Source organism: Aquarana catesbeiana, linkage group LG06 (assembly GCF_042186555.1).
Source record: "Aquarana catesbeiana isolate 2022-GZ linkage group LG06, ASM4218655v1, whole genome shotgun sequence".
In the NCBI taxonomy this organism is placed as follows: Eukaryota; Metazoa; Chordata; class Amphibia; order Anura; family Ranidae; genus Aquarana; species Aquarana catesbeiana.
Window position 1 is genome coordinate 157560441 of NC_133329.1, and position 144179 is coordinate 157704619.

The window sequence follows — 144179 nt, forward strand, 5'->3', positions numbered from 1 at the left end:
GTTTATCTCAGTTTTTTTTCTTGTAAACCTCTATCATAGCAAAGTAAAAGCATGCAAGTGTGGGATTTTGCTGAACAGTAGGCACCACTGCAGTTCTCCTAATCTAGGGTGACCAGTCGTCTCCAGACTGAGGACACTATTCTTAGACCAAGTCTGTCCCCGGCAGGGGCGGCGCCAGGTGGGTGATATAGCACCCCCAATAATTATTTAAGCATCCTCATAGCTCCTCCAAAATTCAGATGCCACTGCTTGCATAGGTCACAATTTTATTGTATTTCTTTGTACCTGCACAACCTCTACTGATGCCAGAAGGCTGGAGACTATTTTTTTTTTACTGTGGAGGGATACAGCTGCTCTGGCTGCATAAGCTTATAATCTTTAGTTAGACCTGGCAGCCTGATTTCAGAGGCGGATAGATATACAGCCTCTCTGCTGCTTCCTCAGCCAATAAGAAAGCATTGTACCCGCCCCCTTCCTCAGCCCCACTGATTTGACTTCTAAGCTAAGCTGTATCAGGAGGAGGTTCTGTCAAATCGATAGGAGAGGACTGAAGAGAACACAGCCTGCTATGGAGGATGGATTACAAAAGGCAGACAGATCTTTTCATCAAAAAGCTTCTGCCAGCAATGAGAGAGCAGAGGCTGTTTTCACAGTGTGTGCGATACAAAGTTAGAAGAGCAGCACAGGACAGGATATCTGTGTTCTCCCTCTCTCCAACTATCCCACCATCCATCCATTCCTCCCCCATCCATCCCTCCAACCAACCATCTCTTGTTCCATCCATTCAAACTTACATCCATATAACTCTTGCTCCATCCCTCCCTCCATCAGGCCACGGCTCTTGCACACAGGTGACTGAGCCCATTCAGTGTAATTTCAGCCTACATGGAGTGTACAGCCCATCACTGACATGACTAGTTGTGTGTTGCTGTATTACTCTATACAGTGATCATAAACATGAGTACAGCAGCGTACAACTATTCATGTCAGTGAGGGGCTGTACATTGCACCTGGGCTGCAATTACACTGAATGGGCTCAGCCACCTGTGTGCAAGAGCCCTGAGGCTGGGTTCACACTGGTCCGACAAACGCTCCGACATTGGGAGCTCATGTCGCACGACGTGTGAAATTTAATGTTTCCCTATGTGAGCCGTCCTAACTGGTCTGACACAAGTTGTTCCGACTTTAGAAATGCTCCCTGTACTACTTTGGTCCGCCTTTGATCCTACTTCAGCCCATTGACTATCATTGAAGGCGGATCAAAGTCGGATCGCTGTCTCGCATGATCCGACTTCGGCATGCGACTTGTGCTCAGATGATTTTGAGGGGGAACTCCGCGCCAAATTTTAAATAAAAAAACAGCATGGGTTCCCCCTCCAAGAGCATACCAGGCCCTTCTACATCGTACCCCTACCCATTCACCTAGGGAAAAAAGTGTCAATAAAAAAACACACTACACAGGTTTTTAAAGGAATTTATTAGACAGCTCCGGGGTCTTCTTCCGACTTCGGGGGTCTCTCTGGCGTCTCCTCCTGGTGTCCTGATCTTCTGCCGGCTCCTCCGCTATCTTCTGCAGCTCTATTGCTAGCGGTGCCCCCTTGCCCCAAAAGCACACCCCCCCCATGTTGAGGGCATGCGGCCTGGTACGGTTCAGGGGGGGGGGTGCTCGCTCGTCCCCACCCCCATTCCTGACGGGCCGGGCTGCGTGCTCGGATAAGGGTCTGGTATGGATTTGGAGGGACCCCCACGCCGTTTTTTCGGCGTAGGGGGTTCTCCTTAAGGTCCATACCAGACCCAAGGGCCTGGTATGCTCTTGGAGGGGGAACCCATGCCGGCTTTTTATTTAAAATTTGGCACGGAGTCCCCCCTAAAGATTCATACCAAACACAGTGCCGGGCATTGGCAGGGATGCAAGTCGGATCCCCGTTCATTGAAAGTCAGGCACGTGCCGGCTTCATGTCGCAGGGCAAGTCGGATCCAAAGTAGGACGGCTGTCGTGTCGCACCAGTGTGAACCCAGCCTGAATCTCAATAAAAGTAATTTGAACTTTCTCTCTGTACTCTCTCTCTCTTTTCATGTTAGTGTAAATTATATCCCATATTGAGTTTGGTGGTCAGTACCATCACCAAATGCAATCTTTTCAAGAGAATCAGCTAATTCGCAACTCCGCACTCTATGTAGTGCATGGCTGAATGCTACACTCTGTACATAGCGCACTCCTGAACCCTGCTCTGTGCATATAGCGTGCTCCTGAACTCTGTACGTAGCACACTCCTGATCTCTGGACTGTGTACGTAGCCCACTCTTGATCTCTGCACTCTGTACATAGCGCATTCCTGAACTCTGTATATAGCGCACCCTTGAACTCTGCACTCTTAATGTTGCGCACCCCTGAACTCTGCACATCGTGCACCCCTGAATGCTGCACATAGCGCACCCCTGAACTCTGCACTCTGTACATAGCGCACCCAAAAAAATTCTAAGCAGTATCTTTTTTTTAATCTCATGGACGAAATATATCATATTGTATGTATCATACAATCATTCCATAAACACATACCACATACTCTGCATATATAATTTGAGGAAAATATGCTTATAAAATATTTTTTTGGCAAATGGTAAACTATGTCCCTGGATTTCAATTAAAAAATCTGGTCATCTTACCCTAATCACCCTTGCAAATAGTGATTTTTTACAATAACATTTTTAATAGATCGCTGCACTGTGGGATGCGGAAGGGGGTATAAAGGTTCTCTCTGCCTGGAAGCTTAGAGTGGGAAATTAAGCAGTCGTCCCAAGACTCTTACTAACTAATAGTAAAGATCAGAACTGGTCAAGGTCAGCTGTCCTTAGGTGTCGTCATCTTCATCCCTGGCTGCTTGAACATAGCAGAATTCATACAGGGCTGTTCTCGTCAAGCGGTACAGGCCCAGTTTAGGTGTGCATGATGCATGCCAATCTGAAGGGACTATATAGCAAAGAGCCCATTAGTTGGCTTTCCATCCACGTGATAAAAAACCTGAACAATGCCCCTTACATTCTTTGCAATGACTGGCTATAAGGATTAGATAACAACTCATGATAGTAAGAAAATGGCTTTCAAGCAAATTGGCAGTAGAAAATACAAGTAGATAACAGCCTTAGGAGGCCTACAGAAGGACTGACAACCCCCCCCCCCCCCCCCCAAAAAAAAAAAAAAACAGAAAACTAGTCACAGCTCAGAGGGATCAAACTGCAGTCTGCACAAGGACCTGTCTCAGCAAAAATAAAAGAACTCCACATTATTAAGAATAATAAAATTGCCACTCAAGTCATTTGGCAACAAAGATACTGTATTAAAAGTTGCCCATCTACTTCAAATTACAGCTCTACAGTTTATTAAAGCAGTTCAAAAGCAAATTCAGTACAATAAAAAACAACTTGTTTGGTAATAAACCTCTAAAAGGTTTACTACTGCTAAAAGGTGATACTGCAGCTTCCCAGACCAGAGCCATGAGATTCCACCAGGTGGTTAATGAATCAAACCCTGCCATGTCAGAAAGCCGGACATGATTAAAAAAAAAGTTTTGTTCAGAACAGAAACAAAAGGTAGGAATTTGCAACTGATTTATTATAATCTGCAATGTACATAGATCACCCAAGGGTACTGTCAATATCATCTTCACACATATATTTTTTTTTATTTATTTTTTAACAGAAGTGGAGATACACTTCAAATAGCCTACGTGCATCCAGGCAGGTGCCTACAAGCCACCCCAAGCTGCTGTGGATTTCAGCTGCCATAAGGGGATCCATTAAATCTAGAGACACATCACTGAGGGAAAGTAGGATGCGGCATGCATGCCCAAAAGTAAATAAAAAGACATTACAATTAGGCAGATCTACATACCACACAGCTGCACAGCCATGGTGTCACCCTTGGGTACAGCCGTGAATTTAGCAGGGCAATAAACCAAAATGCCAGCCACAACACAAACCCAAAAAGCCTTTTTAAGAGTCCATAAAGCAGAGTCTGCACCTGGGGAGCAACAGGTGGTCGGCCACAAGTTTAATGCGGTCAGGTAAGTGGAGCTTCTTGCACAACTTGCTTGGTCCTACGAGGTGAGGACAAGAAAGGAATTCTGGCCTGGAGGAGGGAGTCAAATTTATGATTTAGGCCCTGACAGGTGAGGGTATGGGTGGGGCATACCAAATGGTAGACTGACATGGAGCCACAAGGAAAGCTAACTTAAATAGTTTGTCTCAATCCTCTACCTGCTACATCTGCAGGACATCTTGTTCTGTTGAAAAATAACTGACTTACTGGCTGGATCACCAGGTGAACATAAAGAAAAAAAAAAGAAAAAAAGAAAACAGATGCAGCCATCACATCTAAGAAGTAGTAGGCTGCAATATAATAAATGTTTGCTTTTGGCTTATTATCATTTTAAATGCATAAAATATGAATCTCCCATAAAAAAAATGTATTGGAAAGCAAGAAAAATACATAAAAGTGTACATAAGAGTGCACTGCAACCACATACGTTTAAAAAAAAAAAAAAAAAGAGGTTTTGAAGGCTATCTTGCGTTTAGCTAGTTCATTTGAATTTTTCTCAAAGCGATATCCAAAACAGTCTTTGAAGTTGAACCTTTATCTGTAATTTCAACTCGTGCTCCTCTGTCCAATAGTAGTGTTATCATCTTAGCATTCCCATTTTCAACAGCATAATGTAAGGCTGTTTTATTAAATATGTCCTGTTGATCTATGTTTAACATTCCGACAGTTGTGTCCAGGAGCACCTGGGTGATAAGGAAATGCAGATGTTATAACAAGGAGAAACATCTAAAGCACATGTGTCAAACACGCGGCCCTCCAGGCCGTTTCATGTGGCCCTCACATTTCTCCTACTCCTGCAGCTGCAGCCCTTGTCTCTGCTCTCACCCTGTCCCAGCATTCGGTAACAGAGAGGAGGACAGAACTCCTCTGCCAGATCCTGCACTTCTGCGGGCAGCCGCTGAAAGGCCTGTCTCTGCATCCTTCCCCCTGTTGGCAGCAGAGAGGAGAACAAAATGCCTCCTACAGATCCTGCCCATCTCTGAGCAGCCGTACCACCCCCTTGTCTCTGCCTCCCCTGGTCTCAGCATTCAGCACACTTCGGCACCTAACTCTAGCCCTCCTCTGGTCCTTCTCCGGAACCTGCACTTTCTGCTTCCTAGCTCTTTCCTGGCAGCAGCACAAGGTAAAGGGGGGGGGCTCTTGAGATCTAATGTAAGGGGAGTTGGGGTGCTCTGGACTTCCATCTTACAGATACCACCAGCCCTTTTTAGGGCAACCATAATGCTGATGTGGCTCGTGATAAAATTGAGTTTGACACCCCTGATCTAAAGCAATACTGTATAAGCATTTATTTTTAAATAGACTGGGGAAAAGACATGAAATATGCAACATTTGTGTTGTTGCCCCTGTGTCCTCATTGAGTAATTTCATCTCATATCCTGTGTGCCACAATAACAGGAAGTGAGGGGAGATTCCCTTAATGATGGCAGAACAATTACATCTAACAGAGGTTCTACCAATTCCCTGCTTTACAGCCACTTGCCTTGAGTACTATGTCACAATAAAAGGACATTTTTTGGAAGAATGAAATTGCTACTGATTACATTGACCTGCCAGGAATGTATTCATGCGAACTTACACTGTTACTGATAGGCCTGCTTTAAAGAAGCCTATCTTTGGCAGCCCACACCACCAATGGACCTTCTGGTAGTGTGAGTTGGGTTTCTCTTGCTGACTCTCACCTGTGGAGCCCCTAAAATAATAAAAAAACAGTGTGTATTCAATCCACTGACATCTACCTACAGTTTGACCTTTGTGGACGGCATCACTAGGAATGAAAAATTCCTACTACTGCACTACATCAGAAGCAACCACATTGAAAGGTAACCAAATGCAAAAGAAGGTCCATGACAGGAGTATACGATCTCTATAATAATGTTTTATGGATTACATTTCCACATACCTGACTAATGTGTGGGTTCTCTTGAGAAGCTGCGTGATGTAATAGAGTTTTACCCTCCTTATCTTTGATGCTGCAGAAGTAAAAACATATTTTTCAACAAGAAGCCAAAAAACAAGGTACAGTACATAACTTGTTTAGTAGATACCAAACCCTGGATTTAGAAAATTGGCTGCCAAGTTTTGATAAAGTGATAACTGACCACAAATGTTTTGAAGCTGCACAAAACTGGTATAATTTACATATATAAAGCTTAGCATTTGTTTTCTGTGAAAACCTGTGCATTTCAATCTTACTGAACGTTAGAACGTAAAGCACAGTTGGCAAAGCCTAGGTCTTTACTAACATTGCAGTTAAATCCATTAAAGATGCCATAATCATGGGTAAACGAGAATAATTTAGATCATATTTTGAATGCCTGTATACTCTGTGGACTTTAGTGATGAGCTTTGCTAACTGGAGATTCTGGCCCTGCTACCCCACACACGTCTTAGGCCAGGTTCACATATGTGCAGCCATGGATTTCTGTTCACCGGTTCAGGTGCAATTCAGGTCTGAGTTTTTACCTGAACCGGACCCAAAAATGCACAGGACCCTTTTGCAATCCGCACTGCAGCCGTCCCGGACCTGTGTGAAGCGGCTCCATTAAGAGCCGGTCACACTCGCATGTCATGCGAATTGGATTCAGTGAAAAACGCATTCAATTTGTACATATGTGAACCCAGCCTTACACTTTCTGCTGCATTATTCTAAAAGAGAAGCCAAAAATGGTAGCAAGATAATAAAATCCCAACTGAGAATTCAGATGTAAAGATCTTACTGGCACAGTCAGAAAATATATATGTAGCCATTTTTTATATTAACATCTGTTTAAAACTACAATACTAATCTTGGTTAAGCAGACTGTATACTTATTAATATCAACATATCCTCTAGGATTCATATGTAAGATTATATGATGTACGTTGCTTTAGATCACTACAATGCTGAGTTTGAATCTATCTAGGATCCTATTATGGATATAATGCATAATATAGGTAGATTAAATACCTGGGTAGAAAGAAATGAAAGGAGCAAAGATTTTTTAGACTGCTGATATCAGAACTGTGAATTGCAGCCAGGGATCTTTGAAAAATGTTAGCATTTTCATTGCGGGAATGAACTCTTCTCTCCTTATGAATACGATAGTTGTTTGTGTTCTGCATTTAAAGAAAAAAAAAAGTTTGCACAAGAGTGCTACAAAAACACACCACATACAGTCAGATCTCATTTGAAATAACCCAAGGCTGGGGGATGGCTACAGGCTGGCCTGATAGTCAGAAACTGTAAGTTGGGGCAAAATTTTCACAATATCACGTGAAATACTGATATTTTGAGCAGATAATTTGATGTCTGCAAACCAAAGAACTGTGTGCTGTCAGGGCTCTTGTTACATGATGGAGGAACATCCATGATACTAGAATTAGATATACTAGAGATACCTAGAGATACATAGTTCCCACAGTACTTGTTATTAGGAGGGAGAATACAACTGTAGCTGCTCTGTGTGTCTACACAGGTTGCAAATAGCTAGAGCCAGCTATGTAGGTTACAGCATGTACATATAATGGGTATAATTTAACAAGTGATGGCGCCAAACAAAAACATTTTTTTTCAAATGGAATCAAGAAAAAGCTGCCCCATTTTCAAGTGAACAAATCACCCATAAATAGATACAAAAAGCAAAATATAAAAGGGTGACGCTAATTCATCAATATATAAATAAACATTAATTGCATCTCAAATTAATAATTATGTGCATATATTAACAAAAAAAGTGCTAATAGAAAAGTCCACACACCAAAAAGGAAAAACTTGTGTAGCAGTAGGTGATCTTAAATGTCCTGCTCCAATAACACTCGTGTGGGGGAAAAATAAGCTCACCAGATGCTAAATCAAGGAAATCAAATCCCTAGAAGGGTAGGTAACATCAAGGAGGGATGATCTTTTAGCTTAGTATGATCAGCTGCTATATCTTTGTATTCATATGAAGACAGAAACTCAAAAAGAAACGAAGTTCCTCACATTGCGCAATATAGTCGTGCAAACTTGAAATAAACAGCTAGCTTGTGCACTTACATTTGTCGGTGCTATGGGCTAGCACTAGCTTATACAGCCAAACAGTGGGGATACACGCCGTTCCTAGGCTTCTTGAAGGCGTGGAAACACAAAATGCATTGAGGCTGTGCGCTCGCTCGCCCACACTAACGTCACTTCCGGTACGACTGGTTCCAGTCTCTGGTGTGTTGGAACACACATCGAGATTCTTAGGAACGGCGTGTATCCCCGCTGTTTGGCTGTATATGCTAGTGCTAGCCTATAGCACAGACGAATGTCTTGACTTGACTATTTCAAGTTTAAACCATCAACCCATCAAATGGCTGGTGTTATAACTGATCGCATGTGCAGCACCATGGCAGTTGCAGATCAAACAAAAGCAGCTTCCTTGGCTGTAAGGGATAAAAGGGTTTAATGTTGCTTTATTGCTGTCAGCAGATCGGTCTCTACAAATTCATCAATGCCTAAAAATGGAGCACAACTGAGCATGTGCAGAGCAGGGTGAGACAGTGTATTACTGTATTTTAAACAGTATAGATACTTATTTTTAATGTTTTAAATACATAGCTATACCTTAAATCCACTAAAGATGCCACCATCATGGGTAAATGGGGCCAGCATGAAAGAAATCTAGCAGGACTTCATTTTCTGACTAAAGTTCCACTTTAAGATAACAGTTATATTAACCATTTCAGCTCCCTCACCTGAATACCCTTTAGGGACCAAAGCAATTTTATGCTATGGTCTTATTATGCTATGGTCTTATTGATTCCAGGACAACAAAAATGTAATATATTGCAGCTTACCAGTCCTTAAAGGCATTGTACATTTTCAAATGTTTTATTTTAATGTATTAAGGTATTAGTGTAATTATAATCCCTTTGATATTTGTTTGCTTTTACTGTATAATGATGGGCTCATAGGTTACGGCTGCAGTTTGTAGTGTCATGGCTGATTCCCCTATCTCCATGCATTAATCCACCTACTTTGCCCCTATTCCCCAGCAGGACAAGCAACGTCTTGTTCCAGGTCACATGCATGTCTAGCTATTTCTTTGTGTTGGATCACAAAGGTTATGCCTGTGCCATGCTGCATGCCTCATATTTCAAACAAACAAATTTCTGACACTGAACTGTGGCGTACAGGCCAACAAATGACACCATGATTCTACATAATCAATGTACATCTTATGCAGGTGAAAAACACAAGTAGGAAGGTTTACAATACCTTTAAATGTGGTGGCTGATTTGTTTTCTTATTTTTTTTTATTTTTACTTTATTTTTACCTGGTGATCAGGCCAGTAACACTTGTTATCTTAGGGTAGCAATATTGTCTTGCAAAAATTATTATTTTGTGGACAAAACGATGTAACTAACTTGTAATTCTGCTCCTATGATTAGTGGGTGTTTAAAAACAAACAGTGTTACTACAGATAAAAAGTTTACATTTTATTATACAGTTTGTCCTGATTATAATGACATTAAAATGTATTCTTCTGGTATTTAAAAATGTAAAAAAGTTTTTTTTTTCAATCCAAATTAAGAAACAAAACAAAATAAAAGATATAATGATTAACCGGTTCAATACCGGGCAATTTCACCCCCTTCCTTCCCAGGCCAATTTTTAGTTTTCAGCGCTGTCGCACTTTAAACGTCAATTGCGCGGTCGTGCGACGTTGTACCCAAACAAAATTGACATCCTTTTTTCACCACAAATAGAGCTTTTTTTTGGTGGTATTTGATCGCCTCTGCGGTTTTTATTTTTTGCGCTATAAACAAAAGAAGAGCGACAATTTTGAAAAAAACAATATTTTTTACTTTTTGCTATAATAAATATCCCAATTTTTTTTTTTTAAAACACATTTTTTCCTCAGTTTCGGCCGATACGTATTCTTGTACATATTTTTGGTTAAAAAAAATCGCAATAAGCGTATATTGATTGGTTTGCGCAAAAGTTATAACGTCTACAAAATACGGGATACATTTATGTTATTTTTTTTTTTTAAATATTTTTTTATCGGCGATCGCGATTTTTTTTGGTGACTGCGACATTATGGCGGACACATCGGACACTTTTGACACATTTTTGGGACCAATCACATTTATACAGCGATCAATGCTATAAAATTGCATTGATTACTGTGTAAATGTGACAGGCAGTGAAGGGGTTAACCACTAGGGGGCAGGGAGGGGTTAATATGTTTCCTAGGGAATGATTCTAACTGAAGGGGGAGGGGACGCACTAGGGGAGGAGACCGATCAGTGTTCCTCCGTTCTGGGAACACAGATCGCTCTCCTCAGAGCTGACAGGCTGTGGATCTGTGTGTTTACACACACAGATCCACATGCCGGCCCGGTTAACGGGCAATTGCGGGTGCCCGGCGGACATCGCCGCCGCCGGGCACACGCACCGGGTCCCGAGGAACGCGGCGGGCGCGCGCGCGCGCTCCCGGCGGCGCGCGCACTCCCCCTAGACGGCCGGGAATCCCAGGACGTCATATGACGTCCACCCAGGATGGGAGATCCCATCTGTGGACGTCATATGACTATGGGCGGGTAGGGAAGTGGTTAAAAACAGTAGAAAAATATAAAAACAAAGGGCTGACTAGGGTTAACTTCGAGCTAATAATTGGATAAATAGGAAACAATTTTAGTTAAAATAATGGGGGTTTTTTTTCCCTAATTGTGAGGTTGCTTTAACTGACGTCAAATGCAGATCTAAGGTCATCCTTTTTGATGTGCACAAAAATAAAACATAAATTAAGAAAGATAGTTTTGTTAAAATTTATATCTCAGTGAAGCTTCTGAACACAGTTTGTAAGCTTCATTTTAAACAGCATGTTATACAGCAGTGGGAAAATATAATGGCTCGGTCAATTTTATATACATTTTTATTTTAATTTAGGAGTTTATAAATGTATCATTTATAAGATTTTTTTTAAACTTTCTGTTACGCAATGCTTACTTTGCAAACAAAGCCCAACTCTCAGTACAACTAATTTTTTATTTAGGACAGCGTGCGGAAGGGTTAGACTTTCTGTCAGTTATCTGTGGACTCACTATGGAGATTCCCGCCCCACTTTTTTGTCCTGGTGAAAAGGGGTAAAAGGGATTGGAAGTAATGAGAAATGCCTCCAGTTGGAGCAGAGACTGCAATGTAACACTTTTATGTAGAGCGTTGAAAGGTTAGAAGCTCATTCAAGTTTTTAATACTAGCTGTTCCTTCCCCAGTGACTCCATTGTATTCCCTGTTGTCCTGGTGTAACAAAGATAAAAAGTCAGGGGTAATCTGTGCAATGGGGACACAGATAACAGACATTTGTCATAAGGTCTAACCATCACCTATTCTATTCAAAACAGCAAAAGAAAAAAGATCTGGCTGTAATCAGGCTCTAAAAATCGAATGCAGTTTTTTATATTTATCTTGAAATTTACATAAAAACCCTGAGCATTCACGATATATAAGGCCACATGATTCATGCATAAATATCCTGTTTTCTAATATTGCTAGACAATTATGAACACAAACTCCCATATAAAACTTAACAGAAGAGAAAATGAGGTGTTCAATCAATAATGATGGGAGTTGATCAGGAACCCCATACTGTACAATATAAATGTATGTCATGCATTGCAGTACCTACTTGAAGCATTTGTTGTGGCAATTCATTTGTGTCTTTATCCAGATAAATTGATTTTGAATAGATTTCACATTCTTCGTCTTCTGAAGGACTCAGAACCAAAGAGTTATCAGAGAACAAGTACTCCTCATTGAGTGTGGAGTCGGACTCATTGCTGCAGCAGTCTTCACATGAACAGAGGCAGCTTGGATTTTGTACAGACTCAGTGTCTGGGCAATCACAACCACCATCCTGTGCATGGACACTGTGAGCTTCATGGCCTTGATCAGATTTATCATGCTCACTCTCTGTTTTTTCTAGATTTACCAAGTTAGCTATAGAAGGTTGAGAATTGGCTCCAGGAGGGCTATCTGTCCAATCGCCCTCTGATTTCAATAGGATTTGTTGTAATAAATAAAGTTGTGATGCTCCTTCCTTATCATTATCGTTGTTGTCAGCAGATGAACCCTCAGCTCTTTCCCTAATGCTTTGAGCTGGTTCTGTGTTTTCAGCCAGTGAGTTAGGATTTATTGAACTTCCTGTGTTTCTCCTGGCATTAATATTTACTTCATCAAGGACAGCTGGCCCTTGTCTTTCATGGGAGAAGAATACATAGCCGACTGGGCTGCTTGCTCTCCTATGTTCTACTGTAGGAGGACCATTTGTCTGAATACTTTTATGTTCCTGGAGATCTTCATAGGTATTTTTTCTTCCCTTGGTTATCATATCTGTGATATTATTAGCAATCACAGGTTCGGGTACACTATCTTCTGTTGTGGTATTGAAGTGCTTGTCTTCCAGGATAGGAATCTGATCAGATTCTTTTTGATCTCTTCCACTTTGATTTCTTATCACAGTGGTCTCTTTAGAACAGGGGACATTTTGGAGTTTTACTTCTGAAGAAGCATGTCTTTTTGCCATTATCCTCTTTGATGCTTTATTTTTATATCTCTTGGATGATTCAGATGAATTAGTATTGATTGTTTGAAAACTGTTTATTTTTGTAGCTTCAATCTTCTTAGACACTTCTGTCTCAGTACTGTTTATTTTATAAACAATATCCTCTAATTTACTGCTTTCAACCTTTCCAGTGCTTTTACATGAATTTAAGTCAGCCATCTTGGATGTTATCAGAAATGGATTATTATTGCTGTAGAGTACATTGCTACTGTCAGCAGATAATCTACATGTTTTTCGTGTTTGATGGTTTTCTGTATCTGAAATAAATCACACATCACAAAACTATAGTCAGTAGTCGACTAGGAAAAAAAGAGGTCCTGACATATTAACCACATTACTAGGGTCAAATTGATAGACGTTTGTGATCATAGTGGTGAGAGAAATTGAAGAAGCAGGATGGAAAATTTTTCTCAAACAAAATACATTTTAGAAGTGTATGTGGTTTACGCTCAGGAAATTACATTCATCCCAGAATTGAATATTAAAAGCAAACAAAGTTTTGAACAACACTCAAGTCCCTGTAGGCATTATCGAACATACTGTGGACATTTTTCATACGAAAGATCATATGAAAATTTACCAGTGTATGGCCAGCTTAACTCTGTTGATCCCATTAGAACACTAATATTTATTAGTTAAAGGGAGACTGAACTTCAGTAGCTTTTGAGCTTCTTTTGAGCTGTACTCAAAAAAGGCCAGCAGAGGACAAAGGACTATTCACCAGTAGGGATGAGCTTCGAGTTTGCGTCGAACTCATGTTCGACTCAAACATCAGCTGTTCGCCAGTTCGCCGAACAGTGAACAATTTGGGGTGTTTGCGGCAAATTCGAAAGCCGCGGAACACCCTTTAAAAGTATATTGGAGAAATAAAAAGTGCTAATTTTAAGGGCTTATATGCATGGTATTGTAATAAAAAGTGTTTGGGGACCTGGGTCCTGCCCCAGGGGACATGGATCAATGCAAAAAAAGTTTTAAAAACAGCCGCTTTTTCGGGAGCAGTGATTTTAATAATGCTTAAAGTGAAACAATAAAAGTGTAATATTCTTTTAAATTTCGTACCTGGGGGGTGTCTATAGTATGCCTGTAAAGGGGCGCATGTTTCCCGTGTTTAGAACAGTCTGACAGCAAAATGACATTTCAAAGGAAAAAAAGTCATTTAAAACTACTCGCAGCTATTAATGAATTGCCGGTCTGACAATACACATAAAAGTTAATTGATAAAAATGGCATGGGAATTCCCCACAGGGGAACCCCGAAGCAAAATTTAAAAAAAAAATGACGTGGGGGGTCCCCCTAAATTCCATACCAGGCCCTTCAGGTCTGAAATGGATATTCAGGGGAACCCCGGCCAAAATTAAAATAAAAAAAATGGCATGGGGTCCCCCTCAAAATCTATACCAGACCCTTCAGGTCTGGTGTGGATTTTAAGGGGAACCCCGTGCCAAAATTTAAAAAAAAAATGGCGTGGGGTCCCCCCAAAAATCCATACCAGACCCTTATCCGAGCACGCAACCTGGCAGGCCGCAGGAAAAGAGAGGGGGATGAGAGAGCGCCCCCCCTCCTGAACCGTACCAGGCCACATGCCCTCAACATTGGGAGGTTGCTTTGGGGTAGCCCCCCAAAACATCTTGTCCCCATGTTGATGGGGACAAGGGCCTCATCCCCACAACCCTTGCCCGGTGGTTGTGGGGGTCTGCGGGGGGCTTATAGGAATCTGGAAGCCCCCTTTAACAAGGGGACCCCCAGATCCCGGCCCTCCCCCCTGTGTGAAATGGTAAGGGGGTACAAAAGTACCCCTACCATTTCACAAAAACTGTCAAAAATGTTAAAAATGACAAGAGACAATTTTTGACAATTCCTTTATTTAAATGCTTCTTCTTTCTTCTATCTTCTATCTTCTATCTTCCTTCGGTTTCTTCCTCCATCTTCTTCTTCTGGTTCTTCTGGTTCTTCCTCCGGTGTTCTCGTCCGGCATCTTCCTCTGCGGCATCTTCTTCCCTTCTTCTCCTCGGGCCGCTCTGCATCCATGATGGCATGGAGGGAGGCTCCCGCTGTGTGACGCTTCTTCTCTTCTGACGGTTCTTAAATAACGGAGGTGGAGCCACCCGGTAAACCCCCGACCCCTCTGACGCATGGGGACTTGACGGGGACTTCCCTGTGGCATTCCCCGTGACGTCAGAATCACGGGGAATGTCACAGGGAAGTCCCCATCATGTCCCCGTGCGTCAGAGGGGGCGGGGTCACCGGGTGGCCCCGCCCCCCGGTTATTTAAGAACCATTAGAAGAGGAGAAGCGTCACACAGCGGGAGCGCCATCATGGATGCGGAGCGGCCCGAGGAGAAGAAGGGAAGAAACCGCCGCGGAGGAAGATACCGGACGAGAACCAGAAGAAGAAGAAGATGGAGGAAGAAACCGAAGGAAGATAGAAGAAAGAAGATAGAAGAAAGAAGAAGCATTTAAATAAAGGAATTGTCAAAAACTGTCTTTTGTCATTTTTAACATTTTTTTTTTGTGAAATGGTAGGTGTACTTTTGTACCCACAGGAAAAAATGTTTTACTGCGCTATCCCACAAAAAATCGTATAAAAAGGTTTAAACCATATATGAAGTAAAAAAAGCTGCAACTAAAATGTGAGACACACACACTACAAATATCTTAAGAAAAAAGCTGTGCTGTGTAATAAGTGATCAAAAAATTTAAAAATTGAATCATAACTGCACGAATAAAGATATAAAAAATTCATACAATATGTTATCACATCAACATTTAAATGCAATCACCAGTGATAAGTGCAAAAAGTAATATAGTGTATAGCAAGATACACAAGCAACACAGTCAAGTCCACTCCGATAGGCTATTGAAAAGAAGCCCACTTAGTAGAACAATCTTCTGAAAGATGACTTTGCAATCCTCCTGACAGTGATGACGTGCAACTGCAACAATATGGGGGATGTGATGGGGTGCAATACTGCCGCTTACCAGCTCCTTAGATCTCTTATTTAAGGAGATCATGCGTGCCTGTGGCTTTTAACCCCAGCCTCGGGTCTTTCAAAGCTTAAATGGCTCCTCAGGCTCTCATAGAGTTTCTTCTATATGGCAGATATGTGCTCATTCCCCATAAAAGGACATAAAAGCTTCCATAGCGTAACCCGTTTAAAATAATTTATTTATAAAAAACAGTAATGCACTTAAGGTTATGCAGAAGGTAAATAGCGATGGAACAAAAACACGAGTCGGCCGGCTCTCGTATGCTGCCCGTAGCTTCCGGGACTAGCGCGGTATGTGGTGACGTCAGCACGCCGCTCCTCCCTACGCCGTTTCGTCACAGATGACGTCTTCCAGGGGCAGGTTTCTTGCTAACTTTCCTAACTTGTTGACTTTCCTAGTCACAGTGGATCTTATCCAATATTTGCAGCATTTCTTATTAGCAGCACAGTCACATGGCTGCACTAACCAAAGAGCGCTTGCCATTGTGAGCATTACAATGGATACTCGCTCTGAGGGGGTGGCCAGAATATTTGGAGATGGTTTGATTTTGATTTTTTCTTGAGAATGTGATCATATTCTTTAAATACTGCTATGATATGCTGACAGTTGCAGTGAGATGGGCAAGTGCTTTTCAGCAAAAGCAAAGCTAGAAGCTCCAGGTAGTACAGTACGGTCTAAAGTGGAGGCTCTTCTTTATTACAGGATGCTAGATTGGGGAAGGATGTTCCACCATTTTAGAAACTCTGGGAGAGTAAGATTGAGATTAATAGTGCAACATTTAGAGAACGTAGCATAGAGCTCTGCAAGGAGGAGCGGTAGGAGTGGTGAGCCCCTTAAGAATGTGCTGGATATTTGAAAGTTTTGAGTCTCTTTCCTTGTCAGCATTGGTAGTGGCAATGGGCAAGAAAAAATTTTAAATTCCCAAATAAAACAGGCCATACTTACTAGAGTGATTGAAAACTTCACCCTTTCAAAGCTGAATGAAAATAAAAGTGTTGGCATAAAGAAAATGTCCTATTGTGAGCTCAGACATATCTGAATTTATGCTACTGCAAAACTCTATGAAGGCCATACAGCTGGAAGAGCATACACAACAATGTATTTGCTTAAGAGTGTCGTTATTACCTATAAACATGCCATGTATTGTAAATGTCCTGATTCTAATATGGCTGGTGTGACCCAAATTGAAATACTCAGATATCCCTCTTGAAAACTTACTCATTAGAAGCCTTTGAAGTATCCCTGGGCAACTTAAGCCAGTGTGGTAGCATACAAGTATAGATGATACTTCACATACTTGCCCTTTAAATGCTGTTTTGGCAGCTTAGTGAGCAGAGGTATCTTCAAACAGAAAACATATGGGAGAACATATTCTGGTGAGAAAACATACAGGTCCTGCAATGGCAGGCAGGCTTACCTTTGTCAGCCTAGGACTAGGACCAGGCAGACAAGGCGTTTGTGTCCATTGTAAAGCTAAACAACTCCTGGGTAGACAAAACACTGTGTTACTTTGATGTTTGGATCAATAAAAGTGGGTAAAAAGCCCTGAAATGCATTCTGCTGAGTGGGCCAGCACATTTACCAGCAAATCCTTTATAAACAGACCCCTAATTCTATTTAATTGTCTATTCCCACAGTCAAGACACATTTGACAGAATTGCCAATATTTTATGATATATGTATGGTATTTATATTGAAAGTAGGAGTATAGGCACAACTTTATTTTTTTTTCCTTTTGGATATCGCAAGGAAGGGTTATAATGCCAGTAAGGTGTATTTTTGCCATCTGTGGACCATTGGGGAGTTTCACTTTCTGTACAATAGCCAAAACAGGAAGTGAGAGGAAATCCCTACAAATTAAGGGAATCTCTTGGGTCCCCCTAGGTCAGTGTTTCTCAACCATTTTTCAGTCAAGGCACCCTTTAAAATTATGGACAGTCTCGAGGCACCCTTTAAAATTATGGACAGCCTCGAGGCACCCCATTCTAAAATGTAAAAAGCTATTCTAATGCCGCCTACACACGATTGGACATTCCGACAACAAAATCCATGGATTTTTTCCGACGAATGTTGGCTCAAACTTGTCTTGCATACACACGATCACACAAATCTTGTCGGAAATTCTGAACGTCAAGAACGCGGTGACGTACAACACATACAACGAGCCAAGAAAAATTAAGTTCAATAGCCAGTGCAGCTCTTCTGCTTGATTCCGAGCATGCGTGGAACTTTGTGCGTCGGAATTGTGTACACACAATCGGAATTTACGACAACAGATTTTGTTGTTGGAAAATTTGAGATCCAGATCTCAAATTTTGTGTGACGGAAATTCCAATGGAAAATTTCCGATGGAGCCTACACACGGTCGGAATTTCCGACAACAAGCCCCCATCGACCATTTCCGTTGGAAAATCCGACAGTGTGTACGGGGCATTATAGTTTTACATAATGCATCAATATCCACACATGTAGGACACCCAATGTTAGCAGTGTTTCTCTTCTCCTTCAGTTTTTCTCCATCACTCAGCTAATGTGACCCCAGCGCTAACGGAGACAAACAAGGATACTGTGCAGTCGACTGACATCCTCCTTATCAGTTGATGATGTTATTGGTTGTTAGGATGCCGGAGGCTACAAGGTCGTAATGGTGCCCAATGGAAACGTATGACTTTGTGTAACTAAAAGGCAGGCTTGATCCACCTGGTGGCTTGTATACGATTTTTAGGCAATTTTTAGGCATTTTGCCAAGGCATCCTGGTTAAAAAAGGCTGCCCTAGGTCACCAGAACTAGTGACCCCATTGGAAGATTTCCTCCCTATTACTTTTCTGGGGACAACCTAAAATTTGGGATTTTATTATATTTTTTACTTTCAATGATAATGGTAAACAGGACAAATAGAGAGGGTGTATCTCTTTAATGGGGACACAGACAGCAATAAAAACTGATAGGTGTTCTAATCCCCCTCCCCTCTATATATAAAACTTAAAAAAAAGTTTTGCCTTTAGTTATACACTAACAATTGGGCAAAACACACTTGCATACGAAAATTGCATTTTAAACTATTCATTACCTTTTAATCCTGCCTGTGAATTGCTGTCCAGAGAGTCACATTCTCCAACATAGATCATGACAATTTGACGTGAGAGCCATTTGTTGCAGGGGAACACATATTTTGTTTTTCCTTTCAATATAGAAATGTTTATGCAATAGCACCTACAATCTAATAGAAAATACATATGTTTTAAAAGCTTACACTTAGCTTGTGTAGGTAGTATGTATATATAGATAGTATGTATATACAGTGCCTTGAAAAAGTATTCACACCACTTGAAATTTTCCACATCTTGTCATGTTACAACCAAAAATGTAAATGTTTTTTATTTGGATTTTATGTGATAGACCAACAGAAAGCAGAACATAATTATGAAGTGGAAGGAAAATAATAAATGTTTTTTTTATTTTTTTAAAAATAAATATGTGAAAAGTGTGGGGGACGTTTGTATTCAGCCCCCCTGAGTCAATACTTTGTAGAACCACCTTTCACTGCAATTACAGCTGGAAGTCTTCTTGGGTATGTCTCTACCAGCTTTGCACATCTCGTTGCAAAATAACTCAAGCTCTGTCAGATTGGATGGAGAGAGTCTGTGAACAGCAATTTTCAATTCTTGCCACAGATTCTCAATTGGATTTAGGTCTGGACTTTGACTGGGCCATTCTAACACATGAATATGCTTTGATCGAAACCATTCCATTGTAGCTCTGGCTGTATGTTTAGGGTTGTTGTCCTGCTGGAAGGTGAACCTCCGCTCCAGTCTCAAGTCTTTTGCAGACTCTTACAGGTTTTCTTCTAATGCCGTGTACACACGAGCGGACTTCTCATCCGCCTGAACTCCGAAGGACTTTTCAACAGAGTTCCGACGGAGTTTCAGTGAAACGGACTTGCCTACACACGATCACACCAAAGTCCAATCGTTTCGAACGTAATGACGTAGGACCGGACTAGAATAAGGAAGTTAGTAGCCAATAGCTTCCCTTGCTTTTTGGTCCGTCGGACTAGCATACAGACGAACGTTTTTTTTTTTTATAGGAATCGAGTCCATTGGAAAGATTTGAAACATGTTCTATTTCTAGGTCCGGCTGTTCGGTCACGAAACAAGCTGTTTTACTTGTGCTGTGGCTTTTATTTGTTTGCGCTACATAGCGCGTGTAACTGTTTATTGAATAAACTGCCTATTCCTACGGAATACACTTAGAGTCTTTCCCCCTTTTTTTGGGATTGGCGAACCTCTTTTTCAATTACACCTGTGGATATACCATCTTTACCACTGCACTGGAGAGCTGTCCTGCGGGATTGCATTGGATATCTAGAGTGGCCGTGCAGCTTCCATCCAGCTCTTAGTGAATATATGTGTTCATGACCTCCTGTAATAAGAGGTCCACCCTATCTGGTAAGCACATCTGTGTGTCTGGGGTGGAGGTCATCGTTATTTTATACAGAAGAATTGGTTTCCCCTTCTTGCCACGAGGGATCATTTTCCTTTCTACATACTACGGTCTGTTTTTACTTATGCGCTGCACTAATATTGTTTTGTATTCACATGTCATTGCTGACTTCTTTCTAAAAGTACTAGTAGTCTGGTTGTCTGTGGCTTCATTACTATCTGAGTTATTGGCATGAAACAAGCATGCAGCAAGTGAAGTCAGGATGAAACAAGAACCTCCTGTATTGTTTTTGGTGCCAAAAGTACTGAAGCTACCAGACAAGTATAGCAGTTGGGCAAAAGGTATTTTTGGAAGGGGGTAATCATATTTATATCCGAACAGGTTTCTTTTATGTTTTTTAATTTTTAGATCATAGAAGTAGACAATTTAGAGGCACACACCTTGTTCTTTTTCATCAACTCCCAGCATGATTTTCTTCAGTTCTCCAACATCTTTTGCTTTAACATAGGAAGAAACAACCTTCAAAACAAAATAAATTATGGTGACATTATAAATGTAATGTCACACCCTCTCTTGGCTACACTGCCGTCACGTCAAAGTACAAAGGAGTTTACCAATGCACACATCCTGAGGTATCACCGAATAACCTTCAGGGCTCATGCACATAAATACAGGAGTATGGGTGTGCAGTATAAAATATGCCTGTATTTGCAACACCCAGGAGCCCTAGCTGGTGTGTAATTCTGCCCATAGGACTGTATTGACAGACCGAGCTGTATGGGCGTAAGGGTGAAGTTTCCCAAAAGTTAAAGTTTTGCGTTTGAGAATCTATGCCAGGACGCGCCCACCTGTTAACATAAGGACCGATGTTTACAGGCATATGTATACCCATGTACAGCATATTCTGTCAATACAGTTCCATGGGCAGATGTACATACCAGCTAGGCCTCTCGGGCGTTACAAACACAGATATGCATTTTATGTATGCCCATATGCCTGTATTTGTATTTGTGTGCATAAGCTCTTACTAGAGACAATGGTAAGTTTAGTCTTCCTGGGGCCACAATAGTCTCAATGTCCAGGAGTGTTTCTATTTCTAAATACCCTGCAATATGGCACTGATTATAGGCTAACAGTCATTTAGAAACAGGAAAATCCATTTCTTACCTGTCCAGTACTAGAGGTAGCACTGCTATACAAAGTGTTCTGGAGGAAAAGTGTTTTTGACTTTCCATGATCACCGATTAGACTCATAAACAGGGGTGGTTTGGCTCCTTTTGGAGAAATGACTCCTATATGGACTATAATTTCATAATCTATATTCTTACTCTTTTCTGTCACCTGTAGTCAACACAAATGTAAGTGAATTTATTGGTTATGCAACACACATCACACACCTTTAAAAAAGATTGTTTTTAAAGAAGCAATTATTTTAATGACGGTTAAAGTGAAACACCTGACTTATTTTTTTCTGTTGTTTATATTATATACCAATGTCTTCTTGTTTCTTGCATTGCTGTGTACGTGCCTATCTGCCTTGTACCTTAATAAAAGTTTATCTGTTAAAAAAAAATTGATGCACCTGTCAAACAGGTGCAGAAAAATTGGTCCTTGGGTATTAATTGTGACCATGAAACCTATACCAAAAAATTACTTCAAGATAAAATCAACACCCACAAAGCTAGGCCGCCTAGACAGTTTCCCAGAGATTTGAGATCCCAATAATACTTAATCAGCAACATAGACATCGACATTAGGGGCTTGATAGCTGCTGCTAATCCAGGACTGATTCATTTTGACAAGTGTCAGCCGATCAACAGAGTTTGTGGACAGACATGCTCTTTTATCTGTCACAAAACCTCTGGCAGCACCGGATACCCATTCAGAAAGCACACAGGATGCAGGCAGCCCAATTGCATACTGGGCAAGTTCTGGCCACTGGTCTATTCTCATGACCCAGAAACCCAGTGTATCGTCTACTGGAAAACTCTCCATGCCTGTTTTCACCCCTAGATAATCTTCTACCATATGATGCAGATGCTGCCAATGGGATCTTGAAGCTGACAGCCCTGGGCACTGAGGGTAAAAAAAAAAATGTAAAATGCATCACTGAGGCGGCCCCCTTCTTCACTGCTCCTCCTTTGACCAACAAAAGCCTCAAAACTAGCTTTTCCATGAGTCTGTAACCTACCAGAGTCTGGAAAGGCATTAAATAAACCCCTCTTTAAGGTGCCCTCAAGATATTTCATCCTGTGCTCCCTCTGTGAGGGCAGGATGAGTTCAGAGACTTCCCCCTTGTAATGGTGGTGAAGGAGGGTTGCCAACCAATAATGATCCTGCTCCTTGATGTCACAAATTCTTGGGTCCTTTTGCAGGCTTTGAAGAATAAGGGAGCCCATGCACCGCAAGTTTGCGGAGGCATGAGAAGCAGAGTCCTCGGGGTTATTGAGGATTACAGTATCTGGTACTGCCTCCTTCCAGCCACGTACTACTCCCAAGGTTTCTGGGGACTGAAAACCATCTCTTAAAGTTTGATGTATGTCTTCCTCTGCTTCCATGCCTCCAAAACTACCAGAATCCTCCTCCCTCTTCTCTTGTGTGTTCTGTGTAGTCGCAAGAATTGTGTCTGCATAAAGTGGGCATTGAGAGGAAAGGAAGTGCTCCTCTTCCTCCCGCTGCTCTGCCTCGAGTGCCCTGTCCATAATGCCACACAGAGTATGCTCTAGCAGCAAAATGCTCCAGCAGGATGCTCCATGCTCCATCAGAGATTGTGTAACTGATGCATGCATTGTCATGGCTCACCATCCTTGTTGCCTCCTCAAATAGTGACAGTACAGTGCATGCTTCCTTTATCAGCAGCCATTAGTGTGGGAAAAAAAGCAGAGTTTCCCTGAGCCTGACCTTGTGCCATACTCACACAGGTACTCGTTGACGGCCCTCTGCTGCATGGGCAGCCGTTGCAGCATTGCCAAAGTTGAGTTCCACCTGGTGGGTATGTCACAAATCAGGTGGTTTGCGGGCAGGTGGAATTCCCACTGAATTTCAGCCAACCAAAAACTGGCTGTGTGTGAAATGGCTACAGACTCTTCAGGCCTGCCTTGCAAACCTGGTTACCTGTTTAAGAAATGCTGCACCACCAAATTGAGGACATATGCCAGGCATGGCACATGTGTCAACTTTCCCTGTCGAAGGGTGGACAGAAGGTTAGTGCCATTATCGCACACCACTATTCCTGGCTCAAGCTTCCATGGCGGGAACCACCTCTGGGCCTGCCCCTGCAGAGCTGAAAGAGTCTCTGCTTCGGTGTGGCTCCTGTACCCTAGACAGACCAGCTGAATGGTCTGCATGGCATCTTTTAGCCTGACTCCTTGAATAGCCCCTTGAATGCTTAGGGGGTACTGGTGGTTCATATGACAATTCAGCAGAGGAGGGCATAGAGTAGGGGGGGTGGAGATGTCAGATCTCGCATCACCACCACCAGCTGTATGGAGACATGGCAGCAAAACAAGCTCCAGCACTGAGCCCTGTCCTGCATCCTTTCTCATTGCAAGCAGAGTTACCCAGTGTACTGTTAAAGAAATATATCGCCCTTGACCATGCTTACTGGACCACATGTCGGCATTAATGTGGACCTTGCTGCTGAGTGCCTTGCCCAACAATGCCAAAACATTGCCTTCCACGTGATGGTACAGAGCTGGAATGGCCTTGCGTGCAGAGAAATAGCGACTGGGAACCTGCCATTGTGGTACAGCACATTCTGCAAATTCACGTAAGGGGGCAGAATCCACCAGACGGAAATGCAGGAGTTGTAAAGCCAGCAATTTGGACAAACAGAATTTAGAAGCTGGGCATGTGGGGGGGCAGGGAGTGTATTTTCTTTTTCAATGCAGCAGCTGGGGCAGAGAAATTTGCCTGCTATACTCAACAGCTGGTGGTGTGCTGCTGGCAGACGTGTTGCAAGGACCTGTGACACTCTATGTTATACCATCATCCCTGTCAGTGGAGGCTGCTGAGAGGTCATGAGATATAGGTGGGGTAGACATGAAAGGTGAGGAGTGAGGAGGAGAAGAACTGTGTCGCTTGTGTGTGGCTTTCAGGTGCTCTTGCCAATGGGCTGAGTGGTGGGAGGCTAAATGCCTTGTCAAGCATGTGGTAGCCAAATGGCTGGTGTTTTTTCCATGTTTGATCTGCTTGCAGCAGAGATTGCAAATTGCAACTGTGCGCTCGGCTGCACATGTGCTAAAAAAGGTCCACACAGCTAAGCTGTGGGAAGTGGGCCAGGAGATAACAGCTCCGCCATCTGATGAAATTGTGATTGTTATCTGAAGGCTGCCTCTAGAGGACATCCTGCCTCGCTGGGGTTATTTCTCCCCCTCACTTTATTCCTCTGCTCTATCAACACCTATGTCCTGTCAGTGACCTCATCATCCCCTCAATCCGCATCATCACTGGAGCCAACTTGGCAATACGCTGCGGCTGGGGGAACATGACTGCCAATTTGTTGTTTATCAGTGTTCTCCCCTCTCTGTAGGCTCATGTTACTTCCTTCCTCTACCTCAAAACCAACATCAGAATCAAGTAATGTCTGTGCATCCTCAAGAAGCAAGTGGCTGATGCTGTGTTCAAATAATTCAGCTGACTCCTCAATGCATGATGCTGGGGCTATGGCAGGAGTGGCTGTGGACAAGGAGGCAGAATAAGCCACTCTGGCAGCTGCAGTGGACTGTGCACTAGTATCAGCTTGGGTCATAGAGGATGAGGATGGTTTAGTAAGCCAGTCCACCACCTCCTCTGCATGCTGTGGCTGGATAGCACGGGCAACATTGCTAAAGAGACAAATGCGCCCTGCTTGAGGAAAAACCATGTCCACTTTTGTCTGTGCACAGATGCTGCTGGCCCCCTCATAGTGGCATGGGAACATCTGCCTCTCCTTGTTGGCCTCCCAGACATGATGGGGGGTGCTTATTACCCAAATTTAATAGAAACTGGGAAATGTGTGATTGGATGCACTTTATTGAATGCAAAGTTTTGTTTGGTGCGCTTTAAATTGAGGACTGATGCTGACAGAAATGTAAAAAAAAATAGAAAAAAAGGGGGAACTCCAGCATCACAGTCAGAAAAAATGTGGCTGGCAATTCTAAATAAAGGGGGTAGGCAGGGGGCAAAAAAAGACAAAAAAATACACAGCAACCAAAAACAGAAAAAGGGTATACAGCACTAAATGTTATGTAATGCTGTGTTAAACACTGCACAACACTAACACACTACATTATACTGACAAACTATATGCACACTATACTAACACTGCACTAACACTCTACACTCAGAGTAACAATAAGTGAACACACTTACTGCTAGTAGCAAATTGAGCCCTGCTTTATCTATCTCAACTCCAACAACACACTGCAAAAGCTTCCTATGGGAAGGTACCTTTTATAGTGTGGGTTGGGACTATGAGCACTGAGCCGTGATTGGACAAAGTCATAATTTTGTCCAATCAGGGCTCTGAGAGTGCTCTGTGCCCTAATTGGCAAAGCCTTGCAGGTCAGGTGCAAGGCTTCATCCATTTAGGGGGCAGGTAATTATCCCGCTGAGCGCCCCGCAAATTGGGGTGTTCGCCGAACAAGTGAACAGGGATGTTCGGGCCGAACGTTTGCACGGATACAACTGTTCACCCAACACTAGTGCATACCATAACATCAGCATTGGGCAAATAATGTAATAAATGACCTTATCTTTGTATTACACAGAATTTCAATTTAAACAAGTCACAATTCTCTTGGTAATATCAGTTTTCTGCTTTTAAACACTGGTATTAGGATTTTTATTTTTTTTTTATTGATTTTCTGTGTCTCCAGATTGAGTAAAAAGCATTTTAAGAATGTTAAATTGAATTTTCTTAATCTAAGTATTAAATAATTTCCTACAGAAAAAACACACTTCTTTATCATGTCAATAGGAAGACAGTAGGTGTTTACTTTATAAAGGCTTGTTATGTAACCTCTCTCACCAATCACATTTAAAGCAACCCTGGGAGTATATTAAAAAATACAGGTCGTCTGTAGAAGCCTTTCCTAGCCATAGTTCCTCCCCAGCAGCCACAATGTCACTACATGACACAGGAGCTCTTCAAAAGTATGAGGTTTCTACAGACCAACCACCAGAAAGGTGAGTATTAAGATCCTTTTTTATAGGTAGGTGCCAGATTATTTTTTAATATGTTGAGAGGTTTGCTTTACATTTCCCAGGCAGGTTTGAATCTGTACAGCAGCTGTAAGAAACGTCCTAGTACATTCCTTTTTTAAGCATCAGGCTTTGTGTGTATGTGTGAGAGAGGCTGCAAGGAGCATGCTTCAGCATTACCAACATGTCCTTTTCAGGATCATTATTTCACAGATCAAAGGGAGTAGAGCAGGCTTGTTCACTTGAGCAAAGTTTGAATAAAAATGGAACTATTCAACCATTACATTGTCTGTTCCTGAATAAATTTCAAATTTTCCATTCCAATGTAGACTAAATACCTTTGAAGAGCCCTTCTCTATAGGATGAAACTTTGTAGAACCATAATCCACATTCTCTACATATTGGGTGTGACTCTCCTTATTCAGAGTTGATGGCTCTTGTTTGCAGGTTGGTATCTTAACACATGTAGATGTAAAATATTGCCCTTTGCCAGCTTTTGCACCATCCTCTGCCATAAAAACAAACAAATACATGATTTTATTAAATATATTTATTTCCCATCCTGATGTTGTATGAATTACCTTTATGTTGATGAAGATGTGGTAAAGGACAGCCTGGAGTCTATAAAAAAGGAGATAAAAAAAAAAACACAACTGTTGGAAAATGTACCACAATTGTTTAGCTGTACATCTGTATATTTTACCTTAATGCCACAATTCACCACCAAGCTATTATGTGAAAAAGTAACCTACACGTTTTGGTCACAATGGTCTCTATATCAAGTACACTCTTATAATACCAATACCAATAATTTATTCAATCATTTGGATATACACGTAGAAACCTTTGCAACCTCAACCCTTCTCTACTCTGCTACTGATCACCTCTATGACAAAATCTCACCTCTGTCCTGCCCCAACCTAGCTACTTTCATCTACAACAGCTCACTGTCTTCCTCCCTAGACAAGCTTGCCCCCCTCACTACACGCAGAATTAGGCCCTGACTGCTACAACCCTGGCAAACAGATGACACCAGAAGTCTCAGGAAACGTAGCCGCGCTCTTGAGCGCCTGTGGCATAAGACTAAGACCCAGGAAGACTTCACACAATATAAATCTGCCCTCCTAAAATACTATTCCTGCCTTCACACTGCCAAACAGACCTACTTTATCACACTCATTAACACCTTCTCATCCAGTCCACGTCAACTCTTCTCTACCTTCAACACTCTACTCTGTCCTCCACTGCCTCCACCCACCAACTCACTCACTGCCCAGGAGATTGCCAATCACTTCAAAACTAAGATTGATACAATTCATGAGGAGATCGCCCATGCGCAAAAACCTCCCCCATGCAACACCCCATGTCCACAGATACAATCATTACTTCCCTCATTCAACCCTGCTACTAATTACTGATGTTGCTAAACTTTTATCTAACACTCATCTAACCACCTGCCCCCTGGATCCTGTTCCCTCGCAAATGCTACGCTCACCCTCTGACTCGATTCTACACTCTCTAACTCACATTTTCAACCTCTCCCTCTCTTGTGGCATCTTCCCAAACCCTCTAAAACATGCGCTAGTCACCCCCATACTTAAAAAGCCCTCACTGGACCCCACCAATCTCAACAACTTACGTCCCATCTCCTTACTCTACTTCTCCTCCAAACTTCTTGAAAGACTGGTCTACAACCGACTAAGCGACCATCTGACCATGAATAAACTTCTTGATCCCCTTCAGTCCGGTTTTCGCCCTCAACACTCCACGGAAACTGCTCTCCTTAAACTCTCAAATGACCTACTAATGGCTAAAACCAGTGGACACTATTCTGTACTACTTCTCCTGGATCTCTCTGCTGCCTTTGACACAGTGGACCACCCCCTCCTCCTCAAAAAACTCCACTCCTTTGGTCTCCGTGACTATACTCTTCGCTGGTTCTCATCCTACCTATCACACCGCTCCTTCAGTGTCACTTACAACTCTACTTCCTCCTCTCCTCTTCCTTTCTCCGTTGGGGTCCCACAAGGTTCTGTTCTTGGACCTCTCCTTTTCTCAATCTACACCACCTCCTTGGGTCAGTTGATTGCCTCCCACGGCTTTAAATATCATCTCTACGCTGATGACACCCAAATCTATCTCTCCACCCCCCAGCTCTCTCCATCTGTCTCCTCACGCATTACCAACTTACTAGCAGACATATCAGCCTGGATGTCACATCACTTCCTCAAACTCAATCCAAAACCGAGCTCATGATATTTCCTCCCTCAGGTGCCACTTCCCCTGATTTCCCTGTCAATATCAACGGCTCAACTATCGACCCATCTCCCCACGCCAAGGTCCTAGGTGTAATCCTGGACTCTGAACTAACCTTTCGACCCCACATTCTATCACTATCCAAAACTTGCCGCCTCAATCTCCGCAACATCTCCAAGATACGCCCCTTCCTAACCAATGTCACCACAAAGCTTCTAATCCACTCCCTGGTCATCTCCCGCCTCGACTACTGCAACTCCCTCCTCATTGGTTTACCTCTAAATAGGCTATCCCCACTTCAGTCCATCATGAACGCTGCTGCCAGGCTCATCCACCTCACAAACCACTCAGCGTCTGCTACACCCCTCTGCCAATCCCTCCATTGGCTGCCACTCAGTCACCGAATTAAATTCAAGATACTAACTATAACTTACAAAGCCATCCACAACCTGGCCCCCAGCTACATCTCTAACCTAGTCACAAAATACCAACCTAATCGTTCTCTTCGCTCCTCCCAAGACCCCCTGCTCTCAAACTCCCTTGTCACCTCATCCCATGCTCGCCTTCAAGACTTCTCCAGAGCCTCCCCCATCCTCTGGAATGCTCTACCCCAATCCGTCCGATTTTCTCCTACTTTATCCACTTTCAGACGATCCCTGAAAACTCATCTCTTCAGAGAAGCCTATCTGGCCCCCACCTGTACATTTATCTTCTCAAACAGCACATCACCCACAGTTATTACCTCTTGTATCTCTTGACCTTCCCTCTTAGATTGTAAGCTCTAAGGAGCAGGGCCCTCTGATTCCTACTGTATTAAAGTGTATTGTATTTGTACTGTCTACCCTCAAGTTGTAAAGCGCTACGTAAACTGTTGGCGCTATATAAATCCTGTATAATAATAATAATATAACCAAGCTGATAGAGTGACCCTGTTGCGTCACAAAAAGGCATACCTTTAAAAAAAGGCACACCTGTATGAAGACAGTACATACTGTATTTACCTTTCCTGCTACTTCCACAAAGGAATACTACTCATATCCCGAGAGATCTTCTGCTGAAGTCTGCAGGAAAACTGGCATTTCTGGTAGTGTTAATCTTCTGGGCCCCCCACAGGGCTCACTGGTTCCTCCTTTTGACTTCAACCACACTGGACGTTTGCAGAAGAAACCAGTAAGAGACCCAGGAGGTCAACAATCGTAAATTTTAATTTTCCTGTGGCCTTCAGCAGAAGATCTCTCAGGTTTAGAGCAATTTCTGATGCAGGGATGATTGAGTGAGAGGGAGCTAGAAACTATATCATTTTTAAATGCTGCCTAATTCCCCACTGGAGAGACAATAGGAAGTGGAGTTGAATATGCCCAAAAAGCATACAACATAAAACGTTCCTGACTCTACCCAGAACAGAGAAAATTGGGCATAAATTCTAAATCTATGAAGTCTATGACTTGAAGTCATATCAAACCCTCAGATTTTTTTAAAGCACTTTCAGCAGCTGATTTATTCACTTACTGGATATGCAGCTTCTTTGTCTATTAATCCTTATGTTCCTGTTTAAGTTGATGCTATAACCACTGCCCCAGGTATTTATTTTTTCAGGGTGGCTCCTTTCTCTTGCAGCATCCTATGTAGCCACCCCTGTGTGCTTCAATCTAAGATGGCAAGGCACTCCCCTGCTCCTCCCTCCACTTCCTAAGCTAACAGACTGTGAAGACTGCACTGTCCACTGTGCCAGATTTAGTACTCTCCAGTTTTAGTAAATCAACCCCACTGGGTTTAACATTACTTTAAGCTAAAAATTGCTGGGGGTTTAATACTACCTTAAGCTAGTTCTTTTCTATCAAATAATATTTAGTCAAAGCTTTGTTTCCCCTACATTTAATATATGGGCAGTAGGATTAAAGATAATAACAAATAAATAAAATTATGTTTTCTTCATTGTATAAAGACATCATATTTCATTATAGTAATGTGAGTTCCACATACGGTGGCTACAATAAGATCTGCAGCCAAGGCAACAAGTCTTTTAAATTCTCCATGTGAAATGTCAGGTGGATGGTTATAAATTAGGTCTGATGAGAGGCCTTCCAGGTCACTGCAGAAAAAAAAAGAGGCAAATTACATATGAAAAATAGATACCTACAGCACTAACTGAGTTTATAAATTAACATTTTAAAACCTGAAACCTGGGCAGTGTGGGAAAATGCATTTTTTTTTTAATGATCTACTGTGTATCTTTATGTCAATGAAGTCTCGTTTGTTCCCTGAATGCTATATATGTTTACCAATTCCATTCATATCTGTAGACAACTACACAGAGACTCCCTATGGTGCATGGTCTCAAGTGACTTTGTAGCTTTTTAATCTCTAATGTAAACACAGAGCAAGAACACAGGGAAATAGGAGAGCAGGGTGCTGGGACCTGATTTGAACAACTTTGTATACTTTTAAGATAAGTTGCTCCACACTGCCTGCAGCTAAGAAGGTAAGTAAAAGCTTGTTTAAAAACTCTCTTAAATTGCAATTTTCCTATTTGCCCCTTTACCCTGACCTAACCGGACATAACCTAACCCATCTTCCCAGACGCATACTTACCTATATCCAACAGCCACAGTGTCCTTCGTTTACACCATGTGCTGAAAGTCTGACTCTCCTTGCTCTGCGTGCAAGTTACAGCTCAATTGACTGCCTTCATCTCCAGCCTTAGGACAGGTCTATAGCTAAGTTTATGGGGCTGTAATGCACAGGCATGGTCAGGAGAGTGAGACTTGGTGCACTGACTGTAAACAAATGTAGCACCCTCCAGTTAGGTAGGTGCTAGAGTGAGGATTTTTTGTTGCCAGTGTAGGTAAATTTAAGCAGGCCTAGCTGGTTAAGGGCCTGTTTGCTTTCAATCTGGTCTGGGAGTGGCTCAGGGTAGCAGCTGGTGACTCACAGGCCGCATCACTTCACTGTCACCTCCTCCTTTCTTCTAGAAAGTGCTAGAAAGAGAGGAAGGGGAGAGAGGTGAGACTGCCTGGGGTATCTTAAGGAGCCTTGACAAACTTGGATTGGCAAGGGGCAGGCCTCCTTAAATACCTGGGGTGGTAGCTGAATGGAGGATAGCTAGCACCTGAACTATTTCTACACCACAGGGGCCCGAGGTCCCTGCCCACAAAAGGCAGTTCATTGAGGCCTGGCTGAAGCAGTGTCAGGCCTACCATGAGGTGCTAACTAGTCTGGAGGAGTAACAGTCTGCAGCAAGGGAAGTGCTGGTGGAGTAACAGTCTGCAGCAAGTATTCCCCTGATGTTGCCCGGGGTGATCTGGGTAAGCCTGCGTGTGCCTGCGGGCAGGACTGTGCTAAATGTGTTCCCTTTAGTGTGGCATGGGTTACAAACTTTATTGTTGCTATCGGCCACCACTGGGGAGATGGTTGCCAGGATGGGATGGCCTACAAAGAGTCACTCTGTCTCCATCAGGGAGGAAGGAGGTGGCAGAAAGAGGTTGCCTGACCCACACTTTTATGCCTGAGAGGGACTATTGAAGTACAGCTGCTCTAAAGTGAGTGTGTCCTTCATTTCTCCCTGACTTTGCAGGGCCTGCCACGCTGGGTGCCCAACGGATGAGACGTATCCCTTTGTAAGGACACTAAGGGTAAGGTCTGTTCTTGGAACTAACTCTTTAAGGAACCTGTTTGCCCGGGGAGGGCCCCCTCCCACAAGGAATTCCAAGGAGAATGTTACCTTTGAAAAAATCATATGTTGTGTTTTCCCCTTTGATGTTCTGTTGGCAGATTATAACCCCTCTTGACAGAACTGCAGGTGAAAATGTACTTTAAAAAGGACCTGTGTGTTGTTGTTATTATTTCTGTCAGCAGGATTTATAACCCCCTTCTGACAGAAATGTTGTAAAGTGTATAGGTAGTGGTAGGATAGGATGTTTGTCTATCATTATCAACAAAATAATTAAAAAATGTGCAAAATAACAATGATTTGGTTTATAATGATATTACTGTGTTTTTGCATTTTTTTCATTCACATTTTAATATTCATTGTTATAACACGTTATTTATTTGAGTTATTACATTTGGTGCTGTAATTATATTTAATAGTTATCAGAGACACACATACAGTATATCAGTCTTTTTTGCTAGTGCAGACATTTCATCCTTTTGTGATTCTCTAGTAAATGTAAGCCTAGCCTATTCTTCTGCTGCAGCCAATTTTTCACCACTGTTCCCTACCTGTACTCTTTTTTTTTCTATAACTTTCGGGCCAATTTTGTCTCATTAAAAATGTCCCTCTGCTAACCAATTTTACATTGCTGTATCATTTGTGGTCTATTAATTCTTAATGAGAGTCTGAAAGAAATTGGACAGTGGCAGGAGTACTAAGGGGCACTGTGAATACTGAGGGAGCACTGCAAGTACTGAGGACCTGGGGGTACAGCGTCACAAATACTTTTTCCTCTACGCTGCATTCTAACTGTAACAATGCTTCGTCGCCCCTTGCCAAAAGCTCTCTGAAGAGCAATCTGAATATGGATTGCTCTTTGAAGACCACAGCAAGTGTAAACAAGCCTGAAAACAGCCAAACCGAAAATAAACCAATTTGGGTTCTACTCCTGTATGTAAGCCAAGTTAATCCTAAAAGTAAAAATCAATTCCACACCCCAAATGTGCTGCCAGTGCATGCCGTCACTGAAAAAAAAAAAATTGTACTGCTCTGTAAAACCATGTACGATTTAAGGCATCCCCCCAAGCATGTTATTTAAATGCCTATTACCCCCTAAAAATCGCTAAACCCTCGACAAATCAAATCCAGACAGATCCTTACTAGCAGATAAATGAGAGAAAGAAATGTCACGATTAGAGACAATTATTACCATAATTTTTGGTTTAGGCTGCTTGGGTAGACACAATTATTTGAAAAACGGTCCTGTAAATATACAACAGTTAAGATACACATTATATAATGCAAATATTCATAATTGAAATGAAAAGCTAAGGCATAATAAATAACAAAGAACCACTCACAGCAATAACAGATATCAAGAAGTCACTTCTCACAGTTCATTTGGTCACTTTTTTTGCTTAGAATAAAGATCATGATTCTCGTGGCGTAACATCATCATTAACAGTATACAGAAAAATTGGGCTAACTTTACTGTTAAGTTTTTTTTTTTTTAATTCATTGAAGTATATTTTTTCCCCAAAAAATGTTGTTTGAAAGACCGCTGCGCAAATACAGTGTGACATAAAATATTGCAACAATTATTCTCTAGGGTCTCTGCTAAAATATATCATGTTTGGGGTCCTAAGTAATTTTCAAGCAGAAAATACAGATTCTAACTTGTAAGCAACAAGTGTCAGAAAAAGGCTTAGTCTTTAACCGCTTCCCGACCGCTCACACCGATGTACACGGCAGAATGGCGTGGGTGCACAAAAGGGCGTACCCGTACGTCACTTCATGATCCAGGGCTAGCGGGCGCACGCATGTCCATCGGTGGCCCACAATTGCATCGAGGAGAGGCAGAACGGGGAAATGTAAACAAGGCATTTCCCTGTTCTGCCTAGTGACATGACAGGGATCTACTGCTCCCTGTCATCGGGAGCAGTGATCTCTGTCATGTTAGTGGTAGCCCATCCCTCCTACAGTTAGAACACGCTGAGGGAACACAGTTAACCCCTTGATCGCCCTCTAGTGTTTAACCTCTTCCCTGCCAGTGACATTTATACAGTAATCAGTGGCTATTTTTAGCTCTGATCGTTGTATAAAATGTCAATGGTCCCAAAGTAGTGTCAGAAGTGTCCGAACTGTCCGCTGCAATGTCCCAATAAAAATCACAGATCACCGCCATTACTAATTAAAAAAAAAAAAAAGAATAATAAAAATGCCATAAATCTATCCCCTATTTGGAGACGCTATAACTTTTGCGCAAAACAAACAATATACACTTACTGCGATTTTTTTTACCACAAATGTGTAGAAGAATACATATCGGCCTAAAAATTTGTTTTTTTATATATTTTTTGGGGATATTTATTATAGCAAAAAGTAAAACTTTTTTTGTTTATAGTGCAAATAAAAACCGCAGAGGTGATCAAATACCACCAAAAGAAATTTCTATTTGTGGGAAAAAAAGGACGTCAATTTTGTTTAGGTACAACATCGCACGACCGTGCAATTATCAGTTAAAACGACAGTGCCAAATCACAAAAAATGCTCTGGTCATTAAGGGGGTAAAATCTTCTGGGGCTGAAGTGGTTAAAGAGGAACTGCAGTCTGCTCACATAATTTATAATATAAACATCTTTGCCATTCTGAAGCTTCCCTCCAACCATTTTGTATATTAATCAATATATACTGTGATACTGTACTTGCCAAATATGCTGAGGAAATCTCCCTCCACTGAGTCTGGCTGCAATCATTTTAACTGTGGGCAGCTGAAGCTGCTGCCTGTTCACGTCCTGGATTTACATAAACACACAGAGGCACACCTCCAGCTCTCCAGCTCTCATTGGCCCTCTTATGACCCATCCCCCCTCCCTTCCTGGCAAACTCTCACAAGAGTGAGAGAGTGAGAGCTGTGCATGATGTCATAAGCCTAGGCTTTTTTCCAGACAAGAAACAGGAAGTGGAGTGTATAAGGTATTTACTGGCAGAAAAAAAAATGTTTTACTATCCAAAGTTAAAACAACAAGGGCAGAAGATTTAATAGATGGAAAGATGAAAAAAATGACTGAAGTTCCGCTGTAAGTGGTTAAACTGACCTCATTTACAGACTGAAGGTCATCCCTTTGATCTAAAAGAATGAAATGTTACAATGTTTCTCTTTATCTCCCAGAGCTGAGGAATGTTGATAAACATTTATTTTTTTTATTTTGATAAACATTTGCCAGCTTTTTTTTTTTTTTTTTACAGCTCTGAGCAGAGAATGGCTCTGTGCTTGTTACACAGAATCATGGAAATGCCGGATTAAGATCGTGAGGGGGGTTGAATTGAGATTTTTTTAACGATTAATCCTGCAGCTCTACACCATATTAGAGATAACCAAATTCTGACTGGTTACTAAAGGTAATTATTAGCCATAGCTTTTTGAACTGTTATCTAAGAAGCCCAACAATGCCAATGATACCACTATTTAGATGGTGCTATTATTATGCTTAAAGCGGTTGTATACCCGCACAAAAAAATATATATATTTAAAAAAAAAAAAAAAAAAAAACCTTGTAAAGCAAGGGCATAATGAGCTAGTATGCACAGCATACTAGCTCATTATGAAATACTTACCTTAGAACGAGGTTTTGGCATCTGATCCCAGTCACCACTGAGGGAGCTGACATGTTACCCTCAGACGGTCTTCCGGGCATGCGCGGAAGTAGTAATTCTACTTTATATCGCTAGAAGCATGTAAGACCCATTATATGAAGGTCTGATGTTGGAAAAAGATCTGAATCTAAAACATCTTACTTTATGTTTTGGACTTATGATGTGGTTTAGGCAACTTCTGACATCATAGAAACTATATAGCTTTTAATAAACTTACAGGCATGGTTAAAGCTGACATATTCTTTTTTATTTTTCTTTGCACTTTTATCCTTCTCTCTTGTTTTACTTCCATTTCGTCCTTTTTATCTGCTTCAGACTTTCCTATGTAATGCCGAAGAGCAGCCTCCATCTGCTTGTCCAAAAAATGATTCTTGATTCCTTGACTTTGATGTACCATATGATTACCTGCCTGTTGAATATTGCAAGAAAATGCAGTTAGTTGTTAAACAGTAAACAAAAAGCTGTTACTTCTGTGCAAGGTGATGGTTTATGCGTGGTTTATGCGTGGTATGAGGAGTATTTTCATCTCCCCTTCCTACCACGATGCAGCCCTGAATTGTAAGCAGATGTGTCATGTGGGGATTGGGGGAAGTCTATCTGGTCACAGTTTATACCAGACTTTTTTTCACTCTGGCAACCAAATCGAGTGCTGACTGAGCAAAGGGCCAAAGGGAAGGTGAATATAAAAATGTAAACATTTGGTGGCAGTTACTGATGGAACCTGTTGCTTTTTCCTGCATGGGCAAAGTACAAGTGCAGGTAAGAAATGTTTTTTTAATCATATGTGCACAAAAATAAACATGCATATTAGTAAATTATAATATAGTTGCTCCTCAGCACAAAAAGGATGTACAACAACTATCTTGGATACAGTACATAAAAAGAGAAAGGGTATTGGGACTTTAGATGAGGCATGTCATTATAAATGATGATACATAAAATAAACATAAAATTATTATAGTTTATTAACACCATCACATTGGCATTCCGTAATTTTTTAAAGAACATGTTAAATAAATGAATAATTGTATAATGTAATCAAGAGTCTAGCATATTAAATTACAAATAAATAATGGACATGATTAATACAGTGAATGCAAGATGGGTAATAGCGATCATCAATAGACATCATTGGCAAAATATATTTCAGTGATTGCTCATACATCAATTGTCAAATGTACAGACAAACATTATATAATGCGTATTGTTAAACCAGACTTGTCTTGGCACCCTTGTTGAAAACGCTATGAGTTTCGTGACATTACAGTCACTGATCAGGAGTATGATGAAAAATTATACTGTAAAATGGATAGATAAAATATCTATTAGTATAAGTGCCCTTTAGGGGAGGAAAATCTCAGGGAAAGGCAACTTAAATGTTACTTACAAGTCCCAAGCTTTGCCCAGCTTCTAAATGGGAAATAACGGGGGCCTCAGATAACATGTCTCACCTGGGGTTGAGGCGGGAAACCCCCTCCAGACTGAGGGAAGCAGCCATGTGGCAGGCCAGGTCACCACAACACAGTCCCTAAATGTGATATGGGTGCACTTGTCTTCTGTAATGAATGTAAAAAGGGATGTGTGAATGAATTACTGTATTTATCGGCGTATAGCACGTGCCGGCGTATAACACGCACCCCAATTTAAGAGGGAAGTTTCAGGGAAAAAACGTTTTTTTTTTTTTAAATAAACCACTTTGAAGCAAAATAATGGTCAGTGAGCATCAATTCAGCCTGATTAGTGCCCATCTGCAGCCTCAATGCAGCCTAATCTGTGCCCATCTACAGCTTCAGTGCAGCCTGATCTGTGCCCATCTGCAGCCTGATCTGTGCCCATCTGCAGCCTGATCTGTGCCCATCTCCCCATCAATGCAGCTCACCATCTCTCCTCACAGGAAATCACTGAGCCGTCATCTGTTTACTCGGCTCTCAGTCAGCAGTCACATACATAGTCCCACCTCCGCCATTGACATTGATAGACAGAACACTGGTCCAATGCCAGTGGCGGAGGCGAGACTGTGTTTGTGACGTGAGAGCCGAGTTAGAGCCGAGCAGAGAGCCAAGTGGAGAGGAGATGACGGCTCGGTGATTTCCGGCGGCACTCGTCCCCCTCCTTCCCCTCTGACATCATTCTGCACATGCGCAGCGTGTAGGCGCGGCACGAGCTCGACTCAGGGGGCCTCTCAGGAGTCCTCCTTCACTTCCGGCCGCACACAGCTGTCACCCATTTGGTGGACAGGGCGGCGGAGGTGTACGGGTCTATATATATCCGGCCCCATTTCCACGGCATCATGGACACTGAGAGGAACAACCTGGGATATCCACTCTAGACTTCAGTCTACTAGCAGTGAGTACTCTGTTTCTGCAATGAAGCACACGTTTTTACCAAGCGCTGCTCTCATTCAATACAGGGGCTATCTACTCTATGTTCTCTGCCCACAGCAGCGATACTTACCCTATATGTTTTCTGGATTTTTCTTCAGCATCTCCAACATCCCAGTCCTCTCAGGCTCTGACACTGTGTATGTGTTTTGGCTGTTGACCCTATTACAGGTATGTTTTTGCCAGCAAGCAATTCTTTGTCTGCAGGGCTACTTTTATATTGCAGATATATCTATATACCTACATACTTTTTTACTTCTTTTCTAGGACTCCCTTTAATAGGCCTCAGTATCCGGGGCCGTTTCCTAAAACAGGGACCCCTACGCACAACCCCCAAACACCCTCTTTTTATTGGGGGTGGTGGTGGGGTGTCCCTGCATTTTTTGCATCTGTGCATATCAAGACACAACCATCGTAGATGTCTATTTACAAGCAGTCACAATGCGAGCAGGGCGGCTGACGACCCCATGTGGCAATGTTTTTAAATATGAACATGGATTTTTCATGTATATACAACTGAACTAGATGTGAGTTGCCAATTATATTCGGCTTTTCCATGTCTGTGTTATTGGATTGATGTTTTAATTCACTGTTGACTTTCTACTTTTGGATTTCATAGACTACATATAATCTGTTAAATCCCTGATGAAGGAGATGACAATCAGCTCTGAAATGCATGGGGTATAGGATATTGTATCTCCATTGTTGTATACCTTGATTTTTCAGTATTCATGACCCTGTTTAGTACCTTGTTTATACTGTTTTTGCAATAAATATATTTTCATATAATTCATTGATTTTGGTAGTGCCTTTAAAGTCCCACCCCTAGGGGTTTTTCTCTTTTTCCTTGTGTATTAAGTGAGTCCACAAAAAACTAATGAAATGGGTGCAAACTCATTTTGGGACTGTTATGATGCACTCAGGTAGGAGTGCTCAATTACTAAACAAAACAAAACAAATCCACTGTGTGTGGTCAGAGCCATTGAGTGACTCCCATTACCTGAAGTGTATGATTGCGTGAGGAACAGCATGTAAGGAGTCCCTGCCTGGTGACAATTGATGCATGAGTAATCCCTGAAATATATTTTGCCAATGATGTCTATTGATGATCGCTATTACCCATCTTGCATTCACTGTATTGATATTAATCATGTCCCTTGATTATTTGTATTTTAATATGCTAGCCTCTGGATTTCATTATACAATTATTCATTTATTTAAAATGTTCTTTTAAAAATTACGGAATGCCAATGTGATGGTGTTAATAAACTATAATAATTTTATGTTTATTTTATGTATCATCATTTATAATGACATGCCTCATCTAAAGTCCCAATACCCTTTCTCTTTTTATGTATGTAGCACGGACCCCCGAAGGAGCTGCTGAGTTATTTGAGCCTGTACTCTGCTTTATACCCCCTTGAATATCTCAGTCCCCCTGACACAGCTGTGGTGTAATAGTGTGCAGTCAGAATGAAATCACAAAGGCAAGTTATACCTGTTTGTAGTTAATTACCCTCCTTTGGCTGGTGATGAAGAGGAAAACACTCACACAGTTGTACTTAAATAATAACCATATTTACTGTAGTTGTATTAGAAAGGTTGAACTACAATGGTTGTACTGTCAGACCAACATAGTCTGACAGACAACTAAACTTTACAAAAGTACAATAGAGGTGTATAATGCCTGAAGTAATATATGAGAGGTATAACAAAGTAAATAGGATACCGTCAGAGTGAGTGTATCTCACTCTAAGCACTGTCCTATTTCCTGCGCGCTTAAGGCTGTACTAAATCAAATGACTAACTTGATTAAGTACAATACAACACTAAGGAGCTCCCTCCTATAATATCACACCACCCTAATATAGTAAAATAACCCAAGGCCTTATGTGTTACTGAACAGTCCTTCTTTGTCTTCTTTTCTTCTGCTAGCAACAAGGTAATTTTGTAATCCAAGGGTTAATGATTCCTTATCAAAGTATGCTGAAAAGATGAAAGCCAGGCTCTGGTGCCGTGGTACTTTAACTAACTTTGATGCCAAGGACTCAGTACTAATTCCTCTTGAATATGCTTGTGGGAATATGGGTCCCAGAAACTCTATCTTGTGTAAACTGATGTATGAAAATGCATCAAGAAACTTGTGGGCCTCAGCCTTCTCACCTAACCAGGACAATGCTGTCAGGAGACTCCGCTCTGGTGTGCAGGGTTCTTTCTCCACAGTATCTCAGTTCTTTCGCTGCGGCCACGCCGTCACGCTGTTCCACTTCACAGACGACCCGGCGTCCTCGGTTACCTCCTTCAAGGGTCTCTGGAACGATCACACTGCTGCTTCAGCACGCTGTGATGCAAGGCCAGATCAAAGACTGCTCACAGATGACCGGGAGTCCTCGGTTACCTCCTTCAAGGGTCTCTGGATGATCACTCTGCTGCTCCAGCACACAGTGATGTAAGGCAGGATCGCTGGCTGCTGTTCCGCTCCGCACAGGGTAGGCCGCACTGGGCTGGGGACCTCATACAGATCCTCCCAGGCTGGCCATGCGTCTCCAAGAGACTTAAGATGGCCGCTCTCAGCCTTTTTATAAGCTTCCCACAATGCAGTTCTGCTCCCCAAGGATGGGCAGGTCAAGTTAATGTCCAGATATAAACAAACAAAAACTTCCCGGTCAACTCCTGAACAATAACAAAAAGAAAGTTTAAAGATGCAGTCCTTTTCATTTTGGCTGCTAGATGGCGCCAGAGGATAAGATATAACATTAACAATAGGTTACATCAAAAATGTGTCCCCGCTACACACTCCCCCTGCTTGAACTCTTTGGTCCCCAAAGAGATGCAAAATTTTGTTTCTGTAACACATTTTTGATTTTACACGGTTACACAAAACCGACAAAGGAGCCTCCCACCAATTCTCAGGTGATGGGAGCTGTTCTGTGTACCTACTGCTGACACCTTGGTGTCTAATACAGGTGTGTCAAGGGGTGAGTTAGGGTTACCTCTCACCAAATCTGCAGTGAGAAGGTCAGGCTCTCTCGACAATCCTTGAGAGGTGAGAACAACTTCTGTGGAACTCTCATCCAACACCTCACAGATTGGTCTCTTAAGTTTGGAAAGGACTCTTTGTTTCTTCTGGTTCATTGGTTCGGACACAGTAGGCTCACTTGCCTTCTCTTTCCGCTCAACCACTTCTGCCTCCTGTAGGTAGGTTTCTTCCACTTCTGTTTTGGATATTTTTTCATCCACAGTGGGAAAGGTAGACACTTCCAACCCTTCTTCTGGCAGTGAAGGTAGAGGGTCACATCTGGGGACGACAGGGGCTAACAGCCGCTTCACCAGGTCTGTGTTGGTCCCAACGATGAGAGAACTTCTTGAGGGCCCTGGCAGCCAAGGACAGACAATGGCCAGTGTCTCAAAGTTCTGAGGCTTCCCATCCTTCAACGGATCACACGACAACTTGACCCGCAGACATCCATCACAAGGGTAATCTTCTGCTTGAATACCCTGAATCTTTAATCTTCCAACTTCTTCAGGGGCACGTATGACAAGTACCTCTTGTAAAAGTCTCTGGTCATCAGGGTAACCTGGGGACCTGTATCAAGGATGGCTCTGGTGTAGATCCCTTCAACCAGAACAGGCACTACAGGCAGAGGACCTACCAACTGAACAGAAGGCCTGTTGGGAACATCTGGAGCAGATGATTCGTGTGATGGAACTCGTGCTCCCCTCAGCTTCCGTCATTGAGAGTGTTGCTTCTGGCGTCGTTTTGAAGGCCGATGAGCGCTCCTCACTGGGACGGCATATACTGCAGGTGTTCTGTATTGTTCTCTTTCAGATTTAGAGAAATTTCTTCTTGAAGGCCCAGATCTTCTCTGAGGTCCACACCTGTCTTCTGTCTCCCCTTGTGGACTAGGACATACTCGCTGGTAGTGACCTACACCTCCACAGTTCCGATAGATGTCTTGATTCATAGCTTTCTGGCCGGACATCCCAGTAAGTTCTGCCATCAATTTGTTCATCATCTCCATCATCTGAGACACCTGTAGCCTCAATACGGCTATCTCTGAATCTCTATCAGTTGTGCTGGCCACTCTGACTTCAACCATAGATCCAGACTTTTGACTCTTCTTCTTTTCCCTTTCCATCTCCAGGTTGGCTGCCTCATTAGTTCCTTCTATGAGCGCCTAATCTGAAATGAAGGGATCTTCCAAGTACTGCCGTAGTTGGAACTTGATGTAATCACTCCTCAGTCCTTAAGCCACAAAAATTTCTTCTGGATCAGTTTAACCCCGAAGTGTTCATCCGAGTCTTCTCCTTCTGAGGCAAACAACAGTCGGTCCTTCAACTCGATAGCTCTGAACAATAAATTCTGGGGAGTTTCTCTACTATCTTGTGCGAGATTTATCAATTGGTAGTACAGTTCAGAAGCATTTTCCTCCTTGTAGTGGCTCTTTAATATTCTCCTGAGTTGCACTAGGGTCAGGCCATTCTTCATCTCCAGCATCCCTCTGAGATTTAGGGTGGGAATGATGGCTTTCACTACACCTCCCACGATCTCAGATTCAGGATACCCTCTGTGGGATCCCTCTTCGATCTGACGCATAAGGTTTGTGTAGGACAGCTTGTCTTTCTGTTCCCTCTCACCTATCTGACCCTCAATCTTGAAGTCCTCCCTGATCATCACCTCTGGCAAGTTACCATGGTGAAGTCTCTGCATGACTGAAACAGGTCTTGGCTTTGAATGCCTGTCACTCGAGTCCTTGCATATAGTACTTAGCTTGCTGATCTGCCCCTCAATCACTCTAGAGGCTTCCTGGAGCTTCTTCTGTATATTGTGAGATCGTTGCTCTGACTGTGAACTCCTCCCATGGACTCCAACTATCTTAATAGCTGCCCTTTTCTTCTTGGGAGGGGACCCTCTGCCACTTTCCTTTGGGGTAGACTGGAGACTGAACTCTTGCTGAGTGAGCTCTGTCTCCCCCTGCTTGGCAGGATGTGTCAGGTAGAGTTCAGTTCTATCAGGCAGTCTCACACTGGTGCCTTGAAAATTATCAGGGACCCCCTTCCTCCATTCCAATAAGGCATAAGTGCGAGAGGTCCCAGGGTCTGGCCTCACAGCTATCACCCTGGCCCTCTTCTCTGGGGATAATACCTGCACCACTTCTTTCACCCGTTTCTCCTCTCATCCTTCCCCAGGGAGTTCATTTACCATGCTCGCTTCTGAGCGTGCGCCTTCGGCTTCGCACCACTGCACCACAGTAACGGGGTCCATTCTGGTGTCTTTTGGGGTATCTGGGGGGGGGTCAATTGCAGAGTTACAGTATCCTGGACGAGTCCCCACATGTAGCATGGACCCCTGAAGGAGCTGCTGAGTTATTTGGGCCTGTACTCTGCCTTATACCCCCTTGAATGTCTCAGTCCCCCTGACACAGCTGTGGTGTAATAGTGTGCAGTTAGAATGAAATTACAAAGGAAAGTTCACAATACTCAATATAATATACCTGTTTGTAGTTACCTTACCCTCCTTTAGCTGGTGATGAAGAGGAAAACACTCACACAGTTGTACTTAAATAATAACCATATTTACTGTAGTTGTATTAGAAAGGTTGAACTACAATGGTTGTACTGTCAGACCAACATAGTCTGACAGACAACTAAACTTTACAAAAGTACAATACAGGTGTATAATGCCTGAAGTAATATATGAGAGGTATAACAAGGTAAATAGGATACCGTCAGAGTGAGTGTATCTCACTCTAAGCACTGTCCTATTTCCTGCGCGCTTAAGGCTGTACTAAATCAAATTACTAACTTGAGTACAATAGTACAAGTACAAGTACAATACAACACTAAGGAGCTCCCTCCTATAATATCACACCGCCCTGATATAGTAAAATAACCCAAGGCCTTATGTTACTGAACAGTCCTTCTTTGTCTTCTTTTCTTCTGCTAGCAACAAGGTAATTTTGTAATCTAAGGGTTAATGATTCCTTATCAAAGTATGCTGAAAAGATGAAAGCCAGGCTCTGGTGCCGTGGTACTTTAACTAACTTTGATGCCAAGGACTCAGTACTAATTCCTCTTGAATATGCTTGTGGGACTATGGGTCCCAGAAACTCTATCTTGTGTAAACTGATGTATAAAAGTGCATCAAGAAACTTGTGGACCTCAGCCCTCTCACCCAACCAGGACAATGCTGTCAGAAGACTCCGCTCTGGTGTGCAGGGTTCTTTCTCCACAGTATCTCAGTTCATTCGCTGCGGTCACGCTGTTCCACGTCACAAACAACCGGGAGTCCTCGGTTACCTCCTTCAAGGATCTCTGGAACGATCACACTGCTGCTTCAGCATGCTGTGATGTAAGGCCGAATTAAAGACTGCTCACAGACGACCGGGAGTCCTCGGTTACCTCCTTCAAGGGTCTCTGGATGATCACTCTGCTGCTCCAGCACGCAGTGATGTAAGGCAGGATCGCTGGCTGCTGTTCCGCTCTGCACAGGGTAGGCCGCACTGGGCTGGGGACCTCACACAGATCCTCCCAGGCTGGCCATGCATCTCCAAGAGACTTAAGATGGCTGTTCCCAGCCTTTTTATAAGCTTCCCACAATGCAGTTCTGCTCCCCAAGGATCATGGGAGTCAATGTGCATTGTGGGCAGGTCAAGTTAATGTCCAGATATAAACAAACAAAAACTTCCCAGGCAACTCCTGAACAATAACAAAAAGTAAGTTTAAAGATGCAGTCCTTTTCATTTTGGCCGCTAGATGGCGCCAGAGGATAAGATATAACATTAACATTAGGTTACATCAAAAATGTGTCCCCGCTACATGTACAATTACATTAGGGATGGAGGCGTACCAATGTTTGGTTGTGTCAGATCACACCCCCCTTTCTAATTATCTTAGATACAGGTGGAAACACAATGATACAAGATACAACTACTGTAAGACCTGGTTCCCACTAATGTGATGCCAGATATCGCATGTGATTCGCACTGCATTGCTGTGCACATCACATGCGATGTCTGTGATAAGACAATTTCAGCCATAAAAACTGTATGGCTGAAATTGCATCGCATTCGCACCAAAATGGTGCAGAACCCTTTTTTTGGAATCGGATCGCATGGGTGTTCACACCTATGCGATCTGATTCCTGTACCATTTTAAAATTCGCATTGCGATCCGATCTGGGGATGACGTTAACTTTACATTGACACCCACAGCGGTTCGCAGATCTCAGTGTGAACCAGTGTACGATTCAGGTGGGATGAAGGAACCCGCACTGGATTTGCAGGGTTCTCGCATCGCTCTAGTGTGAACCGGGCCTAAAACACAAATAAGAAAAAAAGAATAAGAAAAGAAACATGAAACATCAGGCCGGTTTTCTCACTGTTTTGCTGTAGTAACACGTGTTATGGCAGCACAATATAATGGACATTATGTGTGATTGTGCATTTCATTTTAACCACTTGCCGACAGCCTCACGCTGATATACATCAGCAGAATGGCACGGGCAGGCAGAATCACGTACCTGGCGGTCGGCGTTTGTCCCCCGGCGATCGGAGGTGAGGGGGAGGCCATCCATTCCTCCCCCCCCTCGCGATCGCTCCCAGCCAATCGGATCATTCCCCTGCCTCTGTATAGTACAAAGAGGCAGAGGAAATTACCGTATTTATTGGCGTATAACACGCACAGGCGTATAACACGCACATTCATTTTAAGAGGGAAGTTTCAGGGAAAAAAACTTAAATTTTAAATAAGGAACTTTGAAGCAAAATAAGGGTCAGTGCCCATCTGCAGCCTCACCATTGCCATCAATGCAGCCTAATCAATGCCCATCTGCAGCCTCACAAGTGCCATCAATGCAGCCTCATCAGTCCACATCAATGCAGCAGCCTCACCATTGCCATCAGTGCAGCCTGATCGATACCCATCTGCAGCCTAGAGGGGACAGGGAGGGGGGTGTGACGAGCGCCGACAGATTACATACAGTGAGAATCTCCTAGGTTAGACAGAACAATGGTCCAATGGCGGCCCAGGTGACGGGACTTCCTATTACAGAGGCCACCAAGTAAACAGAAGTTTCTCACTGTATGTAATCTGATGACGCTCGTCCCGCCCCCTTCCCTGTCCCCTCCGAGGCAGCTAAAATTGAAGTATTGGCGTATAACACGCACACGCTATTTGCACCCAATTTTCATGGTGAAAAAGTGAGTGTTATACGCCAATAAATACAGTATGTCATCTCGGCTCGGTATTTTCCGTTCCGGCGCCGAGGAGAGAAGACGGCAATGTGAGTGCACAACACACACTCATACAGTAGAACATGCCAGGCATACATTACACCCCCCTTTACCCCCCGATCCCCCCCCCCCCGATCACCCCCCAATCATCCCTCCCCCCCCCCTGTCACACTGACACCAAGCTGTTTTTTTTTTTTCTGATTACTGCATTGGTGTCAGTTTGTAACAGTTAGTGTGGTAGGGCAGTTAGTGGTAGCCCCCTTTAGGTCTAGGGTACCCCCCTAACCCCCCCTAATAAAGTTTTAACCCCTTGATCACCCCCCGTCGCCAGTGTCGCTAAGCGATTATTTTTCTGATCGCTGTATTAGTGTCACTGGTGACGCTAGTTAGGGAGGTAAATATTTAGGTTCGCCGTCAGCGTTTTATAGCGTCAGGGACCCCCATATACTACCTAATAAATGTTTTAACCCATTGATTGCCCCCTAGTTAACCCTTTCACCACTGATCACCGTATAACCGTTACGGGTGACGCTGGTTAGTTAGTTTATTTTTTATAGTGTCAGGGCACCCGCCGTTTATTACCTAATAAAGGTTTAGCCCCCTGATCGCCCGGCGGTGATATACGTCGCCCCAGGCAGCAGCAGGTTAGCGCCAGTACCGCTAACACCCACGCACGCAGCATACGCCTACCTTAGTGGTATAGTATCTGAAAGGATCAATATCTGATCCGATCAGATCTATACTAGCGTCCCCAGCAGTTTAGGGTTCCCAAAAACGCAGTATTAGCGGGATCAGCCCAGATACCTGCTAGCACCTGCGTTTTGCCCCTCCGCCCAGCCCAACCCAGCCCACCCAAGTGCAGTATCGATCGATCACTGTCACTTACAATACACTAAACACATAACTGCAGCGTTCGCAGGTCAGGCCTGATCCCTGCGATCGCTAACAGTTTTTTTCATAGCATTTTGGTGAACTGGCAAGCACCAGCCCCAGGCAGCGTCAGGTTAGCGCCAGTACCGCTAACACCCATGCACGCACCGTACACCTTCCTTAGTGGTATAGTATCTGAACGGATCAATATCTGATCCCATCAGGTCTATACTAGCGTCCCCAGCAGTTTAGGGTTCCCAAAAACGCAGTGTTAGCGGAATCAGCCCAGATACCTGCTAGCACCTGCGTTTTGCCCCTCCGCCCGTCCCAGCCCAGCCCACCCAAGTGCAGTATCGATCGATCACTGTCACTTACAAAACACTAAACACATAACTGCAGCGTTCGCAGAGTCAGGCCTGATCCCTGCGATCGCTAACAGTTTTTTTGGTAGCATTTTGGTGAACTGGCAAGCACCAGCCCCAGGCAGCGTCATGTTAGTGCCAGTACCGCTAAAACCCACGCACGCACCATACACCTCCCTTAGTGGTATAGTATCTGAACGGATCAATATCTGATCCGATCAGATCTATACTAGCGTCCCCAGCAGTTTAGGGTTCCCAAAAACGCAGTGTTAGCGGGATCAGCCCAGATACCTGCTAGCACCTGCGTTTTGCCCCTCCGCCCAGCCCAGCCCAGCCCACCCAAGTGCAGTATCGATCGATCACTGTCACTTACAAAACATTAAACGCATAACTGCAGCATTCGCAGAGTCAGGCCTGAACCCTGCGATCGCTAACAGTTTTTTTGGTAGCGTTTTGGTGAACTGGCAAGCACCAGTGGCCTAGTACACCCCAGTCGTAGTCAAACCAGCACTGCAGTAACACTTGGTGACGTGGCGAGTCCCATAAGTGCAGTTCAAGCTGGTGAGGTGGCAAGCACGAGTAATGTTCCCGCTGCCACCAAGAAGAAGACAAACAGGCGTGTCGTGCCCATAGTGCCCTTCCTGCTGCATTCGCCAATCCTAATTGGGAACCCACCACTTCTGCAGCGCCCGTACTTCCCCCATTCATATCCCCAACCAAATGCAGTCGGCTGCATGAGAGGCATTTTCTTTATGTCCTCCCGAGTACCCCCACCCAACGAACCCCCCCAAAAAAGATGTTGTGTCTGCAGCAAGCACGGATATAGGCGTGACACCCACTATTATTGTCCCTCCTGTCTGACAATCCTGGTCTTTGCATTGGTGGATGTTTTGAATGCTAGAATGCATTAGTTATTAGCGTAGGGTACAGCATTGCACAGACTAGGCACACTTTCACAGGGTCTCCCAAGATGCCATCGCATTTTGAGAGACCCGAACCTGGAACCGGTTACAGTTTTATAAAAGTTAGTTACAAAAAAAAGTGTACAAAACAAAAAAAAATAAAAAATATATAAAATAAAAAAAAATAGTTGTTGTTTTATTGTTCTCTCTCTCTCTATTCTCTCTCTATTGTTCTTCTCTTTTTTACTGTATTCTATTCTGCAATGTTTTATTGTTATTATGTTTTATCATGTTTGCTTTTCAGGTATGCAATTTTTTATACTTTACCGTTTACTGTGTTTTATTGTTAACCATTTTTTTGTCTTCAGGTACGCCATTCACGACTTGAATGGCGTACCTGAGTGGTTATACCAGAATGATGCCTGCAGGTTTAGGTATCATCTTGGTATCATTCTTTTCAGTCAGCGGTCAGCTTTCATGTAAAAGAAATCTTAGCGGCTAATTAGCCTCTGGACTGCTTTTACAAGCAGTGGGAGGGAATACCCCCCCCCCCCCACCATCTTCCGTGTTTTTCTCTGGCTCTCCTGTCTCAACAGGGAACCTGAGAATGCAGCCGGTGATTCAGCCAGCTGACCATAGAGCTAATCAGTGACCAGAGTGGCTCCAAACATCTCTATGGCCTAAGAAACCAGAAGCTATGAGCATTTCATGACTTAGATTTTGCCGGATGTAAACAGCACCATTGGGAAATTGGGAAAGCATTTTATCACACCGATCTTGATGTGGTCAGATGCTTTGAGGGCAGAGGAGAGATATAGGGTCTAATAGACCCCAATTTTTTCAAAAAAGAGTACCTGTCACTACCTATTGCTATCATAGGGGATATTTACATTCCCTGATATAACAATAAAAATGATTAGAAAAAAAAATGAAAGGAACAGTTTAAAAACAAGATAAAAAAGCAAAAAAAATAATAAAGAAAAAAAAAAAAAAAAAAAAAAAAAGCACCCCTGTCCCCCCCTGCTCTTGCACTAAGGCGAGCGCAATCGCCGGTCTGGCGTCAAATGTAAACAGCAATTGCACCATGCATCTGAGGTATCACCGCGAAGGTCAGATCGAGGGCAGTAATTTTAGCAGTAGACCTCCTCTGTAAATCTAAAGTGGTAACCTGTAAAGGCTTTTAAAGGCTTTTAAAAATGTATTTATTTTGTTGCCACTGCACGTTTGTGTGCAATTTTAAAGCATGTCATGTTTGGTATCCATGTACTCGGCCTAAGATCATCTTTTTTATTTCATCAAACATTTGGGCAATATAGTGTGTTTTAGTGCATTAAAATTTAAAAAAGTGTGTTTTTTCCCCAAAAATGCGTTTGAAAAATCGCTGCGCAAATACTGTGTGAAAAAAAAAATGAAACACCCACCATTTTAATCTGTAGGACATTTGCTTTAAAAAAATATATAATGTTTGGGGGTTCAAAGTAATTTTCTTGCAAAAAAAAAATAATTTTTTCATGTAAACAAAAAGTGTCAGAAAGGGCTTTGTCTTCAAGTGGTTAGAAGAGTGGGTGATGTGTGACATAAGCTTCTAAATGTTGTGCATAAAATGCCAGGACGGTTCAAAACCCCCCCAAATGACCCCATTTTGGAAAGTAGACACCCCAAGCTATTTGCTGAGAGGCATGTTGAGTCCATGGAATATTTTATATTGTGACACAAGTTGCGGGAAAGAGACACATTTTAGAAAATTTTTTTTTTTTTTGCACAAAGTTGTCACTAAATGATATATTGCTCAAACATGCCATGGGAATATGTGAAATTACACCCCAAAATACATTCTGTTGCTTCTCCTGAGTACGGGGATACCACATGTGTGAGACTTTTTGGGAGCCTAGCCGCGTACGGGACCCCGAAAACCAAGCACCGCCTTCAGGCTTTCTAAGGGCGTAAATTTTTGATTTCACTCTTCACTGCCTATCACAGTTTCGGAGGCCATGGAATGCCCAGGTGGCACAAACCCCCCCCCCAAATGACCCTATTTTGGAAAGTAGACACCCCAAGCTATTTGCTGAGAGGTATAGTGAGTATTTTGCAGACCTCACTTTTTGTCACAAAGTTTTGAAAATTGAAAAAAGAAAAAAAAAATGTTTTTTCTTGTCTTTCTTCATTTTCAAAAACAAATGAGAGCTGCAAAATACTCACCATGCCTCTCAGCAAATAGCTTGGGGTGTCTACTTTCCAAAATGGGGTCATTTGGGGGGGGTTGGTTTGTGCCGCCTGGGCATTCCATGGCCTCCGAAACTGTGATAGGCAGTGAAGAGTGAAATCAAAAATTTACACCCTTAGAAATCCTGAAGGCGGTGATTGGTTTTCGGGGCCCCGTACGTGGCTAGGCTCCCAAAAAGTCCCCCACATGTGGTATCCCCATACTCAGGAGAAGCAGCTAAATATATTTTGGGGTGCAATTCCACATATGCCCATGGCCTGTGTGAGTAATATATCATTTAGTGACAACTTTGTGCAAAAAAAAAAAAAAAAAAAACTTGTCACTTTCCCGCAACTTGTGTCAAAATATAAAATATTCCATGGACTCAACATGTCTCTCAGCAAATAGCTTGGGGTGTCTACTTTCCAAAATGGGGTCATTTGGGGGGGTTTTGTGCCATCTGGGCATTTTATGGCCTTCAAAACTGTGATAGGTAGTGAGGAGTGAAATAAAAAATGTACGCCCTTAGAAATCCTGAAGGCGGTGATTGGTTTTCGGGGCCCCGTACGCGGCTAGGCTCCCAAAAAGTCCCACACATGTGGTATCCCCGTACTCAGGAGAAGCAGCTGAATGTATTTTGGGGTGCAATTCCACATATGCCCATGGCCTGTGTGAGCAATATATCATTTAGTGACAACTTTTTGTAATTTTTTTTTTTTTTTGTCATTATTCAATCACTTGGGACAAAAAAAATTAATATTCAATGGGCTCAACATGCCTCTTAGCAATTTCCTTGGGGTGTCTACTTTCCAAAATGGGGTTTAGCACCTCAAGAAATGACATAGGCAGTCATAAACTAAAAGCTGTGTAAATTCCAGAAAATGTACCCTAGCTTGTAGACGCTATAACTTTTGAGCAAACCAATAAATATACGCTTATTGACATTTTTTTTACCAAAGATATGTGGCCGAATACGTTTTGGCCTAAATGTATGACTAAAATTGAGTTTATTAGATTTTTTTTATAACAAAAAGTAGAAAATATCATTTTTTTTCAAAATTTTCGGTCTTTTTCAGTTAATAGCGCAAAAAATAAAAACCGCAGAGGTGATCAAATACCATCAAAAGAAAGCTCTATTTGTGGGAAGAAAAGGACGCAAGTTTCGTTTGGGTACAGCATTGCATGACCGTGCAATTAGCAGTTAAAGCGAAAGTGCCAAATTGTAAAAAGTGCTCTGGTCAGGAAGGGGGTAAATCCTTCCGGGGTTGAAGTGGTTAAATGCTACCCCAATGCTCTTAGGCAATGCACATGTGCTGCAGGTCACCACAACGCTCAACACCACAAAGGGTCAAGCGTGGTTTTGGCCATAATTAGGTAGATTCTCAGGCTTGAAGTAAGTCTGTTAATGTAATAATTAGGGATGTGGTTCAAGTTTGGGGCAATGCAGGATTTGCCCTGAACTCTGTTTGCTCTTTGGAAAATGAGCGAACTAAATGGCCTGTACTCCTGTCCACAGTAGAGAACCTCTGGCTTTGCAGGAAATTATTCAGTAGTGGTGGTTTTACTAAGGCTGCCCATACATTATACAATTTTCTTGTACATTTTTTCTTTAGATTTACAAAACCATATAATATGAGGTCAACCCTAAACACTTTCAATTTTGTTTGCAATCAGGCAGGCCCTTGCACTACATAGTTAGAGGTAAATCTAAAGGAAATTGAATAAGAACATTGTATAATGTATGGCCAGCCTAACACCACTGATGAACAACAGCTTCCTGCTCAGGACTGTAGCCATGGGTGACCAAAAGCCAGTGACATATCCCTGGCCTCAATCAGATCAGTGTTGCCAACCATCCAGTAATTTACAGGCAGCCCGTAAATTTCAGCCCGTTATCGGGCCGCCCATAAATGTCCGTTACGGGCAACCGTGCCCGTAGAAAAGATGGCTGGTGGCCGACAGTGCAACTGCGCATGCACCATTCTGAAGCCTGATGAGCTCGGGAAATCTCGTACGTGCTCGGCAGGGCGGGCGCATGTGCAGTGAAGTGATGGCGCTGCCCGGCGCCATTTTTGAATGTCAGGCGCTCCGTTCTCATTGGTATCTCACCACAGTGAGCGGAGGAGGTGGTCAAGGAGGTCAGTCGGTCTCTGCCTGGAACGGAGGGAGTGCTGAACAGAGCGCCGCTGCGCTGGCCTAAATGATCATCCACTCTCCACTCCAGGTCAGTCAGAAATGGATTTTCAGCCTGAGCTGAGGAGGGAGGACAGGACAGCTAGAGCAGAGCTGAGCCATTCAATAGGAGAACACTACACACGCAGCCTCTGACCCCTTGTGCCATGTGCCATGTCCAAGCAGCTGACCCCCTGTGCCATGTCCAAGCAGCCCCTGACCCCCCCGTGCCATGTCTACGCAGCCTTTGACCCCCCGTTGAATGTCTACACAGCCTCTGAACCCCCTCCTGTTCCATGTAAATGGAGAAATATGGTTGTTGACATTTGTTTAACGTAAACACATTGCAAATAGCACTAGCAACATGTTTATCTTTTAAATATTGATATTTCCACTGTTTAGCACTGAAAACAGGCATTTTAGGTACTTTTTTGCAGTGCCAGTAAAAAAATGCAGCTCTGCCAGTAAATTTCATGGTTTTTTGTCAGTAGAAAAAATAAATTGGTGCCGTTTGTAAATTTTGGCGTCCTGCCAGTAAATTTCACTTCGGGGGGGTTGGCAACACTGACTCAGATGAATGTAAACAGTGGGGCTGGGAAGCTGGCTGACCTCATCAACCAAATATGGCCACATTTGGTCACTGATGTCAGCCTGCATCCCTCTGCCCTTGATTTACATTCAGCTACTAGCTGGGGGATCCCTTTTCTGGCAGTAAATTGGGTCAGAGTCCAAGGATATGTCATTGGTTGCTAAGACACCAGCGGCCACCAGAGTCCTATCATCCACTATCCAGCTGTGAATGACAGCGTTGATTTTTTGGGTCATTTGTGGCTAGAGATTAAATGGAGAGGGTCATCATGGGACATTTAGTTTGTGGAACATTAAAAAAGATAAAGGTCTGGGATAGATGTTGAAGGAAATCCCCAATGCTTGTTCTCAAACAGAATGAAGCAGCAGGGAACTCTCATTTGCTGGCAATTTAAATTGTAAATGTCAATTTGCTTTAGTACAGTGTAGAGGTGCAACACTTCACTGCCAGATTTAGGGCATCCCCTAAGTATGATACTGGGAGGATTTGTGCAGTTTTAATAGTGCCCTTTAAGCCTTTTTTAAAAGTGCTTTCAAAAGTGGCTGCTCCCTGCCAAGTGGTATCTTTTTATAACATAGTAAATGGCAGTGATACATGTTCCCTGACAGTGCCCAGCCCTAAAAATGGGCAAAATTAATTTGCAGGATTTGTCCTCCATAGACTTCAATGGGGTTTAGGGAACTTTCACAACTTTAAAACTTTTTTTTAATGGTTTGGAAAAAGTCCCTTGAGCTGAACTCATATTTACTATATACATAACTCATATTTGGCTCATTAGAAGTGAAGGAAATGTAACTTTGTTCCACTATTGTGTCATACACATATAATTTACTGCATATATTATTGATAACATTTGCCTACTGAAATCCCTACCCAGGTTCACTTTAAAACAGAGAGATTTGATAATAAATTTGGAAATGTTTTGATGATTCGATTTCAAATGTTCAGTACAAACATAATTTTTTGTTTTACTTACTTCATACAGTCTATATTTTTCATTTGTATCCTTTGGATGTAAAGATAAATCAAAACCAACTTCTTTTCTTTCTACATCAACATAATATTTTCTGTAATAAAAAAAACCCAGTAAGCGTTTATTAGCATTATAATCTAAAGTAGCTTTAAATAGAAGTTAGTTATTAAATAAAGCAATGCTACCCAAACTATATTAAAAGGCCAGTTAACCCCAAATTGATATATGATATTTAGTTGTTTGATGGCAGATTCTCAGATCTGTTGGCGTGAATAATACAAAAAAGTGATTCGACGATCATGATTATTATTATTATTATTATTATTATTATACACGATCTATATAGCGCCAACAGTTTACGCAGCTCTTTACAATGTAGAGGGGGACAGCACAATTACAGTACAGTTCAATACAGAAGGGACAAGAAGGCCCTGCTCATAGAGCTTCATCCCTACTATTGCCAAGTACTTCAGCTTTCAAATAAAGCTTTTTAGGTTGTGTTTTCCTTCTTCATTGTCCTTGTTAGGAGAGAATTCTGAAAAACTGTGTCTCGTGTACTCATTTTCCACCCCTCAAATGTACTTCCAACCCTCAAAATCATGTAGCCAGATTCAGTTGATTCAAAGTATCAAACCTGCAGTGCTTGAAGGCACTTTTTTAACATGTTTGAACAGGTAAAAATTAGATCTTCATTTAAACAGTGCCTGCAGATAAAGGTGTTATACATTAAAAAAAACAATGAAGATTTGCCTTTGTAGTCCCCTTTCATATGGGGCGGGCTCCGTTGGAGTCAACCTGCTCAGCGGGGAATAGGTCCACTGATCCCCGTTGAGCAGGTGGATGGCTGGTCTGTGTCTACTCTGCTTATGCAGAGTGGACACGGACACAGCCTGCTCTCCTCTATAGGCGGTCGGATGTAAATGAACCACCTGCCTGTTTACACCTGACTGCCATCCGATCTGATCCACCAGACAGATAGGATTGGATCAGATGTCCATGTTGACACCTCCATAGAGGAGACTGGAGGGTCCAATCGGGTCTGCCTAAAAAACTGACAGGTGGACCTGATCAGCCCTCCCATGTGAAAGGGGCTTTAATAATTTATTCAACAAAAATATGGATAGATGTAATGGTGTACTGTGGAAAAAAGAAAGTACACTCTTGGTATCGGAAGCTGGTATTGCCCCCTTCATCAGAAATGACTTCCTGTAGGCATTTTCCATGAATCCCTACCATTCTCTGACACCTCTCCATACAAAATGTCTTCGATTGCAATGTGACTAAGTATTTTATTGTATAACCTTAGTATATGTATAACATTTAGTGGACTTGACTGAGCCAGTCCTTGTTTTTTAGCCATTCCTTGGTGGATTTGCTAGTGTGCTTTGGATCATTATGTTGAAAGATTCATTTTTGGTTCAAAAAGTAGAACTATAGGGAAAACTTTTTTCCTCATTTTGGATAGAGTAAGGGAGGGTCATAACCCCTGTCAGTTTATTTGTTGCCATCTAAGTTCCAATGGGGAGATTTTCCTTTACTTCTTGTCACATAGCCAAAACAGGAAGTGAGACAAAATCCCTGCAAATCGGGGGAATCACTTGGGGACCCCCGGGTCACCAGTACTAGTGTCCCCAGTGGAAGATTTATTGGAAGTGGAAGAATCCCTCTATTACCTTTCTGGGGACAACCCAAAATTTGGGATTTTCTTTTACTTTCACTTTCAATGATAAAGGTAAACAGCACAAATAGAGAGTGAATCTCCTTAACGGGGACACAGACAATGATAGAAACTGATAGGGGATCTAATCCCTCTCCACTCTATCCAAAACAAAAAGAAAAAAGGTTTTGCCTTTAGTTATACTTTAACTGCAAGCTGCAAATGCCCTGATACAGCAAAGCAACTTCACACCATAACATTTTTATCACTGTGCTTCACCATTGGTATGAGGTTCTTCTCCTGAACTACTGTCTTTAGTTTGCGCCACACAAGTCTAATGTTACTGTGGCCAAACAACTCTTATCTGTGATTTCTCAGTCCACAGCACATTGATCCAGAAGGCCTGGTCTTTGCCCATCAGTGTTGCCAACCTCCTGAAGTGAAATTTACTGGTAGAACGCCAAAATTTACAAATGGCACCAATTTTTTTACTGACAAAAAATCATGAAATTTACTGACGGATCCACATTCTTTATTGGCACTGCAAAAAAGTACCTAAAATGACTGTTTTTAGTGCTAAACCGTGCAAATATCAATATTTGAACTATAAGCACATAAACACATTGCGATTAGCACTAGCTAAGTTAAACAAAAGTCAAAAAACATATTTACATGAAGATTAGGATACTATAACCCAGCCAGCACAGAGTTCTCACTTACATCAGAGTCTGTAGGATGGTGACCAGAGACCACCTTCCGCAGAGTGAATACACTGAGGTAAGGGGGGATTACTAATATGGGGGGGGACCTTTAAATCAGTACCCCCTTACATCATTGTATTCACTCCCCTCTTACATCAGTGACCCCCCGCAGACTGGCCTAGTGGCGCTGTCACTGGCCTCCTCTCAGGTGCACCGTGCAGGGCTCAGTTAGACTGCTCCAGCTTGGCCGCTCTGGTTTTATTCTATAGTCTCCTCTCCACAGTCCACACATGTCTGTCTCTTCCCGTAACCCCCATCCCGGCAGCGCTCCCACTCTTGACTCTTTTCTAGGATCCCCTCAGAGACTGCAGACATGATAAAAGACAAGAGATCGGAACAGCAGATGCGCTGTTGCATTGTCGGCTCGCGGCCATCTTTTTTAAGGGCACCGGTGCCTGTAAAGGACTTTAACGGGCAGCCCGAAAAAGGGTTTAAATTTACGGGCTGCCCGTAAATCTATGGGCGGTTGGCAACACTGTTCCCTATACTGTATGTTCAAAGGCAAATTGTCATTTTGTGCTAATGTTCTTTTAGGATCGCAAAGGCTTTTTCTTGGCACACCCGAAGCAGGTTAAATTGGTGCAATCTTTTTCTGTTTGTAGATCCATACATCAACTGTTGCAAGAATTACCTGCAGGGCCTATAGTGTAATTTTGGGGTTCTCATAAACTTCTTTTAGTCAGATCTTGTGCTTAATTTGCTGGGCTGTCCAAGTCTGGACAATTTAGCAGTCATTTGAAATCTATACAAATATTTGAAAACGATGTAGAATATTAAGGCCTCATGCACACTGGATGTTTTTACAGCAGCTGTTTTTGGCTTCAGACATTATTTTCTGCAGCGAGTAAACTCCCCAGCAAGTCCATGTTCACATAGGCTTTTATCAGCGTTTTTTGGCAGAGGAGTTTTCTGGCTGGAAAAAAAACCCAGAAATAGTGGGTTTGAAGAGGAAACTCTGAAAAACGATCTAAAGTGCGACCCATGGGAGAATAGTTTTGATAAAAAATGCTAAAAAAGCTAATGCAAAAACACTGCAAACCTTGCATTTTTAACACAATATTCTACAGCTAAAGCTACTGGTGTTTTTATAACATCCAGTGTGCATGAGGCCTTATAGAGGAATGATGGATTTTGAAAAATTTGGTGATCTTTTTTGATCTTGGCATGATAGCACCACACATGTCAATAGCAAACTCCAGCATACTCCCTAAGGAGGTTTTAATCATTGGGGGTTATTTACGAAAGGCAAATCCACTTTGCACTGCAAGTGCACTTGAAAGTGCAGTCGCTCTAAATCTAAGGGGTAGATCTGAAATAAGGGGAAGCTCTGCTGATTTTATCATCCAATCATGTGCAAGCTAAAATGCTGTTTTTTATTTTCCTTGCATGTCCCCCTTGGATCTACAGCGACTTTACTTCCAAGTGCACTTTCAGTGCAAAGTGGATTTTCCTTTAGTAAATAACCCCCATTGTCATCTAACCTGTAACACCTAAATTATATTTTTGGATTTGAAGCTGTGGTAAACATAGGGGTGTAGAAATTCTTGTAACAGTTCACTAATGTTGAAGCCTGGGGAGCTGATAAGATATTAGAAACATGCCACGTGTCAAGATACTTCCAGGAGCATGTGTACCACGTTTACCAATGATGTCAAATATTTTCCTGCTCAACATTAGGGGATACCTAGGAGACATTTTTTTAATCTTACTATGCTACAGAGTTGGGACTTTACTTAGTTCAAATATGTTTTTTTTTCAGTCAGTGTACTGTAGGATGCTGAGAATGGAGCCAAGTGCTAGGTTAATGTAACTTTAACCTCCCTGGCGGTATGATTATTTCGGATTTTAGGTGCTGAAAGCGGTACAATTATTTTGCATGGAAATTTGGCGTTTTATATTGTAGGTCTGTAAATCTTAACAATAACACACTTAAATCTGTCCAAACCAGAGTCTAGTAGATATCCCGGGTATGATAAAGTTTGAAACACAAAAACATAAATTATAATATAATAAATAAATAATTTTAAAAAATTAAAAAAAATAGTAATAAAATAAATTTCCCCACAATTCACTATCGCTCAATTCTGCAAGTGTTCTAATTTACTATCGCTGTTTTCTAGCTGGTCTAAAGCCACTTTTGACGTAAAGGGACACTTTTTGGTTGCTATGGACAATCTCCAGTTTCCAGGCAGAAAGAACAGTGTATATCATGTAAAACTGCATGCAGGGCATGGGCCAGAGCACTGGGGACAAAAGGGATGTGAAATCATTTCATACAGTACTGTAATCTGTAAGATTACAGTACTGTATGTGTTATGATTTTGACATTTTTTTGAATTTGCCGCCAGGCTCCGCCCCCGTGCGTCGCGCCGCTCGCAGGGAACGGAGCCTGGCACGGAGAGGCTTCGGAGGAGGACGGAGCCCTCGGACACTGCGGGTGACATCGCAGGATCCCGGGGACAAGGTAAGTAACGCCGCCCCAGGATCCTGCAATGCGATCCCGAGTGTGGCTCGGGGTTACCGCTAATGGTACTGAATTTTAACCCCGAGCCACACTCGGGAAAACCGCCAGGGAGGCTACTGAACATTAGCAGGAGTTACATCATCAGAAGCAGCCCAATAGCTACAGAAAGAAGATGCATGGGCAAAGGAAGAGCAGAGGATGGCAGTGGCATAGGTGACGGAACAGGAGCAGGGAGCACAGATATTGTATCGCTGGAGCAGGGAAAACCCAGACTACAGTAAGGCCCCTTTCACACTTTCAGCTTTTTAGGCGGACCTGACCGGACGCTCCACACAGGCCTATGGAGCGATGGATGTCAGCGGTGACATGTCCGCTGACATCCGACCCGCTCCGATCCTCAAATGTGTGATGGATGGAAACCCTATTTTTCCATCCATCTAGCGGATCGGATGAAAACGAACTCTAAGTTCTGTCTTCATCCAATCCCCCATAGAGGAGAGTGGCGCTCTGACAGGTCGGTCCCTGCACAGTGTGCAGAGACCGACCTGTCATCTGCCTGCTCAGCGGGGATCGACGGAGCGATCCCTGCTGAGCAAATCAGAGCCCGTACACGGACACGTCCGTGTGAAAGGGCCCTAATGTGCCAAAATGCACAAGCATGCTGTGTACTAAAGTTCTCCTTTGAGAGCCCATTCACATAATCTATCTTGCCTGATGTCTTTACCAACCTTTTTGCTGCTGCCAAAACTATTATGTCAGCAGTGCCAGCATGCTCCTGGCCACTATAACAGCTTGGAGTTTGTTTATATTTTTTTTACTCCTGGCTGCCTGCTTTCACATAGAAGTGACTACAACCGCCCAATCACTTCTATACACTAGCAATGAAGCTATCCCCCCCCCTTGCTATGTGTCCCAGGCCCCTCCTGAATTCCCAGAACCTCCATGGCAGGTGTCAGGATGAAGAATGGTGGGAGATCAGTGAACATATATATGCTGATCTCCCTTGTGAAAAATGAACCTGGACTTATTGAACTCTGAGAGCTTCAACGTTCACAGATGTCAAACACTGTGTGCTTGGTCAACTTCAACAGAGTTCAGAGAAGACATGGTCATGATCTAGTAATAATTCAGCAATTTGTGTTCCTTTAAAATATTAAATAGTAACTTTACTTTTGTTGAGAGAAAAACATTCCTCTCGGGTGATATTTGTACATTGCAAGGATTTTAACAAACTTTGTTGCAGAGTCCTACCTTTTGTTACTCTGAAGGAATAGCTGTTTATTTGCCTGTTCGAGTTCTCAACCAGCTGCTGCATTTGCAGGGTTCTAATGAGGAAAGTGGCAAGGTCTGCACCCCTTAGATGTGATTTTTGCCTTTGCGAGTATCTCACCAAAAATGACATTTGTGTTGCAGGGGATGTTCAAAATCTGACATGTATCTTAGTGCAGACTTGTGGAAAAATCAGAAAGCCAATTACACAAGCAGGAAATTACATTTCTGGAGGGCATTCCATACACCATTTGTGTACAGAACAACTCCAGATTACCATATTGCATTGCATTTTACTGAAAATGACAGTGCTGGACATTGAAAAAGAAAGGCCATCTTTTAAAAAACATTAAATTACAATATGACTTATGTAGCAATTTTTTTTTTTGCTATTTTTTTTCCATTAAAGTGTAGTTACCCTTTAAATAAATTAAGCTAAAATAATTTCTCTTAAATAAACATGCAAAAAATGAGCCTGATGCAAAAAAAAAAATGTAGCTGTATATTTTAATGTTTTAAGCCTTTTACAGTTTGTAATTATATATGTACATAGAAGTGGCCATATGTGTTCATTACATAGGTAGGCTCAGGCCTATAAGTCAGATAATATCTTATCTCAGCCTGCCATCTAGTGTCTAATGTTCAAATCTCTGTATGAAAGAAGAAAAGTATACAAGAGAAAGCTTACAAAAATTACTTTCAAGAGAACGTGAAAGCAATAAAAAATGACTTTGCATACCTACAGTATCAGTGCTTACTACTACCTCCCTACATTCTTACAAGCCCATACTGATGACAGCTCAGCATCTGGCTATAAGAGCCCTTTCACACTGCTAGCGCAGCTACGTTAGCGGTAAAGCGCTGCTAGTTTTAGCAGTGCTTTACCTCTGTTATAGTGGTGCTTTTGAGCCGCTAGTGGGCGCTTTAAACTTTGCTAGCAGGTGAGGAAAGCGTTAAAATGCTTTGCAGGCGCTTCAGCAGCGCTGCCCATTGATTTCATGGCAGGGATGGATTAGGAACGGTGTATACACCGCTCCCACACTGCCCCAAAGACGCTGCTTGCAGGACTTTTTTTTCGGTCCCTCAAGCGCACCACCCCAGTGTGAGAGCACTCGGGCTTTCACACTGGGAGGCTTGAGAGTCGCTTTACAGGCGCTATTGTGGAATAGAGAGGAATCCCCCGGGGGTTGGATTTTTTAGGCACTAACAACACACATAGGGGGTTATTTATGAAAGGCAAATCCACTTTGCACTACAAGTGCAAAGTGCACTTGAAATTGCACTGAAAGTGCACTTGGAAGTGCAGTCGCAGTAAATCGGAGGGGTAGATCTGAAATGAGGGGAAGCTCTGCTGATTTTATAATCCAATCAAGTGCAAGCTAAAATGCAGTTTTTTATTTTCCTTGCATGTCCCCCTCAGATCAGCGACTGCACTTCCAAGTGCACTTTCAGTGCAATTTCAAGTGCACTTTACTTGAGCCCTTTACCATCAGGCCTCCCCATAGCTCCCATCCCTCCTACCTAATTACATTTGGGAAATACAAACCGCTTCCCCGGTGGGAAAGAGTAGTCAGTGTTCTCTCCCGAAAAACTGACCGGAGCTAGAGCTACCCCAATCTAGGCCAGAAGGCCAGGGACCCGACCCTCTGGCCAGACCCAATGGTTCTCCATCCCCATGAGAAGGCTTCCTTTTCGGCTACGAACCGCTCCAGGTTACCTTTACACCAGCAGGTTTTGCATAGCCACCGCCATCCCTGATACCACCTCGCCGTAGATCAGGGACAGAGGCAAGCGCCACCTCCTGGCAACTGATAAGAACAGATACTACACTTGATCTTAGCCAAAAGGCCGAGAAGCCACTATATGACTATATGTAAGCCCATGACTTACATATTTGATATAAAAAATATCCACACTCCATCTTGACAATTTAGATATAACCCCTGAATAAAGTATCCCAATGAACCATCCCAGGTCCTGAAGAAGCTGGGGTTTCCCAGTGAAACGCATTGACGTCAATCCCCTGAGTGTCAGACACCTTCCCAAGCATCCAGCTAATACCACCGCCTCGCTTTCATGCTGGCCCGTGGAGCTGACCGCACTCTGGTAACAGTGGAACACGGGAGTTGTTTTAAATGTGCAGCAGCTGTGGCCCACCAGTCATCTCAGTAAAGATTCCTCTGCTCTCCACACCCCGTGAGTGAACTGCCTCTGGAGGGAAGGTGTTTGGCAATCTAGCCTTGAAGAGAAAATACGGGAGTTCTGTTTAGCTGGTAAAGTTGTGCTGGACAGTGCTGCCTTCATAACTTTCTGCTGTCAGTGAGTCTTATAACTATGCATTTTATTTGCAAACCGAATCCCTGCATTACTGTGAACACCGTTTAGCCATCCCGGAACTATTATCCACCTTACTGTTTCCCCAGAAACACTGAAAGGCTACAGGTGGTTTGTTTGGTCTATGGTCATTTACCATCCAGTGGATGTCACAGTATCTGCGGACACGCATTCCTTTACTCCTGTCCTTTGCCTTCCCCTTATCCTCAGGATTGTTCCACAATAGCGGTGTCCTCTCCAGCCACAGCCTGGCACCTTTTTTGTTTTTTTTTTCATTTTATTTTGCAACAGCTGTTGCTTGTATTTCTACCAATAGGACTGCCTGGCTGATGGTACAGCTACTTTAAATTGGCACTCATTGATAGTGCTCCAATGCTATATACGTTTGCTTGGGTTTTGTCTGTTGCTTTGTTGTTTGTTTCTATGTGTGTTTGTCCTTTGACCCAGACAACATTGTCTACACGATGTTAGGGGTAGGATTTTTGCTTCATTGTCATTTGTTATGGTATTTGGCATACTCTTTTTCATATTAATAATAAATGAATTAAATATAATTAATATCCGAGGTATTATTTCCCTGGGCTCTTCACATGTGGCACTTACCTTCCTTGGTATAGTGCAATTTTTTTCAAACCATCCCAGATCACTTGACCGCAGCACCTCATACTCGATATATACTGCACACTCTAGGACAGGCATGTCCAAAGTCCGGCCTGCGGGCCAATCGCGGCCCGCGTTCTGGTTTTGAACGGCCCGCCTGGTTATTTAGACATATATATCTTTTGTGGCCCCCAACAATCTCCCAGCGCCGGGGCCACAAAAGATGTATATGCCTTGGAGGGAACAGGGAGGAGGCAGGACGAGCGCCGTACACACAGGAGAATTTCCTGTTTACGGGCAGCCTCTGTAATAGGAAGTCCCGTCTCCGGCGCTGCCATTGGACGACTGTTCTGTCCATCAAAGGAGGTGGGACTTTCTATTAAAGAGGCCGCCGTGTAAACAGGAGATTCTCCTAGGTCCTCCTGTAGGTAATCTTTGGCACTCGTGAGTGCATTCTGGGCAATGGTGCTGCATTCCTGGCAATGGTGAGTGCATTTCTGGCCATGGTGAGTGCATTCCTGGCCATGGTGAGTGCATATCTGGCAATGGTGAGTGCAATTCCTGGCAATGATGAGTGCAATTCCTGGCAATGGTGCTGCATTCCTGGCAATGGTGCTGTATTCCTGGCAATGGTGAGTGCAATTCCTGGCAATGGTGAGTTCAATTCCTGGCAATGGTGAGTTCAATTCCTGGCAATGGTGAGTGCAATTCCTGGCAATGGTGAGTGCATTCCTGGCAATGGTGGGTGCTGCATTCCTAGCAATGGTGAGGCTACATTCATGGCAATGGTGGATCTGCAGATGGGCACTTGTGAGGCTGCAGATGGGTACTGACCCTTATTTTGCTTCACAGTTCTTTATTTAAAATTATTTTATTTTTCCCTGAAACTTCGCTCTTAAAGTGAAAGTGCGTGTTATACGCCAATAAATATGATATATCCAAATAATACGCCCAAGCTCATCTCTTTACTCACACACAGCCACAAAGGCAAGAGAATTCTTGTTGGGCAGTGTATTAGTGCTAACACACTTACACCAAATTTTAATGGTTCAAAGAATGTCAGGCAAAATAGTCGTCCCTCGCGTATGTTCACTTCATCAAATCCGGCCCTCTTTGAAAAAAGTTTGGACATCCCTGCTCTAGGAGCTTGAAAACAAATCCATCTATTCTGACACTATAAATATATATATGAATGCAGCGCTAAACACAAATACAAATATTAGCTACCACAATGCATATTAGTGACATATATGTGACAACCAATCCTTCAGCGTGATGGAATAACAACCATATTTGAGAAAAGGAGGGAGGAGTAAACCTCATAGGGTAAAAATAAAGTTTATAATCAAATAAATGTCCATCAATTTGAACGGCATATTTTCTCTGGTGTCAAAAAAGAGAAGCTGTGTATCATAGGTGCAATGTGAATCACATGAGTGGTCTTCATATATTAGGCATCCACAGGTAAAAGTAGAAGGAGCAAATACGCTTACCGGAAAAGGTGGACATGTTCGCCGTATGGCTAAGTGTCATTCAGGCTTGTGGATCAACTGATCCAGATAGGTGCTTGCGAAGAAGCGTGTGTGGCAGGTTCAAATGGTTCCTTTAAAACGAACATGGACAGCCTGGGGACTTCTGATGTTCAAGGTGTAGATATGATCACCTTCCCAGCGAGTGGATGGCTGGAAAGTGTGGCTTTCACTAAGCCAGTGTGGGGACATAAAAAGAAGGGAGAAGACTCCACATAGTGCATAAATCAATAAAAACGGGTTTATTGTAAACCAAAAAAAACAGGTACAAGTATGAACAGCAACTGCGATGGTTAAAAAAGTGATCACAAATGAAATAAAACAGCGTGGTACCAGGGGACAGATGGCTAATAGCGACCCGACATGTTTTGGACAAAGGGTCCTTCTACTGGGGCATATGAAGGACCCTTTGTCCGAAACATCAGAAGTCCCCAGGCTGTCCATGGTCATTTTAAAGGAACCATTTGAACCTGCCACACATGCTTCTTCGCAAGCACCTATCTGGATCGGTTGATCCACAAGCCTGAATGACACTTAGCCATACGGCGAACATGTCCACCTTTTCCGGTAAGCGTATTTGCTCTTTCTACTTTTACCTGTGGATGCCTAATATATGAAGACCACTCATGTGATTCACATTGCACCTATGATACACAGCTTCTCTTTTTTGACACCGGAGAAAATATGCCGTTCAAATTGATGGACATTTATTTGATTATGATCTTTATTTTTACCCTATGAGGTTTACTCCTCCCTCCTTTTCTCAAATATGGTTGTTATTCCATCACGCTGAAGGATTGGTTGTCACATATATGTCACTAATATGCATTGTGGTAGCTAATATTTGTATTTGTGTTTAGCACTGCATTCATATATATATTTATATTCTTTTCACATTGTCACTACACTGTTGATGCTGGCTGCTACTCCAATTATATGTTTTTTAAAGTAGCGCAACAATATTTAGTTAATTTTTTATTTATTCTGACACTATATTCATATTGTTTACCCATCCACCCCACACCTTGTCATAATTATTGGGCACCCCTCTGCTAGTATATGTAGCCTCATAAAAAGGTACGGCTTTGTTGATTAGCGCTTTCCAGCCAGGAACTCCAGGGGCTGTGGATTTCTTCCATGAAAGAATAATCAGCTTTCTAGTATAGTAGAGCAGTAATGTTAGCAAGGTGCGGATAAACCTTCTTTGGGGCCAAGGAGTCTATCAAGCCCAGAAGACATATTTCTATAGATGGCCTGATGAAAATAGTCGTAACTTCTTGGATTGTGTAACTTCTACCCAGAACTATTGTATGGTTGTACATTCCCAAAATACGTGAGGAAAATCTGCCCTGGATGAAGTACACCACCACCAGCTGAGTGATTGAGTGGGAAGGATCCTAGCTAATCTGGCTGGAGTGAGGTATATTCACTGTAAAAATTTGTACAGTATAAGATGGTCTCTAGCCGACACCAGTCTGGAAAAGTTAACCACCCAAAGATCATCCTAATCATCCCCATCAAGCTGAGGAAAAACTGCCACCCAGGCATTTTTACAAGGTGTGAGAACCTTGCCTGTATCAATACACAATTGTTTATATATATATTTGACAATGCATTATCTAAAGCATCATCAAGTATCAATGCTTCCCAATCCCCCATTCTGATAGTGATTACAGCTGAACCAATTTTAAACATTATAGGCATGGCACAGTTGCAAATACCAAAACAGGTGTAAGTTGGGTTAGTGATATGTTGATTTCATAATCTCAAATTGGAGGCGTGCTCCATGTCACACTATAACGCCAACCTTTTTAACACCGAATTTGGTCCATGTAAGAAAATCTGGGTAATTGTAAAATGAAGCAGCTATGGGTTCTTCCATAATGGTGTACAATCGGAGAATTCATGACCGTCTCCCATCTCTGCCTACACTCCATGCTCTGACAGCAGGGCTGGTGCAAGGTTTTTTGAAACCTCATTTTGTTGCCCCTTGGCTCCACCCCTGACTCTGTCCCCTTTGCCCTGCCCATGTATACCCCACCTTTTAAATGACTGCTACCATTTTGGGGGTGGAGTCAGTCACCAGCCCGGCGCATGCTACGCATGCAGCATATGTAGGAGCATGGAGGTGGCAGGGCGCGATGCCCCTGACTAATGTGCACTCTAAGCCAGCGCCTACCTCGCCTATAGGTATCGCTGGCCCTGTACAGGGGATATGAACACTGATAATCAAGGCACTGATCATTAGTGCCCTAATGATCAGTGCAGGCCCATCAGTGCCACCTATCAGTGGTCATGGGAACTGAGTGCCAAAGTCTCAATCAGTGCCACCTATCAGTGAAGCCTCATCAGTGCCCATCAGTGCAGCCCATCAGTACCACCTCATCAGTGCCCCTCAGTGCAGCCTATCAGTGCCCAGGGCAGTCAAATCCAAAACCTCTGCCAGTCAGCCCTGTGGAGGAGGAGTTGGAGAGGTGTGGATCTGGTTGTGTTTTTCTCGCAATGCCTATGTGCATACCTCCCAACTTTTTGAGATGGGAATGAGGGACGTCTATTAGCAAAAGTATGAATGCATTGGACACACCCCCCCGCCACGCTCCCTTAAAGGAGAATTATACAAAAAAAATTATTAGTTAAACCCATAGTACAACTACTATTCCTTTATACTGGCTTTTGAAATTTACAAATGCAGCAATTTAGAAATTGGATGAAATGTTTAGCACTGGGAAAGAAAGATAAATAGTGCTTTTTATATACAACTATATAGATGAGACCAAAATGAGGGACATTGTCCTGAATGAGGGACAGTGCCTCGAAATCAGGGGACAGTTGGGAACTATGTATGTGTAGTGCTGGGAGCGACTGCATATTATTATTATCATACAGAATTTTATAGCAGTGTTTTACAATATAAAGGGGGAACAGTACAATTTCAATACAGAAGGAATAGGAGAGCCCTGCTCATGGAGCTTACAATCTAAAGGGAGGGGGAGATTGTTCAAAAGGTGGAGAGGGGATGATCTGGCGGAGGTGACTCAAGTACGGCTTTTTGGGTGGAGGTGAGGTAGGCATATAAGCTTGCAGTTTAAAACAGAGGTGTGCAAAAAGTGGGGATTGCACATGACCCCATAGATCCCGGTGTTTAGTCAGAATCGGCGACTCGTCAGATTAGGTAATGACAGAACACCTGCAGTTAGAAGAATCTTACTACACCCAGCTACGTCTTGAATTTTAGAGTAATTTTAGCAATAAAGCAAGAGTATATAAATAGTATATCAAATAAATCTGTGATGCTGTTTGGATGTTACATTTTGAAAAAAGCTGGACATCAGCAGTGGGAAGGTGGCGGAGGCCATGTTGGTACACCCCCCACTGCTCAGCGCTAAACCTTTAGGCTTTCAAATGACACATCCAAACAGTATCACAGATGTCAATATACTATATTTATTTATATACGCTCACTTTATTGCTAAAATTACTGTCAAATTCAAGACGTAGCTGGGTGTAGTAAGATGCCCCCTTTTGACTGCAGGCGTTCTGTCAGATGAACAAACCTGGTATAGCGGTGGTAGGGTTGCCACCTTTTCTTCAAGTCAAACCCGAACACTTTAGCGGCAATTTTTTTTTATTGTTTAAACTATACATATATTTTGATATTAAATAACATTTCTAATCATATGAAGTTGATAACAAGAGTTCCCCTTTTACATCTGAATCCACAGAGTTCTTCTTTTACATCTGAACTCGCAGAGTTCCCTTTCACTGTAAGGGGGGACTCTGCAGACTCTGATGTAAGGGAGAACTCAGAACTCTGATGTACGGAGAGGACTCTGATGTAAGGGAGAACACCATGGCCTCTAGTGTAAAGAGGAACTCTGATGTAAGGAGTGCTCTGAGAACCCTGATTTTCCTTAGTAGACTCACTCAGAGGTGGGAGAGAGAAGGGGGGAGACTTCAGTCACAGATAGGGATGGATGGTGAGCTCACTCACTCCTTGGCATTCAGCACCTCTCATCCAGATGTATCGGAGGCTGCTGGACTTCAAATTTCCGGCCCCCACTTTCCTTTTCTGATGCACAGTGCCGATTGGAATGTGGGCAGACACAGAGGGGTAGGAGGAAGTGGAGCAGATGGAGCCCTCTCTCCTCTCCCGTCTGTGTGTGTTTGTAGGGGGGGAGGGGGGTTGTTAGTGCTGGCTTTGGGCAGTGTGAAAGAGAGTGTAACAGACACTCTAAGCTTAGACAACTGCAGCCAGCAATCCTGCTGGGAAGCCATAGTCCAGTCTGAATAATGTGTCAGGGTTTCAGGCAGTCTGAAACCCGGACGCATGATTTCAAACCCGAACTGTCCGGGTGAATCCTGGACAGGTGGTAACCCTAAGCGGTGGGCACACGCACAGCTGACGGAACGTCTCTTCCGTAAGCTAATCTGATGGGTCGCCGATTCTGACGGAACACCGGCAGGCACAGGGAGCACCCAAATACCTGAACTCAGGCAGCGCAGCCGGCGGACAGTATGAGGAGCAAGCACAGAGGAGAAAAATAAAAAAAAGAAATAAGGAAAAACATGCCAGTCCTGCTATAAGCATCTCATTAAAAAATACGTCTTTAATATCAGTGTAAAGAAGTAGAAATGCTTCTCCCACATAACTCACAGCCTTGCAGCCACTGCTGGAATAACGGCGCTGGAGGGGATGTTGCAGCCCATGCCTGGTGTCCCCTGTCCCCTGCTGGTGAATGTTGTCTGTGCTGTCATAGCAACCATGGAGGCGGAGCCGGGTGTACACTCTATATAGAAAGGGTGTGCCTCCTTCTTGTCACCTGTCATATCACATATAGAAGGCATCAATGATATTACAATTCACAATGACATCAATATAATCATAGTCTCTAGGAAAGATTCTCTGAGCTTTATTAATGCCTTAGTCAGAGGACTACAACAAAATGGCTCCTGTGTTGAAGACATTCTTGGTAATACATTGTCTCTGGCATGGACGGAGCAGAGTCAGGAGTATCCTGGTAGCAGGCTCATGGTACATGATGTCAGAGGAAGGCGACAAGAAATGTTGGAGTGACAGCAGGTATTGGCAGAGGAAAGGTCGTTCTCGGAGATGGATAGAGCTGCAGGGCTCCGGATCAGACAGCTGTGCTCCGGGCTCCAGAGGAGAGCAGGTACAGATCAGTGTGATGTATGATAGATCTCAGGTACAGATCAGTGTGATGTATGATAGATCTCAGGTACAGATCAGTGTGATGTATGATAGATCTCAGGTACAGATCAGTGTGATGTATGATAGATCTCAGGTACAGATCAGTGTGATGTATGATAGATCTCAGGTACAGATCAGTGTGATGTATGATAGATCTCAGGTACAGATCAGTGTGATGTATGATAGATCTCAGGTACAGATCAGTGTGATGTATGATAGATCTCAGGTACAGATCAGTGTGATGTATGATAGATCTCATCGATCTGAGGTACAGATCACAGTATGATGGAACTAAATCACACTGTTGTGTAATGATCAGGAGTACTTAAATAAAATATTTATATATACAGTCAGGTCCATAAATATTGGGACATCGACACAATTCTAATCTTTTTGGCTCTATACACCACCACAATGGATTTGAAATGAAACCAACATGATGTGCTTTAACTGCAGACTTTCAGCTTTAATTTGAGGGTATTTACATCCAAATCAGGTGAACGGTGTAGGAATTACAACAGTTTGTATATGTGCCTCCCACTTTTTAAGGGACCAAAAGTAATGGGACAGAGTAACGATCATCCATCAAACTTTCACTTTTTATTACTTGGTTGCAAATCCTTTGCAGTCAATTACAGCCTGAATTCTGGAACACATAGACATCACCAGACGCTGGGTTTCATCCCTGGTGATGCTCTGCCAGGCCTCTACTGCAACTGTCTTCAGTTCCTGCTTGTTCTTGGGGCATTTTCCCTTCAGTTTTGTCTTCAGCAAGTGAAATGCATGCTCAATCGGATTCAGGTCAGGTGATTGACTTGGCCATTGCATAACATTCCCCTTCTTTCCCTTAAAGAAATTCTTTGGTTGCTTTCGCAGTATGCTTCGGGTCATTGTCCATCTGCACTGTGAAGCGCCGTCCAATGAGTTCTGAAGCATTTTGCTGAATATGAGCAGATAATATTGCCCGAAACACTTCAGAATTCATCCTGCTGCTTTTGTCAGCAGTCACATCATCAATAAATACAAGAGAACCAGTTCCATTGGCAGCCATACATGCCCACGCCATGACACTACCACCACCATGCTTCACAGATGAGATGGTATGCTTTGGATCATGAGCAGTTCCTTTCCTTCTCCATACTCTTCTCTTCCCATCACTCTGGTACAAGTTGATCTTGGTGTCATCTTTCCATGGGGGGTGTTGTTCTAGAACTGTGAAGGCTTTTTTAGATGTTGTTTGGCAAATACTCTCTCGTGGTCTTCTGGGTCTTATGGTGTTGCTGAGCTCACCAGCGGTGCGTTCTTTCTTTTCAAGGATGTTCCAAACAGTTGATTTGGCCACACCTAATGTTTTTGCTATCTCTCTGATGGGTTTGTTTTGTTTTTTCAGTGTAATGATGGCTTTCTTCACTGATAGTGACAGCTCTTTGGATCTCATATTGAGAGTTGACAGCAACAGATTCCAAATGCAAATAGCACACTTGAAATGAACTCTGGACCTTTTATCTGCTCCTTGTAAATGGGATAATGAGGGGATAACACACACCTGGCCATGGAACAGCTGAGCAGCCAATTGTCCCATTACTTTTGGTCCCTTAAAAAGTGGGAGGCACATATACAAACTGTTGTAATTCCTACACCGTTCACCTGATTTGGATGTAAATACCCTCAAATTAAAGCTGAAAGTCTGCAGTTAAAGAACATCTTGATCGTTTCATTTCAAATCCATTGTGGTGGTGTATAGAGCCAAAAAGATTAGAATTGTGTTGATGTCCCAATATTTATGGACCTGATTGTACAAACACTAAAATGCTACATTGCAATGACTGTGCACATCAGAATGCCCAGTATAGCACAGGGTTCATCTGGATTGTGCAGAAGTGATCAGGGGGTGTCACAGCCATGCAGCTCATTTCTACAGGAAAGTGCAAAGACAGCTAATAAAGCCATATGGATGTGATAGAAGAGATGGTCAGAGAAAGTTGACGTGATGGAAGAGACGGTCAGACACTGCGGACGTGATGGAAGAGACGGTCAGAGACTGCGGACGTGATAGAAGAGACGGTCAGAGACTGCGGACGTGATGGAAGAGACGGTCAGAGACTGCGGACGTGATGGAAGAGACGGTCAGAGACTGCGGACGTGATGGAAGAGACGGTCAGAGACTGCGGACGTGATGGAAGAGACGGTCAGAGACTGCGGACGTGATGGAAGAGACGGTCAGAGACTGCGGACGTGATGGAAGAGACGGTCAGAGACTGCGGACGTGATGGAAGAGACGGTCAGAGACTGCGGACGTGATGGAAGAGATGATCAGTGACTAGGAACTTTCTTTAGGAGACAGTCATACACTGGAGACATATTACATGAGACTGCTAGAAAGCACTGCTATAACAGGGCAATAGGGAAATACAGATTAGTGTCTACAGTGGCCCAGAGGACCGCACAAAATGTGCCAAAGGGCGACAAGTTGGGCATGAGGGATGTAAAGCATTGCAACTGCAATCAGAGGTTCAATCACATGCAATCTGCGGAAGAGCCTGAAGAACAGGTTTGGAGCAGGTTTATGGCTGTGATTGCAGATGTGAGGTTGTTTAAATACTGTAGCTGCTGACATTTAATATTAGGACACTTACCTGTCCAGTAAACCAGCGGTGTCTTCACCCCAGCCCATTTTTCAGTCGGCTCTTGGGTGTTGCTGCCATTGCGCATGTGGGAAGCACGCTGCACTTTGTGAATGGCCCAGCCACGGGGAAGGAGGAGTACCCCCCAAGTACCCCCCTATGCCCAAAGGGCCCTGTTTTGTACCTCCACAGTGACATTTTTCAATAAAAAGAATTTTCAACAAAAAAAAAAACAAGTACCCCTGAAAGGGGCCAAATGGTGCAGCTGAGGGGGGAACGAGGCAAATAAGTGGAGCTTCCCCTTTTGAGTGGAGCTCCGCTTTAATTACTCCCAACAGTGAGTCTCTGCAGCTCCATAATACAGTCAAAATCTAGCAACAAGAGATGTACTGCATTATAATGTCCCCAGCTGCTGTGCTGAGTCAAAAATGTAAAGTTATATTAAACCCAAAAGCTAACATTTATTATATTGCATTATATTATATTATATTTTTTTAGGCTTTCTTTCTCTTATTCTCGCCTGGTGGTCCTGTCTGTAAGCTGGGTATACACAGTTCCCTGATCAGTGTATTCTGGCAGGGATGGGGTTGTAGGGAGTGGGGAATCCCCCACGTCTTAATACAATAGCTCAGTGAGGGAGATTCCTGCACCACACATTGTTTGTGTTAATGCGTGGATCTGTCAGTTTTTTTTTTTTTTTCCTTTCAAACCCATTGGTTGAATGAAAAAAAACTGAAGTGTATACCCTGGTTAAGTCTGTTGGTTTTCAACACACCAAGCCTTCCTGCAGATGTAGCATTTAGGGTATGAGGCAAACCATTTAACTCTGACAGGGTGCTATAAAATAAGAAACATATAAAACTTACCTGCTCTGTGCAATTATATTTATGCACACTACAACTCCCATAGTTCTCAGAGCTTTACATGCACCAAAATAACACTAACTAATTCTGTCCCATAGTTACATTGTTGGTAAGGTTGAAAAAAACACAGCAGTCCATCCAGTTCAACCTGTGGTGTGTGAGTGCGCTTGTGTTTATGTGCTATTGTATATCCCTGTATGTTGTGATCATTAAAGTAGTTGTAATCCCTTACAATCCACTTTTTACTACAGGTAAGCCCATAATAAGTCTTACCTGTAGCTACCCCAGATATCTCCTAAATCTGCACGGTTTAAGAGATATCCCCTGTATCAGCATGTGTAGACGTCATCGGCACATGCACACTGAAGCAATGGCTCGTTCGTGCCGTTGCTTCAGCTAGTGTACCATTACCGGCGGCTCACGCATGCACGAGAGTGACGTCATCGTGGCTCCAGCAAATCGCAGCACCGGAGCCTGCGAAACCTGGAAGTAACTCTGGGAGCGATGTCGCCGGCCGGAGCAGTGTATGGGGACCTCTACAAGGGCTTCGATCTAAGGTGAGCATTTCATAATGCATACTAGCTCATTATGCATTTGTCTTGCAGGGTTTTTGTTTTTTTTTGGTGGGTTTACAACCACTTTAAGGTGCCCATCTAATAGTTTTTTAAACTATCAATGCTCCTTGCTGATACCACTGCTTGTGAAAGAGATTCCACATCCTTACTGCTCTTACAGTAAAGAACCCTCTACGCAGTTTAAGGTTAAACCGCTTCTCTTCCAATTTTAGTAAATGGCCGCGTGTCTTTCCTTTCACTGAAAAGTTTTTTCCCTATGCTAAGGTCACCAGTACAGTATTTGTACATTGCTATCATATCCCCTCTCAAGCATCTCCTCTCCAGAGAGAATAAGTTCAATGTTTGTAGTCTTTCCCCATAGCTGAGATCCTTTAGTCCAGGGGTCCCAAACTGGCCGCCCTTTAGTTGTTGCAAAACTACAAGCCCCATCATGCTTCTACCTGTGGGAGTCATGCTTGTAACTGTCAGCCTTGCAATGCCTAATGGGACTTGTAGTTTGGCAACAGCTGGAGGACCACCAGTTTGAGACCCTTGCTCTAGTCCCTTTATTAGCTTTGTTGGCCTTCTCTGGACTCTCTCCAGTTCCAGCAAATCCTTCCCGAGGACTGGTGCCCAGAACTGGATGGCATACTTAAGATGCAGCCGGACCAGAGTCTTGTAGAGTGGGAAAATCGTTTTATCTCTGCAGTCAATGCCCTTTTTAAATACATGCCAATATTCTGTTGGCTTTGCTTGCAGCGGCTTGGCATTGCATGCCATTGCTGAGCCTGTCCTCTACTAGGACCCCCAGGTCCTTTTGATGTTAGGCTAACTGGCCTGTAGTTCCCAGGTATATATCTTGGCCCTTTTTTAAATATTGGTACCATTTTGGCTTTCCTTCAATCAGCTGGTACCACCCCAGTCAGTAAACTGTCCAAAAATTAGGAACAATGTTCTGGCTATCACCTGACTGAATTCCTTAAGGACCCTCAAGTGTAAGCCATCTGGTCCTGGTGACTTATTTATGTTTCGTTTTTCAAATCTATTTCTGATACTGTCTTCTGTTAGCCATGAGGGTACATTCTGTGATGTGTTATTAACATTACAGTCTTGGTTCCTATCTCCCCCCCCCCATTTCCTTTGTGAAAACTGAGGAGAAGAATGCATTTAATATCTTTGCCTTCTCTTTGTCTTTTGTAACCAATTCCCTTCATCGTCCTTTATGGGGCCAATATGCGCTGGCCTCGCTTTCTTACTGTTAATATATGTAAAGAATTTCTTGGGGTTTTTTTATTTATTTTTTTACTCTTTTTCTCTATGTGGTCTATTTTAGCTGCCCTGATTTCGCTCTTACACTTCTTATTGCATTCTTTGTATTGTGGAAATGCTGACAATGACCCCTCAGTCTTGTATTTTTTAAAGCCTTTTCTTTTGCTTTTATATGCATTTTTATGTTAGAGTTCATCCACCCAGGATTCATTTTAGCTCTTTTAAACTTATTTCTTGTTAGAATGCACTGGCCAATACCTTTATTTAGTATGCTCTTAAAGCACTCCCATTTTTCCTCTGTGTCCTTTGTTCCTAGGATTTTATACCATTTAATATCATCTAGCAAGCAGCACAATTTAGGGAAGTTGGCTCCTTTTGAAATTCAGTGTCCTTGTATTACCCTTGTACTTCTTACTTCTGTGATTTATACTGAATCTTATTGACCTATGGTCGCTGCTTCCTAAGTTGCCCTGTATTTCCACATCCGCAATCAGATCTGTATTGTTAGTAATCAGTAGATCTAGTAATGCGTTATCTCTTGTTGGTGCATTCACCAACTGACCCATGAAATTATCCTGCAAGACATTTAGGAAATGGCGAGCCTTAGATATAGGACTGGGCGATTCCTTCTGCCCAGTCCTATATCTGGATTTAAATCCTCCATTATAATAACATTTCCCAGCCTTGCCGACATTCCAAGCTGCGATAGGAGGACCATCTCCCCCTCCTCCCTCAAGTTAGGGGGCCTGTAGCATAAGCCCAGTATTACTTTCCCATTATTTTCTCCCTTTGGAGCTCCACCCACAAGGACTCCACCTCCTCCTTTGCTCCATTAGTGTTGTTATCCCTCACATTCACTTGCACATCATTCTTAATATACAAGCATACCCCTCACCCTTTCCTACCCTTCTTATCTCTAGGATATATCTCCTCCCACATTACTCCTCCTAGAACAAGCTACTACACTGCTCCTCCTAGTGGATGTTATGTGCCGGCGTTGAATATGTCCTCACGTAGTTATGTAGTCCATCTCGGGGGTGAGCAGGAAAGGATGTTCACATACACAAGTGGGGCATAGAGAACAAACATAGCCACCCTAGAACAAAAAGTCTTAGAATAGCAGAAAAAAGCTTGAAATTTGAGAGATGAAACAAATGTGTCAGTTTAATCGGGCAACCCACCCACTTACTTTCAATATGCTGCCACCATGATTTATCGTAAATAACAGGCATTAAAAAAAAAAACACACAGTTAAAAAAAATTCTGCATTAGAAAATTTGTCTTTCAAACAGTGTGTGAAATGACCATGAAGGTAGGATATCTAGCCTGTAACTAGTACATAGAAGCTGTGTTATAAGACAGTTGGAGTGATGTTACTTGTCTGGGACCATTACCTGTCGTCTCATACCTGAACTATACAAAATTTAAATACTAAAAACAATCTTAATGGTATTATTCAGTTTTTCTACTGTACTTTAAATCCAAGGTGTAAAGCAACAATGCTCCTTATCGGTGTGTGCGGTGCCAGACAGACAGTGCAGCTCTGTAGGCTACACAGATGACGGAGATAGAGCATTGCTGGATCGTGTAATAAGAGTAGATCACGCTGGGGAATACGGAGCGAATCGCATCTATGCTGGGCAAATGGCCGTATTGGGCAGATCATCTGTAGGACCCATCATTCAGGTTAGTGAATGTACAGATATCTTTTACAGGCTACGTCTTATATGTCTATGGTAGCGTGGGAACAATAGAAGCAAGGCTTGGTTCTGATTGATATACAGTGGAGTGAGCCTTCCTTCAAAGAAGATAATACGTAATGAAGGTGCAGTGTAGGTGAACCTTGTTCTGGTCCTAGGCTGCTACCTCTCTGATTGTGACAGTAAGAGCACTGGACAGATAACCAAGCGCTATCAACTCGTAGTGCCACTAAGATTTCACAGTCTTTATCAAGCCCTAACATAGGTCTCCTATTGCATCTCATTGTGATCCTAATAACATTCACTGCTCCAGCCCCGAGGAAGAGGGAGGCCTTTACCCCGAAACATGTTGGCTATACTTGATGCTCCTAATCAATAAACATTTCGAAAAGATCTCTGCGTGCTATGAACTTTTGTACTAGGTGCTTCTTAAAACCCACCCCAGAGGCTACTTCTTAGGTTGACGTGTATTTTAAGGGTCTCTTTATGGAGCTTGTCATTATACTGCAAATTAAGTAAACACTGCTATCTAAAATACAAGTAAAAAGTAATGGCACTATAAAAGTACCTATAATAAATAAATAATTGGAAATGGTTATAATTAACAGTCTAAAGTTTGATATTAGTGTGCTTCAACAATGCAAAGTCCTCAAGGCCAACTGAGTCTTGCTTTTTTAATATTGTTATGTGGTTAGATTGCATAAATGCAATTCTCTGCATTCAGAATAGTAATTTTATTCTGGTCATTGGGATGAATGAATACCTTTTCATGAGCTTAAAGTGGTTGTAAACCCTTACAGACCACTTTTACGTACAGGTAAGCCTAGATTAAGGCTTACCTGTAGGCGCAAGAAATATCTCCTAAACCTACATGGTTTAGGAGATATTTCCAAAAGACAGGCTCTGATGTCTACGGCGCATGCGCCGTAGATAACGGCGCGCAGGTGCACTGAGCATGTCATCTCTAACGACGATCATGTCGTTAGTGGCGGCACCAGCGCGCATGCGCGGGAGTGATGTTATCGCGGCTCCGGCCAATCACAGCGCCGGAGCCGCGATACCCGGAAGAAGATGGATGCTTCGTGGAAGAGGGGACAACGGTGACATCGCAGGCTCCTGCGTCAGGTAAATGACACATAATGGGCTACTATGCGATGCATAGTAGCCCATTATGTTTTACCTTTGCAGGGAAACAAAGAGGAAGTAAACCCATCAGGGTTTACTTCCTCTTTAACATGTAGGCTGACATTGCTGACCTTCTGAAAATACTAGTTACCTAGCTGTCCTACTGACTGGTTTGGCTTTCTCATGATGAATCTACCAGTTTCTAACCCAGATCAAGTGGTCTGCTTGCTTGTTCTGGGTTAATGGCTCAGATTGTATTGAAGCCAGAGGGTCAGCGTAACATCTCAATAGCGATGAGCTTGGGTATATTCAGACTAGGATCTGAACCCACATAAACGAGCCTGCCAGGAAGCTGTCAACTCCATACATAAACACACATACTAGGGGCAGTTTGGACAGAACCAAGTTAACCTGTCTTTGGCGTGCGGGAGGAAACCCACTCAAACTCAGTGAGAGCATACAAACTTCAATCACATAGTGTCCTGGTTAGGATTCAAAATAGGAACCCTAGTGCTGCAAGGCAGAAGTGCTAACCACTAAGCAACTGTGCCAACATTTTTAAAGATCATACTGCATACAAAATTCCCTCTTTTAGTTTCTCATATAGAAAATGTTAGTGGAACAGGACTTTTGAGGCACAAGATTTTATAAAACCTTTTTATTTAATTCATACTAGTGAAATCTTGCAAAGAATATCATCATTACATATAAAAAATGTTTATATTACAACAACCTAATATAAAATAATTTTGACAACACAGTGCATCATATCCAGAATTGGTGATCCTTTGTGGCCCAAAGTGTTTCCTGGATTTAGTCCACCTGCTTTGGGGGTCATTACCACATTTATACACCAGATAATCTAAATAAAATAACCTCCACCAGTATTACAGTATAGTATAATATGACATTTAACATCCCGCTGAAGAAATATAAATGTAAATGAAAACCCAGAGTGTGCTGATAAAGGTAAAGGGGACCTGGAAGGAGGGCAAAGGTGGGGACCCCCAGCACCTAGACCCCCTATCTAGTCCTGTTCCACTATACATTTTCTGTATGATGCACTGCTTATAGGGATGTGGCACTCTAGTTTCCCCTAAGCATTTGGTACTACCTCTTTTAGTTTACCTTACACAAGGCAAATATGCCTGTTGCGGTAATGGATTGATTTAATTAAACATTAATATACATTTAAAAGTGTCTAAAATATATCTGAAATTATTATCTAAAGCTACGTTAACCACAGCTTCTCTCACTGTTAACCAAGGTATATTTTACAGCATATGTGGAACCAGGAGAAAGATCATTTGAAAAAGTTTGATGAACTAATGGTTGCAAACAGGGTCCGGCCTACCATACTGCTGCCGTTCTGGAATGTGGCTGGATTTGTATTAGGTATGCTACTTCTGCTTTGTGTTTTAATTTCTTATATTTATTTTCTGAATGCATAAGCTCATGGGTTGTCACATCTTGTCCCACCCAGGTGCTGGTACGGCTCTGCTGGGAAAGAATGGCGCAATGGCATGTACAGTCGCAGTAGAAGAGACTATATCAAACCACTATAACAATCAAATCCGAACTCTTATGGAAAGTGATCCTGAAAAGCACAAGGAATTACTACAGGTGCTTACATGGAATTACACCATATAACATGTTTTTTTAAAGGGTACAGAACAATTTAATGAATTTATTAGGTGAATTACACAAGTAATCCATTTGTTATTGTAACCTGCAGTCTTGAAATCAACCTCAGTCTAAACTATCATTTACCCATAGCCCAGTAATACCCTATGTTTGAAGGTGTGTGGGAGATGGCATGACCAGTTTGAGTTTTCTGGTATTAAACCCCCAAAAGGGAAGGCAGAAGAGTTACTGCTTAGCCTGATATGCCTGCCTGCCTGCCAATATAGGGAAAACGTACTGCAGGAAGAAAAAGACCCTCACATTGCCAACATCCAAATTGTCATATATGAAAGAAATAGAATCCTAATTTCTCAAAAACTTGACAGACTTTGTAGGCACAACATGAGACAATCTGTTTAAAATATAATGTCAATCTTTATTCCAAAATTATTAAAAAATGGTTGCATAAAATCATTATAGCTCCCTCTACATTCACTAGGTCAACCAAAACCCAATCCCAATCATGGAGACACAGATCTAGCCAAGCAGTATATATGATGTATGGAAGTCCGTCAATGGAAGTAATATATGTGGTGTTGGCGTGGATATTGGAAATCAAGTCCACAGTTCCTCTATACTTGTTAGTCAACATGTTTTGCAAGATTTACTTGCTTCCTCAGGACTGATTGGGTGGGTGTTGATCGACCTTGAAGGTAGAAGTATGGGCGATAGCAGATCATGAGGGCGAGCACAGGGCTCCCCTCATGGGAGGATGGGGGAAGAGGGAACACTGAATGTTGTACCCAGGTCCCCACTTTTCCCGAACCAAGACCAACCAGACATAGAGATATATTAAGATAAGTTGTTAAACCACAGCTCTCCAAGAGGTAATAGATGAGCAGAAAAACAGGAGGCACTGGAGCAAAATAGGATCCATCGGGTCACCAGTTTAATGAATCAGAGATACAGTAACATTGTTTGATATCCTATGTCAAGGGGATCTCAACGTAAATCAAAAGGCGTAGAGATAGGATGAAGAAGAGCAGAGCGTCAGACAGGTACCCCAAGATATATCGTAGGAGGGAATCTATATCAAAACGCAGAGGTGTCCAGAATCAAGATACACCCCAAAATTTGGAATATCACCTTGAAACAACAAACAAAAACCCAATCACGGATATCTCCTACATGTAAGGTCCAGGCAAAAACCTACAGTGGACCAATGGGAAAGATGGGCCTCAAAACAAACAATCTGCTAGCAGCATTGGTTGGTCTCTTGGGGTTTTTTTGTTGTGGGGAAGGATTGGCATTCCTGCTAGTTTTACTACTATTGGGGACCTCTTTAGAGAGATTTACCCTCACTTCCTGTCCAGCTGATAATGGTTTTACCTGACAGGAAGTCATAAATGGTTGCAGTTGGAGTGTTCCCCTCACTTCCTGTCTGATAAAATGGTGTCAGCAGGGCAGGAACTGAGGGGAAATCATTGTAACAAAGGCCCAGATAGCAGTAAACACCTGACGGCTTCTATCCTTTCCTCACTCTATTCATAACTAAAAAACCCTTTTCCCTGGAAATACACTTTAAGATGAAAACATATGTCTAATGCTAGGCTCACTGCTCTGCACCTCTACTGTACAAAGGATCATGACTTCTCTTGCATGGCTATGGACATCTATGAAATGAGTATAGGTTGCTATAGCATCCATGGTTGATCTCTACATGTAAAGTGGTTTTTCTTTCTTTTACACCAGACAATAAAGAAGTTTCGGGATGATGAAATGGAACATCATGATACCGGTCTGGAACATGACGCAGAACTGGTATGGGTTTAACTGTAATGGGAAGAAGAGCCTCTTTCACATTTTCAGCAAACCAGTTCAGTTCCTGTAAAGCTGAACTCCAGGAATTCTTTTAAATGCATACCTACATCGATCGAGCTTGGTGCAATCAGAGTATGCAGATTTTATACCTGAGGGCCCCTTGGGGGACTGCAAATCACTGTAGTAGCCAGCGCTACTATAGTAAAGGCTGCAATCTTCTGGGTCCTGCTTAGGTTCTGTGTGAACGGCTTCCCCTCTCCACACTGACCAAACAAAGGGGGGATCACTTGCTTGGCACTGTTGCCATTCATTGAACCCTTTGCATTTTGAACGAAAAAAACAAGGCCTTCTCTGATTGGATGAGGTGGAGATTGTGATGTTGTGGCCCCTCCTCTCCACCTCTTGCAATCAAAAAAAGCTTTGTATTTATGGAAAAAAAATACAAGGCGTTCTGTGAATGGCAGCGATTCTGCACCAATTGGCTTCTACCGCTGATCAGAATACAATGCTACATCATAGAGTATTCCTCTATTCACCTCGCTTGTGTAGATGGGGGAATCCAAAAAAACAAGTCATCTATGATAGGGTATTGCCTAGGTTTGCGGAGTCATTTAGTAAACACAAAGTACATTTTTGGCTATTGAGGAATATAATTTTAATGAAAGCTAGTGTGCCTGGAGTGCAGCTTTAGGAACCTCGTTGTTTTGGTAGAAGCAATAAACCTCTGCTTTTATATTTGATGGGGATAAGTAGATGTTAATTAAAACGCCTAAATAAGTAATGAGTTATTAATTAGCTCAGGTAAGCAGAGATAGGCTTCTAAAGGTCAATAAAACAAAATTTTCCTCCCAGTAGAATTCAGATTTTTTCTAGCAGCAAATTGTTGTGGCATGATCTTCTTTTCTTAAAGCGGTACTAAACCCAAAACTGAAAATATTATGTATTGTAGCTTTACCAATTATTAGATTTGGTGGCTGCTTTTTTATTTTTATTTTTGTTGGGATTTTTTTCCCCCCAGTTTTCACCTGGTGATGTGGTCAGTAACACACCTCCTGTATCAGAATGCCCCCACTCTGGATGAAGGAGCAACAGAGACACATTTGGACAGCAGCATTGTCAGTCTGCGGAGAGGGGAGTGTTAGATGTACTAGCAGACTTAGATACACTAAACAAATTGAAGCCAAACTCACACTTTTTAAGCAGTCACAGTTTTGTTCCTTTTTGGATAAAGGCACATAAATGAACAAAAACTGATAATTGTAAGCGCCCCTGTCAGTGGTAAATAGTTTGTCTCAACACTTTAACTGATACATCTGTGGGAGAGCTTGTTCTGTTAAAAAAAAACAGACTTATTGGTTAGATCACCAGGTGAAGATAAAAGAAAAAACATCTAAAAAAGAAAACAAATGCAGTCATCACATCTAAGAATTGGTAAGCTGCAATATAATAAATGTTTGCTTTTGTGTTTAAGACTGATTTAAAAGAAAACCTTGGTTATGTAATTCAGGTCTAAACACTGCGAGAAATGTATTGAAAGAACTAGGCATCAAACCTTCTGTTTTTACAGTGATATGGTGGGTTCATTGATAACGTAAATTCTTTGCTAGCCAGCAGATTCTGTACTTGTAAAGATATGAGCTGCTGTCACACAATCACCTGTTCTACCTGAGACCTTTCAGGAAGGCAACGTAGGGGCTGCTATTAAAGTTTAAAGGTTGCTGGGTTTTTATGAATGTCCCTGCTTCATTGCTCACTGCCACTGATCTGGAAAAATAGGAACTATATAGCCATAATATAATATAGCCTGGATGTGGTATAAATATTACATTTCAAGAAATAACAAATAAATGGCAATGGGAACTAATACCTTCAGAAAAAAAAGCTTACAGTGACACTAAATTCTGGTTTAAAAAAAATATTTTTAAGTATGTAATCTTAACTCAAAAAAGTACCTTCTATTGCTCTCTGCCTCCTTGAAGTCTCCAAATTCTTTTTTTTTTCTTTTCTTTTTCTTCGCTGCTGTGATTGATTTGACTTCCTGTTAGAGGGTGGCTACATTCATTCTCCATCGTTCCACTGTGTGTAGGAACATAGTCTTTGCCTTTAAACACTTCAGCCCCAGAAGGTTTTACCCCCTTAATGACCAGGCCATATCTTTTGCGATATGGCACTGCTTTCCTTTACTGACAATTGCACGGTTGTGCGATGCTGTACCCAGATAAAATTGATGTCCTTTTTTTTCCCACAAATAGACCTTTCTTTTGGTGGTATTTGATCACCTCCTGGGGTGTTTATTTTTTGCGCTATAAACAAAAAAAGACAATTTTGAAAAAAAAAACTATTTTTTACTTCCTGCCTACATACATACAACATACATACTAAATACATATCCAAAAAAAAATTAAAAATCTAATTTCTTCATCAATTTAGGCCAATATGATTTCTGCTACATATGTTTTGTAAAAAAAAATCCCAATAAGCGTATATTGATTGGTTTGCGCAAAAGTTATAGCGTCTACAAAATAGGGGATATTTATATGGCATTTTTATTTTATTTCTTTTTTTACTTGTAATGATTGCGACATTGCAGCGGACAGATCGGACGCCTAACTGACACTTTTGACACTTTTTTGGAGACCTGTGACATTATTACAGTGATCAGTACTAAAAATATGCACTGACACAGTATAAATTACACTGGCAGGGAAGAGGTTAACATCAGGGTCTATCAAAGGGTTAACATTCTTCCCTGAGAGTGTTTCTAATTGTGTGTGGGGGATGGGCTCACTGCATGGACACTGATCCGTGTTCCTGATTAGCAGGATCACTAGATCAGAGTTCTCATGCTTGACAGCACGGCGGTCTGCTTGTTTACATCGGCAGACCGCCATTCTGTCTCTGCGGGGAGCAATCGCGGGTGGCCGGCAGACATCTCGTCCACTGGGTCCACTGATTGACTCCCCCTGTGGCCAATCAGCGCGTGATCGCGGCTCCGGCGGCACGTGTGCACCCCCCCCCAGTGCCTATTGACAAAATCACGTGCAGGTACGGAATTTTGCACAATAGTCTCCTTGCCACATTATATGTATAGCAGGCGGTCGGAAAGTGGTTAAATACGCTATCTCCCCTTCAGTCCATCATGAACGCTGCTGCCAGGCTCATCCACCTTACAAAACTGCTCACATTTGCTACCCCTCTCTGCTAATCCCTCCATTGGCTGCCACTCAACCAACAAATTAAATTCAAGATACTAACAATAATTTACAAAGCCATCCACAACTCAGCCTCAGCTATATCACTAACCTGGTCTCAAAACACCAATCAAATTGTTCTCTTCACTCCTCCCAAGATCTCCTGCTCTCTAGCTCCCTTGTCACCTCATCCCATGCTCACCTCCAGGACTTGTATTGTATTTGTACTATCTACCCTCAAGTTGTACATAGAGAAGTGTTGAGAATAGGTTGAAGAGGGGTGGGCCCACATCCCAATTACATGGAACAAGTGGAAGGGTTCCCTCTTACAGGACTTTAGTGGCTCAACTGGTTATCAAAAACAGTCACAGTATGAAAAAGCAAAAAAGATTGAACAATATATAAAAAAAATATAGATTTTATTAAATAATGGATACAAAGTATGTATATTCACAACAATAGTGGCTGGTGAACATGTAAGTCAACATAGCATAACAATTGAGATGTAATAAGCATAGGTCCAGGATCACCGTGATGTAGGATATCTGCCCTGGTGGCAACATCACGGTAGTCCTGAACCTATGAGTATTACATCTCAATTGTTGTGCTATGTTGACTTGCATATTCACTAGCCACTATTGTGAATATACATACTTTTTATCCATTGTTTAAATATAATCTATATTTTTATATATATATTGTTCAATCTCTTTTGCTTTTTTCATACTGTGACTGTTTTTGATAACCAGTTGGGCCATTAAAGTCCCGTAAGGGGGAACCCTTCCACTTGACCCTCAAGTTGTAGAGCATTATGTAAACTGTCGGCGCTACATAATATAAATCCTGTATAATAATAATATTCACTCTCCCTTGCTCGCTCCAGAGTTTGACTATGGGATATGTATTGTGCCTAGAGCAGTGCAGATGACCACCACTAACGTGAGCTGCTCATTCTAAACAAACAATAGTGAGGGGGAAAAGGGGGGGGGGGGGGTTCGGGAGCTGAAAGAGGATGTTACAAAGAGGAGGCAGAAAAACTATTTCATGAAAAATAGATTACAGGACCATTAAGTAGTGTATGGATTATTTTGCAGAATAAGAATATTGTTTAGTGACACTTTTTTAAAAAGCAATATGTAGCAGATCGTTCACACCAGCCTCCATAGGAAATCATTTTATTTCCATGCGCTGGCTGGTGTCTGCTCTGTACAGGCAGTGGGGGCAGTTTCTTGGGTTTTTTACAACAAAAGACACTGTTTACTCCTTTTTTTTTTTTTTTTTTTTTTTTTACTGTTTTACTCCTTTTTTTTTTTTTACTTTATGGGAATGTCATAAAGTGATCCTTCATTCATTTCTATGCACTGCAGATTAGCTGTGGTACATACAGTAGAGAAGCACAGAGAGCTCATGTGCGGTGCAGACATGCTGTTTGTTCCTATACTACAGTGCTCCGCTCCTGAAGGCTCCATTGTAGTGTGAACAGGGCACATTGACAGGTTAATCCCATAATCAATGGGAACTGAAAAAAAAACTTTTAAGCTGGTCATAGATGGGTTTGTTTTTCATTCAACTGGTGCGTTGAAAAAAAAAAAAACTGGCCCTGTTCCCCTATCCACACATTCAAAGTGGATGGGGGAATCCTCCCACTGAGCTTTTGTATTTTGACAATGGGGGAGACCTCTCCACCATTAGAATACACTGATCAGTGCTGCAAGCTATAGCTGGCAGCACTAATCGAGGAAAAATTTTCCAGTAGGGCGGTTGTACAGAAGTGACTTCTTTAGAGCCACAGTGCTCATACAAGAATCAAACGATCACCAAATTTTCGATCCACCTCTGAGCAGCTTTAGGGCTTGTTTACACTTCTATGAAGACCTGTGTTTTTCTGTGTCTGAAGAATACAGGGATCCACAGAAATGTGAAAAAGCCCTAAAAGGAATTTTTTAAAATTTTCTCTGTTCCCACTGATGACACAGACCAATATCCTATTGTTTTATTTCTAGCCAAAAGCTACAATTTCAGAAATCTTGAACCCCTTCCCAGTGAGCATCACATACTATATATGGTCTCCCAGAAGTGGGTCCTCTTCCATGGGACTGCATTTTTGCGCCGCTGTGTTTGTGCTGGGAGTAGTAAGCTGCACAACATGCATCCAGCACAAGAGACTAAACTGTTAGTGACAGCTCCTGGTCTCATATTAATGATTGGAAATCGGAAGGTCTGGTTCCTGATCACTGTGATAGCCTCTGATTGACTCTCAGGAATCTTTCACACTGGCAGGCTCTGCCCGTGGATCTGCCCGCTCAGCAGGGGATCTTTTACGCTGATCCCCAGTGAACAGGCAGATGACCGGACTGTATCTGCTCCGCTTATGCAAAGCGGGCATAGACACAGCCCGCATTACATCTGACTGCCCATGAAGAAAACGAACCACCAGATGGATTGAGGAACGGATCCCACATCTGTCTGTTTTTATCTGGTCGGAAGTCGGCAGGTGTAACACATCCGCCGCTTCATAGAGGGCAATGGATGGTCCGATCTGTCCGCCCGTGTGAAAGGGGCCGCCCAGTGATCAGTCACTGCACAGCCTGTCCCTGTGTTTTCTCATCTTGAATGGAGAAAAATATAGTGTATAAACACAGATACATTGTATCATTTGTCCTTGTTAGAGGAGAAAATTGTAGAAAAAAAGTGTTTAAAAAAGTTTTCTAGATCAGGGTTTGAACTATGTCTTTGTCAGGGTTAGAGTTAGGGTCAAGGTTAGGGTCCAGAGTATTTTAGATTGGATAAAAAAAAAAAACATTTTTTTTATTTAGTATCAGTGTAGGTATGTTTTAGATATAAAAAGCAAAATGTGCACTATAATTTCTGGGCCCTCTTATGGATACAAATAACATACACATGTGGTATTGCCACGATCGTCTGGAGCAGGGATTTATTTTGGATTGTTCTTTAATGGTAGGTTATGGTAACAGCAAGAAATATACATCTAAATATTAAAGATATATATTTCTCTTTCGTTCATTGACAGACACAGCGCTTCCTTATTCAGAACCATAGGGTTATACTGCCCCCTACAGTGCCCCCTACAGGAGTAGGACACTAGGCAGAAAAAAGGCTTGGCTATGCCTATTGGCAGTCCTAGGTGGTATTCACCCCCCTCTCTGCTATAGGCCTTCAGTTTTTTATTTCTGCCTAGTCAGGAGTAAGGACCTAGTTCCCTGCTGGGATCTCTAGTCTGGCATTTTTTTTTTTTTGTTCTTTCTTTTATTTGGATTTTTTTCCAAAGAGACCTACAATCAACTGACGGACTGGACGCTTGATTCAGCGGTCTCCCCAGTCTGGCCAGCGAGCGCATGCAGACCGCAGCTACGCACTAGGTTGGGCGCAACATGGCCCCACTGGATGGGGACTGGCCCTGCGAGTTAAACGTCTCGCGAGGTCGCATCCGACCGGGTCTCGGCCTGAGTTGCAGCGTCCTCCATGGCCGACCCCCCCCACTTCGGTGGCAAGGAGGTTCTCTCTGGAGCGGTGCCCGTCCGGTTCCTGGTATGGTGAGTACATGTCCCTCCCTCTCCCCTTGGTGGGTTTGCAGTGGACGCGGGCCCCTCCCCGGGTCGGTCGGTCTTGCGGGTTCCCCTCCATCCCCTGCACCCTCTCTCCCTGGGGTGGATGGTCCCTGGAGGTCCCCTGGTAGCCCCCCCTTCCCCCCTCATATGGGGTAGTGTGGTGCCATGGTTGATCCTGGGGGATGGTGTAGAGCAGGGATCTCAAACTGGTGGCCCTCCAGCTGTTGCAAAACTACAAGTCCCATCATGCCTCTACCTGTGGGAGTCATGCTTGTAACTGTCAGCCTTGCAAGGCCTCATGGGACTTGTAGTTTCGCAACAGCTGGAGGGCCACCAGTTTGAGACCCCTGGTGTAGAGAGTACTGGTGGGTAAGGATGAGCTCAGGCGTGTTCGCAACCCGCACGTGTAGAGCTTGCCAGGAAGGCGGCACTGAACAGCGCTAATAACAAGCAGTAGGACGTTTCTCGATCTCTGCAGCCGTGGATCGGGTAAATGTCTCACTGCCTGTAATTAGCGCTGTGTAGTGCCGACTTCCTGGTGGCCTCAGCACGAGTGCTTGCTGACTTCCTATGGACGGCGGCCATAATATGGTTGGTACTGTGCTCAGGCACCATTGCTGTGTAGCCCAGGATGGTGTTTTTAGCAGGCGGGTGCTCCTCCTTTTACCCCGGTGCTGACTTGTGGGTTATCTTCTCCCTCGGACGCCATGTGTGTGCGGGACTACATCTGAGGCAGCAAGCGCAGGCTGTGGAGTGTCCTGTTGATCCGGTGCCACTACCGGCATGGGGGTGTCCCATAGCAGTGGTCGCTCTTGGTGTGTGGGGCCTCTTTTTCTCCTATGGAGTCTCAGTAGCATGTTTCCCCACCTGACCCCCTCTCAGAGGCTGCAGCTCCCTCTGGGTTCCAGCCATCCATTGACGCACTGACAGCGGTCATGGAGTCCTTCTTTTCCCCGAGGGGAGGTGGCTCTTGGGTGGCGGACTAGCAGGATGCGTCCCCCGCCTTCCCCTGCTTCATCTGTCTCGTCAGATCTTGAATCTAATTCAGGCGCCGCGGGGTTTGCGGCTGCGCTCCTGAATATTTTGGACAGTGAGGCTGATTCCTCTGCCCCGGTGGCTGCGCACGAGTAGGCGCTGGTGGACGCACTGATTGCATCTGCTCACTATTGCGGGTTCTGTGCCTTGGCCGGTCTTAGCCATTGCCCTGGTGTCTCAAACGCTAACGAAGTTGGCAAAGCTGTTGCGCCGCGATCTGGAGGGTGATCAGTTTCCTCCTGGTCCAGGGGCTGCAGTTTGTCTGCGATGCCTCTTTGGACGCAGCTCCCTTGCTTTCTAAGCTGTTTCAGCGGTGGTGCTTTGGCGTGTACTGTGGCTGAAGTGTTGGGCTGCGGCCCAGGCCTCTAAAAAAAAAAAAAAAAAAAAAAAAAAAAAAAATCCCTAACTGATCTGCCTTTTCAAGGCAATCGTTTTTTTGGGGCCACTCTGGATGATATCATTCAGGGGGGAAGAGTACCTTTCTTCCACAGTCTAAAAAGGGAAGGAGCCACATTGCAAGTGTGGTCTTTCCTTCTTGGCGCACAGGAAGATTTTTCGTCCCTCAGGGTCCACTGACAAGGGCTCAAAGTCTTTCAGCCCCACCTCGGGAGGTTCCAAGCGACCCTGGTTGGGCAAACCGAGAACGAGTTTCTCCAGACCCCCAGATAAGGCCCTTTCGGAATGAAGGAGCGCCCTCACCCGCATCCCGGGTGAGGGGACGTCTTCACTGGTTTCCGGGCCTGTGGTCCTCTCTGATAAACGACATGTGGGTCCACGAGATGATTCTGTCTGGTTACAAGATTGGGTTCCAGACTTGCCCCCCAAGCAGATTTTTTCCTTCCAATCTGCGTCTGTCTCTGGACCGCTTGTTAGCCCTCCAGGGCGCGGCACGAAACCTGTTGCTTCAGGGGTTGATCACCCCAGTTCCGGTGTTGGAACGTTTCCAGGGCTTTTATTCAAATCTGTTTACGGTCCCTAAAAAAGAGGGTACGATAGGTCCAATTCTGGACCTCCAGGGCCTGAACTGCTTTGTGCAGGTTCGGAAGTTCAGAATGCAGTCTATTCGCTTGGTGGTGGCATCCCTTCATCAGGGTATTTTTTTGCCTCCATCCACATCAAGGAGACCTACCTGCACATTCCGATTTGTGCACTACACCAGTGATTCCTCTGCTTTGCTGTGGGAGAGGAGCTATCAGTTCATGGCGTTACCCTTTGGTCTCTCCTCCGCTCCTCAGGTCTTGGAAGCTAGGAATTCTACTTCCAGGAAGATATATCATTGGATGTGGAAAGTGTACGTTTCATGGTGTGAGTCGGTGGGTGTTCACCCACGTTCCTTTTTGGTGGCTCGGATTTTGACTTTTCGGGCCGTTGAAAAGAATTTGGCCTTGAGTACTATCAAGAGCCAGGTGTCGGCTTTGGCGGTTTTCTTTCAACGTCCCCTGGCTTCGCATTGCCTGGTGCGTATCTTCATTCAGGGGTTGTGACTCCACAAGCGCAATCCCCTTTACCACCGTGGGACTTGAATCTGGTGCTTTTGGTTCTACAGAAGCCTCCTTTTGAGAATATTCAGGAAATTCCCCTGCTCACTCTGTCCCAGAAGTTGGCCTTCTTGCTGGCTATCACTTCTGCTCGCAGGGTGTCGGAATTGGCGCCGTTATTCTGTCGTACACCCTACCTGGTGATTCACAAAGACAAGGTGGTTCTTTGTCCTTTGCCCTTCGTTCCTTCCAAAGGTTGTTTCTGATTTCCATTTGAATGAGGACATTGTGTTGCCTTCCTTCCCTGTGTCCCAGGCCACAACATCCAAGGGATTTTACCTTGCAGGCCCTGGCTGTGGTTTGGGTGATCAGGGTGTATTTGTCTGCCACTGAGTCCTTTCGGAGGTCAGACTCCCTGTTCGTGATCACGGAGGGGCCAAAGAAGGGGCTGTCTGCTTCCTCTGCAACCATTTCTAGATGGATTAGACAGACGGTGACTCAGGCCTATTCAATCAGGGATCAGGTTCCTCTCTTCCCGGTGAAGGTGCACTCTAATCACAAAATTTTACAAAGTGGATGTGCTGGCAACTGCGGATGCCTCATTTGGCTGAAAGGTTCTGCAGGCTGCGGTCTAGGGGGTCTATCCCTCTTGAGGGGTTTTCTTTCTGTTCAGGTTGGGCTCCTGTTGTTCTCGTTGAGCTCTGGTTATCTGGTTGGCCTGTTATTTGTTGGCTGCCCCACCCTCATGTTTGGCACTACTTTGGGACGTCCCTATGGTTTTGAATAAGGAAGTGCTGTGTCTGTCAATGAACGAAAGAGAAAATGGGATTTTTAACTTACCAAAAAAATCTATTTCTCTGAGTTTATTGACAGACACAGCACCCATCCCTCTATGGAGTTTTAATACTTCTGACACTGCTTGTTACAAAACTGAAGGCCTATAGCAAAAAGGGGGATGTATACCACCTAGGACTGCCCATAGGTGTAGACAAGTCTTTTTTCTGCCTAGTGTCCTACTCCTGTAGGGGGTGGTATTACCCTATGGTTCTGAATAAGGAAGCGCTGTGTCTGTCAATGAATTCAGAGAAATGGATTTTACGGTAAGTCAAAATCCCATTTTTTTTTTTTTACTATTTTGTGCCAGTTTTTCTTTGATAAAAATTCAGGAGATATGTTACCATTTACCATTAAATGAAAGCCAACTTTATCCTGGAAAAACAAAGTATAATTCCTCTGGATAGTCTAAGTATTTCTGATGATATGTACAGTTTTATAAACATGTACAAAAAAAAAAATAAAGTTTTAAATATATAAATATAATGCATATATACTGTTTTAAGACACTTTTATTACATTTTGGGTATGTAACAATTTTGCTCTGTAATTCAGCTTTTACACTGACTGTAGTATGAGTTGTAGTTATAATGTGGCGGTGTAAATGACCTTCAAATGACTTTGGTTTAATTATTCACTTGCTTGTTAAAATTCTTTAAAGCGGAGTTCCAGCCGCAAATTTAAAAAAAAAAAAAAAAGTTAGCAGCTACAAACACTGTAGCTGCTGACTTTTAATAAGGACACTTACCTGTCCAGGGAACCTGCCATGTCGGTCCCACCGAGGCCGATCTGTCCATCAGATTGGGTGCAGGCGCTGCCACTCTAACTAAGGGAAACAGGCAGTGGAGACTTGCTGCTTCACTGCCTGTTTCCTACTGCGCATGCGCGAGTCGCACAGCACTTTGTGAATGGCCAGCCTGTCTTTTGGGACACACACAGGTCCCAGAAGACAGTGGGGGGGCATGCCGCACAAAAGGATATGACGTCCTGCACCGTGGCCCGGATGGTTGAGAAGTACACTATGTACTTCATAAAAAAGTAGGAAGGAAACAAAAAAAAAATTTTAATATCCAAAAACGAGGGGTGGTCTGTCGTTTAAGGTGGAACTCCGCTTTAAACTGTAATTTTACATTTGACACACCGAAGTGTGACATTACATTGTAACAGTATAGTAATCTTTAGGGGACGATGTTAGGAAAACCAAAGAATTATCAAATTTGAAAATTACGGACTAATCAGAATATGTAATGGTTAAGGCTGAATTCTAGACAGAAATAACACACAAATGAATGCAGCTATGTCAATCCAGTCAGTATAAGTATCTGCATTTAAAGGGGTTGTAAACTCTCATGGTTTTTCACCTTAATGCATTGTATGCATTAAGGTGAAAAACCTTCTGTGGTGCTGCATCCCCCCCGAGCCCCGTGTTTTACTTACCTGACCCCGATCTTTCTCCGGCCGGGAACGAGCACACCAGCTCTACCTGGTGTCTCGTGTCCTGATTGGATAGATTGATAGCAGCCATTGGCTCCCGCTGCTGTCAATCAAATCCAATGACGCGGGGGCAGGGCCAAGTCCTGCATTCTGTGTGAATGGACACAGGTGCGGGAATCGGGAGTGCGCCCACACAGTGTCCACCAAGGAGAGCGCTTCTCCAACGTGGACACTCGATGCGGGGAGGAGCCACCAGCGCCACTGAGGGACCCCAGAAGAGGTTGTTCGGGGCCACTCTGTGCAAAACGAACTGCACAGTGGAGGTAAGAATGACATGTTTGTTTTGTTTTTTCAAACGAGGGTTTACAACCCCTGTTTGCAGTAGTAGTACAATGTAGTACAATGAGTTACAATTGGTTCTTGTGTGAAAAAAAAGGGGAAAAAAACGGGGGGGGGGGGGGGTTGCTCCTGACTGTGCTTCTTCTCCTAGCACTGTCCAGTTACAGGCTGGTGTGGATCCAGAGCGACCTGGGCTCAGAGGAAGTGGGTAGAGGCAGAAAAAAGTACCGTGGGGGAAATCCCTGTATTAAAGATGAATATTGCAGCAAAATCTGGTTTTGTTATTTAAAAGAGAAGTGTGGCCAAAGCTTTTTTGGCCATATAGTAAAACCTTGGATTGTGAACATAATTTGTTCCGGAAATGTGCTTGTAATCCACTTGTGCATCAAAGAAATAATGGAAACTCAGATGATTCATTCCACAACTATTTATTCATTAAGTCCTTCAGTTTATAGTCCATATAAAAAGATTATAGCAATGTTATAGGTTGTGGAACCATAAAATGTCCATCCACAAATGGAAGCCTCCACAAGGGGATAAGAAGCAAAATCCAGCAGGAGCTACAGAGTATAATAGAGAAGAGAGGCGCCTCTAAGTGTAGCAATATGGTTACATTTAATGAAGGTAAAACATTTAGCAACTCACATGGTTGACGATTAAAAGAGGCACATTTAAGTATGCAGGTATCTGGGGTAAAGCTGTCCACATAGACCATCCTCTGCACCGCTGGCTCACACGGCTGTTAGTCTGCAATCGTGACTGGGAAGACTACCCTGCAGTAGAGCGATCTGAAAGTGAGGCTTGAAGTGCTCATGGAGCGCAGTATGGAAGGGACAACGTCAATGGCGTTGTGGAGGATGGTCTATGTGGACCGCTTTACCCCGGATTCCTGCATACTTAGATGTGTCTGTTTTAATCATCAACCATGTGAGTTGCTAAATATTTTACCTTCATTAAATGTTACCATGTTGCTACACTTAGAGGCGCCTCTGTTCTGTTTTATACTCAGTTGTGACTTGATGCTTCTTGTATATCAAGACATCACTTGCATATCAAGTGAAAATGTATTTAAAGATTTTGCTTGTCTTGCAAAATGCTCTCAAACCAAGGTTTTACTGTATTTCTCTTGTGGGTCACAGGAGTGCACTTATTTTTGCACTCCTATGACCCAGAAGCAGCCAACAGCAGCCTAAAGCCTGCTGTCAGCTGACATAGCAGAGCCACTCCAGACTCTGGAAAGGTTCTGATCATATTGTTGGGATCCACTCAGCTGCCTGATTGACAGCTGGCTCTGGCTCTCAGTCTCAGAGAGTCAGAGCCAGCTGCACCACTCCCTCTCCACCCTGGTGCTCCAGTGAGCACTGGAGGAGTACAGTGGGAGAGAACTGAGCGATCAGTGGTCATGTGATCGCTTGGTACGTGGGCTTAGAGCCAGCAGGGGACAGCTGCAGCATCACACCAATGCTGTAGCATTGAGGTAAGTGTATGTTTTTTTTTTTTTTTTCCAAGTTCATAATTCTCCTTAAATCCTCTAATGTACTATTCATCTTTATGTTGTCATTATTGTATAGAGTTTACCTTTTAAATGTGTATATTTCAGTTGCAGCTATTAAGGCGGGAGGTTGCAGAATCCTGTAGACTGGACATTCTTTGAAAAAAGTTAAGCAAGTGCTCCAGTAAGGCTTCATTCACATGGGCGATAGGGTGTGGATAGTTTGCTCCGCAGCAGCACTCTGCTATGTCTGCATACAAAGTGACCGATTAGCTGCCCTGCCCAGGTGAGCGGTTGCATGCGAACAGAGGTGTTGCCGGCCATTAATTTGTACAGAGCTGCTGGGGCTTCAGCTATGCATCCGTGTGGATGTAACCTTAAAGTATTGACCTTTTCAGAGTTCATGGGCACTGACATCTCCCTGGAGATAAGTACAGCTGGAACTGGGGTGGGGATGGTGTATGGTGTTAGTTTGCCCTTACATTTTTTCTGAAAAGGTGAACTAACACTAAGCTATTGTTTAGATCAGTTCTGGAAATAAAACAAATGTATTCTCTTATGTACAGTATGCCACTGTTTTCTTTTTTTGTGCTGCTTTTTAATTTGTTTCGCTGAAAATGAACAAAATAAATTTTCCCGTTGATGAAAAAACTATCCCATCAAAATAAAAAGTTAAGTGGGTTGTGGGTGATCAGACCTGCAAGAGTCCCCCCAGAACTGATAATTAGGCACATTTTATCCTCAGACACCTGCTATATGACATGCTTTGATGCCAGATGAACTAAATTTACCTCTACATCTAGAGATCATAGGTCATTGTAAAAATAGCTTGACAATCTTGTGTCTCCAAACTTCAAAGGAATAGATAAAGGACATCAACTGTCTGCCTAAGTGCCTTTGACAATGTAATACCTCTTTTCCCTGCAGGCTCCAGCTTATTCGGTGCTGAAGACTGTTATACAAGCCGGATGCCGAGCAGCTGTCTATTTATCTGAACGTGTCTAAGAAAAGGAGTTTGTTTTTCAGAGAGAATTTAAGCATATTCCTTTCTTCTGCAATGAAGCTGTTTTTACACAATGCATTATTGTGGTTAGGCAGCTGCCTTATGCTTTAGCAAGTAATGCTGTTTTATAAGTGGCCACTAGGTGGCAGTGTATGTAATTTTAAGCTGAAAGCTTATATAAAAATGTATTAACAGAACCAAGTGAAGTTTTTATTTGGCCTAAATGTGAACATTTCTTATTGCATTTTTCACTGGACACTTTCAATGTCACTACAACCAAACAATATACTGTAGGTAGTAAAAACGGCTCATTCTATTGTTCTTCTATCTTGTATTGCTGAAAATGAGAGAAATGTAGAACTATGACTTGGTCAATAAGCTGTGTAATTATTTTTCTACAATGAATTTGCCTTTTTAAAGTGATTTGTTTAATGTATATCATTTTATAGACCTAAAGCCCAGCTCTAGGCAGCATTGGTTGAAAAATCGTCATCCTCTTCGGCACAGCACCCCTCATTATTCCCAATCCACTATAAGGTTGTACTGAGCACATTTTGTGATGCAGGGTGATATGGGCTTCAGCATGGCTAACGATTTTTGGAAAAAAATACAACAGGAGGTAGGTGTGAACACTGGAGAGACAGGAAAGGGGGCAGATGTTGCAATAACAGCATGCTGGGTATTCTTATGCCCTATACACATGACCAGTTTTGCCGTCGGAATAAACTCCGAAGGTTTCTCTGACGGAATTCCGCTCAAGCGGTCTTGCATACACACAGTCACACCAAAGCCCGACCTTCCAGAACGAGGTGACGTACAACATGTAAGACGGGACTAGAAAAAAGAAGTTCAATAGCCAGTAGCCAATAGATTCCGTCTCATACTTGCTTCAGAGCAAGCGTCGTTTTTGGTCCGTTGGAACAGCATACAGACGAGCGTTTTTTTCCGATAGGAATTGGTTCCGTCGGAAATATTTAGAACATGTTCCATTTCTAGGTCGTCAGAATTTTCAAAAAAAAAAAGTCCAATTAGGCCTACACACGATCGGAATAGACGATGAAAAGCTTCCGTCTGACTTTTTCTGTCGGACATTCCGCTTGTGTGTACGCGGCTTTAGTTGTGAAAGTATAGGAGCATATCTTAGTCTTACACAGTAAGGCAGCTACCATTCTTGTCATTCTTATTTTATCTTTTGTAAAAGTATAGTAACTGTTCCAACGTTGTTGCCCTTGTTACTTCATCTTTTTTGCGTTCATGGCTATATTCAAATTAGAGATTTACTAGAATTTCTTCTTGTAGCTAGAAAGGAAAAGGCTAGACTTTTTTTTTTTTTTTTTTAGCTTTGTATTGTGTAGAGTACAGTCAAAACCTCTATCAGATTTTTATTGCTGTCTGGTTCCATGTTGGGGAGATGTTCTCTCACATTACAGTGGGTTGCAAAAGTATTCACCCCCTTGGCTTTTTACCTATTTTGTTACATTACAGCCTTTAGTTCAATGTTTTTTTTTTTAAATCTGAATTATATGTGATGGATCAGTACAACACAATAGTCTAAGTTGGTGAAGTAAAATTAGAAAAATATATACATAAAACTATTTTTCAGAAATAAAAAAATGATAATTGGCATGTGCGTATGTATTCACCCCCTTTGTTATGAAGCCCATAAAAAGCTCTGGTGCAATCAGTTACCTTCAGAAGTCACATAATTAGTGAAATGATGTCCAACTGTGGGCAATCTAAGTGTCACATGATCTGTCATTACATATACACACCTTTTTGAAAGGCCCCAGAGGCTGAAACACCTGAGAAAGAGGCACCACTAACCAAACTCTGCCATGAAGACCAAGGAACTCTTCAAACAAGTAAGGGACAATGTTGTTGAGAAGTACAAGTCAGGGTTAGGTTATAAAAAAATATCCAAATCTTTGATGATCCCTAGGAGCACCATCAAATATATCATAACCAAATGGAAAGAACATGGCACAACAGCAAACCTGCCAAGAGACGGCCGCACACCAAAGCTCACAGATCGGGCAAGGAGGGCATTAATCAGAGGCAGCACAGAGACCTAAGGTAACCCTGGAGGAGCTGCAGAGTTCCACAGCAGAGACTGGAGTATCTGTACATTGGATGACAATAAGCCATACGCTCCATTGAGTTGGGCTTTATGGCAGGGAGGCCAGAAGAAAGCCATTACTTTCAGCAAAAGACAAAATGGCACATTTTGAGTTTGCGAAAAGGCATGTGGGAGACTCCCAAAATGTATGGAGGAAGGTGCTCTGTTCTGATGAGACTAAAATTTAACTTTTTGGCAATCAAAGAAAACGTTATGTCTGGCGCAAACCCAACACATCACATCACCCAAAGAACACCCATGTTTTTCAGCAGTTGGGACAGGGAAACTGGTCAGAGTTGAGGGAAAGATGGATGGTAGGGGTGCTGAAATTAATCGATGCATCGCGATTCGGGTGTCCCCGATGCGGCATTGATGCATACTACCTGAAAATCGATTGCCGGGTGACGTCATCCCGACTTGCCCCGCCCCTCCTGGGAGAGCACTCCGAGCGTATTGTTAAAATTGGTGTGTTTTAATAAATGCCGTGTTACAATGAATAAAGTGCCCCGCTGTATGCGCTTTTAAAAAAAATATGGAACTTCATACCGAATGTCACAGTACAATACATCCCGCTCATGTGACTGCCCGGCCCGCCTCTCTCCTCTCACGTCTCATGTCTCTCCTGACGTCAGCGGGGAATTCTCAGCTCCGCTTCTCTTCTGATCTGATAGCTACAGTCAGCTGGCGGGGCTGAGAATTCCCTGCTGATGAGACGTGAGAGGAGAGAGCCGGGCAGTCACATGAGCAGGATGTAGTGTACTGTGAAATTCGGTATGAAGTTCCATATTTTTTTAAAAAGCACATACAGCGGGGCACTTCATCCATTGTAACACGGCATTTATTAAAACACACTAATTTTAACAACAGTAAGTAGAGTACAAATGTGTTTGTACTCTACTTACACCTCATGCTCCATGCTGACAGTTCCATGGGCTTCCCCTTTGCACATTCCACTGTTACCTCCTAGTGTGCTGGAAGGTGCAAACAGGAATTCCAAGGAACTGTCAGCACCAGTGGCGGCCCGTGCATTGTGGGGGGGTTAGTGAAGTGATGGCTGCATTTGATTGCCACAAGTGGCTGCATTTACTGGGCACAATTGGCTGCATTTGATGGGCACAGGTGGCTGCATTTGATGAGCACAAGTGGCTGCATTTGATGGACACAGGTGGCTGCATTTAATGGGCACAAGTGGCTGCATTTGATGAGCACAGGTGGCTGCATTTGATGGACACAAGTGGCTGCATTTAATGGGCACAAGTGGCTGCATTTGATTGGCACAGGTGGCTGCATTTGATGAGCACAGGTGGCTGCATTTGATGAGCACAGGTGGCTGCATTTAACCGGTTCAATACAGGGCATTTTCACCCCCTTCCTTCCCAGACCAATTTTTAGTTTTCAGCGCTGTCGCACTTTAAATGACAATTGCACGGTCGTGCGACGTTGTACCCAAACAAAAATGACGTCCTTTTTTCCCCCACAAATAGAGCTTTCTTTTGGTGGTATTTGATCACCTCTGTGGTTTTTATTTTTTGCGCTATAAACAAAAGAAAAGCAACAATTTTGAAAAAAACACAATATTTTTTACTTTTTGCTATAATAAATATTCCAATTTAAAAAAGAAAAAAAAAATTTTTTTCTCAGTTTTGGCCAATACGTATTCTTCTACATATTTTTGGTAAAAAAAAATCGCAATAAGCGTATATTGATTGGTTTGCGCAAAAGTTATAGCGTCTATAAAATACGGGATAGATTTATGGCATTTTTAAAAAAATTTTTTTTTTTTTTTTTTTTTTACTAGTAATAATGGCGATCGCAATTTTTTTTTGTGACTGCGACATTATGGCGGACACATCGGACACTTTTGACACATTTTTGGGACCATTCACATTTATACAGCGATCAATGCTATAAAATTGCATTGATTACTGTGTAAATGTGACAGGCAGTGAAGGGGTTAACCACTAGGGGGCAGGGAGGGGTTAAATATGTTTCCTAGGGAATGCTTCTAACTGTAGGGGACGCTCAAGGGGAGGAGACCGATCAGTGTTCCTCCGTTCTGGGAACACAGATCGCTCTCCTCTGAGCTGACAGGACGTGGATCTCTGTGTTTACACACAGAGATCCACGGTCCGGCCCGGTTAACGGGCAATCGCGGGTGCCCGGCGGACATCGCGGCCGCCGGGCACACGCACCGGGACCCGAGTAACGCGGCGGGCGCGCGCCCCCTAGGCGGCCGGGAACCCGAGGCCGTCATATGGCGTCCACCCAGGATGGAAGATCCCATCTGTGGACGTCATATGTACATACGCGGGTAGGGAAGTGGTTAATGGGCACAGGTGGCTGCATTTGATGGGCAAGTGGCTGCATTTGACGGGCAAGTGGCTGCATTTGATTGGCACAAGTGGCTGCGTTTGATGGGCAAAGTGAGGCTGCAACTAATGGGGGAGGTTCAGTATTTTTTAGTTTGTTTGCGCCCCACAAAAAAATTTTGAGCACCAGCTGCCACTGGCCAGCACAGAGACAGTACAGGGAACTTCACAGGGCTGTTTGTCAGCTGTGGATTGTAATCCCTCCTGACCTCCCAGCAGCAGTGAGTGTGAATGTCTGTACCCTGTAGTGCACTGGATTAGTGCACTTTTTAGGAGTGAGGTTATTTTTAATTCAAAGCGGAGTTCCAGTCAGTTTTTTTAATCGAATTGAATCAAATCATTGACCAGATAATCGTAATCGAATTGTGAGACCAGTGAAGATGCGCACCCCTAATGGATGGTGCTAAATACAGGGATATTCTTGAGCAAAAACTGCACCACTCTGTGTGTGATTTGAGGCTAGGATGGAGGTTCACCTTCCAGCAGAACAATGACTCCAAACACACTGCTAAACCAACACTTGAGTGGTTTAAGGGGAAACATGTAAATGTGTTGGAATGGCCTAGTCAAAGCCCCAACCTCAATCCAATAGAAAATCTGTGGTCAGACTTAAAGATTGCTGTTCACAAGCGCAAACCATCCAACCTGAAGGAGCTGGAGCAGTTTTGGAAGGAGGAATGGGCAAAAATCCCAGTGGTGAGATGTGGCAATCTCATAGAGACTTATCCAAAGCGACTTGGAGCTGTGATAGCTGCAAAAGGTGGCTCTACAAAGTATTGACTTTGGGGGGGGTGAATAGTTATGCACGTTGTCTTTTTCTGTTATTTTGTCCTGTTTGTTGTTTGCTTCACAAAAAAAAAAAACATCTTCAAAGTTGTGGGCATGTTCTGTAAATTAAATGATGCATATCCTCAAACAATCCATGTTAATTCCAGGTTGTGAGGCAACAAAACACGAAAAATGCCAAGGGGGTGAATACTTTTGCAATGCACTGTATGTATTGGTGCCCATTGCCACAAGAACAGAAAGTGAGTGCAAATTTTCCCAAGAGAATGTGGATAACCATAAAAACTTGTCCGTTTTAAAACTCTCTCCTACCATTAATAAAAAAGGTTTATTGCCATCCATGTTTCTATTGAAACTCTTTCTCTTTACTTCAGGTCTGTGGATGAAGGAGTACTCAGCTAGCTATAAGAACATAGTGATAACTTCAACTATTCCCCAATGTGTCCAAAACCCAAAAACAAATGTTGGCTGGAGTTCAGGTGTATCTACTTGCAATAAACTGCGGACGGGCAGCCCGCACAGGCAAAGCGACATACTGGTACGTCATTGCCATCTCCGGTGTTTAGCTAACGCACATGGACCCCCACTGACACCCGCTGTGATTGTACACAGAGGGAGTCTGTCAGCAGGTCCTGGCCAATGATCCATGGCTCTGACCTGCTGATCGGCTGTATCCAATCACAGCCCAGAGACCTGTGTTGACAATCAACACAGTGCTCTGTACAGAGGGACAATCTCTCTGTTTCTTATTCCTGCAAAACAGGGATAAGGTACAAAGAGATTTGTATTAAAAATTAGCACACGTTACATATTGTTAACCCCTTCCCAGTCAGTTTCATTAGTACAGTGACAGTGTATAGTATTAGCACTGATCACTGTTTTAGTTTTACTGGTGATATCATTGGCAGTAGTCAGTTCCCACTTGGTCAGTTAGTGTCAGATTGGCTGCCGCACTATCACAGTCCCATTATAAGTCTCTGATCACTGCCAGGGACTTGTACCAAAAACATGTTAGCAGAATACATTTTGGTCTAAATTTATGAAGAAATTTTATTTAAAAAAATTTTTTTTATTGGGTATGTTTTATAGCAGAACATAAAAAATATTCTTTTTTTTTTTCCCCCTAAAATTTTAGTCTTTTTTCGTTTATGTAATAAAAAATAAAGTGGTGATCAAATGCCATCAAAATAAAGCTCTATTTGTATGAAAGAAATTAATAAAATTTCATTTGGGTACAGTGTTGCATGACTGCACAATTACCAGTTAAAATATCGCAGTGCAAATAGCAAAAAATGGCCTGGTCATGAAGGAGTAAAAACCTTCCGGAGCAGAGGTGGATATACGTATATGTAGAATGTGTTTTCCATCACTATTCTGAGTTTTAGTCCTGTACACTAGTTGCTTCAGCTTTTTCACCTTCCAAGATAACTAAACCCTTTAAGAGACAAATCCTCCATTTCAGCCTAGTGGAGTGTAGTGAGAGGGTGTAATAACTAAATTCGCCTGGATGGCACTTCTTGTACACATTATGTTTCCAAAGTCTCTTTATTCTGCAGTCATGGCTGCCTATGTTGTAAAGCCTTTACCTTAACTAGCTAGATAGAGAAAGAGTGGGCTTGTGCAACACATTACTCATAAACTCTTTGGAAATGTACAGTTGGGTCTATATATATATATATATATATATATATATATGGACACAGGCACAATTTTAGTTTTTTCAGGTATTTATGAAGACTTATTCAAGCTATAGTTTATGTAATGGATATGGGCTGAAAGTGCACACTCTCAGGTTTAATTTGAGGGTACATCCAAATCGGAGGAAGGATTTGGGAATTACAGCTGTTAAGAATAGCCCTCGGACCAAAAATAATTGGATAGTTCAATCAAAAGCTGTTTCATGGCCAGGTGTGGGTTACTCCTTTATTTTTTTTTTCATCAATTAAGCAGGTAAACGGTCTGGAGTTGATTCTAAGTGTGATGTTTGCATTTGGAATCTATTGCTGTGAAACCTGCATCATGCATTTAATGGAGCTGTCTATGCAAGTGAAACAGGCCAATGTAAGGCTTCAAAAATGAAACAAGTCCATCAGAGAGATAGCAGCAACATTTGGAGTGGCCAAACCAACAGTTTGGTACATTCTGAGGAAAGAAGAATGCACTGGTGAGCTCAGCAACATAAAAAGGCCTGGGCTTCCACATAAGACAACAGTGGTGGATGATCGCAGGATCCTATCTCTGGTAAAGAAAAAAACATTCACAACATCCAGACAAGTGAATGACACTCTCCAGGAGGTGGGCGTATCATTGTCAAAGTCTACAATCAAAACTTCACGAGAGCAAATACAGAGGGTTCACCACAAGGTGCAAACCATTCATAAGCCTGAAGAATAGAAAAGTCAGATTAGACTTTGCCAAAAATCATCTATTAAAGCCAGACCAGTTCTGGAAAAGCATTCTTTGGATGGATGCAACAAAGATTAATCTGTACTAGAATAAATGGAAGAAAAAAGAAATGACAGTGAAACGCACTGCAAAACAACCCAGGATCTTTTGAAGGAAAAGAAGTGGAATATTCTGCAATGGCCGAGTCAATCACCTGATCTCAACCCAATTGAGCATGCATTTCACTTGCTGAAGGCAAAAATAAAGGCAGAAAGACCCACAAACAAAGAACAACTGAAGACAGCTGCCATTAGAGCCTGGCAAAGCATCAGAAAGGAGGAAACCCAGTCTTTGGTAATGTCCATGGGTTTCAGATTTAAGGCAGTCATTGCCAGTAAAGGATTCTCAACAAAATATAAAAAAAATGAACATTTTATTTATGATTATTTTCATCTGTGCAATTACATTTGAGCCCTTGAAAATGGGGGGACTGTGTATAAAAATGGTTGTAGTTCCTAAAATTTGTTCTTGATATTTATGTTCAACCCCTTGAATTAAAGCTGAAAGTCTGCACTTCAAATTCATTTGGATTGCTTCATTTTAATTTTATTCTGGTGGCATACAGAGCCAGAAGTATGAAAATTGTGCCTGTGTCCAAATATATATGGACCTAACTGTATTAAAAAGAGAGATCATTATTTGCATTCCTCTGTGCTAGACACAGTTAAGTGTAAAAGGCACTTAACTACTTTCAGTAAAGTGGCATTTTGGAATGTTAATATGATACTATGAATCACTTATATGCTTCATTCTGCACTCAAAAGCCCTTCGTTGTTGATTTCAATTTCACTACATCCCGAGTGTCTGTCTGTCAGTTAAAAATCATATTTTCGTTATTTTTGAAATTGGCAGCCATAAAACCTTGCCTTCCTATATATTTCAAGGACGCTAGCAATAAGATCTACCTCCCCACATATCCTGACCCATACCCTTTACCCTAACCTGACCCTAGCATTTACCGCTCCCCTCACCTCTATAATTATACTATTATGTATAGCCCCCAACACTAACAACACATACTAACAACTAATTAACCTTTAATCTGACCCTAACACTTAACATAACCTCAAAACTGAATACAACACCTGACCCCCTAAATTCTATCCTTAACCCTTAAAGTGACACTAAATGAGATCCCTATTCTTCAAAAATAATCCAGACACATCCACCACTTAAATATGTAAACCCAATATTTCATATTCCTGTTATGTGCTTCCTGTACTATGTACTTGTATGAGAAAATATCCTGTTCTTTGTATAGCTTGTTTTGTGTGAAATCCCGTGTGTTTCTGCCAGCCCCTCTGCTTTCCTATTAAAACCTGACCACACTAGGCATGAGAGCACAGCATGGTCAGTTTTCTGGCTGTGCCTGCTCTCCTACATTGATTAAACTTGTGCTGACACGCCCATCCCCCTTCCTTGCACAGCAATCCACTAGGAAGTTCAGTGTGCTGCTGTTTCTGCTCTCCTGTCTCTCTGAGCTCCTTATGCAGCTGAGAACAGAGGGAATGTAGTCACTTATAAAAAAGGAGAAAAAAAAGGTATCTATAATGTTTTTTATATGTATACACAAATGTTTTACCTTTCATCTCTATTTTAAACTGAATGGGTTGTTTCACAAGGTTAATGTTTCATTAAATTGTTTTTTTTACCATGTTTATATGCCACCTTGTAATGTCCCACATGAGTTCCCAAATCTCTTCTTTTCCCCCTCACTTCAGTACATTAAAAAAAATCACAAATGGCACTTACACCCTAAATGTACCCAAGAACAAGAAGGGGGGCACTAGTGCGATAGCCAAAAATTGAGAATTACCATAAAATAATAAATGACATAAAAAGAAAGTGTATTCAATTCTTGAAAAATTAATATTAAAAAAGTCCATTTAAAAACACTGTAGCATGAGGTTCACAACATCAGTCTCTCTTCCAGGCAGGATCTGGGGACGCTCCCACCAGCAAACCATGTATAAGAAAAAAGTAGAGAGGAGCTCCATTACCAAAGTGTAGCATTTATTTAAAAAATCAAATAGGTAAATAAAAAACAATAAATATGAGCTCACATGTAAAATGTAATAAAAATCATATCCATCGTACCTACATATCTAGTGGGAATGTGGTAAGGTGTGCCTGTTTTTGGAGGACAATTTTCTCCATCTATATTGAGATCTATGGTGAGTCCCTTACCCCGTTACCGGATATTGCTCTATTGTCCATCTTGTAAATCTCAAAATGCTAGCCTGTTGCATTACTTCTTATATGTGACTCGCCAATTGATTGCCTCCTTGTGGAAAACATCCAACTTCCCCTCCATTATCCACTGGGTTCACATAGTAAATGATACTATGCAGATGGAAGAGTTAGTGGCATAGGAATGTAATACGTGGGATACAAGGTTCTTTGGCTGATATGGGCGTACTACTCTTCCTTTGACTCTCTCAAAACTTTGGCATGTACAGAAACTGTCCTAGCTGGTTCCCTGCTTGTTTTGAGTCCCCACCCCTGCAGTTGCACGAGGACCTTTCTTAAGGTGGACATTAGACTCTTCACCCTATTAGCCTTTTTCTCTGTCTAAACCACATTTCCCAGAGCTTCCTGTTTGTCCCCCCCCCTATTTTTTTCTTTTGTTTTGTTTTTTGCCCTCCCTTATTTACGTCTAGACACCAGTATATATTACCGAGATTGGTCTATTTTACCTTAAGGGCCATATACACGGGCCGAATATCAGGCGTTAATAGACAGTTTAGAAGAAACCGACCAACATTCAGCCCATGTGCACTGCAGCTGGTCCGACAGAATCCGGCCCGCTTCTGTTGAAGGTGCGTGATACCAAAAAGGCCTGCATCAACATTTGATCAGCCATTGGCTTAGAGCGCTGACCATTGTGTTGGGGGGGGGGGGGGCTTCCCCCTGTCAGAACACAATAGCTCAGCTTGGGATATTGCTGTACTAACATCGGAAAGTTAGTACAGTGGCTCCTCCTGAGTTCTTCAGGTTTTTTTTTCCTTGAAGGGGGTTGAAGGAAAAAAAAACTAATAGTGTGTAGTAGGCTTTTCAAATAGTAGCTAGTAGTAATAGTAGCTGCCTGAGGTATCAAAGAAAGTGTCTTTAGAAAAAAAATTACTACTTTTTTACGTATGCTATACTGCATTATTTTACTTCTGTTTTGCTGTGATAGGTTTAAAAATTTGAAATAAACATATATTCAACATTAAAAAGCATTTCCATAAGTCTCCAGCAGATGGTAATCTTCTGTGTGGTCATTGGTGAGCAAACCCCTCCGGGTGGACGTGATGCAAGGTGCTTGGAACCAGGAAGTCAACCAAGGGAACACCAGGGCCCTTTCTGCATCTTACATTACATCCACCCGGAGAAGCTTACAAAGAATTCCACTCCCTGTCCTGTACCAAAATGAGCCTACTCTGAGATCCAGGAAAATAACTACTTTATCATCATGATTCCTAACTATTCTCACTCACTTTGGATTTTAATGCTGATGTGCACCTTTGCACATCCATGTTATAAAATTATGTAAAGGGAGACTGAAACTCCACATCACTATTTTTTTTTTTTTTTTTTTTATTAAATAGGCGATTTAACTCTCCAAAATCTTCAAAAATATATTTTATGTGATAGACCAACACAAAACACAATATTTTTTTACAAATAAATATCTGAAAAGTGTGGCATGCATTTGTATTCAGCCCCCCTAAAATCTAGTGGAACCAATTGCCTTCGGAAGTCACCTAATTAGTAAATAGAGTCCACCTGTGTGTAATTTAATCTTAGTATAAATATAGCTGTTCTGTGAAGCCCTCAGAGGGTTGTTAGATAATCTTTGTGAACAAACAGCATCATAAAGGCCAAGGAACACACCAGACAGGTCAGGGATAAAGTTGTAGAGAAGTTTATAGGTTATAAAAAAATATCCCAAGCTTTGAAAATCTCACAGAGCACTGTTCAATCCATCATCTGAAAATGGAAAGAGTATGGCACAATTGCAAAGCTACCAAGATATGGCCATCCACCTAAACTGACAGGCTGGGCAAGGAGAGCATTAATCAGAGAAGCAGCCAAGAGGCCCATGGTAACCCCAGAGGAGCTGCAGAGATCCACAGCTCAGGTGGGAGAATCTGTCCACAGGACAACTATTAGTCGTGCACACCACAAATCTGGCCTTTAAGGAAGAGTGGCGAGAAGAAAGCCATTGTTGAAAGAAGCATACGAAGTCCTGTTTGCAGCTTGCGAGAAGCCATGTGGGGGATAAAGCAAACGTGGAAGGAGGTGCTCTGGTCAGATGAGATCAAAATTGAACTTTTTGGCCTAATAGCAAAACGCTATGTGTGGCGGAAAACTAACACTGCACATCACCTAGAACACACTATTCCCACCATAAAACATGGTGGTGGCAGCATCATGTTGTGGGGATGCTTTTCTTCAGCAGGGACAGGGAAGCTGGTCAGAGTTGATGGGAAGATGGATGGAGCCAAATACAGGGCAATCTTAGAAGAAAACCTGTTAAGTTGGATGCACACTGTAACATTTTCTTTAGATTTTTTCCTTTAGATTTACCTAAACCATATAATATGAGGTCAAACCTAAACACTTTCAACGTGTATGCAATCAGGTAGGCCCTTGCACTAGATATTTGAAGGTAAATCTAAAGTAAATCGAACAACAAAAAATGTATACTGTGTACCCAGCTTTAGAATCTGCAAAAGACTTGAGACTGGGGTGGAAGTTCACCTTCCAGCAGGACAACGACCCTAAACATACAGCCAGAGCTACAATGGAATGGTTTAGATCAAAGCATATTCATGTGTTAGAATGGCCCAGTCAAAGTCCAGACCTAAATCCAATTGATAATTTGTGACAAGACTTGAAAATTGCTGCTCACAGACGCTCTCCATCCAATCTGAGCTATTTTGCAAAGAAGAATGGGCAAAAATGTCACTCTCTAAAGCAAAGCTGGTAGAGACACCCCAAAAAACTTGCAGCTGTAATTGCAGAGAATGGTGGTTATACAAAATATTGAAGTATTGACTCGGGGGGGGGCCTGAATGCAAATACGGCCACACTTTTCAGATATTTATTTGTAAAAAATGTTGTGTTTTGTGTTGGTCCATTACATAAAATCCCAATAAAATACATTTACGTTTTTGGTTGTAACATGACAAAGTGTGGAATATTTCAAGGGGTATGAATACTTTTTCCAGGCACTGTATATTGGTCTGAGAAACAGAAAACAGTTAGCTCACTGATATTTCAGCAGAGGATGCAGATATGATAAAAATATAGTTATAGTGCACAGAACATATAGTTTATTATGAGATATTTATAAAAATATATTCAAATTATTCTATATTCTGAAAGTATATAGCCTAAATGAAGTCTTGTTGTAGCTAGGTTTATTTAGAAAAGCCAAATATGTTTTATCTGTATCATATGCTATGTAAATTCCCATCAGAAGTGTTAGCATTGGCATTTGAATGACTTCCTAGAATGTTCTCTGTGATGCGGAAACACTGTATAACAAGTATGTTTGGAAATTCTTTCCTTCTGTTTTAAGCATCTGAAAACACATGAGCAATCGTCTTGGCAGCAATATGCTGCTACTCCATTTAGGTGAAAGATTAATTTGGACAAGTGGCATTTTGTAGTACTAAAAATTACCCCCTGAACAAAATTAACTGATGTTTGGGTACTTATTGCCACTTGCATATAGAATTTAAAGTTGCCATTTATCCATATTGATACTTTAGTTTCTAGATTTAGGAGAAAGTGAAAATAGGAGATATGTACCTATAGGCGTCATGGATTTATGGGCTTCTATGTCCTCCTAATAAATGGAGACCTTCATTAAAGCTGAGCACTTTTAGGGCTCCTCGGCTGTGGGACTGGCTTGTAATTGAGAAAAACCACACTCCATTTTGCCACTAACTCTTCTTTGTTAAATAAAGGCCAACAGGAGACAACCCTGGCACCTTTTGTGCTTAGGTGGAGCTCCTTCTCAAACACTGAGAAAGTTTTATGCCTTAGTGCGAAACACATAATGTGTATCCCACAGTCCTTTATTTAATAAAGAGAGAAATTTGGCGGCAAACCGGTGTGGGGAATTTCTTCATTACAAGCTTGCAATACGTTCCAGTAAAAATGAGCCAGCCCCAGCACCTGGTGTTAGCTGTGGAGTGTGAAAAGCAGTCTTGAAACAGTATCATCTACACGTATGTTGTCCTGAGCTTGTGAGCAGTAATCTGAAGATATATCTATTCACGTGTTAGTTTTATTAGTTCATATTAATACAAAGATTTCTGCAAGCTGATTGCATTTAGCACAGCCTCTGGATGTACACCAGTTACTCACTACAGTTCTAATACACATTCGTTGCCAATACATACTGTATACTTATCAGGTCCCATTTGCCATTCAGTCTGCTTTTCCTTTGGGAAATCTAGGGGCGTGATTTACTAAGAAGAAGGCACTGCACCAGTTCTTACATTAATTGGTGCGCCGGAAAAGTAATTAATTGAACGTGTGAACCGGCGCACATTGAAGCACAAATATCGATATTAAATACCCGCTATGTAAACTGCAACTGTCACTAGGGTAACTGCGGTTTTCCCATTGATAATAGCGCACGCCCAATACAATTGGTTAATTTCATCTTATTGGATGTGTCTTGTTAGGCAATTGGTAGGTGTTCTCAGTTAATTAACCCTTTTGATGCTAATCTCATTCTTATCACTTCTAATATATCTTTGAAATGTGTTTTTTTCTATTTTTACCCAAATCTTTCAATACATTACAAAGAACAGAGAAGCGTTTCTAAACCCAATAAATTCATATTTTCAGATCTTGATCTTTAAAGGTGACCATACACTGCAATCAGTTAGATCTTAAATAAATTAGATTTAGTGTAAGACCCTGTTTGATTTCCTATAATTTGAATTGTTCAAGTGCGTCTTCCAATTACCTTTTTTGCCTAAATATCAAGTTGTACAGAGATTGGCCAATCAGATTGCATAGTGCATGACCATCTTAAGTGCCAAATTTGGAATGTAGATGTGCCATGACCCTCTTGTATTTTCCAAACGATATTCCATGGGCATTATACAAGGCACATGAAAAAACACCTTTTTTCAAGACATGCTAGAGTGATCAGGAATCTTCAAACTACAGCTCTACAGCTGTTGTGGAACTACACATCCCATAAGGCATTGTAAAACTCTGACATTCACAGACATGACTAGGCATTGTGAGATCAATAAAGTTATACCGTGTCCATAGAAAGATATCACCACCTCCGATCTGTTTGTTTATCCTCATGACCAATACAGCAGTTAACACTTTGTAGTGGATTCTACAATGGAAAGCATTTAACATACTCCACTGCCATCCACTAGAGGTGAAAAGCCCAATATCGAAGTTGAAAGTCAGATTAACATAGCGATGACAGCTTTACCGAGTCAGCTACATTTGCAGGCCACATCCATGTCAGGGGCAGGTCGTTTCACTTGTTACTGTATTCGAATCAGCCTTCACATGGACACTTCACAGACTGCCTATGTTCTCTTAAAAATAGAACCCCTTGATGTGATCATTATAATGGCTGAAGAATGCACCAGCTGTCTGTCCACTTGTTTACAATAATAGTGACCAGGCTGCCAAGCATCAAGCACATTCACGGTTTAAGTTGAAGATTACCTGGATCACGAAGAAGATTTGCAGAAAGTACTTTGATGTGAAAGTATCCATTACAGCAGATGCCACCAGTCAGAACTATTGAAAAAATGACAAAGCAATGTTCCTTTGCATGTGAGTACATAGCGCTGTAGAAATATTTTGGATGTGTTCTTATTTCTGCAAATATTTCCTATTTCACTCTTTGTCACAGGAAATAATTGAACATTTATAAGCATATTGAACAATTTGTACACAAAATAGATGATATACTGTTTATATTGATAAGAGTCATTGATTTATCAACTAAGACATCTGATGGCACAGCATGGTTCCAAGTTTTCTATAATGTAAGCATTTTTATTTCTATATGCTTTCAGTATGCATGGTGAGGTAAAGCTAACCACACATTACAATGTAATTGTACAACCTCAATAAAACTTGCCAACTATATAGTGGGAGTTTATCTGATTGGATATCAATTGAATTAATTGTTTAGGTAGGTCCTGCCTCTACATAGTTGGTAGTAAATCTAAACGGCATTGTACGGAGATTGTACAATCAGACTGTGACACAAGAACCATACATAATTAGCGTACAACAGGCGCTGCTTGACTGGACCGAGAGAAGCTTGTTGTGGGGTTAACATCTGTTGTAGCTTTCTATTGCCCCTCTTATCTCATAGTGTTCATATGGGGAGCCATGGCAGGTTTATGTGGCTATCTACGCATCAAAAGTGTTTTACCATAGGTTTTTTTCAGGTCTGAGCCTCTTTATGGGACGACTTGTATGTTCGGGATGCTGTGTAGGCCTCTCCAGTATGGCCCTGGCTCTGCTTAGAATCATGTCCGATGGCCAAGCCAGATGTGATATATCCAGTGGACCTAGTTATTGTAGGTCATGTTTGAGGGTGTAGTGTTCTACAGCTGTATTTAGAATAAAATAAGGTGGCAAACTTCACTTCGGAAGATCGAGACAGCTGACCCGCTGCACGAGTTCCTGTACAGAAGACATCGGAGCAATTTGGTCGTTGGTGAAAGAGCAACTTGCTCGACTTTTATCTATCCATTGCCACCATTACAGAGACACTTTGCACAGACATCTTTATCCCTAGAACACTCCTCATTAATGTACACACAGCACCCCATATTGACAGAAAAACACAGAATTGTTGACATTTTTGCAGATTTATTAAAAAAGAAAAACTGAAATATCACATGGTCCTAAGTATTAAGACCCTTGCTGTGGCACTCATATATTTAACTCAGGTGCTGTCCATTTCTTCTGATCATCCTTGAGATGGTTCTACACCTTCATTTGAGTCCAGCTGTGTTTGATTATACTGATTGGACTTGATTAGGAAAGCCACACACCTGTCTATATAAGACCTTACAGCTCACAGTGCATGTCAGAGCAAATGAGAATCATGAGGTCAAAGGAACTGCCTGAAGAGCTCAGAGACAGAATTGTGGCAAGGCACAGATCTGGCCAAGGTTACAAAAAAATTTCTGCTGCACTTACGGTTCCTAAGAGCACAGTGACCTCGATAATCCTTAAATGGAAGACATTTGGGATGACCAGAACCCTTCCTAGAGCTGGCCATCCGGGCAAACTGAGCTATCGGGGGAGAAGAGTCTTGGTGAGAGAGGCAAAGAAGAACCCAAAGATCACTGTGGCTGAGCTCCAGAGATACAGTCGGGAGAAGGGAGAAAGTTATAGAAAGTCAACTATCACTGCAGCCCTCCACCAGTCGGGGCTTTATGGCAGAGTGGCCCAACGGAAGCCTCTCCTAAGTGCAAGACACATGAAATCCCGCATGGAGTTTGCTAAAAAACACCTGAAGGACTCCAAGATGGTGAGAAGTAAGATTCTCTGGTCTGATGAGACCAAGATAGAACTTTTTGGCCTTATTTCTAAGCGGTATGTGTGGAGAAAACCAGGCACTGATCATCACCTGTCCAATACAGTCCCAACAATGAAGCATGATGGTGGCAGCATCATGCTGTGGGGGTGTTTTTCAGCTGCAGGGACAGGACGACTGGTTGCAATCGAGGGAAAGATGAATGCGGCCAAGTACAGGGATATCCTGGACCAAAACCTTCCTCAGAGTGCTAAGGACCTCAGACTGGGCCGAAGGTTTACCTTCCAACAAGACAATGACCCTAAGCACACAGCTAAAATAATGAAGGAGTGGCTTCACAACAACTCTGTGACTGTTCTTGAATGACCCAGCCAGAGCCCTGACTTAAACCGAATTGAGCATCTCTGGAGAGACCTAAAAATGGCTGTCCACCAACGTTTACCACCCAACCTGACAGAACTGGAGAGGATCTGCAAGGAGGAATGGAATGATCCCCAAATCCAGGTGTGAAAAACTTGTTGCATCTTTCCCAAAAAGACTCATGGCTGTATTAGATCAAAAGGGTGCTTCTACTAAATACTGAGCAAAGGGTCTGAATACTTAGGACCATGTGATATTTCAGTTTTTCTTTTTTAATAAATCTGCAAAAATGTCAACAATTCTGTGTTTTTCTGTCAATATGGGGTGCTGTGTGTACATTAATGAGGAAAAAAATGAACTTAAATGATTTTAGCAAATGGCTGCAATATAACAAAGAGTGAAAACTTTAAGGGGGTCTGAATACTTTCCGTCCCCACTGTATATAATATTGTTGTAGCCGAATCATTGTTTGTGTCTTTGGGAGGAATTTGTTTTCTGAGTTGACGCTGTTATCTCGACTCAGCAGATTTATTACCTCTCTCTTTGAAGTAACTTTCCCTTATTAGGTACAAGTAAAGTATTTCAGAACCTAATTATACTGAGTTGTTTGATTGTTGCAACATAGCTTTACAAGGATGTCTGAACCCAGAGTGTCATGTGGGTTGGAAGGTTCACTTGGTCATGGCCGTGCAGATGAGAATGTAATTCTCAGCTGTCCCCAAGGGGGAAGTGCTACATTTTTTATAAAAAAAAAAAAAAGAAAAGAAGAAGATCCCCTACAATCACTTTAACTGTGCTTTGTTCATTTAATGTGGAATAGTGAAGAATTAGATAATACATAAAGTCAAATGAAAAAGTAAGTATACCCTATGGAAATTGTGACTTTTTTCAATGTGTTTAAGGCGGAACAATACTCACCTCAGCTCCAGTGATCCAGCTGCTGACATCTTTGGGCAGGCAGCCGGCCTCCAGGCCTCGATCACCGGCTGCTATCATTGACCGGGGGGGGGGGATGCCTTCAGATTCGGTATTGCCAAATTTGTACAGCGAGTTGTGCATGTGCATTTTTTCTTTATTGGATTTTTTATTAAAAACATTTTATACAACAAAAAGAAACAATTACATCACAGTCAAAGGATGACAAATGTAATCAAAATAGTAGTGCGCATATAAAAATTGTCCAAGGTATCAAAATGTCACAATCAAAGGATGACAAATGTAATCAAAATAGTAGTGCACATATAAAATGTCCAAGGTATCAAAATGTAAAAGATAGCTAGCTGTAGGTTATATACAAGAATAAACATCATAAAGGCAAAGCATACATCATATGTAAGATAACAGGTTACTGCAAACAAGGAAGGGTGAGGTCTGTAGAAAGACTCAAAGGTTTATCAGATATCTATTTTAATATAAAGAGTCTGGGAGAGGAGACCCAAACTCCGAATGATCCCATGGTTTCCATATTTTATTAAATTGTGGGGCGATATCATGTACTGTAGCCGTGAGGTATTCCATTCTTCTAATGTCGGCTATGAGTTGGAGGAATCTAGACCAAGGAGGGGGAGCATTGGATAGTCAATATAGTGGGATAGTTCTCTTGGCAGCTAATAGGATATAGGATATCAGACGCTTAATATTTTTAGCAATACCAGGAAAAGGGAGACCCAATTAATAATGAATTGGGTCAAGCCAGAGAGTCTTATCCACCAATTTCTGAAGTAGTAACATCACCTCGTGCCAAAAGGGTTTAATCAGAGGGCATAGCCAGAAGATATGAAACAGTGAACCTATATCTAGCCCACATCGCCAACACAAGGCTGAGCACAAGGGATCAAATTTATGGATAACCTCAGGGGTCTTATACCAGAGCATAAGGACTTTTATAGAGGTCTCCCTCTGTACTACACATTTAGATGACTTAAAGGTGGAGTCCCAGGTCTTATTCCATATCATGGGATTGATAGGTCTACCTAGCAATTGGGCCCACCTGTTCATGTATAAGTGGGTGACCTCGGAGAGAGGAGAACACTCATGGAGGATGTGATATGTGGCCGATACCAAGTGTAGCTGGTGGGGACCTAAAGCACAGAGGTATTCAAAGGGAGTTGGTTTGTCTAGGGTCAAGGATGGGGCCAGGGAGTGGAAGAGATGCCTAACTTGCAACTAAAAATGTAAAACATTCAGGGGCGTGGCTACCACGCTAGTGGATGGACACCTGAGCCTTCTGCTCCGCTCCATCGATGGGGATCACTACAAACGAGGACAATTCCGGACCAGCAGACACCCACCACTGGCATCCCAAAGCCTCCCTCCACCGGCAGGTATGACCTGCAAGCGAAAAGAAGCTACAAAGCCAAAGAAATTGCTGGATCCCCTTCCGCCGGCGGCCCGCGATCATGGCCAAGAAACAGATCTCTGTCCTCCATGGGTGGCTCTCTCTCTGCCTCCTCAAGCCTAGGCTCACACTGCGGACCCTCTCAACACTCTCCTGGAGCCCCCACACCGCTCTCACGCAGCCCTGCTAAGTCCAAGCCATGTATAGCTGATGTCAATCAGCAGGTGAATGCAGGGCAGGACTCCATGGAAGACACAAGGGAGCTGGTAGACCCCATAAATAATTTCCCTACAGCAAACAAACCTATACTTGACACCACCCTGAAGGACATGCTTGTCTCACTCTGCAGCTCACTCCATGCGGACATGATGCAATGCATGAAAAAAATCAAAACTGAAGTGGGTGAGCTGGGAGGGCAAATAGACCATATTGAACAAAAAATGGGCAACTTTGCAGCATCACACAATACATTAGTAGATGCCCACAATGACCAATCAGATGACATAATCTGGCTTAAGGCAAAAGTGGGAGACCTCGCGGACAGATCCAGGCGGAACAACGTCAAAATCTGCGAGATCCCAGAAGCTGTACAATCTACACAATTACAACAGTGTGCCTGGGACCTTATGAAAGTGTTCCTACCCTCGGTGCCAGAAACAGACCTGGTCATAGACCGAATCCAACGGCTTCGCAAGCCATCCCATTTCCCCAACAATATCCGTAGGGATGTTCTAATGCGGGTCCATTTTTACCATGCCAAAGAGCAGCTTACGACAGCCTTTCGTAAGAACTCTCAACCACCAGAAACATTTTCACGTATACAACTTTACGCTGACCTTTCTCAATTTACAATGCAAAAACATAAATCATTGCTACCAGTAACAAAAGCTCTCCGCAACCACAGCATTCTATACCATTGGGGTTACTCGACCAAACTCACAATCACCCACGAAGGAAACACCACAACAATCACCTGTCTGGAGGAAGGTCTAACACTGCTTTGCTCGCTAGACATCATTCCTGAACAAAACACCGACAAGTCTTTCCCACCTTCGAGGATGAGTGCCCAAAGTGACTGGCAAAAGGTGTCCTACGAGAAGAAAAACAAAAAAGAACTCTTAATCATCTCGCATAAGACATAAATGATCATTTGCAAGATCCCCGGAGCACTATGGAGCTCGTAGTGCACAATTTCTCCCCCCCTAAGCAATGGGCAGCTGTTCTGCTCCCAGATTCCTACCCGAATCTACCTTTTTATTGAACTACTCATATGTTACTTGACTTCGTTTTCCCTTTTATTCCTATTCTCTCCCAAGGTCCATTGGTCTCATCCATACGAGCTGCACACCTCCATCACCAGAAGCTGCCTGCAAGAATCTCCTGTTCCTCCCTACACTCTGGATCCTACCACCCACGGGTCTACTGAAGCCTCCATAAGGTGCTGTCAACATCTTTTCTTTACCTATTCTAATGAATGAATCTTAATCATCTCCTTCAACATCCACGGACTGAATCACCCAGCTAAGAGGGCCTCGGTGTGGAGAGAAGTGCTCAAAATCCAGGCCAATGTCCTCTGCATACAGGAGTCCCATTTCTCAACTTGTAATACACCCCACTTCCGCCACAAAGACTTTCCTCATATTTTCATGGCCTCCGCACCCACAAAACAGAAAGGTGTCATCATTGCCATCAAAGACTCTGTAGCTTTTACCCTACAGGAAACCCAGGCCGACCCGGAAGGACGATACCTAATTCTCATAGGAGAACTCAACAACAAGCTATATACCATTGTGAACCTTTATGCGCCCAACTCCCACCAAATTCCCTTTTTGAAGAAACTGTTCCACAAAATATCCTCTATCAAAAAAGGTTCCCTAGTGATCTGCGGGGACTACAACGTAACAGTGGACTACACCATGGACACCACCTCTAAATCCAAATGACCTTTACCGAGCCTACAACCATTATTACATACTGAGGAGGTGTATGATATCTGGAGATGCCAACATTCCAATGAACGGGACTTTACCTTTCACTCAGCTAGGCATAACTCATACTCCAGAATTGACTTAATCCTAGTTGATAAGTGGTTACTGCAGGCAGTGTCCTCCTCCACCATACACGACATCTCGTGGTCAGACCACGCACCTGTTTCTATCTCTGTCGTGGAGGGGCTCACTCAGAGTCCTGCATTTCTATGGCGTGCCAATCCTCATATATTACAAATGGCCTCACATACTGCCACCATTAACGAAAACCTGACTGAATTTTTTCCATTAAACACACATTCTGTATCTAATTCAGCTATGTTGTGGTGTGCACATAAGGCCTTCACACAAAAATTAGACAGACTCCTGGCTGATATCAAAACTCTAGAATCCCTAAACAAACAAACTGCCGATGACAGCACAGCACACAAACTCTCTCTTCTTCGTTCTGATCTCAGGCTCCTTGCTCATTATTGTTATCAACAATATGATAAACATATCAATTCCCTCAAATTATCACATTACTCCTCAGGCAACCGAGCAGGCAAATTCCTTGCTCAAAGACTCAATGTACACAGAAATAGAACCAAAATTCCATACTTACTCCACCCTTTGGATGACAGAAAATTGATCAACCCACAGGAGATAGCAAACTTGTTTGCTGAGTATTATTCCAATCTCTACAATCTTGAAAAAGACCCCAATACCCACCAGCCCACTGAAGACAGCATACAATCTTTCCTTGCAGATATTAACCTCCCCTCTCTCTCCCAGTCACAACTAATATCTCTTAATGCCCCCATTACAGAGCCTGAGATCACGAAAGCGTTAAAAACATTACCTTCCGAGTAAATCACCAGGCCCCGATGGCTTAACAAACGACTATTATAAAATTTTCCAAAATACTCTATCCCCAACGCTACAGCTGGTTTACGCTGATGCGATTTCCTCCGCCTCGTTTCCCCCTGAGATGCTTAAAGCTTATGTGGTTACTATTCCCAAACCCGGTTAGGACACTAACACCCCTTCAAATTTTATACCTGCCTACTCAACACTGATGTTAAGTTATATGCTAAAATTCTAGCCCATAGACTCTTACCCATATTACCCACTCTCATAAAACCTGATCAAAATGGGTTTACCGCTGGAAGACAAGCATCTGATGCTAGGAGAATCATCAACCTTATTCAATATGCCAGGGCCTGTCGGGTGCCTTCTCTGCTCCTCTTTTTGGATGCGGAGAAGGCATTTGACAGGATACACTGAGGCTATGTGACTTAGACTCTCCCAACAGTTTGGTTTCACGGGACCCATCCTTTCTGCCATCCTGACCCTCTACTCTTCACCTTGTGCTCCAGTCTACACATCCAGCATGCTGTCAAACTCCTTCACCATATCTAACGGTACCAGACAGGGCTGCCCCTTATCTCCCTCTATTTTCAATCTCCTAATAGAGCCACTAGCTGAGAAGATAGAAAACCAAAATAGGTGTGTGCCCCAAGGGGGATATTATGGGCAGTATTTCACCAGGAAAGACATATAAGGTGCAAAAATAGAGTACAGTAGTATTGTTTAAAAAATTATCAAAAGGTCTTTATTGTTTACAAAATACATACAACATAGAATAAATATAAGATCAAAAGGGTGGAAGAGACAGTAATCGATTATATTCCAACTGCTATAGTGTTGTGATAGACCACCCCAGTAGACTCAAGGGTCAACTGACTGGAGTGGAAATAAAACAACACAAGGCACTCTACATGTTTCGGAATGACATAGAAAGATTCAGTTTTTTCTATAGTGTATGTTTCCTTCCTCAGGAGTTTCAAAGAAGCAGTTTGATGTATTTCTAAAAAAGGAAAAGTATATATAAATGTGTGTAAGTAAATATATTTGGCACCTACATATAACATAAAAAAAAAATATTCAACTGAGAATTTTAGAGACTGTTATCTTCCAACAAAGCACAAGGACATCATAGAATCCCAATCTGAACAAATATATATGTATATGTATACTCACAAAACATTTGTCTCTTCATTGTAAATACTGTACATAGAAATGTTGAGAGATGGGCTCCCACCTCCTTGAGTCCAAGGGGTTAATTTGGTTTTCACAAATCACTGACACAGGCAATAGTTGTTATTAAAGGGATGGAAAGAAAGTTGTGGGTGCTGTGCTGAATTAGCTTTGATGTTACCATCAACAAAGACGGCAGGCCAGGGCTCACAAGAGCCACCACTGATAGGTGGACTTGGCGTATGTCTAAAAGAGTAATGAAGGAAAATGCCTCGTCAGGAACACTGAGCTTTAAAAGATCCCTTCTTTTTGTCTTGTGACAGAAAAAAGTATATAGGCGTATATCATCTTACAAAAAAAGCAAGTATCAATGAGGCATAGATATTAGAAAAAAGTGAGGGGGATTTGAATTCCATATCTGACCTTTGATAGTTGGTTTGGCTGAAACACACTGCAGGGAAAGCGAGCTCCTCTCAGCTATGTAGCAGAGGAGTATGTGTGTTAGATTGGAATTATATACCTTGTGTGTTGGAGGGTGGATGGGCTGAACAGCCAATCAATAACATTGGGGATGGGAAAGGCTCAGGTGAAAGTAATAGGCTTGACTTGGAGATAGGTAAAAAGTTCCTAAAGACAATCAGCTGTGTGTGTAAACATTATAAAGCCAGCCCATCGTGGCTTCTCGGCCAGAGCGGCATCCAACGTCAGCGCGTCCTAGAGCGTGGTGATGTCAGACGTCTACAGAGGCCGCTGACACGAAAGGAGAGCAGCCTGACAGAATGGAAATGGGAAAACTCCCATTGCGCCGGCGCGAGACACAAGGTCGGGCGCATGCGCAGCAGTGCTGCTAAAAGGATGCCTCCGTCCCCAAGATGTGGAATCGGAGGCCTTTCCATGTCGGGGAACACCGACGAGCCATCCTAGTGGGGACAACGGCAAAAGCTGCACAATCGCAAACCCAAATATTGTAGTATGGTAATAAAAGAAAATTATATTAAAAATAATAAAGTATAATAAGTTTAGAGAAGAATTAAAGAGACTTGGTCAGTGTATCTTGGACTGTCCGGACGTGGGAATCTCATCTTTACAGTAGGGGTGCAAGTGATAGTCTCTGAAATGGAAGACAATAACAAACATATGTGATTCTTATGGATGTTACAATACAAATGTACATTTATATCTAACAGAGAGAGACAAATAAGTCTAATAAAAAATAAATAAAAAAAAAACCACAATACAGAGTAATCATTTATATTCAACAGTGTAATATAGTGTTTGATATCCGCTTTGTCTAAGAGCACATTGCTATATCAAGGATGGACATTCATTTGGACCCAATTTCAAACTAATAGATGACATAATGAAATACTGAGGCAAGTAACAGAAAAAGACAAAAATGGAGGAAAAGGGGGGGTAGAAAAAATGGCAAGCAATGCAAGGAACTTCCAATTTTTCTATAATTCCTTGTCATAACCTCCTGTAGAGAAACCTGGAAGAAATGGTTTCAAGTTGAAAGCTTCGTTAAGGCCTGGTTGCATTGTCGCGTCAAGTCTTGATATCCAGCGGAGTTCCCGCTGTAGGAGGATCTTATTAAAATCTCCCCCACGAGAACTTGGATGCAAACGATCCAATACTAGTACAGAAATTTTGGGACAGATGCCACCATGTACCTGGGCTACATGTCTGCCCAAGGGGAGGTCAGCTGACTGCATGGCCCTAAGATGGCGATAAATTCGTTGCCATATTTTTGTAGGGTTTTTCCCACGTAAAAGCAGTTACAATTGCATAGTAATAAATATACTACTCCTGTTGTTTGGCAGTTTGAAAAATGTTTAGGCACGAAATGCTTGCCATTTGGTAGATATATATTCCTCCTTGTGTCCATGTACTTACAGTAGGCACAAGAACCACATTGGAACATGCCCACTGTGGTACATGGATCACCTCTTTCCTGTCCCCTGTATTCACTTTGAACTAATAAGTCTCCCACGGAAGTAGCACGTCTGTATGTGATTGGAGGTCTCGGGGGTACAAAGGGGCCTATAGTTGGATCGGAAGTCAGTAAGTGCCAATAATTTTGGCATATCTGTCTAACTTTGTTGTGATCGTTTGTATAGGTAGTGATTATTCTGGAACTGACATCAGTGGTAGATTTTTGTTTGGGAATTAATAGTTGGTGTTTGTCTTTCAAATTAGCACGTTTAAAGGCCCTTTTGAGACATTTGTGGGTGTAGCCGCGCTGCAGTAGTCGGTTTTTGAATTTGTTGGCCTCATGTTTAAAATCTGAATAATTTGAGCAATTGCGTTTTATCCTCAAATATTCACCATAGGGAATTGAATTAATTAATGGTTTGGGGTGAAAACTGGATGAATGTAGTACCGTATTACCAGCGGTAGGTTTCCTGAATAGTTTAGAGGATAGTACATTGGATTCATTGATTGAGATTTCAATGTCCAAGAAAGTGATGGTAGCCTTGTCAGATGTCATGGTGAATTTGAGGTTGAACAAATTTTTACCAAATGCTTCTAGACACTCATTAAGAAGAGATTGAGTGCCATCCCAGACGATGAAGATGTCATCTATGTACCTGTGCCACATGATGGCGTGGCACAGGTACATAGAGAGACCCTCATCGCCAAAGATGGTCTTTTCCCATTCCCCCAGGTACAGATTGGCATATCCAGGGGCACAGCAAGTGCCCATGGCTACGCCCTGTACCTGGAGGAAAAATCTTCCATCAAAGGAAAAAATGTTGTGATTGAGTATATAGTCTAAAGAACGAAGTATGAACTCGTTAAATGAAGCCTCATGGTGACTGGTTTGTGACAAAACCTTCTGGATGCAGGCCAGCCCTCTACAGTGGGGAACTGAGCTGTAGAGGGCCTCTACATCAATGGTTACAAGAGTACAATGATTCGGGATTTGGACATCCTGCAAAATTTGTAAGAGATGAATCGTGTCACGGATGTACGAGGGAATGGCCAAGACAAAAGGTCTAATATGTTCATCTATGAGTCTAGACATGTTTTCCGTAATTGATCCATTCTCAGAGAGAATTGGTCTCCCTGGGTGATCATTCATATTTTTGTGTAACTTGGGTAGTGCGTAAAATGTTGGTACGCTTGGGTGGGGAGTTCGAATAAATTCCCAAGTTTGTTTTGAGATAATATTGTTTTGGAATGCCTCATCTACAAATAGATAAAATTTCTTATTGAATGCCTCCACTATATCAATGCCTACTGGACGGTACCAATCCCGATTTTTAAAAATTTTGAAACACGTTTTCTTATAGTGATCATTGTCCATTAGGACAATGTTTCCCCCTTTATCACTCGGTTTGATAGTAATGTTATGATTGTTAGAAAGGTTGTGTAAGGCTATTTTTTCTTTTTTTGTCAAATTAGGAATGTGAAGAGACGTAGATTTGAGCGATTTTATCTCCTGAGACATCATTTTCAAAAAGGTGGCCACACCATGGTTTGAGCTGGGAGCTGGGTACATGGAAGAGGCCTTTTTGAGGGAAGATTTTTTGGATTTGGTGGGTGTGTCCCCAACCTCTCCCAAAAGAGCTTCCAGGTCTAGGGTGTCTATTAGGTCTAGGGTCTCACTTTCTTGTAATAAGGAGTTTAGATTATCAAGGGCTTGTCGCTCACTAAATGTGCGGCAGCTCTTCATAATCTCTAGCTGAGAAGATAAGAACACACCCTAACATAACAGGTTACTCTATTCAAAACCAATCCCACAACATCAACCTAATTGCGGATGGCATTATCTTGTTCCTAACCTCACCAAAAACTTCACTTCACCCATGCCCATGAAATCCTACACACGTTTAGCCAAATTTCCTTCTATAAGGTGAATTTCACAAAATCAGTCATCCTAGAATTAAACATATCGCCCCCTCTTAGGTCCCAGCTTCAAATCAAATTTCCCTACACATGGAGCAAATCTTAGGACTACAAATCACAGCGGATGCACAGAAATTAGCAGATGCTAATTACATACCCCTAATAAGCAGAATAACCAAAGAGATTAAGAGACTAGCCAAAATAGAATTGTCCTAGTCCGGTCGCCTGGCCTCATTCAAAATGCTCTTACCACCCCAGATACTATACATCTTCCGCACGCTTCCTATCCCATTGCCCATGAACCATCTTAGATCTCTAAACCCCCTACTCACACAATTTATCTGGAATTCCAAACAACCACGTTGTTCAAAAACTCTTTTGGTCAAACACAGGCTGGCGGGTGGTATGGGGTTGGTTGATATCCAGGACTACTTTAGAGCCTTCATTCTCACCCAACTCAAGACCTGGCTAAACCGCACCCCTGACATCCTGTGGTGCAGTGTTGAACAGTCCCTGAGCCTGACCAAAGACTTACAGTCCCTCTTGTTTCTCAACACTTGGCAGCCACTTCCTATAAAAAGGCTTCCTCTCACCATACAAGCCTCCCTGATAGCCTGGAGAGCTCTTTGTACACTGCCAATTTCAACTTCTAGCAAAACTGACATCCCCATACCTCTCAACACTCTTGCACACATGATCCCAAATCTCACACTCTCTGAATGGCAGAACAAAGGCATCAATCTGATTGCTGATCTATACCATGACAACACTATTAAATCATTTCCCACACTACATTCACAATTCGAATTACTACCTGCTTATTGCTACAAATACGAACACTTTTCCCATTTCCTAAAAACTATCAAGACACACCACATATACCTAGCTGATCAGATATGGAGATTGTACACTACAACCCCCATACCTATCAAAGGCATTTCCCTCTTCTATAATCTCTTCCAACGAAAACTAGACTTTTCCAAATCCCACCCTTATCTTAAGTGGGAACCTGATCTTGACATAACCATCACAACTTCACAATTGAAATACGCACTTAAGTCCATATACAAAGCCTCTAAATGTACTAACCACTGGGAACTATTGTAAAAAATAGCACTTCACTGGTACTCTACACCTTGTAGAATCTCTAAATTCTCCTCGTCCATTTCCCCACTATGCTGGAGGAACTGCGGTGCAGTAGGTAACCTCCTACATATTCTGGACCTGCAAACACCTGACTAGCTTCTGGAGGAACATATTTCACTATATCTCAAAAATAACAGGGATTTTGACACCCCCAAACCCAAGTCTGGAAATACTCAACATAGGAATAGAACACTTCCCCCTCGACTTACGTGTAGTAACTACACACATCCTTCTAGTTGCCAGAATACTAATAGCACAGTATTGGAAATCCAATGTATCTCCAAACGCCTCAGAAGTACTCAGAATCACCCAAACCCATTATGTATATGAATCATTATTGGCCAACAGATGTGGCACCAACAAACAATTTGATAACCAATAAAAAATCTGGAGAAACTGGTTTAACTTAACCTAAACTATATTCCTTACTGATATTTTTACTCATACTTTCCTGCCTCTAGTCGCTTCTGTGATAATAAGACCAAAACCCACCTTCCTCCCACCCTGTTTTTACCTCACCCCCCGTTTTACCCCACAGAAATAAAAAATAAAAGTTAATTTCATGTTGACTCACATGCGTAATTTCAGGAACGCACTCAGTTATTGATTGATACTCTGTGACTATCAGCTTTTGATATAAAGTCCCTATTGACCATTGATCTCCTACCTTAAGAATAACTGTATTTGCTCAAATTAATGGTGCTAGAGAGAAACCTAAGTCTGTTGTTTGTTATCTACTTACTTATCTATACATCTGGAAAATATATACATACCTACCTACGTCACAATATGTTGCTGAAAACATGTTCTTGTACATTTTTATACTTTTGTTCTACTAGTACACCATGTTGTAATATGAAAATTTCAATAAAAAACAATTAAAAAAAAAAAGTAAAACATTCGTGTAGGTATGACAGATTTTTCTTTAAGATTATCAAAAGTATGTAGCCTATGAGTAATTGGGTGTACTAGATTACGCAAATGAAACAGGGAGGCTTGTGTCCACAGCAGAATGTGACTGAAGGATAAACTGTCTGGGATGGAGGGATTGAATAATATATTCATGAGGGGGGGCAGGATGAGGAGAGAGAAATTTTTTTGTGACAGGTGCGCCATATAGTGAGAGTGAAGTTCATTGGGACAGTACTCTTGTACTCGGGTGCACCGGATATAGAGTCCCCTTCTCAATATCTGCCCAATGGTTAGGGGCTTGCAAACTAGACCATGCTGTGATTGCCCTTAGGTGGGAGACATAATAGTATTTAATAATATCTGGTGCGCCTAGACCTCCCCTCGATCTCAAGGAAAAAACCACGAGCTTGCAATGCGATGTGCCCTAACATTCCAGATAAATCTAAGGAAGCCCCTTTGGATGGCTTTGAGCTGAGACAGAGGTATGGCTACTGGCAGGGTTTCAAAATAGTAGAGTAATTGGGGTAGAATTGACATTTTCAGGACATGAATTCTCCCCAACAGGGATAACGGATATTTAGTCCATTTTTGGAGAGATCTAGTGATGTCTAGTAGTAAGGGGGGGTAGTTAGCCGAGTAGAGGGGGGAATAGTTAGGGGTTAGATGTATCCCAAGGTATTTAAGAGAACTAGGGCACCATCTGTATGGGAATGTTTGCATAAGTTGGGTCAATAGGGCTGGCGAGATGTGTATGGGTGAGGCCTCAGTTTTTGCCATGTTTACTTTATAGCCTGATATGGCTCCAAGAGATGAGAGTAGGTTATGTAGAGAAGGGAGGGAAATTAACGGGTCAGTGATGGTAAGCAGTATGTCGTCTGCAAATAAGGAGAGCTTGTACTCTCTCTGTGGCATCACAACCCCACGTATATCAGTATGCAGATGTATGGCCTCTGCAAGGGGCTCCAAGCACAAGATAAAAATTAATGGGGAGAGAGGACACCCCTGTCGGGTATCGTTGGTCATGGGGAAGCGAGGCGACAGAAAGGAGGACATCTGGACCTGGGCAGAAACCTGGGAGTATAAAGCTTCTAAAGCTTGGTAGAAAGGACCCTGGAAGCCGAACTTTGACAGAGTGGAGAACATATACGGCCAGCTCAACCTGTCAAAGGCCTTTTGAGCATCAAGACTTAGAACAATGGCTGGGCGAGAGACTCTGTTCAAGAGGTTTATCAAGTCTATGGTACGACGGGTATTGTCTCCCGCATGTCTACGCGGGACAAAACCCACCTGTTCTCTATTAATTAATTTAGGGATAAATTGGGAGAGTAAAGATGCAAGGATTTTAGTGAAAATTTTGTAATCCGAATTCATAAGAGCTATGGGCCTGTAGTTATCCGGGATAGAGGGGTCCTTACCAGGTTTGGGTATTACTGGTATACAGTGGGGACGGAAAGTATTCAGACACCCTTAAATTTTTCACTCTTTGTTATATTGCAGCCATTTGCTAAAATCATTTAAGTTCATTTTTTTTCCTCATTAATGTACACACAGCACCCCATATAGACAGAAAAACACAGAATTGTGACATTTTTGCAGATTTATTAAAAAAGAAATATCACATGGTCCTAAGTATTCAAACCCTTTGCTCAGTATTTAGTAGAATCACCCTTTTGATCTAATATAGCCATGAGTCTTTTTGGGAAAGATGCAACAAGTTTTTCACACCTGGATTTGGGGATCCTCTGCCATTCTTCCTTGCAGATCCTCTCCAGTTCTGTCAGGTTGGATGGTAAACATTGGTGGACAGCCATTTTTAGGTCTCTCCAGAGATGCTTAATTGGGTTTAAGTCAGGGTTTTGGCTGGGCCATTCAAGAACAGTAACGGAGTTGTTGTGAAGCCACTCCTTCGTTATTTTAGCTGTGTGCTTAGGGTCATTGTCTTGTTGGAAGAATAACCTTCGGCCCAGTTTGAGGTCCTGAGCACTCTGGAGAAGGTTTTCATCCAGGATATCCCTACACTTGGCTGCATTCATCTTTCCCTCAATTGCAACCAGTCATCCTGTCCCTGCAGCTGAAAAACACCCCCAAAGCATGATGCTGCCACCACCATGCTTCATTGTTGGGACTGTATTGGACAGCTAATGAGCAGTGCCTGGTTTTCTCCAAACATACCGCTTAGAATTAAGGCCAAAAAGTTCTATCTTGGTCTCATCAGACCAGAAAATCTTATTTCTCACCATCTTGGAGTCCTTCAGGTGTTTTTTAGCAAACTCCATGCGGGCTTTCATGTGTCTTGCACTGAGGAGAGGCTTCCGTTGGGCCACTCTGCCATAACGCCCCGACTGGTGGAGGGCTGCAGTGATGGTTGACTTTCTACAACTTTCTCCCATCTCCCAACTGCATCTCTGGAGCTCAGCCACAGTGATCTTTGGGTTCTTCTTTACCTCTCTCACCAAGGCTCTTCTCCCCCGATAGCTCAGTTTGGCCAGACGGCCAGCCCTAGGAAGGGTTCTGGTTGTCCCAAACGTCTTCCATTTAAGGATTATGGAGGCCCCTGTGCTCTTAGGAACTTTAAGTGCAGCAGAAATTTTTTTGTAACCATGGCCAGATCTGTGCCTTGCCACAATTCTATCTCTGAGCTCTTCAGGCAGTTCCTTTGACCTCATGATTCTCATTTGCTCTGACATGCACTGTGAGCTGTAAGGTCTTATATAGACAGGTGTGTGGCTTTCCTAATCAAGTCCAATCAGTATAATCAAACACAGCTGGACTCAAATGAAGGTGTCGAACCATCTCAAGGATGATCAGAAGAAATGGACAGCACCTGAGTTAAATATATGAGTGTCACAGCAAAGGGTCTGAATACTTAGGACCGTGATATTTCACTTTTTCTTTTTTAATAAATCTGCAAAAATGTCATAAATTCTGTGTTTTTCTGTCAATATGGGGTGCTGTGTGTACATTAATGAGGAAAAAAATTAACTTAAATGATTTTATCAAATGGCTGCAATATAACAAAGAGTGAAAAATGTAAGGGAGTGTTAGAACTGAGTATGGGGAGCTATTCCTTTAAGAGATAAAATATCTAAGAAGGTCTTATAATAGGAATATGGTAGCCCGTCTGGACCGGGAGACTTTTGGGAAAGAAGATACTTGATTATGTTTGCAAGTTCCTCCTCAGTTATAGCCTTATTTAGTATGACAAGATCAGAAGGTGAGAGTTTAGGTAGTCTAAGATTAGAGAACTCATTAAATTTTTCTTGGGTGAAGTTAAAATGATAATCAGGGGTTAGACAATTGTAGCGTTTATGATAAAAAGAACCAAATATCTTAGTCATCCTAAGGGGGGCAATGGGTCTTAGTTCCATCTGTCTATTGGAGAAAGGCAGGGAAGGAGTGGAAAGGGCATGGACATAGCTTATTAACTAACATCCAGGGTGGTTTATTGGAATATTCATAAAATTTTTGTTTCGCCCACATAATGGATTTGGCTTCCCTGCCTATATGTAGGGATTTTATTTGTTCCCTAAGGGAAGTGACCTTATGTAACTTTGACACTGTAGGCCCACCCAAGTACGAGCGCTCTGCCAACTTCAATTCGGACAACAGTGACTGATGGAGGCTGTTCCTATCTTTCTTCAGGTGTGAGCCTTCTGCAATGCAGGCTCCACGGAAGTACACCTTGTGTGTCTCCCACAGCGTTGAAGCATCCCCGACAGAACCCACATTAATTGTGAAAAATTCTTTCAATTCTGAAGCAAGCTTGTTACGGGTAACTAATGATTGTAGGAGGTGGTCATTATGATGCCAGTGGCAAGTCCTGGAAGGGATTTGGGAGAGCACTACATCTAACGTAATAGGGGCATGGTCGGACCATGTGATTGGGGATATGTCAGAGTCAACTATATAGGGGATAAGCGGGGCCGAGATGAAGAAATGGTCTAAGCGAGAATACATTTAGGACAATAAGAACCTCAAGAAGTGGGATTTTAAGGGCAATTATAGAAGTAGATGAAAAATTATATAAAATGTTAGGGGGGAAAAACAAAAACCGTCTAGAAAATAGGACACAAAATAAATATCAATAAAACAATTTAAAGACCAAGATTTGCCATAAAATTTTCACTTGGGGAGTGGTGTTATGCCCACTGTACGTTTTTACCCCTGTGGAGTTTATCCTTCCATCTTCAATTATTTTTTAAGGCAAATTTTGGTCTTTAAATTGTTTTATTGATATTTATTTTGTGTCCTATTTTCTAGACTTTTTTGTTCCCCTTCCCCATTACCGCTTAGGGCTGGGAATCTTTATCTCCATCCTCTTTGGTGGTCTGGATTATTCCATTTGGAGCAAACCCCACCCCGAGATTTTGATTTGGACGCTATAACCCGTAAGTGATATTGATGTGAATATTACTTTTATTCTGTCGACCATCTAGTCTTGATTACAATGACCATCCCCATACCTGTTGGCATCAGGGATATCCAGCCTCTCTGACCCCTCGTTTTTTGAGGGGTTCATGGGGGTCTGCCTTGTATTCTGCCCAAGCTTGGATTGCAGACTTATTTGCCTAATAACAATTATTATATTTATATCTATCTAGGTAGGAGCCTTACCACATGTTGAATTTTTCTTATAGGTCCCCCCTTTTTTTGCTGCCCCTGGCCGGTGCTCTTTAAGGTGTTACCACGCCTCTACCATTTTGGTGCCTCTATTGGATTACAATATCCTGGGGTTCTTTTGTATGTCGAAAGGCCAATACAAGTTCTGTGGATGTCTGATGGTGCATAGGAATTTTTTGCTCGAATCACTACTTTTTGACATGTAAGTTTTTGTATACTTTGACAGAAGTTTTATATATCCTGTCAGCCGTATATCATATGATATATTTCTGTATTTCCTGTATTTACATTGTATTTTACATTTTCAGAAATGGCAAATTGTCCCCGAGGAAGATTATACGTAATAATTTCGAAACGCGTCAGACTCTCACTCATGGATGACGATCATTTATGTAGTGGGATTTCTTTTCCATCACTATTAACTATTGTATACAATATTTGTGTTACCTATATGTTTGTTTTTTTGTTTAAAGTCTGGTTTTTAAACTTTTGTATCAATAAATTCAACATAATTTTTTTATATAATTTTTCATCTACTTCTATTATTGCCCTTAAAATCCCACTTCTTGAGGTTCTTAATGTCTTTACTGTTTAGGGATGGTGGCAAGTTTCACGTCAGTCTCTGGGTGCCCATTTTTTCGTTTTTAACGAGAATACATTTTGTGGGCCATGGAGTAGAAAGTACATTTTTTAGTGGAAGGGTGTTTAATCCTCCATGAGTCAAATAGTTGGTGGGATCTAATGCATTTGCAAAATCAATTAGCTTGGGATGCAACCTTCTAGGAGGGGGAGTCCCGGAGGATTGTTTTTCTATCTCTAGTGGGGGACATAATCATATTAAAACCCCCCCAACAATCATGAAGGGTTGAGAATGATAGCGTGGGGACTCAGAAACTTTGTTGAGGAAGTAAATTTGGCCATAATTGGGGGCATATATATTAACCAGGGTAAATGAAGAAGACATGTAGTCACAATCCAGGACAAGGAACCTCCCATGAGGATCAGCAAAAGTAGTTTTGACCTTAATAGGGTAGGATTTCTTAATTAAAATAGCAACCCCTGCCTTGCCTGTGGAGTCTGAGGCAAGGTAAGAAACAGGAAAAAAATTAGAGGCGAATTTCAGTGACCACCCAGCACGGAAATGTGTCTCCTGGATCATAACCACGTCTGCACCTGAGGCCCTGAACTCCTTCAGTGCCATCCATCACTTCTGAGTAGAGTTCAGGCCTTTTACATTATAAGACAGGATCCGTAGAGCCATGGTGATATAACAAGTTCAGTAGCTTATTTATCCGTGGAAAGCAAAAAAGAGAATACGAAAAGTATTGCAATAATAATGCTATAGGCATGTAAATCATAATGGACTCACCCACATATGCAAGCAGACATGTTAACTTTAGAAGTAAAACTGGAAAAATTTGTAACAGTAACCTACACATTTGATGTGTGAATATGGACATAGCAATGGTTAAACAAAAAATAGAGGACAAAAAAATAAAAGACAACAAAAAAAAAAAAAGAAAAAACAATGGTTGAAGGCCTGAGAGGCATACACTCTCAGGAGGTCCTGGAAATGTCCAAGAACCTGGTAGGGACACATGAGGGCCACCAGCATGGGACAAGAATGGATGGGAGCCATCCTCTCTCCTTTTGAGCATGTCTTTGAAATAAATGTTAGTAAGAAAAAAACTTGTAGTAAACAAACATAACGGCAGAACCCCCATGGGGATGTGGACATTTACCCATAAAAATTGGGTTAACTCAAAAACCTGAGGGCCAGTCCACAACACAAGGTATACTACTAATAGAGGATAAGATAGGATCCAGAATGAAGAGGGTTGCAGGCAAATTAAGGGGGTTGCTTGGAGGATTGGGGTCGTTGAGGAGTAGAGATAAGTCTCTTCGCCTGACCCCTAACAGGGGTCCAGACATGGCTGGGGGTAGAGGGGTTAGGGCGATTTGATGCAAGGGGAGGGAGCAATTCTTCATCAGGTAGTGGAGGAAGATTCAAGGCTTTAATGAAGGCATCTCCTTCCTGAAGATCTCGGAGGCTGTATTGTGTGCCCTCTTTGGAGACAATAAGACGAAAGGTGAACCCCCAGTAATAGGGGACACGGTAATGTTGCAGGTGGGTGGTAATAGGGTGGAGATTTCTTCATTTGGAGAGGATGGTGAGAGATAAATCACTGAAAATCTGAATTTTTGCGCCCTTGTATGCAATCTGGGATTTGTTGTGTGTGGCTACAGTCAGGGCCTCCTTACTATCATAGTAGTGGAACCGCACAATGACATCCCTGGGTCTGGCTCCAGATGGGGGTTTTGGGCCCAGCGAACGATGTTCATGATCAAGTCGCCAGTCTATATCCACTACTGCAGGGGCCAGTGTGTTGAATAGGCCTAAAAGATATGGACACAGTGTGTTAATACCCACTGTTTCAGGGATCCCTCTGAAACATAGGTTTTGTCATCTCTCCCTGTTCTCTAAGTCCTCCTGCTGAAGCTGTAATTGGGAGATGGAGTGTTTAAGGGAATGATTTTCTTCCTCCAATACTTGGACATAGTTCACCATGTCATCGAATTTGTTTTCTAAGGCGCCTGTACATTCGCTTATTTGGGCGATTTCTCCCCTTAGTTCCAATGAGATCTTGCCCACCTCCGCAGCTATGGTGCGGGTGATTTGAAGGAGTAAGTTCTGCAACTTCTCCTTTAGTATGTCTGGGGTCAGGGGTCAGGGTTGTCTGTGCAGGGGCAGGATTAGCCGTGGGTACCTGTGAGATAGCAGGAGCAGTATTACCAGCTTCTTCCACCCCTAGAAGCGGGTCCATCGTGGCGAAGGGATCTGCAGGGGAACTCAAGGCCGAGGACTGAGGCCTAGTAATATAACGGTCCATAGCCGTTCCTGTTCGCGGCCCGAATAGCAGACAATAGCCGTGCTGCTGCTGGCCAACTTTTCCCATGGGGTGCCCAATGAATGGAGGAGTAGATCAGGCTTACCCCCGATGCTGAATCAGGCTGATGTAGCGATGCAGAGGTCTCGGAGAGCCGACGGGTCCCGGAGCTCTCTTAGAACATGTCCGCCATGCCGGAAGCCGTGCATTTGCATTTTAATTCCTTAGCCTAAAGTTCCACTTGAAACAAGTAAACGTTAGATCATACATTTAAATATTACCTACAGGTAAATCTGATAAACTTGAACAAATAACACATATAACTGACACAAAGTATTCACTTTCATGAGCTAAATAAGCAAAAAGCAGATTTGTCTAATGGAAAAAGTTACTTCACCCTTACATTTACCACCACTTCAAATCCAATTTTAGTTGCATGTAGGCTATGTTGGCCCCCCAAAGTCTGTAAAAAACTCCTGATAGCAGCTTTTCCCTATCCTCCCCTGTTTCCAGGATGCTACAGTCATTGGATGCTCTTCCCTCAGCATCACAGAAGCAAGCTCTATTCCTTTTTAAAAGGCGTGATGCTCTCTCTCCCTGTATCAACAGTGGTAGACATTTGCCAGTTCGGAAAAAAATGGCCGACATTCAGCCCGGTATGTACAGTATGTCGCTCTGTGCAACAGCTGTTTGGCCGGCTTCTGTCAGACGAGCATGGTGGGAAACCAGCAGCTGACCGACTCCCGATCAGCGCTCTCCGCTAATGGCAGAAAGCGCTGATCGGAGTGTTCTGGCAGGGGGGCCGTCCTCCTGTCAGAACACAACAGGTCAGCGGGGGAGATCGCTGTACTTACTTCGCACAGTGGGTACAGCGGCTCAGACTGGAGCTGACAGTCTTTTTTCGTTCAACCCGCTGAGTTGAATGGAAAAAAAACTATAGTGTGTTACTATACTGGGCAAAGCAGGGGTTGGGGTTAATAGAGGAATGCTGTGCTTGCCATAACACATGTAATGATTGCAGCATGCATGAAGTTGTGCCAATTGTTGTGGCACACTGCAGTGAACTGAAAAGTTTAATAATGGTGCACATTCTCTCCCGCAATAAAATACAGGGCTAACAGTGGTGAAGATATACCCCTGCATCAGTGTGAAAATAAAAATACCCCCATTGATGGTGTCACTGGAAAGAAGCAATGTCCCTATGTTGAAGATGTCACTGTAAGACAAAAATGGCCTGTCATATGGTTTTACTGGAAGGTAAAAATGTCCCTTTGGCATTGGTGTCATTGTAAGGACAAAATTCCTCTGTGATGGTGGTGTCACTAAAAGAAAAACTACAGCTGCAGTGTCAGTGGGAGAAAAAAATACATCTGTGTTTGGGTCTGTGGGAGGAAAAATAGTGGTGTCAGTCTGGGGAGTACTGCTTTGGATTCTTTAAATCTTTTTCAGTGGGGTGAAGGAAGGGAGCAAGGAGGCTGAGGGAGATGTACATTGAACTAAGTGGCCCCCCTGTGTGGTTCTAGGAGAGGGAAGGGAGCTGAGTTGGGATGCCCTGTGGGTTGCATTTAATTAAAGGGTCTTGGGTGGCTATAAGGGAGAAGGGAGGGGAGCTGAGGGAAGTTGGGTGGCTATGGTACTCTTTGGTACTTTGCGGGAGAGAGGGGAACTCACACCCTTCTTGAAATCACAAACAGCAGCACCTGTTTGGGAATGAAAACACTTTCTGCTTCTTCCCATGTTTGGTCATGTGATATGTCACATGAAAAGAGTAAACAGAAAGAAGGGCAGTCTGCCCTCATTGCCCAGTGGGTGCCTCTACTGGGAGGGAGGTTTGTTCTCAGTCCCTGCACTCTTCTAGCTACAGTAGGCTGCTATTAGAGGAGGAGAGGGCAGAATCCTCCCACAAGCTATTACGATCCTGCTCTGCCTGACAAGGGTGATGCTGCAGTCAGTGAGGTTACTAGAGAAAAGAGTGCTGGCAAGTTTTCCAGCATACCCCCTACACATAAAAACACTACACCCAGAGCAGCTGTCCCTCCTGATCCCCCTTATCCTGATCCTACTCACCAGAAGTCTGATGTACAGTCAGGTCCATAAATATTGGGACATCGACACAATTCTAATCTTTTTGGCTCTATACACCACCACAATGGATTTGAAATGAAACGAACAAGATGTGCTTTAACTGCAGACTTTCAGCTTTAATTTGAGGGTATTTACATCCAAATCAGGTGAACGATGTAGGCATTACAACAGTTTGTATATGTGCCTCCCATTTTTTAAGGGACCAAAAGTAATGGGGCAATTGGCTGCTCAGCTGTTCCATGGCCAGGTGTGTGTTATTCCCTTATTATCCCATTATCCCAAGGAGCAGATAAAAGGTCCAGAGTTCATTTCAAGTGTACTGTTTGCATTTGGAATCTGTTGCTGTCAACTCTCAATATAAGATCCAAAGAGCTGTCACTATCAGTGAAGCAAGCCATCATTAGGCTGAAAAAACAAAACAAACCCATCAGAGAGATAGCAAAAACATTAGGTGTGGCCAAATCAACTGTTTGAAACATCCTTAAAAAGAAAGAACGCCCCGGTGAGCTCAGCAACAGCAAAAGACCTGGAAGACCATGGAAAACAACTGTGATGGATGACCGAAGAATTCTTTCCCTGGTGAAGAAAACACCCTTCACAACAGTTGGCCACATCAAGAACACTCTCCAGGAGGTAGGTGTATGTGTGTCAAAGTCAACAATCAAGAGAAGACTTCACCAGAGTGAATACAGAGGGTTCACCACGAGATGTAAACCATTGGTGAGCCTCAAAAACAGGAAGACCAGATTAGAGTTTGCCAAACAACATCTAAAAAAGCCTTCACAGTTCTGGAACAACATCCTATGGACAGATTACACCAAGATCAACTTGTACCAGAGTGATGGGAAGAGAAGAGTATGGAGAAGGAAAGGAACTGCTCATGATCCAAAGCATACCACCTCATCAGTGAAGCATGGTGGTGGCAGTGTCATGGCGTGGGCATGTATGGCTGCCAATGGAACGGGTTCTCTTGTATTTATTGATGATGTGACTGCTGACAAAAGCAGCAGGATGAATTCTGAAGTGTTTCGGACAATATTATCTGCTCATATTCAGCAAAATGCTTCAGAACTCATTGGACGGCGCTTCACAGTGCAGATGGACAATGACCCGAAGCATACTTCGAAAGCAACCAAAGAGTTTTTTAAGGGAAAGAAGTGGAATGTTATGCAATGGCCAAGTTAATCACCTGACCCGAATCTGATTGAGCAGGCATTTCACTTGCTGAAGACAAAACTGAAGGGAAAATGCCCCAAGAGCAAACAGGAACTGAAGACAGTTGCAGTAGAGGCCTGGCAGAGCATCACCAGGGATGAAACCCAGCGTCTGGTGATGTCTATGCATTCCAGACTTCAGGCTGTAATTGACTGCAAAGGATTTGCAACCAAGTATTAAAAAGGAAAGTTTGATGGATGATTGTTACTCTGTCCCATTACTTTTGGTCCCTTAAAAAGTGGGAGGCACATATACAAACTGTTGTAATTCCTACACCGTTCACCTGATTTGGATGTAAATACCCTCAAGTTAAAGCTGAAAGTCTGCAGTTAAAGCACATCTTGTTCATTTCATTTCAAATCCATTGTGGTGGTGTATAGAGCCAAAAAGATTAGAATTGTGTCGATGTCCAAATATTCATGGACCTGACTGTATATAGTCAAAATATGAGAAATAATCAAACAGATCAATACTTCTCCCTCAGCGCTCCTAGAAAAAAAGCTATTTGAAATAGCATAAGCAGCTACTATAATAATAAAACACTGAACCACAAATATGTTGTAGCAAAATACCAAATACTTATGTTAAGGTGTATATAGTGTAGTAGGTTTTTTATTAAATGCAAGAATAATAAACATAAAATAGTGCCAAGAAAGGCATCAACACAGACAGCTCACTTGTCAGAGCAATAAGCTAAGCACCGCCATTTGTGGCCACCGAACTGGTGTGCCTTCCACAAAACCAGAAGTGATGTCGGGGAAACATTTGGAAATTATGTCCGCAGTCAAGTCTTAATGCATTTTGCGTGCTGCACATCTTCAGGAAGCTTCCTGCCTTTGTTACACTGCTAGAATGTCTTAGTACATAAATAAAACCACATAGTTAGTTATCACCTTACTACAATCAAGCATGGGTGCAGTTTGAATGTGAGTTACTAAAGAAGTAGACACTGTTTAATTTCCAACATGAATGTTGGTAGATTAGCTAATCATGTGTTAGCAAGAATCATGTTTTTAATTTACCTTGTATATGTTAGGGCATTCAAACTGAACGTAACTTTACTTTATGTACCAACATTCTACGTATATGTAAAGGTGAAGATACTATCTTGGAATTATCAAAGTTTTTTCCTAGACCCAAGTGCTCTTGTATAATATTTAAATCCAAGAATGAAAAATTGCAGTTTATCGGTCTTTAGGTGTGGTGGCTGCATTGTTCTTTTTAGGTGAAGAGCATTTTATAAAAAACTGAAAAATACCTGTTGATCTTGCCAGTCTTTATACCTTTATGTGCACTGAACTGATATCAGCAATGTTTTTTTTCCAGCTATCTTTGGTAATTTACAAAACACCATCTTCCTATACAATGGAAATAGGGAAAGGAGGAGAGGTGTGTAGTCCAAATCAAGAGAGCAGCCTAGCGATACAATGTTGCTTTTCCAAAGTACAGTATATTAAGTGAGCATTATTACCCTAGGACAGCAAGTGTGTTACTGGTGGAAGTAAAAGTAGAGGAAAAAAAGCCTGAAAATAGGAAATGAATGCAGCTGCCACATCTAAAGACTGGTGATCTGGATAATCTAGATACTTTTTAAAGTTTTACTAAACCCAGGACCTTGCATTCACTACAGGTATATCTGGTCTCCCACAGTACACAGAACATGGAAATGCAATTATTTTAGTAAATATAAACTGCTAAATACCCTTTCTCATCAGCAGTATCTAGTAGTCTTGTGACTTTTATCAGAGTGTGGTAAAGCTTATAGGAGGAGTTTTCATTCTGCTCTCACTGTCCTATAAAACTTCAGGACCCCTGACCCTCTGTCTGGACAGTGCTGATTGGCCCTGTGCTGATCACACGCACTCTACCAAGAACAAAAAAAACTCTTTAGCAATACACACCAAATACACACCAATACACCAAATACACACCAAACTGAGCATGTGCAACCTGAATCCTTCCATTTATAAAATTTGGAGAGGAGTTGGAGACAATGGAAGAAGGTGAAGATCAGGGGAGACAGGATCAAACAGCCTTTTTACAATGCAGATGATTAACCCTTTAGGTTTCACAGTGAGTATAACAAGCATGCTTTACTGCATATACAGACTGATTTTTACTGTTGTGGATTTAGTTACACATTAAAGGTACAGTATAAGCCTGCCTCTAAAAGTTCAGCAAAAAATGTTTGTACCCAGAGTTTTATAGTGTTGATGGTAGGGGAAGGTGGTATATTGTTTGTGGGAGCTTCTGATTGGAGGGTTGTTATGCTCCTGATTAGTCTGCATAGAATTAAGCACTATTTAACCACATCACCTAAAAATCAAACTCACATTTTGCACATGCCATGCCCATAATATACACATCCTAGGCTCTTTCTTTTATTCAGGGAGCCAAAACACTGATATAGGTATCTGTTTACAAAGTCTGCAATATGCAAAATCATTACAAAAAAACTCCACAAAAAAAAATAATTCTAAATGATAAAAGTAATTTGAAAAATTAGTACAAAACCTCCCATAAAATACAACTTTTTAAAATTGTAAACACATTTACAAAACTATGAAAATGCAAAAAATCTACAATTTTTGGTGTATTTTATACTGGTCTGTTTTCCCAAATCTTTTTCCATGTAGGGAGACAGTAGAAGTCCATTGGTGTGCCTAAAACCTGGATCAAAGACCCTTTTTGTGCTTGGAAGTCACTGGCTGGGTTTAGGCCTGAATAAAAATGACTGAAATGAGATAGAGACTCATAAACATTACAGTAAAAAATCACAAAGACACAAAGTGAAAACCCTTTTAAGAAAAAAAATCAAAATACAAAAAAGCATAAAAATACATTTTACATTTTTATACAAATTTTTAAAACTGTGACAAAGCAAAAAAGATCTACATTAGGTGTAATTCATACTGATCTGTTATCTCAAATCTTCTTCCATATAGGGAGACAGTGGAAGTCTGATGCACCAAAAACTGCAAACCAAGACCTTCTTCATGGATGGAGTAACCAGTTGGGGATTAGGATGCACTCAAGTGAATTGAAATGAGATTCATAAGTGTTACAGAATAAAATTACAAAATACAAAAAAATAAACATTTTAAATGCCCCTCAAAAACCACGAAGCTCTAAAAAGGCAACAAAATAACTAATAACAAAAAATGTTAAAACTCTTCAAGAAACTTTAGCATTCTTTAGGAATCAAATAAACAGTGGAGGTCAACTGATGTGTTGGCAATGCTCTGCGTCCTAAGTCCACCTTATTTTGAAACCTATTAGAGCCTGTGGCTCTAATCAGGTTCTTCAAAAAAAAAACCTGGCCGCTGGCCAGTTTTGACACATGAATATCCGGCGGCTGCGGCAGCCGTGGATAGATACAAGCTATGCATGCTTCTATCTACTGCATATTGGGCGGTGGCAGGAGAGAGGGGGCGGCGCCCGGACATCCCTAATGGACAGGCTGCCACTGCCAAGGACCCCTCTTCATGACGTGATTGCTCTAATAAAGGAGAGTTACATTACGGCTTACCAGTTCTTATATGTGGTGACTGCATTTATTTCTTGAGACTTTTTTTTCTCTTCTTTTTACCTGGTGATCAGTAATCCTGCCTGTAACACACTTCTCATCATCCTAGGGTGACAAGGCTCTCTCATTTTTTTGACTATTGACTAAAACCGTTCTCTCTCCTCCTAACTATAACATAGAGGGGGGGGGGGGGGTTAAACTAAAAAACAGTAGCGTTCTGGTGTTGATGTTGGTCAGAAAGTAAGGCTCGCCAGGCTCAGCTTAGGCTGCAAAGCTGAGATAGTAAAAGATGATAAGAACTGGCTTCAACTTGGTTTTACACCCACAGAAGAACCCCCCCACACACACACACACCAATGCATTTTGCCCATGTGGGCCTGATGCTTATGTCCTGCAGTTTACCTATTTCTTCCTCACACTGATATCAATTTTGGAGTATATTCACACCCATTGATTACCAATGCTAGGCCATTTTTTCCCTCCCACTCACCAGCAATTTGGGGAGCACTAAATTAAAGACTCCATGTCTTCTGCACTGGTTACAGAGTGCTCTATTTTGCATAATTCTGCCCCTTATACTGTAAGCATTATGTTTTCACTTTACACATACCTCCCAACATGGGACAGTCCTATATGTGACCAAGATCGGGGCGTCCAAGACATGTCTAAGACATGTTCTGCTGCCTGGTGCATGAATCCTCATTTTCTGTCCTAGGGTGAGGACTGTACTGAGCAGAGTTGTCACCTTAGGACAGGAAGTTTGTTAGGATTACATAACACCTCCCTCTCTTTTCTATAACCGAACAAGGTTTTTAATAGTCCACAGAGGTACCAAGAAAGAATGCTAACTGATCACAGCCCAGAGGCAGAGATCACAGGAAGTTATAAACTCAAAAGATTTCTGGCTGGATGAACAGCTATTTTTTTTGAACATTTTTTATTTAATATTTTCAATGGTATATTTAACAGAACAGAATGGAGCAAATAAGAGAAACTTAAGTTTACATTTACTTTAAGCAAAACTCAATATTTAGTTCAATGTAGCCCTGACCTCTTTTCATTGTACTAGTCACCCTGCATATTACCCCCCACTGCCCCCCAAGGTGTCCCTCTTTCTCATATCCTAAAGTTTGGAGGCATGCATGCATATCCTGTTGCTGTACCACAAATAGATCATGCCTGAAGCACAAGGCTGGAGTTAGGAACACCTCACTAGAGCTATGGACACCTGAAAGCAGATGAAGGTTGCTTCTTGTCCTTATATCAACCGTATCTCGTTTAGCTTTTCTAGTGATGATGAGTGCAGCCATAGTAGGAAGAAGCATGTTGATTATATACACACATGTAGCACCCTCCTAAGATAGGATGCTAGGAAAATGTAGTTATTGGCATTATCTGTACTCAGAGGAGCTGATATTGATTGCCCGGGTCTGTGCATAGCTCCACAGCGTGGGGATTTAATTATTCCCCTGGTTCTGTGAAGCCTTCTAGAGCAGTGGTCATCAACCCTGTCCTCAGGGCCCACTAACAGGCCAGGTTTGCAAGATAACTGAAAAACATGACAGGTGATATAATTTACTGCTCAGTGATTGCAGGATTCTAGTCTGCATCTCCCCAAGGTAATGCATAAAACCTGGCCTGTTAGTGGGCCCTGAGGACAGGGTTGATGACCACTGTTCTAGAGCTTAGGGCCAGAATGCCTTTAAAAGGTGGTAAATTGTCTGGAACCCTGTTCAGACTGTCTTTCCTGAAGAGGGAACTGACCTGTGAGCTTCAGGGGGCTGTTTGCCCCTGGAGCACTCCAGGACTGACTGCTGAGCTACTCTCCTATGAACGGAGCCTATGAACTTGTTTTACTCCGGGATCTGTGAGTAGAGCCTAATCCCTGTGCTGCAGTCTATTCATGGTCATCAGCCGTGGACGTGTGGACTGTTCCAATTTGTCTACTTGTGCTACAAATAAACCTTATGGTCCCCAGCTGTAAGGACTTGGACTGTTCCAGTCTGCTTTTTTGTACAACAAATTTACCTTGTGGCCCCCAGCTGCAAGGACTCAGACTGTTTCAGTCCGTCATTGTCTGTGTTGAACTTATCTGATGGTCCCCAGCTGTGAGTGAAAAACTGTGTTACTACGGCTTAGAGAAGAGTCCTCTATAGAACTGTGCTCAAGCATTTTGGATTATCCCCTTTCCCATTGTTCTCCTCTTGTTACAAATTTCTTCAGCAATAAACACTAAAAAGACATGCCATAAACTTTTTACTGAGCCAAAGTGAATGGACTGTTGCTGTGTGTCTGGCTGCCTCTGCACCGTTTTGGGAAAGAAACAGGTAATTCTACTGCGGCCCCTTTGGGGGTAGTGCTACACATATGATGCACATATAAGTATACAAATCAGTACAGCAGAAATGTAATCCAGTCTTCAAGTAGTTGTGAACACAGATAGTTTGCTAAATTTACCCTCAGAGTTTAATATATTTGGATGAGTCCTGCCCCAGAATATGCAGGATAAATAATCCAATATTCAGAAGGTGTTTACATTTTATGACTTGACCTTTGTGGGTGTGTGGTGAGGGTATGATCTAATGATTTGGCAAGCTATCCTCACGCCGTGATACAGACTGGATGTATCAATTCATTTGTTAGTTTTAAGTACTCCTGGTAAATGCCAGCAGCTGCATTCTGTCAAGATCTCTGTAAGCCAAGGAAGAATTATTGGCTTTGAGACAGTCACACAGATGCTGGTGAACTTCTGCAAATGGCATTGACATTGCTACAGGTTGAGGATTGTTAGTTTTCAGCAGAAAGAAAACAGTAAAGGGAAGTAGGGGTTTTAACCATATCACGTGCCGATAAAAAGAGATGAAAAAAAAAAAAAGGAATGTGGGTTAAAAGTGTACAGGCAAGCAATCACAAGTTATCTAAGCTTTAAAGCCTAATTCTAGCCTTGCTATCACCCTAAATAGTTTGGCTTGGTCCAAACATACCATTTCCTTTACTAGAACAAAGGAAAACAGCTAAAGGTTTTGAATTTAAAGGCAATTTGGACCACATAAATTGTAATAAATATATTTTATTTGTACATAACAGTATAAAAAATTGCAAGAGCAAAATACAAAAACATAGAAATTAAAAACATGCCATCACATGTGTAGAATACAGGCCGCAAAGGCCAGATATAATATTATAACAAGTGTTTTTTCACCATATGCGTTTCACTGGTTCGCTTCATCAGGACACACAAAGGGTTGATGTACGTAAAAAACAGGTCTCACTCGCCTAAATGTGAACACACATGCATGCATAGGATCTCTCTGGGAAGGCACCGGAACAACGGGATGAGCCAGATGGCCTGAACCCCACATATTTTTTTGTTGTATATGGGAAAAATATTCCACCCCTTATTTAAATAACTGCATAGCCATTAGAATCATCAAAAATAGGGTGTGCGTTGTATCATACCTCATGTGCAACATATTGTCAAAGAGAAGTAAACAGTTAAACCATAGAAATAACAGAAACACAGGAAACAAAAGAGAAAATAATAAAATAAAATAAAATCAATCAGAAATTAATAGTAGTGGATTTGGGCTAAAAAGGGTCCAATGCCAGCATGTCCTCATCGGCTGTCCCCTAAAGGAAACCATGGCATTCAGCTTG

General features: G+C 42.4%; 2 protein-coding genes and 1 pseudogene across 4 annotated transcripts; 1 reads left to right on the plus strand and 2 right to left on the minus strand.

Moving 5' to 3' along the window:
* Positions 1-3288: 3288 nt before the first annotated feature.
* On the minus strand, positions 3289-69930 carry LOC141101783 (uncharacterized). 2 transcript variants are annotated; one of them, XM_073591111.1, is made up of 14 exons: positions 69811-69930; positions 54546-54636; positions 36074-36265; positions 33410-33462; positions 30531-30639; positions 26873-26912; positions 26630-26799; positions 21276-21449; positions 20549-20627; positions 18736-18885; positions 11741-12933; positions 7050-7198; positions 6003-6072; positions 3289-4782 (listed from the first exon to the last, which is right to left on the minus strand). In XM_073591111.1, the coding sequence occupies exons 1-14, from the start codon at positions 69918-69920 to the stop codon at positions 4576-4578; spliced, it is 2787 nt and encodes a 928-aa protein (XP_073447212.1). In that variant the 5' UTR covers positions 69921-69930; the 3' UTR covers positions 3289-4575. The 2 variants fall into 2 exon arrangements, with proteins under 2 accessions (XP_073447212.1, XP_073447211.1); XM_073591110.1 differs by having other exon boundaries at positions 3290-4782; positions 36074-36261; positions 54542-54636.
* Positions 62420-62553, minus strand: LOC141101866 (U2 spliceosomal RNA; annotated as a pseudogene).
* A 227-nt stretch (positions 69931-70157) lies between the features above and the next one.
* On the plus strand, positions 70158-96516 carry COQ7 (coenzyme Q7, hydroxylase). Of its 2 annotated transcripts, XM_073591112.1 has the most exons (6): positions 70158-70327; positions 77162-77361; positions 79781-79895; positions 79984-80123; positions 81876-81944; positions 96244-96516. In XM_073591112.1, exons 1-6 carry the CDS (start codon positions 70267-70269, stop codon positions 96319-96321), a joined length of 663 nt encoding a protein of 220 aa, XP_073447213.1. In that variant the 5' UTR covers positions 70158-70266; the 3' UTR covers positions 96322-96516. The 2 variants fall into 2 exon arrangements, with proteins under 2 accessions (XP_073447213.1, XP_073447214.1); XM_073591113.1 differs by lacking the exon at positions 81876-81944 and having other exon boundaries at positions 70159-70327.
* Positions 96517-144179: the final 47663 nt, after the last annotated feature.

Bases quoted from the DNA above. Each gene is read 5' to 3' on its own strand.
- LOC141101783 (XM_073591111.1), bottom strand. From the start codon at position 69,920: ATGGTTGCTATGACAGCACAGACAACATTCACCAGCAGGGGACAGGGG. The intron at 54,637-69,810 runs GTGAGTTATGTG...TTTTTATTACAG, and splicing joins CCAGCAGTGGCTGCAAGGCT to AAAATATTATGTTGATGTAG. The intron at 26,800-26,872 runs GTAATTCATACA...TTTTTATGGCAG, and splicing joins ACATCTTCATCAACATAAAG to AGGATGGTGCAAAAGCTGGC.
- COQ7 (XM_073591112.1), top strand. From the start codon at position 70,267: ATGGATAGAGCTGCAGGGCTCCGGATCAGACAGCTGTGCTCCGGGCTC. The intron at 70,328-77,161 runs GTACAGATCAGT...TTTAAATCCAAG, and splicing joins CGGGCTCCAGAGGAGAGCAG to GTGTAAAGCAACAATGCTCC. The intron at 81,945-96,243 runs GTATGGGTTTAA...TTTTCCCTGCAG, and splicing joins TGGAACATGACGCAGAACTG to GCTCCAGCTTATTCGGTGCT.